This window comes from Monodon monoceros, unplaced genomic scaffold (assembly GCF_005190385.1).
Source record: "Monodon monoceros isolate NGI ecotype Baffin Bay Population unplaced genomic scaffold, NGI_Narwhal_1 Super_Scaffold_11, whole genome shotgun sequence".
Classification (NCBI taxonomy): domain Eukaryota; kingdom Metazoa; phylum Chordata; class Mammalia; order Artiodactyla; family Monodontidae; genus Monodon; species Monodon monoceros.
The window spans coordinates 85,806,703-85,950,881 of record NW_021703767.1 but is presented as its reverse complement, the minus strand read 5'-3'; the positions used below and the strand labels follow the sequence as shown (position 1 = coordinate 85,950,881).

The following is a 144,179-nucleotide window of genomic DNA, read 5'->3' as shown; positions in this document are numbered from 1 at the left end:
TAAAAATAAATTGTCTAAGGTTTAAAAACACGTAAGTGATGGAGCCAGAATTCAGATCTGCTTCTATATGAAACCAGAATCCAAGCTCTTACCTACTAAACTCTATCACTACTGGTTAAAATTTAGGATTACCAGGTTTATTTTAGTTTAATTCCATTGTTTTCAGAGAATATACCTTATATGATTTCAATTAATTATAACTTTCTAAGTTTTGTTTTATAAGCCAGGATATCGTTTACCTTAGTCAATGTTCCTGGTGCACTTGAAGAAAATGTATACTCTGCTGTTGTTGGGTGGAGTTCACTGTGAATGTTAATTAAATCCAGTTGGTTGATGGTGTTTTTTAGTTCTATGTTTTTGCTAATTTGCTCTTACCTGGTCTACCAATTATTCTTCTGTTCTACCAATATTTCTTCTATTCTTATACACAATGTCAGGAACTCTACTAAGTAGTTTAACATTTATTACTCAGAATAATCTATTACTATAGGTATTATTATTGTCTCCATTTTACAGAGGGGAAAACTGAGGCTAAAATGTTGCTTTACTTGCCCAAATTCACAGAGTAAGTAAGTGCAGCTGGGCTGGGATTTGAATCCAGTCTCTCATAGTCTAAACTTCCTGCTCCTAATCAGTATCCTACAATGATTATTTGCTCAGTGAAAATGCTTTTGATCAAGTCTTTTAATAGCAATGTAATATTTACTAAAGAAAAATATTTCTTTCTCTTATAAATTGCACATTGTAGAAAGGCCTTTTGAAGGAGGACAGTTGGATTGAAAATTCAAGGTATTTTAGTCTTTTAAATAAGGGCCCAAGAGCTTACATCTTTAGTCTGAGGCATAAATACGGCTTTTTTCAAAAAGAAAATAGCAAAACATTCTGGAGATTGGCAGCATTCCACTGAGAGTCCTAAGGACCGCATTTCCAACATTAATGCAGGGCACTCTGACCTTGCTCTGAAACACTGGACAGGGCACAAACCAAGGGCTGCAAAGCTGTATCTTGTAAAAATGGAATGGAACAAGCCAGAGCCTTGAAAGAGAGGTAAGCAAATATTGAGGTCAAGAACCCTATGTAAGTGTTATTCCAAATTCAATCCAACATTTGGAAATCAAGTTCTCTATTACTTAAGACTGACAATGATCTTACACTTCTTGAGGCCAATTCATAGAATAATAAGATGTCATAAGCACCAAGGATACAAGCTTTCATTATAAGATGGTTCACCTGTGATGAAAGAAAAGTTCTGAAGAATTGGGACTACTTTCCTTTGTTCAGAAAAAATTAGAGTTCATTTTAGGAACTGTACTTTCTCTGTTAAAGGGACTGTGTTGAATTTGAATATACTATGAATCAATAAAACTGTTTTCACCTTTCTGGAAGGTAGTAGGACTATAGTGTACAGTTATTTTATGCCCTTTCTGATAACACACAGAACTTATTATTTGTACCACATGCTTCAGGTCTTGAATATATGCAGCTTAAAAGTCTCATTTATACTGTTCTTTAATTTCCCCATCTTTGTTGGTCTGGGCTTCTTAAGCTCTTCATGAGAGAACGAGTCAGATTATTTCTTCTGCAGTGAAACATACGAATATTCACATTAAGCAGAATAAATAGACTATAAATAGTCAGTTCAAGTCAAATTTTATCACAGATTAGTTACCAAAAAACTTTTGTTTTTTTAAAATATTTTTGAGTTTAGGAATTACAGACATCAGTTTACAGACCTGTAATATCAATATTATGATAGAAAGGAGCTTTATTTGTCTATATTGAATAGAAGTTATATTTTTAAATTAAGCAAATTACAATCCTAGGCTTAAGAATATACATGTGCATATATATGTGTACAAATTGCCAACATATATTAAAATAACTTTCTTACCTAAAGCCTTAAATAAAGCATATATAGGCATTCACAATATTGAATCAGATATCTGTTTTGAGAATGTTGATGCTATGAGCACATAATAATCTATTACCTCCATATATTACTTTATATTTTGTCAAGAACTTTTATATTTACCATTGTATTAATCTTCACATTCTGTGAAGTAATTCTATGAAGTAAACAAGGCAGGAATTATTACTTTTTTAAAACAAATCACATGGAGTTTTATCTGGTTACCAAAGGAAGCCATTCTTGCAAATAATGTGAAAGATAACAGAAGAAAGAAAAAGTTGGGGGTTTCTCCCTTTGTTTTACGAAAAAAGACAATTGAGAGTCAGAGAGGTTCATTGGCTGATTCTGGGTCTATTAGCTAGAAGGTGATAGAGCTGGAGGTAAAATCTAGTCTGACTCCAAGACTTGTGGATTTTATTCTTTCATCAATATCTAGTGAGTACCAATACAGTCAGGCTCTCTGATACCATATCCACTATACCACAGTGCCTCTTAAGAAACAGAAGACACAGAATTCCACAGTTTAAAACATCTGTAGGAATACAATGAATATAACAAGACCACATTGTTAGCAGAATTACTTACTTTCATTTTAGGGGGAATGTTTAATTTGTTAATTAAAATAGAAACTTCCTTCCCAAAACTCTGTTAAAACTATTTGGGGGAGTACCTTGAACCCAACCAAAACTTCAGTAGTCACTGGGGGCTTGCACACTAATGTAGATTGGCAGTCAAATGGTATTACAAACTTCCAGTTATAAGATAAGTAAGTACTAGGGATGTAATGTACAACATGATAAATATAATGAACACTGATGTATGTTATGTATGAAAGCTGTTAAGTGAGTAAATCCTAAGAATTCTCATCGCACGCAAAAATTTTTTTCTATTTCTTTAATTTTGTAAATACATGAGAGGATGGATGTTCACTAAACTTATTGTGATTATCATTTCATAATGTATTTAAGTAAAATCATTATGCTGTACACCTTAAACTTATACAGTGCTATATGTCAATTATATCTCAATAAAACTGAAAGAGAAAAAATTAAAATTTTATTTTAAAAAATCTGAAACAAAATGAATTGATCCAGGCAATGAGTTGATGACATAATTACATAGAAAATTATTTCAAATGAATTAAAAACACAATAATTTCATTTGCCTAGTCAGATATACTCTGAGGACCAGAATAAATAAATGAAATGTAAAAAAATATCTTGAACGATTTTCAGTAATCATATTATAACACTGATTATGCTATTCTGAAACTATTATACACAATCTAGGATAGACAAAACTAATCATGTTTATGCCATTAAGAAACAATATTTTGGGACTTCCCTGGTGGTTCTGTGGTTAAGACTCTGCACTCCTGATGCAGGGGGCAGAGGTTCAATCCCTGATGGGGTCACTAAGATCTCACATGCCCCATGGCGAGGCCTAAAAAAAAAAGAAAAAAGAAAAGAAAAAAAAAGGGAAACAATATTTTTTACAGTAGTAGAAAATGGCATCAATATAAAATCAAAGAAGTTAAGTATAAATATTGTAATCTTAGATTTAAAATATTGTGAACTTGTATTTTCTTTTAAACAATATTTATGTATTTCCTGGCTCTGTACACTGAACAATGACCAATGCAGCATCAGTAAACATTCCTAAAATCCAGATTGTGATCTCTAAGTATAATTTCCCAATACTGGGCTCCTTGGAGAAATGGATAATTTGAGTTCTGGAGCAAAAGATGTCTAAGATGATCTTGAAATATCTTATACAAGAAAACAATGAGACTACCAAAGACTGCTGAAGTTTGTCAAAAGGATTCAGGAGCCAAATTGATGAAGTTCCTACTAGTCAAAAAGTGGCATAATTTTGAGTAAAGATAATTACTGCAATGGATTGAAACATTTTAAAAAGTTCAGTGATCACCCATGGAATATGATACAGAATCAACTCATTATGCTGAAAACTGATGAAGAATAGAGCATTTTGTCTTTCTCACATGAAACTTACTGCTGGGTAACTAAAGATTGTGCGAGGAAGTTTCTCTTTAGAGAAGCATCTCAGCCAATAAATGAAGAAGCAATGATAGAATATTAACACTTTATAACCACTAATGGTATAATGGATCTATTCTAAACAGTGACCATCACCAGCTATCAACATCACAAAAAAGAGAAGACAATCAGACTTTATGTGCTTCCTGGTGGAAGTGCCAATACTTCCCATGAAGTAGTCTTATAAAAAAGCAAACCTGAACATAAGCAAGCCAAGCCTTGAAATCTAACTATAAATTTATAAAAAGTACAGGAGACAAAGCGTAATTATTAGGTCAATGACTGTTTCTTCAACAAATATATTTCTGGGAAAAGAGAGGGCAAGGAAGGAACAGAAGGATTAAAAGAAACTTAAGAGACATATCAACAGTTGCTACATGTGGACTTTATCTGGATTCTGATGTAAATCAAGAGTAAAAAAAGAAAAATAATTATGAGCCAATTACTGATATTTTGATAAAGTTTTTAAAAAGAGTCCTTACTTTTTAGAGATGCATACAAAAATATTTGTGCTTAAAATAGTATGGTATTTGAGATTCCTTCCATAATGATCTAGTTTGGGGTGTGGTGGAATGGGTAAGAATATAAATGAAACGAGATTGACCATGCTAACTGTTGAAGCCAGGTGTTCTATTTTTGTACATGTTATAAATATTCCATATTAAAAAGTTAAAATTTTTTGTTTAAATGAGGGCGATGAAGATGCCATTTCCTGACATTGTAATATTATAAGGAGGACCAAATTGGGAGTGGGGAAGAGATATAGAAAGAGGGAGATTAATAATTTAACTTTCAGTTCTGAACATGGCTTGAAGTTCTGAGCGACATGTGAAAGAAGATACTGAATAGTCAAACAGGTGTAAGGTTTGAACCTCAGAAGAGACATCTGGACTAGAGATCTATATTTAAGATTTATCAGCATAGGGGTGGGAATTGATACAATTACTTAGGGAGAGAATGTATTGCAGAATAAAAAAAATAAAACCTACTGAATGTCTATTTTGTACCAGGCACTATTCTGAATTCCTTAACTGTATTCACTTAATCCTCACAATAACTCCAAGAAGTAGATATTACTATTATCTCATTTTTATATATTAGGAAACTGAGGCATATAGGGTGTAAGTCTTGTCTACAGCGAGTTTAAGCACTGTAACCAGGATTTGGATCCTTGAAGGCTGATTCTGTGTAAAAACAGAACATCCCAGGACTATGACCTGAAGAGCTCTGATATCTGGTAGAGAATAAGCCAGAAAAGTACTCTGAGAAAAGCCGCCAAGGAGGTACGAAATAGTTGAAAGCAGTGTCAATATAAACCAAAAAAAGAGAGCATATTCAAGAGAGGGAGTGGCCAATGGTCTTGAATGGTGCTGAGGGGTCAAGGAAGATGTGTGCTGAAATTAATTCTATCACTGATGGCCAGCTCAGCTCTGTCTCACATTAGTTTATTTCCATCAAGACACTTTTCAATAGTATGACTTATGGTGTGATTCTAACTTGATAAATAATAAAGAAGTTATAACTTCTACTGTTATATATATAATAACTTCTACTATAGCATATCTTGCCTTAAAATATGTGAAATACATAAATCCAAACACTCAAAATATAATTTAGAGAGAATTTTTCTGTGGTTAACAATAGAATTGCTTACTGAAATTATTCATCTTATGATTCTTTTATATGGGGATTTTTCCTAAGACGTTTAAAATGATTCAATTTTCAAATCAGTCGGACATGAAATTTTTAAAGACACATTTGATGTGCAACCTGCACTATGATTTTTATGTATTTTAGTGCTTGCTAGATTAGGAAGAATTTAAACTTTCAAGAAGAATGAAGCTTAAAATCTGTTAAATAAAAATGATTAGCTTTTCCCACCGCTGAAAGATTATCTTCTTTAAATTTTCAAATCTTATTTTCAGTTTCAGTGAATAAATTGTTAGCATTTATGTTCTTGGGTTCTTAGGGAGAATCTTCACATTCTCAGGAAATTTATTTGTCATATGGATAACTGTGAGCTCCATTTTCATCTGCATATACACAGTTCTTGAGGAATTTTCAAGCACCAGTTACACTGTACATGGTGGAAAATGAGTTAAAGATCTTCCTTTCAAATAATCTATTTGTAATCATCAGTGTAATATTAGCTTATGTTTTCACTTTGACGAAAGAAACATGTACCACAGAGTATTTTTTGGTTTGAATTTTTAAAACCTTAATAACAATTCTAGAAAATGGGAGATGGTTACTTTCCCATCTATGTTTAAATGTTGGCCTAAAGATAAAGAAGCAATTATTAACCAGCTGGCTCTAATCTGAAAAAAAAATTAGAAGAAATTGATGTGGTGCTTGACATGAACTGCATTATCTGAGGAAGCCTATGAAAAGTAAATGTACTACTTCTCTTCCTTTGTATCTACGGTAAGGGAAAAGGAAATAGTAGATATATTGGAGTTGCCAACTACAGGAGCAGAGCAGGCTCATCATCTAGCACAGTGACAGATCGTGGGTGTTCAGTACACAGTGTAGAGCAAACAAATGAATAAATAAATAAATAACAAAGAACCTGTGTTTACACCCATAATGGGAAGCAGGAGGCAGTGTGTTAAATAATGATAGTCAGTTTGTACTGCATGGTTTTCAAGTGCCCAGCACTGTGAATAATTTTAATAGCCAAGATTCATTACTGCCTACCATGTGCTCTACTGCTTACCAGATTATTACTAATTGAAGCCTCATTTGGTAGCATTATTATCATCACCATTTCATGTTACAAATGAGTACTCTGAAGCACAGAGAGGTTAAGTGATTTGCCCCAAATCAAAGAGCTGGTCAATGGTTGCTCTGGGCTTTGAAAAGCTTGTATTCAAAGCCTGCTCATCTAGCCATCAGGCAATGTTGCCTACATTTGGTATGGTTAAAAACTCTCTATTTATTGCATTTGCTAAAATCCTTCCAGTTCATCCAAAACCTCAGGGTGTGTCTTAGTACTAAACTCTTTCAAGGGGTTCTGTGGGGCCTGTCTCTGCTACCAGCAGCCTTATCGCCACTCCTGGAATACAGTTGTCTTCCAGAATCACTGACTTTCAGAGCTGAGTAGCAGCACAGAGATCAGTATAAGGTAGTAGCCAAATACATGGGTTTTGGCCTCAGGCTGGATCCAAATCATGGCCTTGCCCCAGTATCAAGAATTTCTTAAAGTTCTGTTTATTATTATCCCACCTTGGAAAAAGAGGCAAGTATAGTGAGAAGAAAGTAGTTGCATACTGCTTACCAGCTACTGCTGATGTTGGTTCAAGTTCCTACTTTTACTAAACTCTGTCTCAGTCAGCAAAACAGGGCAATCTAGTCATTCAGGAGGGGGTCCCTGCTTCTAATGAGTGAGCCCTGTTGTCAATGATTCCTTACTTCTGATGAAGCAACTTTGAGAAAAGGAGCAGTGACAAGCTACCCCAGTCTTCTGACAACAGAAGGGGAAAAGTCAAGATCATATTAGTACTAAAATCTAGTCTCATGGCTTTCTAAATGCAATCTGCATACTCCTGGGGTCTCCAAGACACTTACAGGAAGTCTGCAAGGCCTAAAATACTTTAATAATAAAACTAAGATGTTATTAGGAATTCCCTGGTGGTCCAGTGGTTAGGATTCTGGGTTTTCACTACTTGGGGCCCAGGTTCAATCCCTGGTCGGGGAACTAAGATCTCTCAAGCGGTGTGGCTAAATAAATAAAAAAAGCTAAGATTTTTTTTTCTTCTTCATTAGGTTAATATTTACTAGTGGTGCAAAAGCAATGGTGGGTAAAACTGTTGGTCTCTTAGGAAGAATCAAAGCAATAACACAAAACTACACTGGTAGTTACATCCTTCATCATCATGCACTCTCAATAAAAATAAAATGCCAGGTTCACTTAAGAATGTCCTTTACAGGGCTTCCCTGGTGGCACAGTGGTTGAGAGTCCACCTGTCGATGAAGGGTACACGGGTTCGTGCCCCGGTCCGGGAAGATCCCACATGCCACGGAGCGGCTGGGCCTGTGAGCCATGGCCGCTGAGCCTGCGCGTCCAGAGCTTTTGCTCTGCAACGGGAGAGGCCACAACAGTGAGAGGCCCGCATACCGCAAAAAATAAAAAAGAATGTCCTTTACAGAGAATTCCCTGGTGGTCCAGTGGTTAGGACTCTGCACTTTCACGGCCCAGGTTCAATCCCTGGTCGGGGAACTAAGATTCCACAAGCTAAGTTCCATGGCCAAAACCAAAACAGAACAAAAAATTGTTTGAAACCTGAAAAGAACGTCCTTTATAAATCAATAAAATGATTACTTTATTAAATCTATACATCTTATTAATGTATTGTATAATGAAATGGGAAGTACACATAAAGCCCTTCGGCTGCATTCTGAAATAAGAAGTTGTCTCTAGGAAAAGAAATTCATGCAATTGAGTAATAAATAGAACCAGCTTATGTTTTCATGGAACATCATTTTTACTTGAAAAAAAGACTGGCAGACAAATGATGGATTATCAGATTGGGTATTTGGTACACTTTTCAATTTTTTTAATTAACAGGTAAGCCTGTCACTTAAAGGAAAACAACAGATGGTATTTTTGCCTCATAAAATTTGAGAGAAAATTAAAATTTGGAAAACTTGAGTCCACCATGGTGAACTTTACAATTTCTCAACACTTAAAATCTTTTCTAATGAGATTCATGATGGTATTACCAGAAAATTTTTTTGGTATTGTATAATGAAATGGGTCAACATTCATAAGATCTGAATAAGTCAGGGAACAAATATTTTCCCAATGACCAATGAATAATGTTACAAAATCATGCATTAGTAAAAGATCCATTCTAAGTTTGAGATAGATCTGTAGATTTTAACACAACCAAGTACACAAAGTTAATTTATATGGTTTCAGATTCCACATTGCTATTAACCTTTAAGAAACTACTACTCATAAGGGTTTGGTATAGTATAAAAGATAAAACAGGGACAGATAGAACAAGTAAATTGCCCAATATCAGAAATAAATTGCTGAAGGCCTGAGATTAGAAACTTGGCTCCTAAATCCATACCTCCCAAGTAAAAGTTTCTAATAATATTATCCTTGTCTTAGTGGTAGTTAGATCCTCAGTGGTAGTTATTAAGATCCTGAAGAAAGACATGGTTCCAACTTGATCTTTAATCAGAACATAAAAATTTAGAAAGAATTGGCCTACAAAATAATTTCCAACTTTTTAATGTTAAAATATGTTGAGGACTTCTACATTTAGTACTTGTGTTTTGAGCATCCATTGACAAAATACTATAAAGAATTATATTCAGCCTATAGGCAATGTGCGGTATACATTTTGATTCAAGAAAACCGCTTTCAATGATCTAAATCCCACAAATTGGAACTCAAAGATCTTTATCTAAACCTTTGAAAGAGCTAATAACAGGGGTAGCCCTCAGATAAAGACTAACACAGCAGGCAATAATTTGTCCCGTCAGCTGTGGAGAAATCTGAATTATGTGTGTATGTGTGTGTACTTTATATTTTCTAACTCCTTGTTTAAAACTTCTTGTAACTTCTTGCTCTATGCATCCATTCTTTTCCTGAGTTCTTGGATCATCTTTACAGTCATTACTCTGAACTCTTTCTTGGGTAGATTGCCTATATCCACGTCACTTAGTTGTTTTTCTGGAGTTTTATTTTGTTCCTTTGTCTGGAATATATATTCCTCTGTCATCTCATTTTATCTAAGTTTCTGCCTGTATTTTTATGTATGTGGAAGGTTAGTTATGTTTCTTGACCTTGGAGAAGTGGCCCTCTGTAGCGGATGTCCTATGTGTCCCAACAGTACACCCCCCTCTCGTCACCCAAAGACCAGGGACCAGCTGGTTCCAAGGGTAGGTTCTGACCTGTATTTGCGGACTTGGTTACCCAGGCAACCAGATCATAGTTTTTTTGCCTCTGGTGTCTGCCTCCCTGGTGGGTGAGGTTGGTGTAGAGGCTTATGCAGGCTTCCCGGTGGGAGGGGCCAGTGCCTGCTCGCTGGTGAGTGGGCAGGGCCAAGTCAAGGGGCGTGTCTAGAGGTGGCTGTGGGCTTAGGAAGTCTTTAGACAGCTTGTCTGCTGAGGGTGGTGTTGCGTTCACACCTGTTGGTTGTTTGGCCTGAGGTTTCCCAGCACTGGAGCCTACAAGCTGTTGGGTGGGGCTAGGTCTTGGAGCTAATTATCCAAGCAAGATGTCTGCCTCCAGCAGGAGTTCAGGTCGATGAACGCTCCCCGATATTTCCACCACCATCTTTTATGACCCCAGAGAGAGCCACAGCAGCCCCCTGCCTTTTCAGGAGACCCTAGACCCGTTAAGACCAGCAGGTAGGTCTGGCTCAGGCTCCTATGAAGTCACTACTTTTGCCCTGGATCCTGGTGTGCAGGAGACCTTGTGTGCACCCTCCAAGAGTGGAGTCTCTGTTTCCCTCATTCCTGTGGAGCTCCTGCATTCAAACCCCACTGGCCTTCAAAGCCAAACGCTCTGGGGGCTCCTCCTCCCGATGCCAGATCCCAAGCTGAGGAGCCTGATGTGGGGCTCAGAACTCTCACTCCTGTGGAAGAACCTCTGCGATATAAATATTTTCGTTTGTGGGTCGCCCACCCAGCAGGTATGAGATTCGATTATCTCGCGAGTGCGCCCCTCCTACCATCTCTTTGGGCTTCTTCTTTATGTCTTTGGATGTAGAATATCTTTTTTGGTAGGTTCCAGTCTTTGTTATGGATGGCTGTTCAGCAGTTAGTTGTGATTTGGGCATTTTCGTGAGAGGAGGTGAGCTGGAGGTCCTTCTACTCTGCCATCTGTCTCAAAACTTTGGCCAAAATGCATGATGCATGCACAAAAGATGGGTGCAGGCTATCTTTCTCTGCCATCAGTTCAGGCAAGTATTTCTCCTCTTCCATAGTGCAGACTTCGGACCATCCCCGGGAAGGCACAGGGTTCCCCACGGTCAGACACAGGTTGCTGGGCAGCCCTCTCCCGCCCCGCACTGTGCACCTGCTGCAACCTCACGCCACCTGGCTGTCTAGCCGCTGTCCTTCCTGTATGTGTGTGTAGAAGGAGCAATTTTTCCCAAGAGGAGTCTGTGTGATGACTTTCCAAAGTTATAGCTGCTTGGGATTGGTGGGAGAAATGGGACTCAATCTAATCTCCTTTGTGAAGACAGTATGACTCCGGCTTTAACCTGTGTTCCAGATACATCTCATTTCAACTTGAAAGATAAAAATGTACTGCATTATTCCATTGCCAAACCAAACCTGAAATCGAAACAAACAGAGATGCAGAATACAAATGGCTGTGCACAAATATGAGTTATCAGTGTCTGGTCACATCCTGCCCAACATTTAGATTCAGAGAATTTCAGATTCAGCAGAAATCTTACACATCATCTTGCCAATCCTGTTTTGAAAGATGAGGAAACTGTGGCCCAGAAAATCTAAGTGTCTTGCTCAAGTTTTTACAGGGAGTTAAGGCCAGAGACAGGACTGAAAATCACAGGCTTTTTTCTATACCACAACTTAATCATCTAATTGCTTTTTTTCCTTGATTGTCAGTTCCCTATCTCTAAACCTAGACTGAGGGTTTCCTAACCACAACAAAAGGGACACAGCATGCTAAAGAATTATTTAAGTAGAATCAAGGAATGCTATTTACTTAAAAAAAAAAGATTTGTTAAATGCTACAAAGTTCATAATAGTCTAGTCATTTGTCACAGGTTCTTAGGTTTCAATTACAGGAAAACATTATTGCCATAGTCCACAAGTGCTATCCTAATTTTTCAGATTACTTCCTTAGAAAGTGTGCTTTCGATCTGCTCTTCCATAGAAGAATAAATGTGCAGACTTCAATGCTTAATAAAGTTGAAAGCTTCTCCCTGGGGTAACTGAAATTCTTATCAAAGGGGCGATAGACCTGGTTGCAGCTGCAACAAAGAAGTGCCATATAAAGCCAAGTGGAAAGCAGTTAAACATTATTGGTGGTATAGGGCCATTGAACACGGTCATATTAATTGGAATCTATTGCACAGGACATTCCACTACATGCTGGGCAAATGACCCTGAAAGTTTTGAGTTTCTCTGGTGTATAAAAAAAGTTCAGATGTAAAAATAATCATACAGATGGTGGATTCTCTATCCTTGAATGGGCATAGATACCCTGAGATCTAGGTGGCTGAAAATTTTCTTTTTTAAATAATGTCCTTTGAGTAAGTCACCATATATGCATCTTCTTTTACAACCATTTGAAAACTTGTCCTCTAATAATTTCACACAGAGCTTTCAGCATAGCAACATTCAAAAGAATAAAACTAATGAAACACAGCAACTTTTACATTTTTACTTTTGTGCTTTGGGAAAAATCCAATTAAAAGATACAAGGCAGTTCAAGTGGGAATTTCTTTATTGCTTCCAAAATGAATAATCTCTAATCTAATAGAAAAATTAGAGAGATTTAAAACCAAGGTAGTATGGAACATGTTTCAGGTACACCAGTATGCAACCCTCTGCACTTATGATTTAAATTTTTGTATCCTTAGATGCTCCTATAGTTCCTGATTGCAGATTGTATGTAAAGAGCAATCACTGTATTTGTCTTTTAGGCAGAAGCCATTCCTGAGCTTCATTACAGGCTCTTTATCTTACTCTTTAAACTAAGTATTAAAAGAAAACACCACAAGATATAATACTATCAATGGGTAATCTTGAAATGTCAGAATTCTCATTAAGATATAGCTACCTGATAAGAATAATCCCTTACTCAGCTTCCCAAAGTTTGCCCAATTTTATAAATAAATGGTCTATAATACAAATCAGTGGAAACATAAGCCCTAGCTAGATGATGACCAGAGGGTGAATGTCCTTTAAAAGTATTGTGCTTCAAGCCAACTTTCATTTAGTCGAAACTGGAAGCCCCAAATTCTTATGAACATCAATCTTTTTATCAAGCTATATAACACATACTAAAAAGATGCTGAGTTTATAATACATCCAAGTTCTTGTCTCCCCCAGGGATCAACACATAATGTTGACTGGATTTTTGATTAACATATTTATCTAAAACATAACATTCACGAGAAGTCCAAGCACAGAAATCAACTCATTTGCAAGAATCTTTTCTTAAACTAATTAAAGCAAACAGAATAACTGTGCCTTTTTTTCTTCCATAACCATGACTAGTATCTTCTTTACATTTACCTTTCTACAAACAGGTAAAATTTCGATGATTTCTACCTTTCACAAGATGATTACTTCAGAATCAGTTGGAGCCCCCAACAGGTGGGCATTATTATTGCCAAGGAGATATTTACAACCAGAGCTCATTAGAGAAGAGTATCTATGGAAAACCTACCTCTTTGCCAAGTGTCAAATGTCAATGAATATAGTATTTAGGTAGCAGCAACATGACCTCTTGAGTCACACTCCATTGGGTAGAATGGAACTGATAAAGGATAAATGACATAACGAAAGAGTATGAAATTCTACTCTGGGCCTTGCTTCCCCCTGGGTAATGTCTTGTATTGAGTGAGAGCCAGAACAAGATTTAAAGGAGATTACAAGATAGACATATTAGACCCTGCCAAATTCTCTCCTTATAATGAATAACTCAGGCTGTCACTGGTTTCACTAATGATTACAGTAATAATCCAATGTGACTATCACTGAAAAAATGGTTAGCAGGACATTAAATGAATCATTTTCCTACCGAGTCATTATATTGTTCATAAAGCTTTCTCTCACAGCCCTCTACTAAAATTGCTGTGGCCATAATATTCTGTGAGATATGTGAACAAGCACTATTCTATAAGTGGTCTCACCATAAAACACAACAGTAGATAGAAATCTGTAATAGAAATAAGCTTTTCCTAGATTATCTTTCATAAATGTATATCACCTATTATTACCCCAACACTTTATCTGTATGCATATTGGGTAATCAAAGTAGAGAATTTTCATCCCCAGAGTACAAAGTTTTCAAACAATCATGTTATTGTTGTATTATTTTTTTTAGTTACTGGTAAACTGTGATAATTTTACCTGCCTAAAAGACCTACCAGAAACCTTTGAGGAACGTTTGATGGTCCACTTAACTAAAAATCAATCATTGACAATATAACATAGTAGGTTTGGAACCAGACAAATCTAATTTGAATTCAAACTACAATACATATAAATTCTGCAACTTAGATCACATATATAAATTCTCTACTCCTCAGTTTTTTCATTTCTAAAATGAAAATGACAACACTTTCAATACAAGGTTGTTATGAGGACTAAATGTGATAATAAATTAAAAACCCTTAGCACAGTGTCAGACACATAGTAATTACAGGGATAAGCTATCAGGGCCACCAACAGACTTTACAGGTCTTTTGAATTAGAAAAAGCCCTGTGGAGACTCATTTTGGAAAGCAGAGCATGAAATGGATTTTAGCCTCCCCTGGCCGCCCCAGGCAGGTGCTTCTGTACAGTGTACAAACTGCACAGCTGTACTTAGAGGATTTGGGTGGTACTATCAACTACAGCACATGAAAGTTCTATCACTTAAATAATTCCTTGTGAATAAGTTTTCTCCTCTCTCTAGGAAGCCCCTGCTATTTTGATATGCAATGAAAATCAGAAGATGATGAGACAGATAATTTCACACACCACTGGTGGGAGTATAAATGGTGTAATATTTCTGGAGGAAAAAATAGTAAGAGTCTTAAAGAGGCTTATATCTTTTGGTTTAGTAATTCCATTTTGAGACCTTATTCTAGAAATAAAGATACAGAAAAATATTTATATAGTGTTTATATAATAGTGAACATTGTAAACTATCTAAACATCTGATTATAGTTTAATGGAACACTCTGCATCATGTAAATTGCTTTTCAGAGAAGCTTTGATAAAATAGAGCAAAAATCTTACTAAAACGTTGAGTGGAAAAAGCAGGATGCATAATTGCATATTTATATGATTCCATTAAAAAATATATTGAAAAAATCCTGGGATAAATGACAACAAAATATTCACGGCATTTCTCTCTGAAGAGCAATCACAGGTGATTTGTGTGTGTGTGTGTGCCGCATGTCATGCGGGATCGTAGTTCCCTGACCAGGGATCAAACCCATGCCCCCTGCAGTGGAAGCAGAGTCTTACCACTGGACTGCCAGGGAAGTCCCTTCAAGTTCTTCTTGACACATTCTCCTTAGATTGAGCATTTTTATTATTATAAACAGAAAAGGAGTTATTTTTTTAATTTTTGAAAAATTAAATTGCTTAGAATAGGAGCTACATTAGCTCATTAGCATGGTCCATTAATGGGTTAACTAATATAAAGCACAATGAAGGTTTAATGTGGTGGGAAGGAAGATAACAGGAATTCCTAGAGCTGAGACTATTTTGAGTAGTCTGAATTACAAAGGAGAGGATAGCTGAGGCTTTAACTTGGTTGGGCAAATGGACAGTTAAACAGTGTGAAGGATGTCTGCTTCTGGTCAAGGTGGAGTAACTAGGACCAGATATACCCTCCTGAAATAACTAAAAGCCTGACAAAATATATCAAATGATAGTTTTAAAGACATTGAGCATTAGGCAGGAAAGGACAGTGACCTCTGAGTCAGAAAACAATAAAATGAGTTTTACAATTGTGCAGCTTACTGCCTTGAGAAAGTTTCCAGGCTATGACACAGGGAGAAATACCCAAGTGGTCCTTCCTGACTTGGAGAATTAAAACTGGGGTTTTGAGGGACCCAAAGAGCTAGAATTCACAAAGTAGAGTCCTAGAGAGGAGAAATCTGCATTGAGAGAGAATTTCAGAGGTCTGCACAGATTCCCCCTAGAGTATTTAGCTGAGTACTGATCAGTACATACATTAAGGAAACTACTGGAGACCAGGGAAAAACATTCAGAAGATTAGAGGTATAATCCTCAAACCTCACACAAGGCTGGAGAGAAAAAACAATTAATAGAAACTGATCTAGAAATGACATAGATGATAGAATTAGTAGATACGGACATTAAAATATGTATTACACACATTGTAATGTTCAACATTCCATATATTCAACAAATTAGAGGAAAGGTTGAACATGTAGAGATATGAAAGATATATATATATATATATATATATATATATATATATATATTTTTTTTTTTTGTGGTACACGGGCCTCTCACTGTTGCGGCCTCTCCCGTTGCAGAGCACAGGCTCCAGACGCGCAGGCCCAGCAGCCATGGCTCACGGGCCTAGCCACTCCGCAGCATGCGGGATCCTCCCGGACCGGGGCATGAACCCATGTTCCCTACATCGGCAGGCGGACTCTCAACCACTGCGCCGCCAGGGAAGCCCTGAAAGATATTTTTTGAAAGACACAACTTGAATTTCTATAGATGAAAACTACAATATCTGAGATGAAAAATACACTGGATGGAATTAACTAGAGGATTACATTGTAGGAAAAAAAGTTAGTGAATGAAATTATGTGGAAATAGAAACTATCCAAATGAAAAATGCCAAGGGGAAGGGGGGAGACTAAAAAAAGTAGAAGAACATCTGTAAGCCGCAGAAGAATTTCAAGCAGCCTAATATAAGTGTAACTGAGGTCCCCAAAGGAAAGGCTAGATTGGAGGACAGAAAAAAATTAGAAGAAATATGGCAAAAAATTTCCCAAATTTGATAAATACTGTAAACCCATGAATCCAAGATTCTCAGTAAACCACAAGAACAAGACACACAAGAAAACTAGAGTGAGGCACACCATAAACAAATTGCTTAAAATTATTGGTAAAGAGAAAACCTTAAAAAAAAAAAAAAAAAAAAAAAAAAGAGAAAACCTTAAAAACAGCCAGAGGAAAAAAGACACATTATGTACAGGAGAACAAAGACTACAGATTTCTCACTGGAAACAATGGAAACTGTAACACTTTTAAAATACTGAAAGGAATAAACTGTTTACCTAGATTTCTATACTCAGCAAAAATATCTGCCAAAAATGAAGGTAAAATAAAAACTATTTCAGATATACAAAAGCTGAAAGAATTCATCACCAGCAAGCAGAACTGCACTATAAAAAATGTTTAACGAAGTCCTTCAATCAAAAGGAAAATGATAACAGACCGAAATGTAGAACTACACAAAGGAACGAAGGACACCAAAAATGGTGACTATGTAGGTAATTATAAAGATATTTTCTCTTATTATTTAAATCTCTTTGAAAGATAATTGACTGTTTAAAGCAAAATAATAATATGTTTCAGGGCTTATAAACTATGCCGAAGTAAAATGTATTACAATCATAGTACAAACACTGGGGGGAAACAAATGTAAGTATACTGTTATAAAGTTGTTATCCTATATAAGAAGTGATTTAATATCACTTGAAGACAGATTATGATGACTTAAAGATGTATACTGTAAACTCTAAAGCAAACACTATATAACCATCAAAGAGTTACAGCTAATAAACCAACAAAAGAAATAAAATGGAATTATAAAAATGTTCAATTAATCTAAAATAAGGCAGAAAAAAGTAAACAAAGAACAGTCGGCACTAATAGAAAACAAATAGCAAGATGACAGATTTAAACACAAACATTTCAATACTCACATTTAATGTAGATGGTTTAAACACTCCAACTAAAGGACAGAGATTGTCAGATTGGATAAAATAACAAGACTCACCAATATTCTAAACCTACTTAAAAAGAAAGTTAAATAGGTTCAATATTAAAGAACAGGAAAGATACACAATGTTAACACTAATGAAAATAAAATAAAATATTAATATCAGACAAAGTAAATTTCAGAGCAAAGAATGTTTCCAGGGATAAAGAGGGTCATTTTGTAATGATAAAAGGATCAATTAATCAAGATGACATAGCAATTCTAAATATTTGTGTACCTAGCACCAGAGCTTTAAAATACATGAAGCAAAAATTGATGAACTTCAAGGTGAAAAAACTTACCATTAGAGTCAGAGATTTCAATTTCCCTCTCTCAAAAATTGACACGTAGACAAGAAATCAGTAAGCGTATAGAAGAGTTGAACAACACTATTAACCAACTTGACTTCTTTGACATTTATAGATCAAACCATATAACAACAGCAGAATACACATTCTCTTTAACGAATCTGGAACATTAACAAAGCTAGACCATATATCCTGGGTCATAAAACAAAACTTAAAATGTTGAATTAATTAAAATCATTTAAATTATGTTATCTGAATATTCATATAATAACAGAAAGATATCTGGAAAACAATGTAAAATTTGGAAACTAAAAAACACACTTCTAAGTAACTAATGGGTCAAGGAAATCAATAGGGAAACTATAAAGTCTTTGCAACTGACATAATATGAGTATAGTATTGTGAAATTTATGAAATACACCTTAAGCAGTATTTAGAGGGGAATTTATAGCATTAAACACCTACTGTAGAAGAGAGGTTTCAAATAAATGATCTTAGCTTCAATCATTAGGAACTAGGAAAACAAGATCAAATGAAATCCAAAGTGAGCAGAATAAAGGAAATAATAAGACCATAGCAGAAATCAATAAAATAGGAAACAGAAAAACATTAGAGAACAAGCAATAAAAAAAAGCTGGTTATGTGAGAAAAATCAATAAAATTGACAAACCTATAGTAAGACTGATCAGGAAAAATGAGAAAGACACAAATGAAAGATCAAGAATGAGAGATGCAAATTAACTTCAGATTCCACTAAAAGAAGGTACTAAAAGTATAATAATGAAGTATTATGAACAACTTTATGCCATTAAATTCAACAATTTAGATGAAATATTAAACTCCTTGAAAGACACAAACTACCAATTTCCTTTGGAAATTCCAACTCTGCTCAGTTAGGCAAAAGCAGGTTAGTATATAATTAAAAGAGAACAGAAGCAAGCATGGAAAATTACAGGGCATAGTTATAATGATAGTTTTTAACACCCAGAAATTTTTAGTTCCTTTATGATAAATTCTTTAGCAAAAAGACATCAGTAGAATCTGAGAATACAATTTTAAATGTGTCAAAGATATCATGGAAAGCATTTGTCTTTCTTAAGGCCTAAAAAAAAGGAGTACTGTTTTACATATTTTTAATATAAGATCTTATGCAAAAAGTAATGTTAATGCAGTGATTAAGGCAAAATTAATGATTCTTGTATTCACCAGAATTATCTTTTTATGAACTTGGATAAAATATCTATAATATTCATAAATGACATGAAATGAGTATCTATAACATATAAGGGGCTTCCACAAATTAACAAGAAAAATAAATGAGGCTATATAAAAATGATCAAAGGATATTGAAACTGTGACAATTCACAAGAAAAAATTACAAACACCCATAAATTTAAAAATATTAGGGAGGGTGGGAGGGAGACACAAGAGGGAGGAGATATGGAGATATGTGTATATGTATAGCTGATTTACTTTGTTATAAAGCAGAAACTAACGCACCATTGTAAAGCAATTATACTCCAATAAAGATGTTAAAAACAATATTAAAGCATCTTCAACTTTACGAGTTATCAGAAACATGCAAAGTAAAATGATGAGATAGAATTTTTCACCCACTAGATTGACAAAAAATAGAAGACCACAATAATAATCATTGCTGACAATGAAGAAATGGGAAGTTTCATAATTTCTTTTGGGAATATAAATTGCTATAGCTTGAGAAGAGCAGTTTAGCATTATCTATCAAAGTCTAAAATGCACATATGATGAAGAAAGGATGTACCTCAATGATGCAGAAAAAAGCATTTGACAAAATCAAACACGCTTTTGTGTCAAAAATACTCAACAAACTAGAAACAGAAGGGAACTTCCTCAACCAGATAAAGGACATCTACAAAAACACCTGCAGCCACTATCAACTTGATGGTGAAAGGCTGGATGCTTTTCCCTAAGATCAGGAATAAGCAATATATCTGCTCTCACACTTCTATTCAACATCGTATGTACTGGAGTTCTAAGCATGGTAATTAGGCAAGAAAAAGAATAAAAGATGTCCAGATTAGAAAGGAAGGCAAAACTCTCTCTATTTGAAAATGATATACTCTTGTATGTAAAAGATTTTAAGAAATATACCAAAAACCTACAAGAACTAATAAAGTTCTGCAAGTTTGCAAGGATCAAGATCAATATACAAAACTCAATTACATGCACTAGCAATGAACAATCCAAAGCAAAATTAATAAAACAATTCCATTTATAGTAGCATCAAAAATAATAAAATACTGGGAATTCCCGGGCAGTCCAGTGGTTAGGACTCTATGCTTCCACTGCAGGGGGCACGGGTTCAACCCCTGGTTGGGAAACTAAGATCCTGCATGCCATGGTGCAGCCCCCCCCCAAAAAAATTAAAAATTAAAGTAATAATAAATATGAATAATAAGTTTAACCCCCAAAAAAGTCAAAGATTTGTATGCTAAAAATTACAAAACATTATTGAAAGAGATTAAAGAAGATATAAATTAATGGAGACACATCCTGTGTTCATGGATTAGAAAACTTAATATAATTAAGATGGCAATATTCCCCAAATTGATCTATAGATTCAACACGATCCATATCAAAATACCAACTGGAGTTTTTATAGAAATTGACAAGCTGATCTTAAAATTAATGTGGAAATTCAAGTGACCCAGTATAACCAAAACAACCTTGGCAAAAAAGAACAAAGTTGAAGGACTCACTCTTTCTGATTTTGAAATTTACTACAAAGCTACAGTAATAAAAATAGTGTGATACTGGAACAAGGATAGACATATAGATTAATGGAATATAATTGAGAGTACAGAAATAAACCATTACATGTACAGTTAGTTGATTTTTTACTAGGTTGCCAAGATCATTCAATGAATGAAACAATAGTCTATTCTTAGATAAATCACTGTTTTCATAGAGATGGACCACTATGATTTTTGGGGGTCAGAATCAAGTGCCCACTGTTGAGGTCAGGAATTCAGGGGCCCTGGGACTGACACCTCTGACATAGTGTGGGTGAAGAGCAATTCCCATACACACACACACACCCCAATGCTAGGCAGATACAAATAACAGATGTCAACTATACCAAACACAAATTTTTTTTTCTGACAGTTTGAACTTGAAAGGAAGTAGAGAGGTCAGTATAGCTTAAGTGGAATGTGGAGATGAGGAAGCTTATTAGAACAGAAGTGACAAGTACATTTAAGTGCTTGTGCATAGTAACAAATAGTGAGCATTTAAAGATACAAAAGAAGTGGAAGCTAATCAATGAATCTAAAGAGTAATTATTCCCAACTCTCCCTTAGAAAGTGTATTCAATAAAAAAATTCCTTCCTTAATCCTTGGAAGATGACCCAGGCTCTTCCTTAACTTTCTTTTTTTTTCTCATAGATTGATTCTATATTTTACAGGTATTACAGAGAGATTGAATATACAAATATTGTTCATGCGTTTACCACCTTTACATACATATGTATATGAACATTTCAAACATATTTTGATCTAGGGAAATTAACTTCTTCTTGCTAAAGTAATACAACGTTGAATCACCACTTTAAATCACGTTGTACAGTCTATAGAGTCATTGGAACCTGAAATTCCAGTACCCAGGATTATATTAATCAGCACTTCAATCTTCATTAATGATAGGATTCTCTCCACTCACCCTTTTACCCAGAAAGAGCAAAATTGCAGGCAAGCCGCAGGTGGCCTTGGCAAAAGGGAACGTGGTAGGCTTCTTTCTCTTGTTTGTTCACCTCCTCCCACATTCTCGGCTGCTATTGCTGACCCCTCTAAGTGGGAGTACTAGGGGGAAGGAGAGGAAAGGGAGGCAGAAAATTTCTTCCAGGATCGGTACTATTTTAAGATGTCGGGACTTCCCTGGTGGTCCAGTGGTTCTGACTCCCCGCTTTCACTACTGAGGGTGCGGGTTCAGTCCCTGGTCAGGGAACTAAGATTCCCCGTCAAAAAAAAACAATCTGCATTCTCTGGCTCGGCAGATATTTAAAGCCGAGTCCTCTCTCTCTCTCTCTTTTTTTAATGTGGGGCTTGCAGGATCTCAGTTCCCTGACCAGGGATCGAACCCAGACCACTGCAGTGACAGCATTGAATCCCAACCACTAGGCCACCAGGGAACTCCCTAGAGCTTGAGTTATTCTTCAAGATGGCTTTATGGATCGTTTGGAGACTAACCTGATAAACCCTTCCAACTGCAACGCCCATGACATAGGTCTTTCTTTCTGTATTTACAGCTACTGATCCACCCTTAGGTGCTACTAGAAACAACAGCCCATTTATCAGATTCTCTGTTGAAGACCTTCCCAGGCAATCTTCTCGGATAGATTTCTTGCTTTGTGAAATTATAAATTTTCCTTATTGTTTAAGTTAATTGAGTCATAGTTTTAGGTTATCTGCAACCAAAGGCACTTTTACTGGTAATAGTGTTACATTAACTTTTATTTTTCTCTTCCTGGTATTGTTTATTTTATGGGAAGGGAGTTGCTGATTGTGTGTTTGATTTCTCTTTAGGAAATTTCAGTGGTCCTGTTTTGGAAGCTTGAAACTTATGGCCTTCAAGGCCTCAGAGAATATTGAGAAAACTAATAAATTGATTATGATTATGAATAAAAATTATAATAACGAATTATTTTAAAAAGTCTTTAGAATCTTATCCCCAAATAAACTAAGGGCAGGGTTCCCAGATTTTTCTTCTTAAACCTCCCTAAGTGAGTTTTTTCTGAGATTGACAGATTTTATTTTCACTGTATTTTGAAAATTAGATGCAATGCCCATGTGTTTTAAGCAGTAACTGTAGTATATTTGCCTTAAAAACTGACAAGAAACCAAAAGAACTAGAACAAAGAGCACTAATTTTGTACCCAGCTGCATGCTAAACACACAATGAACCAATTTGAACACAAATATAACTGCTATTTTCAGATGTTTGTTTAATTTCATAAGTAACACATGAATATATTCTATTATGAAAGATTCAATCTCCAAGTTCCTTTCCTTTTTATAAGTATTTGCATACATACACGCATATAACTTTAAATATTTTATATAAATGTAGTCATCATAAATATACTGTTCTGTGGTTTGCATTTTTACTTAATAATTTATTTTGAAAAATTTTCCAAGTCAGTATACAGAGCTCATTTTAACAACAACATAATATTCAATAATGGAGTGCATATAATTTATTTAACCATATCTAGTAACTGATATTTAGGTTCCTTCCAATTTTCGGTTATTACAATGTTGCAATGAACTACAGACATTTCTTTATTCATATTTTTCTGTAGCATTTTTAAAAATTGAGACAATATATACCTGGAACAATAAAATATCCTTTAAATCACTCCCGGATGCTTGCTTAAAGTTCTTGCTTCAACTATATGTAGAGAATTATCTAAAGCAGGTTATAATAATATATCATTGGAACAAATAGATTACTGCCTGCATGGACATTACGTAAAGTAGTATACCTAAAAAATGTCTCATGTCTCAAAATGGAACTGCAACAGACAAGTTCATGACTAATGAACTTGACTAATCTAATTGGGAATGCAAGCTGACTTTAGTCATGGCCTATTAAACCAAATTTCCTTTTTCTCCTTTTCTTCCCTCCCTTCCTTCTTCTCACACTTGTAGATATCACCAACAATTTATTAAATATATTCGAATACACCTTTCAAGTCTTGGTACTTCCATTACCCACTGAGGTTCATTTGTGTAATAATTATGACATATGGACAGCTACTAAGAGGTGTTTCTAATTTTCACAATCAGTTAGAAGACTAAAAGATCAGCTTTTGAAAAGTGGTCCTCTTTTAAGCAGTTACAGAATTAACACTTGTCAAGCTGTTTGTTTTTCATTGTAAGGGAAGACTTGCATTATATTTTTATTGCCTGAAACAAACCTTGGCCATGCTTTTCATGTTATCATGTAGTCTATAAATAGATTTTCTCATTCAGCAGAAAGGAAGCAGAAATTTGATAAGTTCTACATAAGGTATCAGATATTCCTGTGGTTCATGGGTCAACAAACCAAACGATGACACCTCACATATTACAGTCTGCATTAGCAGTAATTCTTAGTTTGGAAACCTAAGAAGAATATTGTAACAGAATCAAGGTCAGAAGGCATCAGAGGGTATTTTTAGACTTCTGTGGGGTCATGATCTGCTCTTTTTAGGTGTGGATTTCATGTATTAAAATTCAATAACTAGTTTTCCCAACTTCATAAAGCCCTTAAGGCAAAATGCATAATGAAAAATTCCTTGGGGTCCTAAACAGTAACAAAGGATACATTTTCATTTTAATCCCAATATTGTTTTCAGCAGTTCTTCAACTTGTTTACTGTTGTGTCCTAGGTCTTCCCAGGCAGCAGGTTGTAAAAGGCTTCTGTGATTTGACAGTACAAGAGCCCATAATGGAATGAACAAGTTATTCCAGTTAGCACAAAGGCCAGGTTAGATATCAGTCTAGGGCAGTTGTAGGTAACATTCCTTGTACACGTAAGGAATTTTGTTAAACAAAACTTCCAGTCAGGTTGAATTAAATTCAACCATACTAGAGAAAGAAAACGTTCAGAGACTTTGTAAATAGCTTTCTTAGAAGGCTATAAATCTGGCTTAAGTCTCTCAGTTGAGTTTTTTTAAAAAATCTTAATTATACTCTCTCAGCATTTTTGTGCTAACATCCAGAGCAGTCTCTTCAAACTCAGACCAAAGATTGTTTTGAAATGTAATGAGTTAGAATCAAGTTTGCATTTCTATCTGCAAAGTTGATTAAAAGAAAAACCAGAGGAGATTTTCATTCTAATTCTGATTCTACTCTCAATAATCTTAGGTAATTGTCACAAGTATTTCATATCATTTGTGATTTATTAATCATAAATGCTTTCTCAAATTTTGATTGTATGATGACAGTGTTCCAATATTATTCAAAATTTTGAAGTGTGAATTTAGCATGGTTTTATTAATCACATAGGAAAAGAATAAGTGACTACCGTTGGCTCTTAATTTTGCAGCATATCCAATTTATTTGATTCCTGGTCAGTGGTGGCATGGGATTGGACTGTGAGAAGTGGAAGTTCCATTCATTATTCATTTTCCATGACCAAGGTTTGCCAAATTTCACCACGAACCCCTTGGCCACTGCCATTTTATAGAAAAAAAGCAAAAGGCATAGAGATGTTGAATAACTTTCCCAAGCTCACATAGCATTTTAGTAACAAATCAGAATTAGCTTTCTGGAAATTTCAAGATGTGACTTAACCTACCAAATGATCTTAAAATACCAATGTAGTGACTGAAAATAGGAATGCATTGTAGCTGATGCCATAGAACAGTAGTGTAGAAGCTTGTCATTTTTATGATTTTTCCTAAGAGGGAAAAAAAAGAACAATGCATACAAACAGAATAAGAAATATAAAGAGCCAATTAACATATAAAAATAGGTACCATTACTAAGAACTAAAAACAAGTAGATATACATGGAAAAAAGTCTGCCAGAACACATACCACTTAATAGTAGTTACCTTTGGGAATCAGGATTGTGGAAGGAAAGACTTTTATTTTTTAATTTAAACATTTTTGTATTGTTTATATTTGTTACAACCGAAATATATGATAGTCAACAAATATTTATTGAACTTCTATAGCACTGTATTTGGAATATATCAGTGAACAAAATAAAATTTCCTGTCTCCATGAAGCTTATATTCAGCTTCTGTTACACTGTAGTTCAAAAAACAGCTGAGGCATCTTTCATTTAAATTTAATTCAAATAACTGCAGCAGAAAAAAATAGAGGGAACTGCTTTCTCGAGCAGCATAAGTTACACTGAGCTGGATTTGTTTGTTTGTTTTTAAAGACTATGAGGACAAAAGACCCATGTGAAGGTGGAAAAAGGAATAAAACAAAAAAATTAAAACAGACTTTGGAGATAGATAATATTGCAATATGTAAACTATATTTATCTCCAATGTCAGCCATGTTTTATGATTTCAAGAAAATATCTAAAGCATGAATCACAAAACTTAAAAGTAAAGCAAGAATAGGGGTTAGTGTTTTTTTTGTGTGTGTGTGGTACGTGGGCCTCTCACTGTTGTGGCCTCTCCCGTTGCGAAGCACAGGCTCCGGACACGCAGGCTCAGCGGCCAGGGCTCACGGGCCCAGCCGCTCCGCGGCATGCGGGATCCTCCCGGACCGGGGCACAAACCCGCGTCCCCTGCAGTGGCAGGCGGACTCTCAACCACTGTGCCACCAGGGAAGCCTGGGTTAGTGTTTTTATTTGTACTAGAACATGATTTCTGTAGCACATTTGAGAGACTTTTTATTTTTATAACTTGAGTGTCAGATGACAGAAGGAGGAAGAAACCTATGAAGGAAATGAGAGTATAACAAAATACAATCTTAATCGGGGCTTTGAATCTTAGGCCAAGCGGTTCAGCTAATGTTGAACAAAGTATTGTACATATTCCAGAGCAGGGGCATTTACTGCACTGCAACTGAATAAACCAGGTGGCCAAGTGATTGCTTCAAAATCTCCCTTTAATTAAAAATTGATTTGCTTCTTACAAGGCTGACTCATATTTCTGACTTTTTTATTAATGAATACATATAAATGTTTCAAATGTTTCCAGGCATATACATGAACAATACACTATTCATGGTGTGGTTTCAATCAGGTTTAATTTTTAGATGTTTGTAAGTTTATACTTGAAGATTTTCTTTGCTACATGATACATTTTTTCTGAATTTGATTTTGGATGCTGCAACAAAGTTTTCAAAATGCTATGTATACACTGTACTTGTTCAGTCATACTGAAGAGAACACTAGTTTCCAAGTACTCACCCAAAACAATTATAGCTACATTCCTATTGAATACAATAAATTATGCTATAAAGAGCTACTGTACTTGTGAAGGTAAATTCTGTATCATATAGCCATTCAACTTTCATTCTGTTAATTTTAGATTCTGAAATATATACATATATATGTTATATTCATATATAATATATTACATATACTAGATATCACATATGTTCTTTATATATTGTATGTATATGCTTTTTCTTCATTTATTTAACTAGTGAATAAGAAACAACCAAAAAAACACCAGTGGAGAAGGATTTCTTAATAATATGCTTAGTGTATTTAATATTGCTATTTTTCAAATGTTAATACTTACCAGTTAAGCTTTCCACATTTTTCAAATCACATTTTCCTAGGAATGAGGTGAATTTTGTATTATAAAGTGAATCAAAATACTCTTGATTCTTTTATACATGATTCTTCTAAAAGTTTCTTGGTGAAATCAAATAGTCATCCAAGAATCGGTAGACTTTTAAAAAAAAATTCTCTACGATCTTTTATTGTTAAGTTATACTTTTGTTTTTACCTCCTCAAAGCAGAAGCTCTATTGTATGGAATATGAACTAAATTGATATTGAAAATCCTGAACTCATTCCTAAAACTCTGAATTTATGAAACTCAAATTAATTGGACAAGTTGGAATGATTAATTTTGCTGAGGTGTTAGGAATCAGAAAGAGTAGGTGTTGATTCTCTTTCAGTACTAAATTAATTCTATGTCAATGAAAAGACACACAAAATAGTTGCCTGTTGTTTAGTAGCCTTCAATAAAGGCTACCACGGGAAAGGAAAAGAGAAATAAGTAACAATTACTGAAGACCTAAATTTTCCAAGAATTGATACAAATGTTTTTCCTTAATTCTTACAGTAGTATTATGACAAAGGAAATGTTATTTAACCATTTAGAGATGAGGGAAAGTAACTTTTTCAATGTCACACGATTAGTAAGTGGCTGTGTGGTTCAGCCAGGATTGGTGACTTCAGAACTCAGTTCTTAATGACTGTACTCTACTGCCCATTTGATTGGTCTTAATTTCCTTTTGTCTCCTTGATTACTGTTAATTTTCTATTTTCGTGTTTCTTTTTCTTTTCCCCCATTTCCCTTCTTTCTTTCATTTTCCAATACGAATGGAGAAAGGCAAGTAAACAACAAATATTCCTTCACTGCATTGGGAAAAATACATCAAGGATATCCTAGATATTTTGCCTTATTTATTTTCAAATTCCTTACGGTAAGGGAGGAATCCTAAAACAGCAATCCTAAAAGGTTTTATCATTTAGGTACTTGCAGGAAATAGATGGCATACTCAAATTGGATAATTTGAGGAGATTTTTTTCAAAAGAGACTATTTTAGAAGTATCATCAGGTTATAGGGAAACTACATGAGATAGTGCAGTAAGAGTTGGGCTCCCTTGCCAGTGCTAGGCCTGCAAGGGGTGGAAGGCTATGGGGGTGAGGCTGGGTTTGTGGCTTCCTGAACCTAGGGACTCAGAAAGCTCTGTGAAGAGGGCCGTCTGACAGGTACTCTGATCTTCAGTCAATGGATGCAAATAGATGCAGGATGGTGCAACCAGTTCCCATAGCTCTCTACCTTCTTACCATTTCCTACTAGGGCTCTCTTGGCAGCCTCCACCCAAAGCTGAAAGGGAAAGAAGCCTGTGATGCAGTCAGTGCAGGTCAGACTCCTAAGGCATAGAGCTGGCTGAAGAAGAGTGGAGAGAGAGCCTAGAGAGGCAAACAGAAGGCATCCAGCACAAGGTCCAAATTGTGATGAGAAGAAGCAGTGCAGCTACTCAAGCTAAGGGGTATTTCCTTGTTTTCCAAAAGCTTTCATTTTTGCTAATATCAGAAATAGCTTTCCCTGATTAATCCCATCAGTATTCATGTAATTTCTTTGTACAAATTGCAATGACATTAAATATTTTAATGTGTTCCTGATTAATTTATCATTTCTTTCATGCATATCATTATTTCTAAGTTTTTGCAGTGTGTATATGTTATGTATGCTACTACTGAATCAGAAATGGGCAGCCTGGGGCCTCTTAGGTCAGATGGCTAGGCCCTGGTACTACAAAACACAATGTTGAGAGTAGCTATGGCCCCGAGACCATACTAGCCTCAGGCAGCCTGTATCACACAAAGCTTAAGAATAAGAGCACTGGGGCTCCCCTGGTGGCGCAGTGGTTGAGAGTCCGCCTGCCGATGCAGGGGACACAGGTTCGTGCCCCGGTCCGGGAGGATCCCACATGCCGCGGAGCGGCTGGGCCCGTGAGCCACGGCCGCTGAGCCTGCGCGTCCGGAGCCTGTTGCTCCGCAACGGGAGAGGCCACAACAGTGAGAGGCCCGCATACCGCAAAAAAATAAATAAATAAATAAAATAATAATAATAATTTCATTAGTAATGCAATCCCCTAAGGTTCTGGTCACTTTACTCTTCCTCTAACCCATTAATAAATTTTTGAATGGAAAATGCAATAATAATATTAATAATAACAAAACAGTATCATTAAAATGCCTTCACAGTATATTTGCCTGGAAAACTGATGTCTTTGAATGAGGGATCATCAAGAAGATAAAATTCAGAGTTATCAAACTTGTTGAGTTTCTGTGAATTAATTACTTATTATTCTCCAAAATGTCATCTTACCAAGGACATCTTTTTCCCCAAGAAGATAATTCTTAGCAGAGAAGAAAAAAATGTTTCTATTTTCATGCCATGGTAGAAAAAGAATTTGCAAAGCAAGATCAGAAAAAGAAATATAATAAATCTATAAGTGACTTTTAGAAAACAAAATTGTAATAAAATATCAAGACTGGGTGCATTAATAATTTTGTTAAGTTCTCAAGCCATTTCCTAAGTGAAGTTATATATTATTTGGCCTTTCTCAAAATAGATGCTGAGACACTCTTAGCAACAATATGACCTATGAATAAGAGTATTATAGTTAACTATCTTCATATTAAAGCTTATACACCATGTGATTAGTAAATTGGAGAATTCGAAGGAAATTGAAGATCCAAGAATTATATCCTTTTTCTTCACTTTTCTCCCACTCTTTACTCCTTGGGGAGGGGGTAGAGAATCCACATAATTTTCAAAATTTTACTCAACATATACCCATCAAAAGAATATGAGAGGGCTTCCCTGGTGGCGCAGTGGTTGACAGTCCGCCTGCCGTTGCAGGGGACACAGGTTCGTGCCCCGGTCTGGGAAGATCCCACATGCCGCGGAGCGGCTGGGCCCGTGAGCCATGGCCGCTGAGCCTGCGTGTCCGGAGCCTGTGCTCCGCAACGGGAGAGGCCACAACAGTGAGAGGCCCGTGTACCGCAAAAAAAAAAAAAAAAAAAAAAAAAGAATATGAGATTCAAGGAAACTGACCATGTCTTTTCTTGCTCTTTACATACTTAGCACTTAGTAAATGCTTGTCATGTTGTATATATTCCAGAAATGTTTAATTGATAAATGAATGAAAAATTGTTTTTATAAGAATCAGTTATTCTTAATATTACACTAGAATTTTCAAAAATCCTGTCTTAGACTCCATACAAAGGTATATTTGGTTACATTGATTATGTACATTGATTATGTAACCAAATAATCTTTATGTAATAATAAAGATTAATAAAATAAATAAAATAATAATTGATTATGTAACCAATATATCTAATAATGCCTGGCAGAGGAAAAAAAAAACCTTATTTATGGATAAAAACTAGCTTTATTCAGTGGACTGAAGCCAATACACCCTCTACATCTGCTGTTCTTTTTTTTTTTTTTTTTAATTTATTTATTTTATTTTTGGCTGCTTTGGGCCTTCGTTGCTGCACGTGGGCTTTCTTTAGTTGTGACGAGCAGGGGCCACTCTTCCTTGTGGTGCACGGGTTTCTCATTGCGGTGGCCTCTCCTGTTGCAGAGCATGGGCTCTAGGCACACGGGCCTCAGTAGTTGTGGCTTGCGGGCTCTAGAGCACACGCTCAGCAGTTGTGGCACACGGGCCTAGTTGCTCTGCAGCATGTAGGATCTTCCTGGACCAGGGCTCGAACCTGTGTCCCCTGCATTGGCAGGCAGATTCTTAACCACTGTGCCACCAGGGAAGCCCCATCCTCTGTTCTTAAGACTTCTTAATAGCAGTGTGTCATTAGTATTACTGCAACTCCTTTTTAAAAATCATTAACTTATTCACAGGGAACACAATGAAAAACTCACAGAAGAAAAAAAAAACGAAACAGTTAAACCAGGTTAAAAGATTCATCAAACCTAAGAAAACCAAAAATTTTTCTACCTATCCTCAACTAAAGCAGATATCTTCTTTCCCATTTTTGCCCACTGCATCTACCTGATTTAATGTTTATTTAGGAGTATCTTCCTCTTAACATTACCAAGGATAGATTTAAAGCAAAACAATTTTAATCAAATTCACGTGCAGATTATATGGGCTCCAGTCAATTCCTCTTATCATAATTGACCAGAACTGTGGTACTGCCGTGCTTCATAGAATTTTAGAATAATTTTCTCTGATGCACATTTCATATCATTATGAAATAATATGGCCTATTTAAAAATATGTTTTATAAAACCAATACCCTCTCCTGTCTTATTAACTCTTGAGAGACTGGACAGTAAAAATTTTTAAAAGATATGTATTTCCATCTTTTGGGCTTTGAAATTTCCTTCATATTGGAAATTGGAGAAAATATTATTAAATTTCACATGTGTTTGAAAGTAGTTTTACTTAACCAAAATCTTTTTAAAGTAATGCAAATCATATATACCATCTGCAGTTACCTTTCAAAATGCCTCATTAGAAAAGTTATAGTCAAAATTAGCAAAAGTGGTTAAGTTCAAAATACAAGGAATTTTATAGCAAAACTGAAAATGCCTATCATGTTTTAAGTTTGCAAATCATCTTTAAAAATTTTAGATGTATCATACATCATAAGAGCATGTAAAATCAGTCCAGAGAATAAAAATAACAATAGAATGAATGTTGATAAAGCCATTGGTCTAAAATATAAAACATTGCTAGTATTTTAGAAGGTCTTTTCATGTCCCTCCTAGATTGAAAATCTTTCTTTCACCCATCCGAAGAGGTAACTGCTATCCTGACCTCTCAGCTAAATATTCTCTAACTTTTCTTTATAGTTTGTATCACCCATCCCTGAGCAATTTCATGCTTCTTGTTTAGTTTTGAAAACCTGAGTAACAAACCTGAACCTAGATGTATACAAAAAGGGCTATATTGCCACTGTTACATATACCTTCCAAGGAGAATAGAAACTGAACTGCGTTTGTATGTTATAATCTTGCTTCAGCTTCCCTGAGAGTGTAAATGAGCCCTTTTTTAAGAAGTCAGTGACCAAGGCCATAAGTGAATAGGCAAAACATCTGTCAGGACAGTAATGTAGGTCAACTTGGAAGATACAGACAATGCAAGGCAGACAAACTTACAAAAGATCATTACTTAATAATATCATCAATATAGCCAAAACATAACAGGAATATTTATATGTTTAAATATATATATATGTATATTTCTCTGAAGTATATAAAAATATATATACACTATATTGCATCATTGCATACATGCAATGGGAAGTGATTAGGTCCTGAGAATTAAACCCTTATGAATGAGACTAGTGCCCTTATAACAGAGGCCCCAGAGAGATTCCATGCCCCTCCCACCATGTGAGGTTATAGTGAAAAACAGTTATCTATGAGGAGGTGGGCTCTCACCAGACACCGAATTCACCAGCACCATGATTTTGGACATCCTAGCCTCCAGAACAGTGAGAAATAAATTTCTGTTGCTTATAAACCACACAGCCTGTGGTATTTTGTTATAGCAGCTCAAATGGACTAAGACAAATATATGTTTATTTGTTTTAGAAAATTAGAAAGAGCCTCTGGAATTTAAAAATATGATAGCAAAAATGAAAAACTCGATAGAGGAGTTAAGGAAATCTTCCGGAAAATAGAGCAAAAATATTGAGAAATGAACCCTAGGAGAGAAAAGATTAAAAAATTAGAATATCAGTTTAGGAAATACTGCATCCAAATAGTAGGCATTCTAAAAAGCAAAAACAGAGAAAAAGGAGAAAGAGAAAGTGTAAATGAAATAGTTCAGGAACATGACCCAAAAAGAAAGACATGAGGTATCTTGTGTCCAACCCATATATATATAAATACACTCACGCCAAGGCACATTATCATGAAATTCCAGAATACTTGAGACAAAAATAAGATATTATAAACTTCCATAAATAAAAGAATGATCATACAAAAAGATAGGGGATTAGGGTTTCTTCAGATTTTTCAGTAGCAACATTGGAAACAAAAAGACACTTGAGCAATGCACTTCAAATGTCTGAAAGAATATGATTTCCAATTTACAATTTCAGAGCCAGCCAAACTATCATCGGCTATGAAGTAGAATAAAAATACTTTAAGACACAGAAAAATGCAAAAATTTTCTTCCCCACATTCTTTCTGAGGAAGCAACTGAAGTAAACAAGGGCCACTAACACAGAAGAGAGGTGAAATGAATCCCCAGGATGTTGGTGAAGCGAGATCTCAAGATGATATCTGTGTATCTGGTGAAGAGTATAACAAGTCCAATTTAGAGAAGGTAAAAACACCTCTGGGAGAGACTTTGGAATTGAATTGTTGATAAGTAGTTAGAACATTAAGTTAAAAAAAAATTTAAACTCTAGGAAAATATAAAGTCATCCCTGAAAAGTAATCCTCATTTATCTTATGGCCCAGCTCTGAATATATATATATATAATTGATATAACCTAAATTTCTATAAGACTAAATTGGAGGAAAACAATAGAAAGTGTACATGTTGTAGGGGAGGCAGGAGAAAGAAGAGACCTAAGGTCTCCTCTTCCATAGCAAGAAGTCAATAGATAATGTCCACATATGATTTAGAAATATAAAAGATAGCAAAATAATAAGCTAAAAAATTAAAAGTGGTTGTCTCTGGGAAAGGGGAAATAATTATAGATGGGAGTGGGGCACAACAGTTTCTAAAATTCCTTGAGAACTAATTGATTCTTTAAATTACGTATAATTTTGGCAAAAAGAAAAGCTCAAGAGGAGATATATAATTTTTAAAAAGATAGAAAGTGTATCCTGTGTGCTCTGCAGAGAATCCAGGACTGAAAGTCTGAGGTCTGGTAGCACCAGAGGTGACTGAGAGAAGTGGAAGGATGTTCAGAAGGTCGATATACAATATATCGTTCTCAAGTTTAGATTCCTATTTTAACCTCAAGTTATCAAATCATTTTTTCGCTCTTAAGCTGACTTCCTTCACCATCTTCTTTAGGCAACTCTTATCATCTAATTCTTATGCCCATTCCACCTTAATTAGGTTGCTAATGGTATTAAGATGTAATATAGCAGTTAAGGGCATAAACTTTAGAATCAGAAAGACTGACTTTAAATTCTAACTTGATCCTTTATTTGTTATATGGTCTTTGGTGAGTTAATTAACATCTCTGAGCTCTAGTTTTCTCTTTTGTGAAATGAATAATAATGGCCACCTCTAAGGGCTAATGAGAGGATTAAATGAAGCAATATATGTAAAGATCTGAGTGCACTGCCATGTAATGAGTGCTCAGTTACTATCAATAAACTCTAGAAGAGTATTACTGTTAGAATCAATATTTTAATTTAAGTATGAGACAATTATTTGAAATCATTATGGGTATTTTGTGCTTCCTTTTAAGCTACTCATCATGATTCATTGTTGGATCATGGAATCAATTCAGTGGATCATTATTAACATTTTAAAAACTATAAAACAGAGTAATAAGGAATAGACCAAGGTACTTTGTACTAAGAAGGATTTATTTAAATGTTTGAGAAACATTGGCCTAAATGTTGATGGGAGGGAAGCGTGCTATTTAAAGTTTCGTAGTGTTTCTCTCCTTTTAAGTAAAAGAACAGTTATGGAAAAATAGATTAAAGATGATATAAATAATTGTATATGTTTCTCAAATTCTTTGCTACAATAATAAATTATAATGAAAGTCTAGGGTCAAGTCCATGTTTACAATAGGTTAACTCCTACTTTTCAGGACTACCAAGGTCTAAAAAGGAACTTTTTGGAGTTCATTGCATCCTAGCTCATCTTTTATACCTAGGAATAAAATTCTGAAGTATTAAAAACAAGTTTAGTTTATAAAAATGTCTTTGACAAAATTTTTATATTTTAAAAGAATCAGGGAATTCCCTGGTGGTCCAGTTGTTAGGACTCCGTGCTTCCACTGCCTGGGACCTGGGTTTGATCCCTGGTTGGGGAACTAAGATCCCACAAGCCCTGCAGTTTGGCTAAAAATTAAAAATTAAAAAAATAATAAATGAAAGAATCAGATATATTTTTATCACCCAGACCTTGGTTTTTAAATACAATTCCCTAGTGAAAGGAACCAGGTTTCCTTGGAGAAATAGCTGGTTTTCCACAACCATCTGGGGGAATGGAAAGTATAAGAAGAACCTAGAAAAATTTGTGCAAGAAAATACAGATTGCTCAAATATTGATGAGCCACATTAAAAGAACTCACAAGCCAGTTTGAAGAGGTTCCCATTGGCTAAATCTGGGACAAATTATGAATCAAAAAAATATTGGAAAAATATTATCCTTAGGCTGGGATACAGAAAATATAAAATAAGCGTGAAACATCTTATAGTAATATATTTTGATAAAACTATGTGCTCTCCAGCCTGAGTTTCTGGTCTTACGAGAGCCACATCTTTGTTTATTCTACCTTTAATGGGTTCCCATTGTCCTTAATATAAAATTTACAGCTAGGTGTTCTGTGACCGCCTGGAGGGGTGGGATAGGGAGGGTGGGAGGGAGGGAGACGCAGGAGGGAAGAGATATGGGAACATATGTATATGTATAACTGATTCACTTTGTTATAAAGCAGAAACTAACACACCATTGTAAAGCAATTATACCCCAATAAAGATGTTAAAAAAAAATTTTTTAATCCCTTGGTTGTTTGCCAGGGATCTCTAGCCAAGTTCATCTTTTGCCACATCTTCCCTGTACTCTGTGCTCCAGTCATTCTCCCCTTGAGAAGCCTTCACACAATCTTTTTTTCTCTGACTAGTATACTGTCCCCTTTACTACTGTCCCCCTTCTACCTAGTTAAATCTGGAAAAAACTTTTTCAGATTTCAGCACAGTGGTTCTCCCTCAGACAGGTGAATTGACTATATAGGGTAACCACAATAGAACTGGGCCTGCCATAGAGAGTTCGCTTGCCTTCTGGTCCAATATGCTTTCACAGTTTTCTTTCGTATTAAATTACTTTATGAATTTAACTCCAAATAAATGCAGGGAAAAAAAGCAACATTCCAATAACCCTAACAAATTAAACTTTTTTCATTTGTTTAAGCTTGTCTTATTCTTATCTATTTGTGCATGTACATTTTACATAGTTGTCATAATTGTGCAGATCAACTTTTATATTCTGCTTTAGTTTTTATTCACATATTTTAAGCATTTTCCATGATGTTTCATAGATTAGGTGTTTATTTTTATTATTCTTATCTCCTGCATTCATTCATCATTAGAACCCACAATATTTTGAGTACCAGGCATGCTAATGCGCAGAAGCAGAAGTAAATCATGGCTGTAGGGGAGTTTATGTCTAGTTTACATTAGTCAGACATTTTGCTTTCTATCTTTTATTAATATTATTATTATTAGTCTATATTAATAAGATAATATATTCTCCTGTGCTTTGTGAATTAGGCTAAGTAGCCTCTTTTCCCAAATAGTCCCATTGATAAATTGCACTGACTGTTACTCTAATTTCTCCTCATAAACTTTCCCTAGGAAATCTCATATGCTTTCCTGACCTTAAATGCTAAATATTCACCGGAGTTTCCCCAAACTTAATCTCTACTCTATACTTCTACTAAAATTTTCACTGAATGTTTTGAAGACACCTCAAATGCAATTATTTCTCCAACAAAACTCCTTATCTCCCTCCACAAATCTTCCATTATGTTCTAAATTAGTGGTATCATTATGTACCCAATTGTCCAAGTAAAAACTTAAATTTATCCTTGAGTCTCTCCTCATTTCTCATCTTATATCTAGCTACTAGCTCCCATTTCTTCAACATTTTAAACATCTCAATTTTATCTCTTTTTCTCCACTCTCATCCCTTTAGTTCATGTTCTACTTATCTCTCCTCTATGCTTACAATAGACTTTTAAATGGTTTCTGCTTTCTCTGCTGTGGTTTTTAAATCTTTCTTCCTCTTTACTGATAAAAATTCTCTTTCTAAACCCCAAATGTGGTCAAGTGATCTCCCTACTTCTAAACTTGCAATGGTTTGTTCATTATCTGACACCATCACCATAATTTGTTGAGTACCTGGTATATCCTAGGCCTTCTTCTAAGTACTTTATATATATTATTCCATTTAATCCTCACATCAGCCTTTTTGGAGTGGTCACTATTTTCATCCCAGTTTTATGAATGAGAAGACCAGGGCACAGAGAATTTAAATAATTTTCCCAAGTTTATAGCAGTAAGTGGCAAAGCCAGCAGCTTGAATCTGGAGTCATTGCTCTTAATATTACATTACAGCTGCCTTTCAGAAATACAATAATCCCAAACCTCTTAATGTGGCTTACATTATTCTTCCCAGTTGGATCCAAAACCCATCCATCCATTCATTAATATTTATTAAGTACCAAATGTAATTGGAAATTAAAAAAAAAACTTCCTTCAAAGAGCTTATGGGTTGGTGGAAAATAATATGAGAAAAATATTAAAGTGAAAATTTTGCAATTAAGTAGTATGACTCAATGAAATAGAAATAGTCTTAATTCTATGTGAACAGAGTGAAAAGCTTCAACTGGGCTGAATTTTCCTTCTTCATACTTTGGTCATTATTTTTGGTTTTGGGGTTTGAAATGAGTCGTTCCTTGACTATATGACAAACTATAGTTTCTTCAAGATGCCACTAAATTGGGCTTCCCTGGTGGTCCAGTGGTTGGGACTCCGTGCTTCCAATGCAGGGGGCACGGGTTCAATCCCTGGTTGGGGAAGTTCCGCATGCCGTGAGGTGTGGCCAAAAAAAAAAAAAAAATGCCACTAAATTGTCTCTGCCCTATTGGAACATACTGGATTCTCAGCACAGAATTGGCATTCCTCCTTCGTCCATCTTACATGGTACAGAGTAATACTAGATAGTCTGTTGAATTCTCATTGCTTATTTATGGGGCTGTCCCCCACCTCAACCCCAGACTCTAAACAAAGATCAGTCTTATTTTTCTTTGTATTCCTTTTTATTACATCTAGCACTGGGTATATACTATCAATAATTGTTTAAACCATAAAAAAAAATGACAGCAGTCAATACTGTTTACTACGTGCCTGGTTTTCTTTTAACATGGATAAATGGATAGATGAATGAATGAGTAAATGAGAGAAATAGTCTGGAGAGCGGCTGACTGGTTAAAGCCGTGCTTCACCGATTCTCAGAGTCACCGCTAGGTTCTGCTCTCTTTGCATTGTAGTAGGCAGAATTCCAAGATGGCCTTCATGATTCTTGCTCCCTGGTTATTCATGTTCTGTGTTGCTTGAACCTGTAACTTGCTGCTAACCAATAGAATATGGCAAAGGTATAGTTTTGCAGATGCAATTAAGGTTTTGTATAAATTGACTTCAATTAATCAAGAGATATTATCCTGCGTGGGCCTAACCTAATCAGGTGAGCCCTTTAAAAGAGAGTCTGAGACTATGAGGGTTAATTTTATGTGTCAACTTGGCTAACCTATGGTGCCCAGTTGTTCAGTCAAACACCAGTCTAGATGTGGCTGTGAACGTTTTTTAAAGATGTGATTAACATTTAAATGTTAGTAGATTTTGAGTAAAGCAGATTACTCTCTGAGATGTGTTTTTTCCAACACGAACAATTCTCCAATTCTCAGTGGACAGTGACTGGGTGTCCTACGAATTTAACTCAGTCCTACGAATTTAACTCCAGACACTACCTGGAGATAGCATCGGATCCCATAGGTTAAAGGTTCAGTCCCACAAGTCTGCCCTCACTTCAGATGCCAATCTCAAAGTCCAGGTTGTCACCTGTGCTTCTGACCAACCTATAAATTGGAGAGTCCCACACCCCCTCCTCAAGTTTCATTAATTCACTAGAGTAGCTCACAGAAACATTTACTTATGTTTACTAGTTTATTATAAAGGATATTAAAAAGGGTACAGATGAATAGTCACGTGAAGAGGTACAAAGCGTAAGGTCTGGGAAGGTCCCAATTGCAGGAGCTTCTGTCCTTAGGGAACTAGGATTCTCCACACTCCCAGTGATTTCAGACACACACAACAGTAAGTGGCAGCTTGCAGCAAGCAGCCGTGAGCAGTAGCTGGAAGCAAGATCTTAGTTCCCAGTCTGGGAGTCCTAACTGCTAGACCACAGAGGTCAGCGGCTAGGGCCTAAACCCCCAGTTCTTGCCTGCCTTATCGGGAAAGAATTCAGGTGAGGAGGCAGAAGCTAAAGAGAAAAGTAAAAAGTTTATTGGAAAAGCAGAGTACATGCAGAAAGAGGTACAGGCGAACTCAGAGAGAGAGTCTCGCCTTTGGAAAGTTTCAATCCTTCATAACGGGGCAGTTTTCCAGGTCTTTGTCTTCCTTCTGGCCAATCATCTTGCTTTGTCCCCCCTGGCTAATTTGTCTCAGGACTCTCCCCTTAGGTGCACACACACCTCTCAGCCAAGATGGATCTCGATGCAAAGGAGTCTGGGGGAGTCAAGACTCATGGCCTGGTGTTTTTCCCTGACTTTTGAGCCCCAAGGAGCCTTTCTGTGCACGTGTAGTGTTTCCCTTGCCCCAAGGAGGGGAGAAGCGGAGATCCCTTGATCCTTTACTCAAACAAGGTTTTTCCCCTCTTTGTTCTTGCCATGACTGTTACCTTAAGGCATCCACAATAGATGAAGTTTGGCTATTTACCCCTGTCCCTGTGGTAGCTTCCATTTCACAGAGTAAACAGGAGGCTGATTTTAAATGTCTTAACCTGGAGCCCATCTAACTCCTGTCTCAGGAAATGTAAACAGGAGACTAGTTTTTAAGTGTCTGGCCTGAAGCCCCCTTTTTCCTGCCCTATGAAATGTAAACAGGAGGCCAGGTGTAAATGCCTAACCTGCAGCCCATCTCCTGCCTCAGCAGCAGGCGGATGTGTTGACCAACCAGGATAACCATCAAATGTCTCTGTTCAAGAATTTTTACAGTTTTAATTTCCAGCCTCCCTGTTCCTCCTTTCTCCTTCCCAGAGGTCAGGGGTGGGGCTGAAAATTCCAACCCTCTGTTCAGATCACTTGGCCTTTCTGGCAACCAGCCCCATCCTGAGGCTATCTAGGAGCCCCACCCTAAGTCAACTCATTAGCATATACTCTGGTGTTACATCTCCTTAATGAATAACCAAAGACATTCAAACCACTCAAGTTGATGTGGCAGTCTTGAGTCTGAGGGCAGTCTGGAGACAGAATTCCTTCCTTTTGGGGAAACCTCAGTCTTTTAAGGCCTCAACTGATTGGAGGAGATCCACCCACAGGGGGGAGGGTGTGGTATAATACATATTCTGAAAGAAATTATGCTGTTTTAAGCCTCTAAATCTGTGGTAATTTGCTTTTTATGAAGCAAGAGAAAAATAATACAAATTTTAAATAACTTACCATGCCCAAGTAAGGATCCTGGTGATTGATATTTTGATTATTGTTTTTTTTTTTTGGAGGGACATGTCATTGCATTTCAAAAATTACAGTTTTTAAAAAATTATAAAAGGTAATACAGGCACTTGAAAAAAATATATAAAAGAAACCAATTCCCCCCCCCCACAAATAAACAGTTCTGCAGCTTATTTCTCTTAATGATATATGTGGAAGAGCTTTCCATCTTTGCACATATAGATGTACTACTTACTTCAAAGGTTCCCAAACATTCTTGGTTCATTGCATTCTCAGTAACTCAGTAGTCACTACACTGCCCAAATAAATACCTAATGATTCTGTTTATTAAGTAGTTAGATCTAAAATCTTAAGAAGCATTTATGTCATAACAACTCAACATATATGTGAAAAATAAATAAGTATAAACTAGTAGAAAGAATACTTTAATCTCATTCTTAAATAATCCAATTTCTAGCTAATGGGATGTGCCTATCCATTGGTCACTACACACCTCTCTTGGAATCATAGAAAACATTACCATCCTCATTTCCTGTTCCATATTGATTTTTGCTTTATTGTTACATTAATTGCTAAAAGCCCATGCTTGCAAAGATGCGAAATCACCAAATGGAATGTAGCATGACTTAATGTTGAAACTGAAGTACCTTGAAATAGCAGTGTGCACAATGTCCAACAGGTGTCAAGCATCACTGTGTTTACCTAAAAAATATAAAATATCTTTAGGCACTCCTGTGAATTCACTGCCATGTCCTGGTGCCTTTTGTTGCTCAATTTGGGAACTCTGGCTCTATCCCATTCCTTTTAATGGGTGCATGTTAATCAATTTTATGGATTAAGTTGTTTTAATTACTGTTCTATTAAGGGTTAACCAAGGTTTTGCTGGCTTTTATTTCTTTTCATCTTTCATTTATTTTTTTCTTAATTGTTTTTGTGAGTTCCTTCCATCTATGAAAATTCCTTTATGAACAATCCTGCAACCTTATTGAGTACATCTGTAGAATAAATTCCTATAAATTGAATTGCTGGCTTAAATGTTATGATTAATTTAAATATTAATACCATTAAAATATGTTTCTGAAGAGGTTTAACCAATTTACATATTTGTGTATCAACATGGCATTTTCCAAATTTTTTCTAACACTTGTTTCATGAAACTTTTAAACCTTTACCATTCAAAGAGGGAAAAAGTGGTATCTAAATGACTTTTTTTCCCTTTGGCCACGCTGCAAGCTTGTGGGATCTTAGTTCCCCAACCAGGGATTGAACCTGGGCCCTCAGCAGTGAAAGCACAGAGCCCTAACCACTGGACCGCCAGGGAATTTCCAAATGATGTTTCAATATGTATTTCTCTGTTGGGAGTTTTAGTTGTGAGCATTTTTACTATGTTTTTATTTATATTTAGTTTTATGTCAACTGCTCATGTTCTTCGTCCATTTTTCTGTGGGATTATTTATGTTTCCTTATGACTTATAAGAGATCTTGGGAATTCGCTGGCAGTCCAGTGGTCAGGACTCCACGCTTTCACCACCGAGGGCCTGGGTTCAATCCCTGGTGGGGGAACTAAGATCCCGCAAGCGGCGTGGCAAAAAAAGAAAAAAAAAATCTTTAATAAAGAACTTAGTCATTTTTACTCCTGGCTAACTTTGACTCTGTTTTCGGTAACTTTTTTTTCCTTTGAGAAGTTTTAAGTGTTTATGTACTCAAATTTACAGTTTTTCCCCATTGGCTTCTGGGCATTTTGTAATGGCAGAAACAATTAAACAATAGTTTAAAATTCATCTATATTTACTTGTACTATTTTCATGACTATTTTGCACTTAAATATTTGTTTCAACTGGAATTAATTTTGATGTAAGTAGTAAAGTAGGGAACTGCATTTGTCACATTAATTAATGCTACCTGCTATATTAAATAACCCTAAAATCTTTGTGGCATAACATTAATAAAAATTTCTTTCTTGCTCACACAGAGTCCAAACCAGAAAATGACAGACTTCATTTGAACTTCAAATGGGCAATCCATGCTCTTATCTCGTATTAATTATTTTTCAAGTGGGTATGTAATCTAGTCTTTTTTGCTTTAAGTTCAATTTCACATTAGATTAGGGCCTAGGGTGGAACGAGGTTCAGTTTCTGAGCAAAATAAAACCAGAATGGTCCCTTCCTTTCTTTCTTTTTCTCTTTTTCTTTCTTTTCTTAAATATTTATTTATTTATTTGGTTGTGCCGGGTCTTTGTTGTGGCAGGTGGGCTCCTTAGTTGTGGCTCGCTGGCTCTTTAGTTGTGGCATGGGAACTTTTACTTGCAGCATGCATGTGGGATCTAGTTCCCTGATCAGGGATTGAACCCGGGCCCCCTGCATTGGGAGCACAGAGTCTTCATCACTGCATCACCAGAGAAGTCCCAGGTATAGTTTCCTTCTTCCTTCATCCTGGGTTGCCTATCTCATAGGGACTCTACAATATCAAGACAACTAAACTCAACAGTTTGGTTTAATGTAATTTTCTTTTATATTAATTCTTATACTCAAAGTCTGATAATATATTGTGATTAAAAAAATCAAAGATACCTATAGAACAAAATTTGAAATATTTTAAATTACGACTCCAGAGTCTTTTATCAGCTATTTATAAAACACGGCACAATTTGTTTTGGAAACGGTTAAAATATTAAGAGTTATTTTTATGGGCTTCCTTGGTGGCGCAGTGGTTGAGAGTCCGCCTGCCGATTCAGGGGACATGGGTTCGTGCCCCGGTCCGCGAAGATCCCACATGCTGCGGAGCGGCTGGGCCCGTGAGCCATGGCCGCTGAGCCTGCGCGTCCGGAGCCTGTGCTCCGCAATGGGAGAGGCCGCAACAGTGAGAGGCCGGCGTACCGCAAAAAAAAATAAAAAATAAAAATAAAAAAATTAAAAGTTATTTTAGACTTTCTAAATCTCTGTTTCTTGAGGAAGAAAAACTCCTATAGTCTCTATTTAGTCAAGTTAAAATTATTTTCAAGTGAACAACTTCGAGAAGATGTAAAATGATGATAGCATGTTTCCATATCACATTTCATGAAGACAACTCAAACTAAATATAGTGCCACAAAATTGATCGAAATCTTAAGTTCTTAGTGTTCCAGTAGCTGTGTGTACAAAGTTTCATTATGTGTGTATTTAATTATATTTTTAAGGAACATTTTCCTATTTAATTTATAATTTAAAAAAATTAGAAATACTTTTCAACGTAGAAAATTTGTAAAACATAGAAAACATGAAGAAAAATAATCATTCATAATGCAACTGCCTGAAGATAACCACTGTTAACATTTTGGTAAACATCTTTATATTTTCACGCAATATATGTATATATTTTCTGTACAAAATTGATTCCATATACAGTATTTGACAGTCTTCCTTTTATAGTTACATTATAGACATTTACTCATATAAATAATATTCCTCTAAAACTTTATCTCTAACAGCTGTGGAATATCCATGGTATAGTTTTTAAAAAATGACAATACTTTTTTTTCCTGAGAATCAAGTGATATGTTCATTCCAAAAAATTTAGACAGTGCAAAAAAATAATAAAATTTATGTCAACCATAAGTCCACCTTCTAGAAATATACAACTATTAATACGAATTTCCAAGCCATATATATATGTATTGAACCCGTGCCTTCCCGCAGTGGAAGCGCAGAGTCCTAACCACTGAACCGCCAGGGAAGTCCTGCAGACACATTATTTTAAAGGTGATTATGTTTGCTGTTTTGTGACTTTTCCTTTCTTTAAAAGTTTTACTTATTTCCCAGTTTTATTGAGATATAATTGACATTCTTTTCCTTTTAATAATGAATGTCTTTTTAAGATGATGAATATAGATCTGTAACAAAATTTTAAACTTTGTGTAATATTCTATTATGAATATAACGTGGGGGCAGCAAACAGGGTCGGGAGGTAGGCTTTGAAAATAGAAATGTGGGGGACATAAATATAGTTCTGCTAACTTAAAACTTATGAGGTCTTAGGTAAATGACTGGTTGTGAGACAGGCTGGGTCCTGGGCCCCTTTGCTGCAGTGCTTGCACCTGGACACACTGCTCCTCCAGCAACAAAATACAAAGAAAGTCTATGGGAATAAAAATAACTGCATGCATGCACAGTTAGGGCAAATCCTGGACAAAAGATACAGAGACCAAAATCCCAACTAACACTTTTGAAGAGCTTGGAGCAAAAGCAGGGTACTGAGCATGCCCCATGCACCACCTAAGGGGTGGGCAAACCACCTAAGACACCCCTCTGGCCTGAGCCCTGGACACACCCCTACCCTCACCCCATATAAAGAACAAGCTTGCCTCCCCCGCCCCTCAGGGAATGAGCAAAAAATGGAAAGTGCTGTTTATTCTCAATCCCCCTTGCTGCAGCAGGGGCCCCAATATAGCCTTGCCTGGGTTTCTTTTCTGACCTCATCAATTCCTGTTGATTAAGGAGGCCAAGAACCCTGGTCAGTAACAGTTGCTGCAAATCTCAATTGCTTAATGGAAATCATAAGGTCTACCCAGCAGGAGTAGTAAAGTGTTGGTGGGAAGGGGTTTGGTGGGGGGAGAGGAGGTTGTCCAAACTCAAAATGTTTTTAGCATGCAAGGCCTGAAGAGGACCAATCTTTATTCTTCAAAGTTCAGATAATTTGGCCTTGGTCCAAACGGAACTTTCACAGCCCTACCCAAAGTCACTCACATTGAGAAACAAATGCGAAGGCAAAGGAAGGAAGAAGAAAGGAAGGAAGAGAAGGGAGGAAGGAAGGAAGATCTGTAAAACAAAGTAGGACACTCATACATTGCTGGTGGGAATGCAAATGGTGTGGCTGCTTTGGAAGAGAGTCTGGCAATTCTTCAAAAGCTTAAACATGGAGTTGCCATGAGTCAGCAATTCCAATTCCAAGTGTATACCCAAGAGCAGTTAAAAGATCTGTCTATACAATAACTTGTGTTGGAATCTTCATATCGGCATTATTCCTAACAGCTAAAAAAGTGGAAACGAACCAACTGTCCATCAACAGATGAATGAATAAGTAAAATGATGTGGTATATCATACAATGGTATTTTTGATAATAAAAAAGAATGAATAGTGGTATATGCTACAACATGGCTGACTCTTGAAAATACTATGTTAACTGAAAGAAGCTAGTCATAAAAGACCACATATTATATGATTCCATTTTTATGAAATGTCTAGACTAGGCAAATCTATAGAGACAAAAAGCAGACTAGCTGTTGCCTAGGGCTTTGGGAGTTGGGGTGAAATGGGGAGTGACTATCAACAGGTGAAAGGGTTTTTTGGGGGAGTGGTGAAAATGTTCTCAAATTGATTGTGGAGATGATTGCACAACTCTGTGAATATACTAAAAACCATTGAACTGTATGCCTTAAATGGATGAATTGTATGGTGCGTGAATTATATCTCAATAAAGCTGTTGGAAAAAAACTAGGGCATTATAGTTCTGAAGGATCATAATAAGATGGTATATAAAGTGTTGGACACGTGAAGCCCTTAGTAAATGGTGGCTATTACTCATTGATGGGTTAGTGTGTTTGCGTTTTCCTCACAATGATGAACATTTTATAAAGAACATTCTGTACATAGCAATATGGTGCACTTTTGAAGCCTCCATTTCCTTTCCTAACCTTTGGAGATGTAGAAGTGCTGATGGAACGTTATGTACATTTTTAAAGGACACCCCCCCTCCGCCCCTTTCCCCAGAAAGGCTAGGGCAAGGCCAGTGGTCATTTCCTTGAGGCGGTAGAGTGCCAGCAGAGCATCCTTTTCCAGAGTTTTTCTGTCAAAACGGTAAGACAACACACAGAAAAGAATACTTCCACTATTATTTCCAAAGGTCTTGCTTTGGGAAAAACTTTTATTGTTAAAACAAATATTCAAAGTATCTCAATCATAACGCTTACGGTATTGCTGCAGGTTCTGGTAGAAAAGCCAAATTGGTTCTGCTCTTATCCTGTTTCTGGAAGTTCGCGTGCACTGCAGCAGGGGAAAACTTGCTCTCCCTCTCTCTCGTTTCCCTGATTACCTTCTAACAATGATATTACCCCCTACATTTTGCTGCGGCTTGTAAACACAGCTAAGTTGAACTGGACGTAATTAGTTTGACTTTTTAAACAGCTAAAGTGGTAACAGGTGAGGAGAGAGCTGGGCCGAACAGTGTGGAGTCAGGAGGAGGCCACCGATTTTTTTTTTAAGACCGAGGCGAGAGAATTTAGAGCCCACTGTATATCCATTTTTAGGCTCCCTCTTTCCCCCAAAGTTTGTGCTAGTGGGCGTCTGAAGCCCCCAGAGTGGGGGCTTCTCTGGGTGGGGAAGCTACTTCAGGGTTACCAACACCTCAAGGAAGTTTCAGGGCAGGATGCCCGAAACCGGCAGAACGCAGAAGCGTGGGACAGGCGGCGCCCGCCGGGCCAGTTTAGTCCCGGCTGGCTGGAGGCCCGCACAGGCTGGGGCTGGTAAGCTGCGGGCACTGGGGGGCGGGGACGTAGGGGCGGGTCAACAAGGTCGGGCGATTGTGTCGGGAGGCAAACAGGACGTTGCGGCGGCGGGCGGAGCCAGGGGCTAGCGATGTAAGGAGCGGGGGGGATCGCACTGGGAGAATCAGGACTGCGCGGTGAGACCCCAGGGGTGTGGGGCGGGGGATCCCAGTCCCCGCCCCGTTTTCCCCGTCCCTCCTCCTGCCTCCTTCACGCCCCTCCCCCTCCTCCTCTCTGGTTGGAAAGTTTCTAGAATCTCTTCCCAGCGGCCTTTGCGGTTCCAACATGGCGGAGCTGACGGTGGAGGTTCGCGGCTCCAACGGGGCTTTCTACAAGGTATCGACCCTTTTGCCGCTTTGTCGGGTCTTCTGGGGGCTGGGGCCGGTTTGAGGGAGGGTTGGTGGTCCTGGAGAGTGAGGTTTGGGGTCGAAAATGGCGGCTAGGCCAAAGCCCGAGGCCGCTAGGTTCATCGCTTCTCCCCCCTCCACCCGCGGTTTAACGGTCTCGGGGGCCCGGGCTCCGTTATGTTTTGAAACAACACGTCGGATATCTTTTGCGTATTCCTATTTATTAATCATTTTCTTGGATGCTCGTGTGGCCCTTGGCGGGCCGGTGAGGAGAAGCCGAATGGCGGCAAGGAGCTCCCTGGGAGCAGGCCCGAGCTCCGGGAGGTTGGGGGCAGTCGTGAAAGGAGGTGGTGGGATTGTGTGGTCACAGCCGCTCCCCCGCCCCTCGGACTGGGCCGAGCGGGAGCGCCTCGGCCCGCTGCTCCGACCCCTCCCCACACCCTTGGGGGGGGGGGGTGCCTCGCGGAATCTTAGGAATTCACCTTTGTACTAGGGTTTCGGGCTAATAAACTTCTGTGTCTGAAGGGGGAGCGGGTGCCGGATTGAGGATTAGGATCGAAGAGAAAACTAGAAAATCTTGAAATGTGGCGGGTAGAAATATTTTTTGCGGCCTGGGAAATTGGGCGGCGCCTTAGCTCATCTATTACGGAAGAAAAGGCGAGAGTTCTAGGCTTTAAGATTTAAAATGTGAAATGGATTAAGGAGACACAGGTGGGGAGGTGACTAGTTTCTTTATCAGTTGGTACCCAGTGTTTTGGGAAGGTGTTGACCACCCCACCGAGGTTTTTTGTTTCCATCGGGTGGAAGGAGGTGCATTACTGTGGGATCGGATCTGGAAAACGGAAGAGGAATTCGAGAGTAGAGGAATTTAGTAGGGGCTTCCAGTGTAGGGGTGACATAGATGAAAATGAAATCCTTACAGTTTAGTTTTGCCATTATAACGGTCCTTTCTCCCGATTCTCCCTTTCTCCCAAAGTATGCCACGAGGTTACAAGATCAATACAAAATCTCCCCAGCTGTTGTCTGTCAGTCAGTGTCACTAAGCCAGCATTTCAAATGTTTGAGAGTCCTGGCTATTTTTATGAAGGGCCTTCACCTAATACAGGAGTAGTATTGTGAGTACGCAGAATGTATTCTCACTGGGTTTCGTTTCAGCGTGCCTTTTAATCCCGCACAGAATTTTTTTAACTAGGTGGTCATAATTCCTAGTTTCAGCGTTGCTTTTCCTTTCCTAGTTTGCTAATTAGCTATGTGGAATTGGTTTAGCTATCCCTTGGTAATAGCATGGTGGGGAATCACAGTTGGCTCTGAAGGATCTCCGTAAGTATTTACAAGTTTAAATCTTAGGTGGTTAGCATGAAGTAAAAACTGGGACTGCTTGGTGGCAAGGAGTCCTTTAATCCTTTAATGTGTGACTGGTTACATTATCAGTCTAGGTTTACAACTAGGTGTCAGAGGAAAGACTTGAGTAAAATTTGAGTAGATACTTAATTAACTTCTGTTCTTTATTTGTTTAAGGTTTTCTTTGATGTGGACCATATTTTAAAAGTCTTTATTGAATTTGTTACAACTCTTGCTTCTGTTTTATGTTTTGGTTGTTTTTGGCTGGGAGGCATGTGGGATCTTAGTTCCCCTACCAGGGATCCGGCCCATACCCCCTGCATGGAAGGCGAAGTCTTAACCACTGCACTTCCACGGAAGTCCCCTTCTATTCTTAAACCTAATGGCTGCCTTCTCTGAACGACAGCAGATACAATTGTGGCACAATGCACAAAGAATGGGCTTATACTTTTTCTTGTCAAGGGTAGATAAGGTTCATCATATTTGTATCATTTTTACTATTTGGCTATTCAGTTCTTGTGTAATGGAGGTATGCATTTTTTTCCTGGCATATCGAAATACAGAAAAGATTATTTTGCCTTAACAAGTTGTTTTCAGCGTGTTGATGGTAGATACAACACCATTTCTTTCTATCCAAGTGTATTTTATTTATGTTGTTCACCTGCTATACATTTATTATTTTTTTTAATTTATAAGATTGAATAAGATCGTCAGTTTGAATGTTTTAGTAAAGATTGTTTACCATCTTACTTTGGTTTCCCAAAGTTTTTTTGTTGTTTTATTTTGCTTTTGGCAATTCACGAATCAAATGCCGCCATTTTGGAACTCCAAAGTACTTGTTGTTGATACCTATCCATACTCTACAAAATCTGCTTGATTCTTAGAGACTTGGATTCCATTACCCATTTTTGCCTAACAAAGTAAAGTAAGGTGGTTTTTTGGCAGAGGTTGGGAAGGACCCTAGTCACGTTGTCTCTACTGAGATAGCACTTGAACGTTTGGAATTTTATGTCCTGCCATATTCCATTTGTACATGCACTATGTGTAAACTACGGTCTTCGAACTCTGGAAGAGTGAGCATGATGAAGTGGAAGGAGCCGTGCATTTGAAGTTAAACACATGGGAATTGTAGGTCTGTACATACTTCAGCTTACTTAACATTGTCTAGCAATGCACCCTTGACCAAATATCCCTGGGCTATAGTCTTTTGTATAAAATGAGGCTTTTGAAGTAGTTCAGTAGTCTACAGTATTTTTTTTTTTTTGCGGTACGCGGGCCTCTCACTGTTGTGGCCTCTCCCGTTACGGAGTGCTCCGGACGCGCAGGCTCAGCGGCCATGGCTCACGGGCCCAGCCGCTCCGAGGCATGTGGGATCCTCCCGGACCGGGGCACGAACCCGCGTCCCCTGCATCGGCAGGCGGACTCTCAACCAATGCGCCACCAGAGAAGCCCTACAGTATTTTTTATCCCATGAAACTGTCCGCTTGGAAAAAATATTGGCTCACCGCAGAAGCAGTTTTATTAATTTAATTACGTGAATTTTTTTGAGATTAATTTGCATATGGTAAAGTGCATCTTTTTTGACATACAGTTATGTGAGCTTTGATAAATGCTAACAGTTGTGTAACCACTACCACTAGCATGGAGGGATAGAATAGTTCCACCATCCCCTTAATTTCTATCCTGCCCCTTTGCAGTCATCCTCTCTCCACACCCTCAGAACCTGGGGTGGTTTCTGTCCCCATAGTTTTGCCTTTTCCAGAATGTCCTAAACATAGAATCATACAGATACTGTGTAGAGTTTTCAGTTTGGCTTTTGTTTAGTGTGGAAGTAATTTTATTTTAAGTAATTTTTTTTAAATTTTAAAAATAATACATGGTCAGTGAGGGATTTTAGAAACTATCAGAAAAAACCAGAAGTTGCCTTGAGATAACAGCAGGTAACATTTTGGTGTATTCTTTTCTTTCAATGGTGGTTTTCAATATACAGGTGATTGTGATTTTCCTCCTCATTTTCTCCCCTTTTCTCTGCCCTGCCCACCCCCAGCACACTTGGCTGTAAATGCGAATTGCCATTGAAGAATTTCAAAGTCACGGGATTAGTAGCCAGTATCATCATGCTTGAGGCAGTGCGCTATAGATATTGATTAAAGATTTTTAGTGGAACTGAAACTTAATTGCACAAAATAATTGGAACCGGTGAAGAAGATTCAACCCCAAAATAGGATAGTTTCTTTTTTGCCCCCAAATATTTACACAAATGATTGCATACTAAATACTTTGTTCTGCATCCTGCACTTTTTACTTAACAGTGGATCTATGGTAGTTAAAGACATAAAAACTTGATATACTCTTGTTTGAAGCCAGATAACTCTATAGGGGTTGGGAAGAATGGGAAATATGGTAATTAAGCACTTGATGGGGGATGTAATTTTATATAAAAATTTGCTTTTATAGCCTTTTTTATCTGGAGTGAGGCATCATAGGGTTTATACTACTGGTCATTTAAGATGCCTTTTTTCTTTTTGTTTCCTTTTTAAAGCTTTCAGATGGAATTTACATTCTCTGGTAGTGTATTTACAGAGTTGTGTAACCATTACCACAATCTTATTTTAGAACATTTTCGTTAACCCCAAAAAAGCCTTGTGCCCATTTGGGGTCATTAAAGTGCTTTCTAACTGATGTATATGATTTTAAGCTTTGTAATAGCATTGCAGCTTGCATAGCCGTGAGCAGAATATAATTTTAAATAGAAGTTGAAAGTAAGTCACTCAATTTCTGGCTCTTGGAGAGGAAAGTTTCCATGGTGTTCCAGGGAAATGTGTGATCTCTAAGATGGCTGAATGAATTTTCAGGCCTTCTCTGTAGAAGATAGAATTACTTTTAGAGCTCCATGATTTCTGGTTTTGACTGTGTAATTGATCAACTATAGAACATTTTAAAGTGCTATAATATTTGCAATATTTCCTTTTTGCTTTAGTTTAATATTTAAATGAAATTTGAGAGTAATTAAATTATGCAATAGGTTTATTATTGCTAATGATGTTGGTCTGTAGAGTTACAGTAAAGGAGTTGTGGTTTGAAAATATACTGACTTCAGGTTAGTGTAGAATATTGTTGATTTCTTTGTGGAGATTAGTAATTGAGGAAAAGATGGTTGCTCTCTTACCGGGGACACTATTAAGTTAAGAACATACAGTTCCAGATGTTACGAAGCTATTGTTAGTTGTACATGTTTTAAAATGCAGTTTTTTAAATATGTAAAAGAACTAGGATTTAACTAAGTGAAAAGGCCACTTAATTTTTTTTTTTTTTTTTTGCGGTACGCGGGCCTCTCACTGTTGTGGCCTCTCCCGTTACGGAGCACAGGCTCCGGACGCGCAGGCTCAGCGGCCATGGCTCACGGGCCCAGCCGCTCCGCGGCATGTGGGATCTTCCCAGACCAGGGCACGATCCCGTGTCCCCTGCATCAGCAGGCGGACTGTCAACCACTGCGCCACCAGGGAAGCCCTAATTTTTAAAAATTAAATTTAAATACTTTTCCTGTGAAGTTTTGTTTTTGTTTTTGTATTACAAGAACAATGTGTAATTAATGAAAAATCTGAAAACACAAACGCAAAGAAAGAAAACTGTGATCTCGGCACTTCCCTGGTGGCGCAGTGGTTAAGAATCCACCTGCCAATGCAGGGGACACGAGTTTGAACCCTGGTCCAGGAAGATCCCACATGCTGCGCCACAACTACCGAGCCTGCACTCTAGAGCCCGTGAGCCATAACTACTGAGCCCATGTGCCACAACTACTGAAGCCCACGCCTGTGCTCCGCAACAAGAGAAGTCACTGCAGTGAGAAGCCTGTGCACCGCAACTAGAGAAAGCCTGTGCGCCGCAACTAGAGAAAGCCCGCGTGCAGCAACGAAGACCAAACACAACCCAAAATAAATAAATTTATTTAAAAAAACAAGCCGTAATCTTACCTATCTAGAGAATTTGTTGTCAAGGCCTTGGCTTTACTTACAGAAAACATACTTTTTTCCATATTTTTCTTTCTATGCACCTTTATATTTTTTATATCTTCAGATATTTGTGTGTATTCTGAGAGTAAAATAATAGTTTACTATTATCTGTTTACTATTACTATTATCTGTTTACTGTGTATTCTTTGAGGCTTGTACATGTATTTCCTGATTTTGTTCTCTTAGGGACTGCATGAGGTATGTGTTTTTATCCTCATTTTACATATTAGGAAACTGACAATAATGATTAAATAACGTTCCAATTACACTGTAGCTGAAATGAGATTTAACGCCAGGGCTTCTCACTTCCAGTTGCCTAGTTCAGCATAGCATGAGAGGTTCGCCAAAGGAAGTCTCACGGCAGTAAGCTTATGTTTTAGCTAGGAAGACAAGTCAGACACTTGACTGGATAATAACAACTCAAGAACTGAATTCTCTACCACAGTGTTAAGGATGTAGCAAACTTGCTTTTTTGTAGTTGAAGAGCAGTATGCATTCTATGATTGACCCTTAATTCTCGTACTAGCTAGTTTGTGAGGGCTTAGGTTTTTCACCTGCAGTATGAGGCACTTGGATTTCTTTTGACAGTTTATCAAGTGGTGGAATCTGCTAGGTTGTTAGTTCACTAAGGTCCTATCTAGCTCTAACAACAATAACAGCTATTATCTATTGAGCACTCAGACTATCAGACTGTGTAGGTACTTTACATGAATTTATCTTACTTAGTCCTCTCAGTCACAGTGAAAGAGATAGTTACCCCAGTTGAGGAAAGTGAGGCTAAGCGAATCTATCCATAAAATTAATAGGCTGATTCAAGATTCATAATGATGTTTGGGACTTCAGAGAGCCTGATCTCTAACCATTACGTGATTTTTTTTCCCCAAGTACGAATATATGGCTTATCAAATTATTAATTGTAAATTCTGATCAATACAGTGGGAGTCAAGAGGACTGAATTGGGAGGATTCCTGGAGAAATGATTTGAGCTTTGCTTCACATTACAGAAATCTGCCCTTTCCAATGGTAGCCACTCGTCATGGGGCTGAAATATACTAGCCTGAATTGAGATGTGCTTTAATTGTAAAAGTTATACTAGATTTCAAAGACTTAGTATGAAAAAAGGAATGTAAGACTGCAGTTTTAAAATTTTGATTACATGTTGAAATAATATTTTGGATATATAGGGTTAAAATTATTAAAATTAACTTCACCTGTTTCTTTTTACTTATTTTAATATACTTAGAAATTTTAAAACTAGACATATGGCTCAAATTATAATTTGTGCTGGATAGTTGTGATTTATACCGTTAGCTTTATAGTGTTTGTTATGTGTAAGGTATTTTGGGAAATGTTTGAAATGCTTTTTTATATATGTATATGTATGAAACGTCCTGTTCAAATTTTAAGGTGTGGCACAGTAGTTATCAAAAGGCTTGAGAAAATTCTTTGGCAGATGTTTAGCTAATAGTAGTAAATTCTATTGTGACGCTGGTGTAAAATTTTCTAGGATCAAATCTAAATTTTCTAGGACCAAATAAAGAATAGCTTGAGCAAAACAAAATTAAGTAATGCGAAGCATTACTTTTGTTAATCTGTACGTGTAATATCTATTTACACGAACAACAATCTCTTCAGTTTATTTTTCCTTACATTAAAGAGGCTGATAGCCATGGCAAAATTGAACCGAAGTTAAATCTAAGTTAAATGTTAGTTGTTATAACTTGTCTTCCATACTATAGCCTCAGCATTTTTTGCTTAGCTTTTTTGGGAGCATGACTAGAGGTCTCCCCAGTAATAACTATGAAATTTACAGTTGTTGTTGGCAAAGCAACATGGCATTTCCCTGTCAGTATTTCTTCAGAATCAGGAATCTCATTTTTCGGGTTCCTATCTCCGTGCCTTTCTTATTCTGGCTAATTAATAATAGTAAAACTTCTTGGGACTTCCTTGGTGGTCCAGCGGTTAAGACTCTGTGCTCCCAATGCAGGGGGCAGGGGTTCAGTCCGTGGTCGGGGAACTAAGATCCTGATGCTGCACAGCATGGCAAAAAAAAAAAAAAAAAAGTAGAACTTTTCTTGTTTCATAGCTTTTTGCTTTAATAGTTTTCCAGGTTATTTTCAAGTCTTAAGTTTTCCAGTGACTTGATATGTATAGTTCGTTCATTAGTAGACCTTCAGTACATATTTGTTGAATGAACAAATGGATCAGTCATTCTTGGTTTCTAGACACTCTTTTGACTTGTTAATATTTGTATAAATGCATATATACAAAACTAAATTATTTCTGATTTTGATTCAAACTGAACTTAAATTTTTTTTTGAGGGGTTGTACATTGATCCTGGTCAAGCTCAGATATGTCCCAGAACTTTATGCATATATAGAATTATAGAGAACTTCAACTCAACTCTTGGCAACAGGAAAGTCATTATAGTTTTGTGTGGCCATTTGAAACCTCTGAGTCTTTCTATTTCAGGAACTGTTGGATATTATAAACTTGTGAAATTAATAAGCCAAGAACATTACTAGTATGTAAGCATTAGTAGATATTTATGTATTCTTATGAAATCCTCACATTTTCATTGTCATTTTTTATTCAGAACAGTTAAATGTTCAGTACTAAGGGATGCTTAAGGCTTGCCTTGAGTAACTTTTTTCCTTAAAAGGACATACTCCATAATGATGCAATAATTTCTGTAATACATAATGTAACTAGTAAATTTGTGGATTTTATTTGTAGAACATGTGTCCATTGATTGGAAATAATTTCCGGACATAGATGTAGGTCCTTTAAAAAAAAAAAGTGTGTATTGTTTGAAGTTAAGAAAATTTTTGTTTGCAGCAGTCTTTTTTGGGGTACGCAGGCCTCTCCCTGCTGTGGCCTCTCCCGTTGCGGAGCAACAGGCTCTGGACGCGCAGGCTCAGCGGCCATGGCTCACGGGCCCGGTCGCTCCGCGGCACGTGGGATCTTCCCGGACCGGGGCACGAACCCGTGTCCGCTGCATCGGCAGGCGGACTCTCAACCACTGCGCCACCAGGGAAGCCTGATTGCAACAGTCTTGAATGTGCTCGTTACTGGAATCAAATAACAACCCAGATCTTTTAGGTGTTGTATGTAAACATCAAACAAACGAGTTTATTACTTAGAATGTGGATTTGAGATCACTAGAGATGGAAAAATTAAAAAGATGTGGGGAGTGGTAATGTGTATATATATGTGCTGTATGGAAATAGTGCAGATTGACAGAGTATTAAGGATAATCTCAACTCTTTAAAAATATTTATACATGCATATGCAAGTATATAATTTTATACATATGTATAAGCATATACAGACTTGCTTTATTGTAAATTTTTTTCTTTTTCCCTTGGTTTGCCTTTTCCACATGATCTCTCATTCACAATCCATTTAGGTAGCCTGTTTATAGCCAAGTATACATTGTGCCAGATTTTTCTTCATACTCATAGAATGTACATAGATACACATTCAGATACAAACGTAGGTGTTTTTCAGTATTGCTCTATAAAAATAAGATAATCTACATCTTGGCCATTTTCTGTTGGAGTGTAATTTATTTTTTAATGGTTACATATTTCACCATAAGAATTACTGTGAAATCCAGCCATTCCCTAGTTAATAGACATTTTGTTTTCAGTTTTTTTCTGCTCCGTGTGTGTTTCCATTGAATAGGTTTCAAAGAGCGAGATAGCTTGGTGGAAGGGAACTTTTACCTGTTAACTCTAATAAATGTTAACAGATTGCATTCTGAAAGGCTTAACACTTTGTATTTTCTCAATTGATGAATGTCAGCTTTTTTTTAATTACATCCTTGCCAGAAATAGGCATTATAATCTTTGATTTTTGTGAATCTCTTGGATGTAAAGGTTGCAACTTTGATTTGCAAATCCCCACATGTGAATTTTAATGTTTGTTGGCCATTTGGATTTGCTTTTCCATAAATTACTTGTTTTTCCCCATTTTCCTTCTGGGATGTCTTTTTTTGCTTTTTGAGATTTCTTAGGACTCATTATATGAATACCCCCTCCCCATCTATAATTTAACTCTCTGGTATCCTGGGCCATAGAGAAGTTCTGTTTTTTACATACTGAAGTACTTTTTCCCTGTTAAGGGTTCAGGGTTTCCAGCCTGGTTAAGACAGCCTGTGTCCAGATTATACATACAGTTCCTTAGGTTTTCTTAAAGTGTTTTATTTGTTTATTTCATATTTACTACATCAAGTCTTATTTTGAATATCATAGGCAGTTGTGCTAGCACCATGTATTAAATAATAATTCTCTGTTTTAAAGGGTTTTTTTGTTTCGTTTTTGTTTGCACATGGGGAAATTAGGTACTGTACTCATCAGCCAGATCTTCCTCACTTCTAAGATTGGGACGGGAGGAAGTCCACCATCTAGGAGAGCTGGGTCCCATTCAGGATTGATAGAACCTTCTGAGAATTGCTCCAAAAAGTCTCTGGTGTGCTCTGGGAAGACCATAAAGAGTTCCTAAAGGAGGATATTGTGACTTGCTTTTGGGCAAGTAAAGCCAGTTAAGAGTCTTATTTTCCTTACCTTACTGCTCTGGGCCCTCTCTTCTTTTACCTACTGCATAGTAAGTAGTGGATCTGAGACCAGTCTTAACAGTAAAACCAGTATATTGTATTGCTCAGTAAGTGTTTTTTTCCCTTTCCCTAATAAGGAGTTCTTTCTGTATCTGTTAAATGTATACACAGTCCAGAAACATAAAGTGTTTATTAAATTCTTTAAATTACTTGACATAAAAGTTCCAGGAAGATTAACCGTAGTGTTTTGGGGGGGGAGAAGGAGTGGCTTTAAGTACTCTTGGCACACCTTTGAGTGCCTAGGAATTACCTTAGTTTAAGGAGCTTCAACTCCTTCAGTTTGCAGACTGAGACTCGTGTAAAATTGCTTAAGCCTGGGAGTCCCTAACTCAGTTTTCTCAACCTTATAGTTTTTCATCTGAACTATAAAGCAGAGGAACACCGTTTTCTCAATTCTTCCAAGGATTGTGCATGGCTAGTACTATTCTAGATGCGTGGGAGAGAAGTTCATTACACACAATGAATGACTTAGTGATTGGGCTGTATTCTCATAGAACCCTTTGCTGTATTCACTTTTTTTTTAATCCTGTAAAATGGATCATACATGTGTAGAGTGCAAAAGCAGGACAGCAGATGATACTGACTGTTGACACGTTGATTGATTTTAGGTATAAAAGTAAGCCATGGGTGGAGATGTGTAATTGGAAGTTGGGTTTTAGAGTCCAGGGAACAGGTTATTTTTCCATATGTAGATTTGGGAAATCAGTGGAAGAGCCATACAATTTCATTGTATTTAAAATGGCATCCAAAAAAAATAAAAAAAATAAAATGGCATCAGTTGTAAGAGGCACTAAAAAAGAAGAAACGTTGCCAATTGATTTATGAGTGGTAGTTTTATCTTTTAAAATTCTTTTCTATATCACCTGAAAGATTATTTTTAAACATTTGCATACATAAGGAAAATAGAAGCAAAATAAATTGAATAAAACATTTTCAGGTTCAGATGATTGTGTTTCTTCTCACAATATCTTCCTCAGTGCCATGGAGAGCATTGATGTTGCAAGCATACTTTAAAAGAGCTCTCCTCTATTATCTCCAGGATTTTCTTCCAAGAATTTTCACCCACTCTGCAAGTTTTGATGCTGGTGCTTTCTTGATTTTATCAGAAGGTGTCAACAGAACAACCTTCTGGTAAGAAACCTAAATCCTTCCTAAAATGTTACTTCATTGGTTTGCTGAATGAACTATTGAGGGGTTGCAATCAAGTGCCACAGAAAATTGCAAGCAAACCAAGTTTGAGCATGCTTAACAGTGACATTTATATCCTGGCAGCCATTCAGCTATTGGCTATCCTAAGATGCCATCAATTGTAGGAAGCATCCTGATTGCAGGGATGCAAAATTGTTAGAATTTATGGGCTGGGAAAGTAGACTGGGGGCCAGAGAATGAATCACTAAACAAACTGATAATTGATCAAAGAATAACAAGTCATCATCCATTTTGTCAGTTCTTGAAAAACAAAAACCTGAGGCGAATTTTGCATAAATTATGCTATTAACTTTTCTTTTTTCATGGGTTATAGTTTTGTAATTACATTTATCCACAGCAGCAAATTTTAACTGTGGAGTTTGGGAAAATGGAGAGTTTACCCAGTCAGAGGAAAGGCCCTACAGGATCTAACAAACTGATTCCAGTGCCTCTTAATGTTCTGAGAATTTATTTTAAACAGTTTATTTTTATTTATTTTTTTAAAATTTTATTTTATTGAAGTGGAGTTGATTTACAATGCATTTCTGCTGTACAGCAGAGTGATTTGGTTATGCGTATATATATTTTTCATATTCTTTTCCATTATGGTTTATCACAGGACATTGGATATAGTTCCCTGTGCTATACAGTAGGACCTTGTTGTTTATCCATTCTGTATAAAATAGTTTGCATCTGCTAATGTCAAACTCCCAATCCATCCCTCCCCCACCCCCCGTCCCCCTTGGCAACCACAAGTCTGTTCTCTATGTCAGTCAGTTTATTTTTAGAAATACAGCATTTTATCACAAATTTGCTTCAGTAATTGAGCCATCAACTGTAATGTCTTAATACATTGGAAAAGGGAACTAAAATTTGTTTGTTGTGCCAAATAAATATAAAATTTTTAAATGTCATACCAGTGATCCTGAGAAAGACTTTAAAGAGAAAAACTGGAGTAGATCTTAAATTATATAAGAATACTTGATCAGGTTTGAAGGAGGCAGTAATGTGACTGTGAGAACTTTTTGCTTGCTTAGGAGAATAAATGTGAACTAGAGGTTTGATTCCTGATGAATCCTTGCTTTTACCCCTTGAGATAAGAGTCATTGAAAACATAGCCTCCATTTAGGAAGCTTGTTCTGTGTCTTGCTGGCCTTTTTTGCTCAGTCTGTTGGCAATCAGTAAACTCTTCTAACAAGAATTTTGAAGTTTAAGAGTTACAGCTTTAGGGTGTAAGTGTTGGGTTTTTGGGTATGGGCTTCCACTTTAAACCTCATTTTGAGGATTCAGGCTGTCTGACTTCTGGTAGTAGTTTGCTGAGTATTAAGTTTTTTTTTATATAAATTTATTTATTTTTGGCTGTGTTCGGTCTTCATTGCTGTGCACAGGCTTTCTCTAGTTGCAGCCAGGGGCTGCTCTTCGTTGAGGTGTGCGGGCCTCTCATTGTGGTGGCTTCTCTTGTTGTGGAGCACAGGCTCTAGGCACATGGACTTCATTAGTTGCGGCGTGCGGGCTCAATAGTTGCGGCTCATGGGCTTAGTTGCTCCGCGGCATGTGGGATCTTCCCAGACCATAGCTCGAACCCACGTCCCCTGCATTGGCAGGCGGATTCTTAACCACTGCCCCACCAGGGAAGTCCCAGTATTAAGTTTTTTTAAGTTTCTACTTCCCCCTTTGTAAGATATGTGAATTTAGTGTTGTAATGAATTGTAATAATGGGAGGTCATTAGTGGATTTTTGAAAAATCTGAAGTAGCAGATGAATTTGAAATGATACTTTTCAAAGCAATTTTTTTTAGACTAGGATGATATGTTCCTAATGAGTTTAGTGGGAATGTTCTCAAAGGGATTCATGGATCTCTGTAGATTGCTCAGCCATCACTTAAGCAAAGCCTCTGATAAATTGATTAGTATATTAAACAAGGTAGCTGCCTTTCCAGTTGTAAATTAGATTTTGATATTTTATTCTGGGACTTTGCCTTAAATAGGCTTTTTAGGAATGGTGCCATATTTCTTCATAATAGTGTTGCTGCCAGACGTAACCTTTTAGAGTTTAAAACTGTGAATTAGCAAAAGCATTTTGTCATTTAATTGATAATGATTTAATTGAAAAGAGTTCCAGACAGAAGATGAAGTTTTATTTATTTTTTTAAAACATACATTCATTTATTTTTTGGCTGTGTCGGGTCTTCGTTGTGGTCCCTGGGCTTCTCTCTAGTTGTGGTGCTCAGTAGTTGCCTGTTGTGGGCTTAGTTGCCCCGAGGCATGTGGGATTTTAGTTCCCAGACCAGGGATTGAACCATCATCCCCTGCATAGCAAAGACCGATTCTTAACCACTGGACTACCAGGAAACTCCCAGAAGATGAGGTTTTAAATTCAGTGTTTACAACCTCTTAGGGAGTAAAACTTTGAGGCTATAATAGACGTGTATAGTTTCAGCTTCTCTTTCTCTAAAATGAGGGATCTGGAAGGTCTGTAGAAGAAATAATGTTTCTCTTTGGAGTGGTTTTCCCACAGCCATCTGTTCTGACTTTTGAATGTATTTATAATCTCATTCTTTCAATTCTTGAAGTTCATTCATACCATGTGTATTATTGCTTATCAATAGGATTTTTTCTCCCTGTGACTACCCTCATCGAGTTGAAAAACATTCTTTTCAGCTGTAGTGTTCTGTAACTTCAAAAATGTGTGTTTAAGTTAGGCAGATATCTGGAATGCACCTTGTTCTTTCCACAGGCCATTGAAGCTCCCACCTCAAAATTGCCAAGCACCTTGTCTTTTTTGTCTTGATTATTGTAGCTTTAAAATAACTTTCAGTGTTTGGTACGGATAATGTTTTCTCATTATTCTCTACCCCCATTTAAAAGTTGCCTTACTGAATGCCTTCTTGTTTGTTTTTAAGATAGGCTTTGATGTAATTTTATTAAGGTTAACTCCTGTTCCCTCAACAGAATTACACATTCCTTTGTGTTTTAGTAGGATCCCATTTAGGGGCATGTTGAAAATTTTAAAATATCAAGAGTGCTTTACATTTCCCTAAATAGTCTATTTCTATTCATTAGTCAAGTTTCACAGATGTCTGCACATAGGTCGTGTACATTTTTTTGTTGTTGAGGGCATTTCTAGGACCTTGCTGTTAGTAGAATATTTTTTTGTCTGTTTTATTTTCCAGTGCTTATTTTTAGCTAGAAAAGCTAATTTGGTTAACTTGCCACCTTACTGAATCTTTGGGTTTTCTTTTTACATTTTTATTTTAGGCTAGATTGGTTTTGAAAAAAAAAAATTCTTCAGTTAGTGCTTCCAGGGCTCAGAGATTCCTGCTATTCCCTCTGTTCCTCCCTTACTCCTAATTTACACATCATTTTTGGCATTCCTGGGTTTTTATTGTATGATGCTGTTTGTTATTTTGTCAGGGATAGCATTCTATTTTGATTACACTTTAAATATGTTAAAGTGCCTTGTTACTTATCTATAATTTTAAATTATAGTTAAGAGTTTCAAGTGTAAACATATACCAGGCTTTGTGAATGAACAAATTAAGGGACCATTTTATGATGGCTTGGGCTTCCATGTTTGTAGCTGTATGGGGAGAAGAAAAAGAAATGTCATAGTCTTCTAAGAAATACGGGTTCTGGACCAGATGAGTATGAATAGGAAAAGAGACCAAATCCCCAAAGGTTGGACTAACAAGAAGGACAGAAGTTACGGAGACTTAGTCATAAAGCCACCCCCCCCCCCCCCCCGCCCTCCACCCACACCATGTGCAGGAAAATGTTGCCATTGTTATTTGGTGTCTCCTGACTCTTAAAACATTTTGGCAAAGACATAACCCTGCCGTTTTCCATCTCTTGAGTATATAGGGACCTGCCATTATTCTGGTGAATTGAAAAGTGTTGACTGTGTCCTGTATCAAATGCATCAATTTTATAGCGATCTGGCCATTAGAAACCCCTTATCCCTAGAATCTAGGGTTTGGGGATTAGAACATGTTTTCTGATTATTCACTACAGTCCAAATACACTTTATTTGGGTGTCAAGTTTTTAGCTTGTTTAATCTGATGCCTGAAAGATATTAGCAATAAGAGTAGGTTCCAGAGCTGTATTTTTTCTTAAAGTGTGTGAACAGTGTGTGCACCCAGACAAAGATGATGCTGATGTTTGTGGTGGATGTAAAGTGGGGGTGGGGAGCAGTATAAGCACTGATTTTTAGATAGGAGAAAACCTTTTTATTATAACGAGGAGTAGAATTTCCCAGTGATTTGGAGCTCTCATTTGCGCTTACGCTGTATAAATTATACAGAAATGATAAAGATTAATGAAACATTTCAAACTATGAAAATTGTTTGTGAAGGACTAGAAAATGTTAGTGAAAGTATAAATATGACTAATCTATGATGGAAAGATGTTTTACTCTGATATTCATGAATTTGGTAATTCTCAGGTTATGAAAATAGTCCTTACAAATGGCAAGGGTATAATAGAGATGGATTTGCTGGTAACATAACTATGAAAGTGCTGACCAAAATGATTGCTGAAAGTAGATGTGTGGATGAACTAGTAGAAATAGAGAAACTGGCCAGGAAGTCATTGTTGTAGCGTGATCAGATAATCACAACTTGAACTAGATGGCAGCTCTTAGTTTTTAGCTTTGGGAGGAGAAAGAAGAACAAAAAATGTCTTCAGAATTGCAAGGCAAGAGCTACTTTAAATTTTCTGGCAGCCACTATATTTCTTTTATAAGTTTATTTTCGGCTGCTTTGGGTCTTCGTTGCTGCACACGGGCTTTCCTCTAGTTGAGGTGAGCGGGGGCTGCTCTTCCTTGCGGTGCACAGGCTTCTCATTGCGGTGGCTTCTCTTGTTGTGGAGCACAGACTCTAGGCACACGGGCTCAGTAGTTGTGGTGCACAGGCTTAGCTGTTCTGGCATGTGGGATCTTGCCAGACCAGGAATCGAACCCACGTCCCCTGCATTGGCAGGCAGGTGGATTCTTAACCGCTGCACCACCAGGGAAACCCCAACTATAGCATTCTTGAAAGTATCTTGAGTTTTAGACCTCACATGAAGATATATGCATTGAAATTTCCCATAATACACAAGTTGATCACAGGCATTTCTAGCTGGAGAGAGATCAAGGCCAAATTACAGAATCATAAAATTTAGTAGCAAATGTGGGAGGAGGGTACTGAGAGACTAGATACATGACTTATATACATTCTGTGATTGGTGATTGAAAATAAAATGATTTTATTTTCAGCTTCATCGGTTACCTTTTCCTCTATAAGACTTTCTGTATTCAGTTCCAAAGATTTTCTGGGGTGGCAGTGCTGATCTGTTTGCTTTTTGGTTTTTCCACCATCAGTTTGTTTCTTAGTCTTTGGTTTGCTAATTTGCTTAAAATAATATCTGACACATAGTGTTTAAATATTTTGGGAGGTAGATGAGGTAAACAGATGTACTCATTTTTGCCATGTTTTAACCAAGTACTGCAAGTGTGTGTATTTAATTAGTTTATAGTGTACATTATGGAGTGTAGTATGATAAAGACGTTTCAGAAAAGTTTTTGCTGAGTACCAAGTGGTTCAGAGTGTGTAAGCACTTGGCTAAGGTTGAGAACATTGCTCTTCTGATTGACAGTAGTACAGTGTTATTTAATGTCATTTGTAATCATGAAAGAGAGGTTAAGTAACTGCCAAGGTCAAACAGCTCATGAATGATGGAGATGGAAATCAAACCCAGATTAGCCTATTCCAAGCTCTGGGTTATTATTAGTACTCCATGTCGTTTTTGTAGCTCTAATATAGTGGTTTAGAGTTAATGTAACATTTAATTGAATATTTATTTCCTTTTAATTTCTTTATAGGGATTTATCAAAGATGTTCATGAAGACTCTCTCACAGTTGTTTTTGAGAACAAGTAAGTTATTTTTTTATTGATAGAGATCCTAATTTTGAAGATTGGTAGTGCCAAACTGTTTGCTTTTGGCTGTTTCTATTGCCAGTGGAAAATGAGTGTGCTTTTGGGTGGGGGTCTTTGGTTTGATTATCTTTTTGAGTTCAAATAATTTTAGTTTTTGGTGACTTCACCTGGTTTTCTGCTCACAATTCACTTGGCACTTCTTCCATGACCCCATTCTTTGTCAAATCACATGTGGACGTGAATCAGTAAGTAGTTTTTGCAAAAATAGACGGCACGAATGGGATTATAATATGCTTCTTAAAAACGCAGAATTTTGAAATTATGCTGTAGATAAGTATTAGGCTGTCTTTAATTGCTTGATTATTCATAAGGAATAATAAAAAGTTGTATAGATATTGTAAAGGTTAGGTAAGTTGTGCTAAAAACGTTAAAGACTGTGTTCTGGGCTTGGTTAGGAAGGGTTATAAAGGAGCACTGTATAATTGAAGGTCAGAAAAGAAAACTGGTTAACTTTCACTTTTATGCTGCTTCTGTAACTGCCTGAATAGATATCGGCCCAACAGCTGTTTCTTGTAGAAACAAGTGTTGAGATGATTTCTGTCTTTTAGCAGCTGCCATTTAGACAGTAAAGATGAAAGAAAGCACTCAAATGTCTTACTTGTCTCTTTTTTTGCCCAGCGTTGGCACAGGGGAGCCATAGGAGTATTTTACGTGCTGCTCTACCTCCCAGGCATGTGAATGACCTATTAGAACTTAAAGTAGGAAAGCATTTTAGCTTTATCAACTTAGTTATAAAATACAACCCACAAAAAATTAAGCAGCAGCTCAAGTAGTAGTTTTAACACATTCGTATTTGCTACAAAGATTAAAAGTAAGTTTTTTCTAGGTTTTAATTACAATGTATGTGTTCATTGTAGAAAAGAAATTCTGTCTGTGTAAGAAAATTAAATCCTTTAGCTATTCAGAATAATTGAGTAGTTTTCTATATTTCTGTGAACATGTACACTAAGAAATTATGCAGCTTATATTTTATAATCTCTGAAATTGTGTTCCTTAATAAATCATTGAGTGGCAAAAGTGTTTGTAATAAGTTGATCCCACTATAGCAGTTCGTTACTCTGAACTTACCCTACTTCATTTGCAGAATAATGTATGTACTGTTACCTTAGGATGAGTAATTTGGAAGCAATATATAATTGTCAATGATGTTAACTATTTATAAACTTCACCAAGAGCCATGCAAAATCTGTTCTATCTCAGCAAACTACTTGGAAAAAGATTTAATACAGAGGTTGTTTTTCTTTGGGGACAGCTAAATGATTGATTTGAAAAATATACAGTACTAAGCATAGACTACATAGCTTCTGTATTAGGGGCTATTAGAATAATGTATTTTAAAATTGTTAATTCCTTTTCTAATCCTTCAGTTGGCAACCGGAACGCCAGGTTCCATTTAATGAAGTTAGATTACCACCACCACCTGATATAAAAAAAGAAATTAGTGAAGGAGATGAAGTAGAGGTATGTATTTACAAGTTTATTTTCTTGTGTGCATATTTTTTTGTTTCAAATAAATATTCTTGTTGGAAAATCTGTTTAGCTGTTAGAGAATAAATCTAATTCCTTTTCTCCATTCTTTCTATTGGTAATGGCTGTGTAATGTAGCAATGCTTGAGTTTTGGAGCCAGAACTGGGATTAATGTCTCAATGCTACCATTTTTAGGTTTGTAGCCTTGGTCAAGTTTTTTTGTTTTTAATGACTAAAGTGAAAATAATTTGAGAACTAAAGACGATAGTGCATTTGAGTTTTGCACAGATTCTGGCAGAGACAACTATATGACGTTGGTCATTATTTTCCTTTTTTTTTTGGCTGTTTTGCCTTGTGCTTTTTCCTCAGTATCTTTGTACAGTATTAGTAGCTATCCTTTATTGTAGTGATCATTAATATAGTTCCTGTGTAACAATATGAAATATTATAATTAGCATACTGCCTTTTTGAATATTCTAGAAATATTCAGAAAAATTTAAAAGGAAAAAACCAAAATCACTGCCCAGAGATAAAAACCACATTTCATGGTTTACATATTCTCAGGCTCTTCCTGTTTTCTCTTTTAAAAAAATAAAAATTTTACTGCTTCTTTGTATCTTGCTTTTTTCACACTTAGTAGGTCTTGAATGTCTGTCTTATATTTATTTTTGATTAACATGCCTGCTGTTATGTAAAAAGAAACTTGGAAATTGTCAAATAGAAGCATAATGAGTTTGTTGGAGAGAGAAAATTTGATTTTCGATTTTTAAGAAATTGATACCTCCAAGGAGCTCAAATATGCTAAAATGTATTTCTCACAAGGAGTTGTCTTGATAGTGTTGAAAGAGATTTTCAAATCTCATTTGTACCTAATTTATGTAGGCTGGGGTAGGAGAACTGGGAACATGGGTCAATCTTTAGTGATGAAACAGCTATCTAGAAACACTTAACAGTATGTACTTTGTGCCATACACTGTTCTGAGTGCTTTGCACATGAACTCATTTAGTTAATTGCCATTTTTATTCTTCATAATTTTTTTAATGGTAAATTTTCTTTTGAGTTAATTGTAGATGTTAGGCTAGAAAGTCAAATTGTAGGACTTTAACCCCTAACAACTTGAACTCACTTTCTAAAATTTTGCCTAGATTTTAATTCTTGCTCTAGGTAATTAGAGCAAGCATCCTTCTGCTTTTGCTAAATCAAAGCATGTTATAAGCTTAATTGTGTCAGGGTGCCACATGTGTGGCGATCATTTCTGAGTAGTGCTTTTCATATTTTAAAAATTGTTGTTCAGACAGTTATTGTTAATGTAAAGGCTCAGTTTAAAGGAAAAACTTGGAGTGCTGAGGGTGTTGTTACAGTGTGCTTTCCTCAGTCTCAATCTGGGAAGATCCTGTCCAGTTCCTGGACCATCTTTATGGCTCGCCTCCCCAATTGTATACAAAACTTTATTGAATGATTTGGAAATTGATGATTACAGAGTGTTTTATTTCACTTTCTGTTTTATGGTTCAGTCTTGGTGAAATTTGTTCCTTAAAATTAATGAGAATCATGGTCTGGAATTAAGATATTACTGTTACTTTGTAATTTTTTTGTGCTTTTGGAATTTTTGAAAATTTATATAGGGAAGAAGTTTAAAATTAATCTTGCCACCTGTGGATTTCTTTTTTTGTTTTGCTTTTTTGCCAGCGTTAGGAATTTATTCTTATGCCATGGAATGAATGCTTAGGAATTATGGTTGTTAGTGCTTTATATTTTGAGCCAAATAACTTTATGTAAGCTCCCTACCTCCCAAATTCAAAGTAACAAAGCTTAATATAAAAAGTGAAATGATACAGAGTTACATAAAGTAAAAAGTGAACCTTTCCTCTTAGTGTAGGTATGTAGGTGTGCTTATCTGCCCACCCCAGCTTAAATCTCATTTAAGAGATGTCTCTTTAGATTCTTTTCTTTGAATTTATAAAGAATATGTGTGCTTTTTTTAAGTTACAAAAATTGGGAATACATTTTATTTGTGATTTTTGTAGTCAGTTAATTAAGATACCATAGACATTTTCAAGTCTGCACATACAGATTTAACCTCATTTTTTCTCACCACCCCATGATACTTCTCCGTATAGGTGTATCATAATTAGAAGTTGTTGAAATCATTGAAAGTTGTTTTTTGCTTTTACCATCCCCCCCCAAAAAAAGCAAGAGTTAATGTCCTTATATAAAGCATTTTCTGTTAGTATAAATCTTGGTGGTTCAATTGCTGAATCAAAGGCATGTATATTGAAAATTTTGATAATAGCAGAATATACCATTTTGTCCTCCAAAAGTGCTTTTTGAATGACCACTTCATAGTTTTGCTAATACATTAAGGTGTTTGTTTCCTCATAGATTGACTGGCTGGATTATTATTAATCTCATCTGTAAGTTTTCATAAACATGATAGAAGGAAGCTGTTGTCTTCTCTGTTTTCTGAACCTTGATTACTAGTGATATGGAGTGTCTTTTAAATTAGTTTATTGGCTGTTAGCCCCTTGTTCTGTTTATTATCTATTTTATTTTTTGCCCGTGTAGTTTTCGATGTTGGAAATGTGTACATTTTATGGGTAAGTTCCTGTTATATATTGTGTTTTCTCCCAGGCATTCTTTAAAAAGCTGTGCTTTAGTGGCTTTTGCCATTAAGAATTTATATTTTTACTTATTCAGATCTGCCAATTTTCCCAGATTCAGATCTGCCAGTTTTCCTGGTGTGGCCTCCAAGATAACCCATTTTAGTACTTCTACAGAGATGCCCCCCCTTTTTTTAAAGAGTATTTAGGTTTTTAATATAACTTGATTCTTTTTAGGGTAATTTATTGCATAGTATATTGATTTTTTTTTTAATTAAGTCATTGGCTACTGTTCTTTTTGTGCTAGTCGTAAATACTATAATAGCAGTGATAACAGCTGACACTAACCCATATAATATATATATATAACTAACTGGCTTTTTAAACACATTCTATCAGTTTGACATAATAGTCTCTTGAGGGCCTCTTCTAAACTCTATGAATACTTTAATTAACCTTTCCAAGGTTCATGTAGCCTGAAGGTTAGGAAGTTGAATAACCAGTGTAAGTTTTTGTCCTGAATGTTATTCTTTCTAATATGTCATGCTGTATTACAGGGTGTTGTCAATTTTGTGCCACATTCCCAACTCTTGTTCTTTTGCAGCTCTAGGAACCCTTCCTCTTTGAAGAATGGAAAGGTGACTATGATTTGGCCATTAGTAATTGATTTAGAACAGAAATGATCCAGAATGGAGCTTTTCATTAAGCTGTCCAGGCATTTATCTAAAATTCAGCCATACAACAGAAGACCTAAATAGACATTTTTCCAGAAGACATACAGATGGCCAACGTACAGATGTTCAACATGGCTAATTATTAGAGAAATGCAAATCAAAACTACAATGAGATATCACCTCACACCAGTCAGAATGGCCATTATCAAAAAGTCTACAAATAATAAATGCTAGAGGGGGTGTGGAGAAAAGGAACCCTCCTACACTGTTGGTGGGAATGTAAATTGGTGCAGCCACTATGGAAAACAGTATAGAGGCTCCTTTAAAAACTACAAATAGAATTACCATATGATCCAACAATCCCATTCCTGGGCATATATCTGGAGAAAACTGATTTGAAAAGATATAGGCACCCCAGTGTTCACAGCAGCACTATTTACAATAGCCAAGACGTGGAAGCAACCTAAATGTCCATTGGCAGATGAGTAGATAAAGAAGATATGGTGTGTGTGTACACACACACACACACACACACACACACACACACGTATATATACATACACAATGGGATATTACTCAGCCATAAAAAAGAATGAAAGAATGCTATTTGCAGCAACATGGATGGAGCTAGAGATAATCATACTGAGTGAAGTAAGCCAAAGACAAATGTTTTATGATATGACTTATTTTTTTTAATTTTTATTTTTTTAATATTTTGGCTGCGCCAGGTGGCATGTGGGATCTTAGTTCCCCGACCAGGGATTGAACCCATGCCCTCTGAATTGGAAATGTGGAGTCTTAACCACTGGACCGCCAGGAAGTCCCCATATGATCTCACTTATATGTGGAATCTAAAATATGACATAAGTGAACTTATTTTTATTTACTAGACAGACTCACAGACATACAAAACAAAGTTGGGTTTCCAAAGGGGAAGGGGCAGGGGATAAATTAGGAATTGGGGATTAACAGATACACACTACTATATATAAAATAAACAAGGACTTACTGTATAGTGCAGAGAACTATATTCAATATTTTGTAATAGCCTATAATGGAAAAGAATCTGAAAAAGAACATATACACATATATATATGTATATATACACACACACAGATATACACATATATATATATATACAAAACTGCATCACTTTGCTGTATACCTGAAACTAACACAATATTGTAAGTCAACTATGCTTCTATTAAAAAATAATAATAATTAAAAAATTCAGCCATATGAACTTTCCATTCTTGTAGGTCAGGTATGGTTAAATATTGGCGATTTCACATGGCTTACTCTAAAATTTTATTACTTTACAAACATGTTTGGCTACATCAGGCTTGCCCTTTCCAGCCAATTTATGAGACTTAGATGAAATTATAAAACATAAATTAGTGTCTGGTAGTGGCCTCAAGAAGACACTATATGGCTTATAATAGAAAGTTGGTTTTGAAAAGTCTAAGATTCAAAGGTTTATTTTTAAACCTAATTGGTGGCTTTGTGTTGATAAAAACTGGCATATATTTTCAAATCTTTAAAGTATTTAATATAATTAATTTTTTTTGATAAGTGTCTGCTTAATAGTTGATTTTGTTAACTAAAGATTGCTAAGAAAATTGGTAATTCCCTGGTGGTCCAGTGGTTAAGACTGTGCTTTCACTGCTGAGGGCCTGGGTTCGATCTCTGGTCAGGGAAATAAGATCCCACAGGCTAGCTGCGTGGCATGGCCAAAAAAAAAGATTGCTAAGAAAATAATTCTCAGCTTGTAAAGTTGGAGGTGATGGGAAAATGAAGAGTTCTTTAGATTCTCTTAAGCTGAATATGTAGTATAATGTTCTGGGATATTGGAAGGGCAGTAGAAAGAGTTTTTCCTCAGTGATTTCACATGTGAGGTGCCTTATTTTTTATTATAAGATGCCTACCTTATTCAGCAAGTTAGTAACACACACAAACGTGTTACATAGGAAGCCTGACATCTCAAGCTAATAGGTAATTTTATAAGACTTTTTAAGTTCTTCCTCTTGGGCTTAACATATTTGATATATAAAAACTTTTTTTTTGAATTGTGAAGTCTTCTGGTTGAAATACGGATAGGCAAGTTTTTGTTCTTGTGACATACGCCTTCCATCTTTCATGGCAGATAGTCAGACATTATGGTTCTACATCTTTATAATTTAGTTATAATCTTGGGATAGGTCCCTTGAGAGAAATTTAATAAAGGGATTAAGAATAATTTGATGTAGAACACTCCCTTACCTTACAATTTCTTTTTTTAATTTGGCCATGCCGCATGGCATGCAGGATCTTAGTTCCCTGACCAGGGGATCAAACCCGAGTCCCCCTGCAGTGGAAGCACAGGGTCTTAAACCACTGGACTGCCAGGGAAGCCCCCTTACCGTACAGTTTTTTAATTTAGTATTTTACTTATAAGACAAATACAATATACATGTATAATTTACATCTTACCTTTAAAAATGTATCAGTTTGATTCTTGCAACCAGTCTGAAAATTTTAGCTGTCTGTAGTTAGTCTTTCTCATAATATGAAGTCAGCATTGTTAGTCTTAGTGCTTGGGAATGCTCATACGTTAAAGAATAGGTGAACATATTCTTTATTACTTTTATCTTTTTCTTTTGGGGAATGGGCAGTTTCCAAGACTTATGAAACCCATTTGTTAAAGTATCAGCCACAAATACTAATGAGATAATAACTGTTGTGTAAGTAGATAAATCACATTAGTGTTTTCTAGATGTTAAGCTTGCTTTCCTAATGTACATTTTCTATTTCTTCATAGATTGTAATGAGATAAAATAGATATGAATAGTACTCAATAAATGTCTTTCATGTAGTTGTAAAACAGGTCATTATGATTAAGCATTCAGTTTAATGCTTAACATTATTTGGAATTAGGTAAAAACTGGTAGAAATTGTCTGCTGGTGGTGTTCACATTATTTCTATTTGGTTATAACTTTGAAAGGCATCGTTGAACATTATTAACTTGAATGAAAAGCTGATAACATTAGGATCCAGACTGGAATTCCATTTAAGTCATAATTTGGTTGTGTGCTGGAATTTGGAGGCCAGTAAGGTTTGACTTGGATTCATTTGGTAGAAAGAATACTGAAATAGGCTTTTGGAATTTAATTCTTCCATGAAACTGTAGCCTTCTTCAATCTGGGTACTGTTGTGTTTTTAGGTCTCTCATGGGCACTCGTTAGTCTTTTTTTAAAGCTCTTTCTTGGATTTGAAGAAACTTAGAATGTTAGAGAAATGAGGGCCATTGCCTTAGAGTGTGAATTGCTTTCTTGGAATAGTTTGGGGATTTAAGTGAATTGAAATCTGAAGTAAGGGAATTTCTGTGAGGTGCTTTTACTCCAATGATGTAGTCATAAATAAATTCAGTAATCTACATCTCGGACATAGTATGCTAGGGCGCGGTTTTAACACTTGGTTATTAAAACGACTTTTTATTGTGTTGAGTACACTGTTCATTTTGTAAAGGATGTTATTTGACCCACAACACAAAAGTGGAGGCAAATTCATAGCATTTTGATTTGAGCCAGGAACTTAGATTAATTTGGCTTTATGAGAGAGGCTTTGTCTTTCAGGGATCAGTTATTAATGAAGTTTACAGAGATGGATGTAAGTATAAAATGGAATCCAGCATTTTAATGTTCAGTGAGAACTAAAGCTGCAAGACAGTCCACAACGTTTTATTCTTTTTTGTAGGTAAACTTACATAGAAAGCCAGATTCCTAGACGGTTATTCTTTGGTGAAACAGAACAGGTAGTTTATTTTAAGACGCATTTTTCAGCATTCAAGCTTGAGGCACCCATCCACTGTAGATCAACAAGAGATACACCAGTCTGTTTAGCTGAACTGCCTTTCTAAGATAGTGCTTGGAAAGGGCACTTTCCTTCTTGTTCTCAGGGTTTTCTTTTTGTTTTTTTTAATTCTCAGTATACTAGGGAAAATAGCACTTACCATTTGAGTCTAATGGGCCATTTTTATTATTTTTTCTATTTTTAAGTCATTTTACATGTAAATTTACAGAAGTAAGAATAAAAGGATGGTGAAGATAAACATTATTAGATATTTTAATAAGCATTTAAACAAAGAAATCCAAGTTTTCATGTTTTCCTGGTTTTTGACGATACATGTACCTAAAATGAGCAAAGTTTTCTGAATATTAACTTATTGCTCATCAGCTATCATGGGTAAACCCAGAACATACCCATCTTGTAAATGCTGATATCATAAAGTCCATCTCTGGTATGTTCTAGTTTATCATTTCTTCTGTTTCATCTTACACACTTGAATTATCAGAATGCAGTGGTTTAAGGATACAGTTGACTCTTGAACAACATGGGTTTGAACTGCATGGGTCCATGTATACGCGGATCCCCCCCGTGCGGCTTGTGGAAGTCTTAGTTCCCTGACCAGAGAGTGAACCTGGGCCCTCAGCAGTGAAAGTGTAGAGTCTTGACCACTGGACCACCAGGGAATTCCCACTCAGATTATTTTCAATAGAAAATGCTACAGTACTGCATGATCAGTGGTTGGTTGAGTTTGCAGATGTGGAACTGCATATACAGAAGGCCGTCTGTGTTACACTCAGCTTTCAACTGCATGGAGGGTTGATACCCCTAACCCCTTTGTTGTTCAAGGGTCGATTGTATTTTGGAACTTCTGATGGCTTCTAATTTTATCGAATAGAATGTTAGCATCTTTGCCCTATAATTACACCACTCTCATATTTAACCAATTGGATTGACTAATGTGCATTTCTTCGTCATCTGTTTCTTTCTAGTCACAGAAGATGGCAGAGTATTTTAGGATGTAGGAAAAATAAGGTTCCTGGATTCTGTCTTAGATTTATGTAAGGGTTCATTGGATGCTTAATAACAATTGCAAGACAGAATGAGTTTTATTCTATTCTTAAAAAAAGGTAAAAATTTCTTTTATTTTGGAAGATCTGAAGAAAGGATAGAGTCAAGAAATAGTTAGATTTACTCATATAAGAAATGCAGAAGCTAAAATTGAGTTCACTGGAGCTTCATTGGTATATAGGCTTTTTTTTCCCCTCAGCTTTTCTCTAATCATGGTATGCAGTAAAGTTGATCATGAAGTTTTGGCTTATTTATTTTTAGTTCCAGTATTCCACCACTTCAAAGATTACTCTCATTATCATCTTGATAGAAGCTTCAGGCTTTCCAAAACTGTTTGCCTATCAGTAGTTGTTTACATTATTTCACAAATGGCTGTTAACATGTATTGATTGGTAGATTTCTCTGTCCACCTGTGTAGGGGCAACCTTAGTTTAATCAAGATTTTTGTGAGTGTTTCTTATTCATCTCTTCCCAGCCGCCCCCCCTCCACTTTCTCATGTATTGAAAATATATCAAACAAACTGCTGTGTCGTAAGAAATAACTCTAATTCTCAATGGAAACTTTTCTAATGTATTATATTTCAAAATACTTGGTAATTATAGAATACGTAAGATACAGGGTTTTTTTTTTGCATAGGAGGTTTTGTAAGGTATGTACTCTGCTAGATGGACTAAATGTGTGTATAATTTTTTTGTTAGACTTTTAGTACATTTAAGTTCCTCAGCAAGGGATTTAAATGTCATACTTTGAAGGAATTTTAAAATAGGAAGAAATCTTAAAAACTTTCTAAAAACAGTTCTTAATTTCAACATTTTATAAATACTGATAACAGATTTAAAATACATCTTATTAAGGTTCTAGCTTATCCTTACTTCTGATACTTGAATCATCAGAATGCCATGCTCGAAGATGAACAGTGTTGACAGAAACTGAAAGACCTATGTTTTACACTATGTAAAACTGTCTTGTAAGAAGCGTTTCTTTAAAATAATACTTATTGGGACTTCCCTGGTGGCACAGTGGTTAAGAATCCGCCTGCCAATGCAGGGGACACGGGTTCCATCCCTGGTCCAGGAAGATCCCACATGCTACGGAGCATCTAAGCCCGTGCGCCACAACTACTGAGCCTGCGCTCTAGAGCCCGCGAGCCACAGCTACCAAGCCTCCGCGCCTAGAGCCCATGCTCCGCAGCAAGAGAAGCCATTGCAATGAGAAGCCTGCGTACCGCAATGAAGAGTAGCTCCTGCTCGCCACAACTACAGAAAGCCTGTGCAGCAACGAAGACCCAATGCAGCCAAAAAAATATATAAAAATAAATAAATCTCTTTAAAAAAATAATACTTATGTTTAGTAAACCCTCTTGAATTTGGAATTCGATTTCCAAGGAGCCAAATTGCCCAAAGAGGGTTCAGTTTTATTTTTCAGTAGTAAAATTTAAGTGTATATAACTTTTATTAAATCATGTTAAGTACACCAGTTTCATTTTGCTCACAATATTTTTTTTTAATTAATTTATTTTGGGCTGTGTTGGGTCTTTGTTGCTGTGCGCGGGCTTTCTCTAGTTGCAGTGAGCAGGGGCTATTCTTTGTATTCTTCACAATAAAATTTTTGATTCTTGATTTTAATGGAAGTTTACGCTTATAATAAGTCATTGTCTATAGTGTTGAAATCTTTTTGGATGAAGGAATAAGGGCATTTTTTTCCTTGTCAGGTGTATTCAAGAGCAAATGATCAAGAACCATGTGGATGGTGGTTGGCTAAAGTTCGAATGATGAAAGGAGAAGTAAGTGATGTTGAAACTTGCTTTGTGACTGATTTTCAAGGAAATACCTCCACTCCTGGTTCTGTAGATGTTACTCTAACTCTTATTTGTTAAAAGCCTACTTCAGAAATAGTTAATCATGCCTTTCAAAAAGTCATGAGACCAGTAATTTATATTTGTGTTCTGGATTTGCAAACACCAAAGCTGCTCTCCAGAGGTATAAATAACGCAGGTGTGTGAGGACCACCATAGTTCATGCTTGTAAGAATGTATAATCTAGTTTAGGCAGATCAGATTGATGTAACTAAGCTGTGCTTTAGTATTTGTGCCACAAGGGGGAGGGTCTACTGGTTAAGCTGAGCAAGGTAATTAGAACTTCATTTAAAGCTCATTATTTTTGTTCAGATGGGATTTTTAAAATATTTTGATGTCTTTTAGTTTTATGTCATTGAATATGCTGCTTGTGATGCCACTTACAATGAAATAGTCACATTTGAACGACTTCGGCCTGTCAATCAAAATAAAACTGTCAAAAAAAATACCTTCTTTAAATGCACAGTGGATGTTCCTGAGGATTTGAGAGAGGCGTGAGTAATTTTGTTTACTGTTGAATTGATTTGTGAATCAAGAGGATTTTTCAGTGCTACAAAGAACTTTTTTCCCCAGACGCCCAGTCAAAAACTTTGATAGAAAATCTTTTTAACAAACAAAAGTTTTAATGGGTGGTGTCAAAATGAAATACTGAGTTTTCATTATAATTGCCTTCTAAATTTAACCTATTATTTAGGTCTTACCCATGAATTACTTTCTCCCTAGGTGTGCTAATGAAAATGCACATAAAGATTTTAAGAAAGCAGTAGGAGCATGCAGAATTTTTTACCATCCAGAAACCACACAGCTAATGATACTGGTAAGGTAACTCCATATTTTAAGGTAGATAATGAATATTGTACAGATTTTATAAATATTTCAAAAGATAAAAGCTAACTTGTTTTATAGTGACTTTATTAAAATACAGTGTGGGAGAAATTTTTTTGCAGTTATAAAGTTGTTAATTTGTAAATTTCTCCTGGAGTAAGGAGGAAAAATCAATATAATATTCTTTACATCATAAAATCCTTAATATATGGGATCCTGGATTCTACCTGCGCCCCCCAATCATAATTTGAAGAGCAGATCTAAGTAATATGGAAATTAAGAAAACAAAGTAAGATTAACTTGTGGCAAGGGGCGGTGCATGTTAGGTGAGGAGAGAAGTATAGTAGACGAAAATCAAGGAAGGCCTTATGTGGAAGGTTGTGTTTGTATTACCTTGAAAAAGGATTTAAGTTTTTGAGTGATTAACTTGTGTGTTTATAGTCTGCCAGTGAAGCAACTGTTAAGAGAGTAAATATTTTGAGTGACATGCATTTGCGAAGTATTCGTACGAAGTTGATGCTTATGTCCAGAAATGAAGAGGCCACTAAGCATTTAGAAGTAAGTGGGTTTACTTGTAAAAGGTTTTTTGCATGTTCCATATAGTTTCATGAGTATATTATTCAAGTTCCAAGGCTGAAACTACTTGACTGTTAGGTAAGGCAACTTGGGACCTGTTTTATGGCTAATAACTGGAGTCATTGTGTCCTTAGAAGAATTACTTTTTTCTATTATTTTTATCAAACATAACCTTTTGTCTGCTAAATTCCTGTTGAGTTATTTGTTAGGACTTGGATGACAGGTGCCAAAGAGCTTAAAAACTCACTAGGGATTTCCAGTAGAACTTTATTGCTGGTTTTTACTGTCCTGTATCAGTCACAATGCATTTCCTTAGTAACTGGTTCACTATAACTCCTGGGTAAGAAGAGAGGATACGTGGCTTATAGTTTTAAAAAAGAGCCTGTCATTGCTTCTCTCCATCCTAAGGTATTCCTGTTCTCTTCTTCGCTGCCACACTATTAGGAGATGTGTTCTCCCCACCCCCTCCCACACGCACTTGTGCACACACGCTGTCTTAGAGAAATTGGGGTACGTTTATCTTTAGGATAAGTACACGAATGCCCTTATTAATTTAAGAGTTCCAAACAAGGGATATGTGAATGAGTTTTGAAACATAAATCGTCTGAATTGGAGAGCTTCCTGTATCAGTAATTCTGGAAAATTGTTTTAGAATTACTGTTTTCTGTGACCATGATTAAATAGATGGGTCAACCTTTTTTCCCCTTCCATTATATGACCCCAAATGAATTTCCTTTATTCCTTTTTCTCTTAGTTCTTTTTCTTTTTTAAAAAAAATTATAGTGAAATAAACATAAGATTTACCATCCTAACCATTTTTAAGTGTGCAGTTGATAGTGTTGAGAACTGTATTCACATTGTTGATCAACCAATCTTCAGAACCTTTTCATCTTGCAAAAGTGAAACTCTGTGTCCATTAAACAACTTCCCATTTCCCCTTCCTCCTAGCCCCAGCTCACCACCGTTTTACTTTGTTTCTATAAATTTGAGTACTCTAAATACCTTTTGTAAGTGGAATCATGTAGTATTTGTCTTTTTGTGACTGGCTTATTTCACTAAGCATAATGTCCTCAATGTTTGTCCATGTTATAGCATGTATCAGAATTTCCTTTTTAAGGCTGAATAATTCTGGTTTTACTCACATATCACATTTTGTTTATCATTCATCATTCAGTGGACATGTGGGTTGCTTTCTCCTCTTGACTGTTGTGAATAATATTATGAACATGGGTGTACAAAAATTTTTTTTGATCTTTTATTATAATTTGCCTCTTTTACTAGTGCACAAAGCAACTTGCAGCAGCTTTTCATGAGGAATTTGTTGTGAGAGAAGATTTGATGGGCCTGGCAATAGGAACACATGGTAGTAACATACAACAAGCTAGAAAGGTTCCTGGAGTTACAGCTATTGAGCTAGACGAAGATACTGGAACATTTAGAATCTACGGCGAGGTAAGCTGTTTGCCCCCCACCTTGGGTAACTTTCTTGTAACATATTAACTATTGTCTGGAATTTCAGTTTCCGAAGGGTGAAACGCTTTAAATTAATCAGCCTGGCAATCGTTGCATGTATGTAGGGTGGATTAAAGGTTGTGTTTAATGTGTACTCTTCTCAAAAGTTACTTAATCAACTGCTTCTGAATTTTACTGTTTTATGTGCATTACAGATAATTCAAATATTTTTTGAGTGCTTACTGTTGGGTACTGGCAGTTATAAATAGCATATAATAGAATAGCTTTTGTAGAACTTGAATTATATTTTGTCACTGGTTAATTGTGACATGTGTGTGGACAGGAAAATAATTGGAAAAATAAATCAGACTTTTCTTCATTGAGACCATCCTTCACATTAGAGAAAATGAGTTTTTTGGGGGTGATAATTTCAAGTCTTGACTTTTCATTTGAGTCATATAGTAAATCTTACTAGAGGCCTGATTTTTACTTCCGAAACCGTTAGAAGTGGGCAGTATAACAAAGTAATTGAGATGAAAGGCTTTGGAGCCATACTGCCTGAATTGGAATTTTGTCTCTACCACTTTGAGAGGGCTTGGAGAAAGTTACTCAGCTTCCCTGCGTAATTTTCCGAATTGTAAAATGAGAATATTAATAGTGCTTACCTTACAGTTTATGAGGATTAAATACGGTTTAAAATTTTTTGCTGTGTATAATACAGGGAGCACACAACATACTTGACCTGTGGTTATTAAAGGACAAACATTAGAAGTGGAAGTTAACTGTTACTAGACTATAAATTCCTTTTGGAGAAGACACCCCCGCCCCCATCTTCTGGTCTTTTAAAATCATAACCATTAGCGATTAGGAATTTTAATGATGTTATCAGTAGGTAATTTTTTTTTAAATGCATCTGCAGAAACCTTTTAAATCATTTCTTACGTTGAGAATGAAAAAACAATGCAGATAGTACAGACAACATGAACAATTTTTTTTTTTTTTTGCGGTGCGTGGGCCTCTCACTGTTGTGGCCTCTCCTGTTGCGGAGCACAAGCTCCAGACGCGCAGGCCCAGTGGCCATGGCTCACAGGCCCAGCCGTTCTGCAGCATGTGGGATCCTCCCGGACCGGGACACGAACCCGCGCCCCCTACATTGGCAGGCGGACTCTCAACCACTGTGCCACCAGGGAAGCACTGAACAATTTTTTTTTTAACATTCACCTGGAGAATTCAGCATAGGAGTGTGGGCCAGATGTATTTAGGATTGGGTTAAAATTTGGCTAATGTAAGTAAGTTAAACTCTCTTAATTTTCTCAGGAGCTTAAAAGGGACCTTAGAGATGTCTAACATATTTTGGTTGTAAAAGACTCTTTCCTAGCTGTTTAATGATTACTGTGACTTTTTTTGGAAAAATACTTCATGAATTATTTGACTTGAAATGTCACTCTGGTGGTCTGAGCAGAATCTTGTACTAGAGCATAATAATTCAGTTTTTATTTTTGTTGTGGATTGTGGGTTTCTTCAAGGTGGAATTTCATGTTTGTTTCCCCTCTCTCCCCACCAGAGTGCTGATGCTGTAAAAAAGGCTAGAGGTTTTTTGGAATTTGTGGAGGATTTTATTCAGGTTCCTAGGAATCTTGTTGGTAAGTACTTCTGCTAAATGTTAAATAAGTTAAATGTTACTTAATTACGTACAGTGACTTAATTGAAAAATTAGAGTTTTCTGATATCTTAAAGTTATGTAGAGTATTTTTTTATAACAGTTTGTCATTATAGTTTTTCTTAAGCCTTTTCATCCTTTGGCCTCTTTCTTAATATTTTCATTTGCTTGATGTCTTTATCATTCATATATCCATCAAAATTGTCGTAGTACTTTTTGAGAAGGTATTTGTGGTAATTTTTTTCTTTTGTTTAATGTAGAAGAAAAAGTAAGAATGGACTAACAATAGGGTAATAAACTTCTACACAGTAGGCCTCGAGTAAGTAATAGTTGTTGCAAAGGCATAGAATAAAGTTTAAGAAGTCATAGGCAGGAGAGAAGGATGGTGATGATGATATGAGGGGAGGTTTCACTATTAAGTTTTTGACACTTAGTGAAAACTGCTGCGCCCATGGGTTATTAAGTTAAGTGGCAATTTTTGAATTTGAAGGTGCAGTTAAATGAGCATTATAGCTTGGGATTAGTTGTTTAACAGCTTTGTTATTATCCTCTACATCTGTGCTGTCTTTTAAAATGCTGTTTGAGACATATGGGAGAAGCTTTGGTCACATGTTAAATACTTAGTGATTATCCTAAAAGTTTGACATAAATAAAGCATCAACATGATGTAGCAAAATTTACTAGGGGAATGGTTTTTTATGATTTTTTTGGTCATCTATTGAATCTCATTAGTTTTTTGACCTTAAATAGTTAGAGCCCCTTGGGCTCCATTTATATATAGTTACACCTGTAGGAAGATTCTGTACGTTTTACTTGTCAAATTCCGTAAAACATTAGTAGGTGAAAATTAAAAAAAAAAAACACTTCCACTATTAAAAAAGATGTTTGTTTTGGCCAGTAAAAAGTAGTGTGCTTGGGATAATAGCGTACAACACAAGAATTTGGACAGTTTCATGGTGTTCAACTATATAAAAATCTTTTCACTTCTGCCCAAACGTTTGGATGGGTATGATATATACTACCAGTTAAGAAAGTTCCACTTAATCTGTTCTTAGAAACCACTGTTCACTGTACACTGAATTGCTGGAGATTATGAGTTGAGAGGTTACAATTAAATGTAAGTCTCAGGAATTGTACATAATTTTAATAAATGTTAAGATACAAAATTTACCAAATGTTTATTGTTGCCTAATGAAATTGCCTTTGACAAGAAAGCTGCTTTTGAAAATCATCCCCTTTGTTGTTTATATAATGCTCTATTATTGACAGCTATCAGTACTAACATTTTGGTTGCTGCTTTTACAGAACATAATTTAACTTACGATTTCTTCACTTGTAAAAATGATTTGGAGGTGAGTGTGTCCAAGGGAGTCAGGGTTCTTTCCAGCCCAACAATTCTATAGACGATAGCCTTGGTCTTGTAGAATTTGTGGTAGCGTTAATTTTAAGTAAAAATTCCTGATACTTCAGAAATAAGGAAATCAGATGTATTTGTAGCTCTCAGATTTTTCTCTTTATTCATTTATCTGTGCAGTGATGTGAGTACCTGTCATGTCTCTTTTTTTCCTCCACCCTGGCTTGGTTGGCTTTGGTGATTTGGGTTATTTGTTTACTATTTAGAAAATAAATATTAGCAACTATTATGCGTTGGTGAAATACTCAGAAGTAAGGACTTCAGTTGGTTGGTGTGTATAATAGTAGTACTACATCTTCCTCCAAAATGTTTTCTGGTTGAAGCAGTGTTTTGAAAAATAGTACCTTCTTAGTCCAAGTGAAAGAGAAAAAAAAGAGGACTGAGACATAAATGGGAATGAGGACTACTTGGTAGGTAAGTTTCAGAGAGGATTTCCGCACATATTCAGGTTCCAAGGGTTCTAGACTTGTTGACCATTCCCAGCCTTCCCAAATCAAAAGTATTACATGAACATTGATTTGAAAATTAACTGAAACTTTTCACCTCCTGGAAGCCTTCCTTAATCACTTCTCTACTCTGTCCCTTCAGCATTTATGCTCAGTGCTCAAATTATACTACAGGTCTGCTTCAGTTTGTCAATATGCTTTGGAATTTAAACTGTGGAAATGATCAGTTAAAATACTGAAGGTCTCTGGTGGGACTAAATAAAACTTGCAGGTAGGTCCTTGCCACAGACCCCAGAAGGGTGATGGATATTCACTCACCACTGGTATAGTTCACAAGAAGGAAGGGGTAAAGATTTGGGGGAGGGGGTATGATATATCAATCTGATTTTTGTTTTTTTCGAAAAGATATTTGCTTATTTTTAGCAGGGTCAAGGATGGAGTTGCTGCTTGAGCTTCACTGTGTTAACATGAAGGTTGCTTTTATATGCTGCTGCTAGGGCTGTTCAGAGAAGACATACATCATGTGACTTCCCTGTCCTACTCCTTTGTTTTTTCTTTTTACCTGTTCAATTGCTGGTGCTTTTAAATTTAGGGTTGTTGGGCAAGGAGGTTTGAAAATCCTATAATAGTGTCTGCTGTATTGACTGGCTTATTGTTGCCATTGTTTCCTTATTTATCTCCTTCCCCCCTTATTTATTCTTTATTGAGAACTGTTCTCTCAAGCATGCAATAGGAGAAACTTACATTTTAACCTCTTTCAACCAAAATTAATTTATTGTGGAAATAGATTGCTGATATAGTATAAAATTTTAATTAATTGAGGATTTGGACTTAACAAATAAGATGTTGCTGTTAACTTAGGATACATCTATTCCATATACTGGTAGTTACTTGAACATTTACTTCTGTTACCAGGTAACACTACCCAGTATTGCTTTGTTACTTTATGGGTGTATGTTAGCTTTATAAAAAGTGAGTTCCTAAGGGGAAGAGCATCTTCGTGTCCTCCTTTTAGTTTCTCCTCTAATTATTGGATACTCAGTAACTGCTATGTGACAGACTTACAAGTTAAGTGTGGAGAAGGTAAATAATTTGAATTTATGTCATTTTACAGTATTTCGTATCTAGGAAGACAGCAAACCATATACATGTTGTATGTAGTTGTACACCTCTGCAGTACTTTAAAAACTTACAGGTGTAAAATGTAATACTTGTTAAATGTCAACATTTTATTTTGGTGAAGAGAATATTCATTTTAAAAGAATCTTGAAGTCACAGGTGTCTTTTGAACAAGTAGGAACTTAAAAGCCAGATTGATGACTTTGTTAGTTGTTTGAATAATAATATATGTAATATGTCATAAATGTAAACAAATTGATGTGATTAATGCCAAAATAAAAGTTTTCTTTTTGCCTTCATTTATATATCCAAGTTTTTGAAATAAATGGATTGGACTTGATATTTTAAAAATAGAAAAATGATATAGAACATATTAAAAAATACTTAGACATTGAAAATGGCTTACATTGTGAGTGGCACTGTCAATCTCAGTTAACAGTAGTTGCCTTGGGCGTACCGAAGTGAAGGTTTCATACCAAGGATAAAGTTCCTCAGTGGTCTTTAGGGTGAGTTAATTGAGAGTAAGAAGATGAAGTTTTGCTTGGTTTTTATAATTTGATAGTAAGTCAAATTATTTGGGCTGGTGTTGAAATGATAAGCAGTGTTGGTTTTTAACTTACCATTATATATGTTTTCTCTTATTAAAGGAAAAGTAATTGGGAAGAATGGCAAAGTTATTCAAGAAATAGTAGACAAATCTGGTGTGGTTCGGGTGAGAATTGAAGGAGACAATGAAAATAAACTACCTAGAGAAGATGTAAGTATTTAAAACATAATTTGCCTGTGTCGTGCGTCTCCCCCCCCCCCCCCCCCCCGCCGCCGCCCATTCTTTTTCTGGTTGACTTACAGTACTATTTTTTATATTTTGAAAATTGTTTTAGGAAAGTTATATCCAGTGAACTGCTTATGCTCTGCAGCAGATTTTTCTTTTTTAAAAAGTTCTGTTCCTTACAATGTTGCTTAACACACTTAGAAGACAAGTCATCTTTCAGTTGTTGGCCTTGGGCTCTTGGTTGGTTTCTCAGTATGTCAGTAAAAAAGCCAGTTCTGGGGGTAAAAAAAAAAAAAGACTGATAATCCTAACAGTTCTTTTTTTTTGAACTTAGAGTGTAAAGAGTTTGATATTCTAAACAAAACAGTCGGCTGTGAAGGAATTCTTGATACATAACACTTCCTTGACCTTTTTTTTTTAGAATTTGTAAGCCCTAACTATTTCTTATTTGAAATCTTTAAGCTTTATGTTGCTAGTAATTCTGATACCAACTTTCTGAAATTTCTTTTTCAGTCTTTTTCTTACATGTTGATGTCTTGTCCACAGTGCTGTATTTTTCCTTCTCATCCACCACTGTAAGCATCTCTCACCTTTGTGGCTCCAGTGGTCAACTCTGTATAAGTTGCATGTCTGAACATAAGGCAAGGATTTTCCCCCAGATTATCTCCCAGAAAGCAGTACATTCACACCTTCCTCAGTTTTGCATGATAACTAGAGAGTTTGTTTGCCTATCGGGCAGAGTAAGTTTTTTTTTTAAAAAAATAAATAAATAAAGAGACACACACAGAGAGAAAATTGTAGATTTTGGCTCAGATAAATAGCCTCACAGCTGGTATTTGATGTTGTAAAGATGCCTATGAAAGATACCATTTTCTTTATTCCTTTTAATTAGTTAGAATGTGGAGGTAAAATACACACTTAAAAACAAATGAGAGAAAAGAAATGTCTTACTATTATACAAATGAGTACTTGTGGGTTGATTTCATCCTACACTGCTTCAAAAACTGCTGTGAACCTCAAGTAATTTCAACTTATTCTTAAGCAAACACCATGCCCCAAATGGGGGGGAAACCCCATTTTTTATTGAATTTAAGATGATTAAAATTGAGGGTGTCATACTGTTATAATTGGCACTGTCCCCATTTATACTTACTATATAAAATAATGGTGATCCATTTGGCATACAACCACTGCCTAAAATTGATCTGAAGATCAAGGTGTTTACTGGGCAGGGTCATTAATGACTCAATTATAAATTTCTTAGCTTGATACTAATATCTAGTCTTCCCTTAGCTTGACTTAGTCCCAGTTGCTTTCCAGTATTTACCATCTTGTTGCAAGCTAATTCTTCTAGGCCCTCCTTCATAAATTAAGAAGTTATTGTACTTTCCTTTAGTTTTGGTCATTGTTACCTCCATTTGTGGGCCAGAGTTAAGAAATTTAAATGCTAAAAGATACCAAGCACATTATGTAAATTACGAAGCAAGTTGGGATGTACAAGATAGGAAAGGGAGGGCACACTGTGCCTTTCTATAAAAGAAACATGCTGCTCACGTTTAATCTGGTTGCTGTGTAGGAATGCATGTATTATGTGTTGCTGTTTCTTCCAATATTTTAAAGAAAAGCTGGAAACCTAAACAGTACACAAAAATTTTCAGTTTTCCAAACATTGCATGTGAAAACAAATCTGAAGGTTGATATTGGCTTATTTGGGGCCACCATTTCACAATTTAAGCTGTCTAGGGGCATTCCCTGGCGGTCCAGTGTTTAGGACTCTGCACTTTCACTGCTGTGGGCCTGGGTTCGATCCCTCATTGGGGAACTAAGATCTCGCAAGCTGTGTGTCGTGGCCAGAAAGAAAGAAAGAAAAAAAGCTGTCTAAATCCCCTGGAGACTCAGTTTATAACTTGTTTACTCTGAAGTCTTCGGTGACTCACCTCTAGCCCAATATGACCTTTCCACCTGTATACCGTAGCTTTTATTGTCTATATAATTGTGTATTTAATGATTTTCTTTAAGTCTTGTATTTTGTTTTCTGGTTTATCTTATGTCTCCAAGCCAGGTTATGGAGCTCCTTGAAGTCAAGAAATCAAATCTGAATTCTCATATTCTCCCTTCTTCCCTAGCATAATGAACTATATAGAGTAGGCACCTGGTAAATATTTAAAGTCAGTTAATTAAGGTTTTTTAAGATTAGATTTGAGTTTTTAATAGTAAAAGAAACACGGTTTATGTAAAGGTTAGAATAGCACAGAAAGGTATGGTGTAAAAAATAAATTATATTATGTCCTGTCCATGTCTTTCTCTTTCCATCATGTCTAATAGATGTTAGACTTGTCAGGTTGCCTTTTTGTGTTTTCTGCTCTTAAAAATAATGTTGCAGCAAAGGTCCCTTGTGACTGAAGAGTAAATTCCTGGAAATGCATTTGTTAGATCAAAGGCTATATGGCATTTAAATTTTTAAATCTTGTTAGTTTTCCCACACATTCCTCCACCAGTATAGAAAGTGTCTGTATTCCACATATTTGCCAGTACTGAGTTTTATCACAGTTTAATTAGTGCCATTCCAGAAGATGTACATATTATCTTTCCATTTGCTTGAAAGACATTTTCTATAAACAGATTGTCCTTTGCATATTTTTTGTCATTTTTTATTACTGAAGTGTGTAAGCTTTTGCATTTTGAGTAAGTTAGTCTTTTTATGTATGTGGCAAATATTTTTGCCTTCTGACTTCTGCAGTTTTGTGTCATGTTTGGCAGGTCATAGATTGTTCAGAAGTGCATTTCTAGTTTTTTCCCTCCAGTTTTTTTTTTTTTTTTTTTTTTGGTGTAATGTTATCAGGAGCAGGATCAGCGTTATTTTTTTCTGAGTGCTAGTTTATCTCAGTGTCACCTGTTAACTATAAATAATCAGTTTAAAAAATATTTTTAAATCTAGAAATTTCACTGAAATAACTTAGATGTAAGCTCATATATTCAGTAATAATCATTTACTCTTTACTCCAGTTTTTTTGTTTTAATGGGTTATAATACCTATTAAAATAGTTGGTAAAATACGTGCAGTTAAGGATGCCTTTTTACTGCTCCTTTTCTTTGGAGGTAACTATTGGTTACTATCTCCAGTTGGGGGTCAAGGCATTCTATTTCTCTTAATCCTTGCAGATCAGCTGTTTGGAAAGACTTTACCGTTTTTATCTACTTGTAAAATTCTATTTATTTTTAATATTGACTTTAAATGACAATAATATTCTTATGAATTCCCCTAAATTTCCACATCTGGGATGGCATAATTCACATTCTACCTAATATTCCTGTGCTTTTAAAGTTCATATCACTAATGCTGTACAATGAGATTATTACAGGAAGGTTTATTATCTTTTCTGAGATTGTGATTACCTTTAGAACAGGGACTTTATTTATCCTATTCCTTAGCGTATATTCTGGCAGTTAACACGTGGATGTTGTTTGGAATTAAGTAACTGGATATGAAATTGGCTGGGAGCAAATTGTTTTCTCAGCTGTAGAATTGGGATATTTCTTAAAGTGAATTTTTAATGAACATTAAATAATGAACGTAAATAATATAGTCCCAGAAATACAGTATGTGATTAAAACTTTTTAGATCTCTTTTTTTCCCCTCCTCTGTGTCTTTTATTCACTTTATATCCTCTGTTTTCTGCATGTGAATTTTTGAGGACACTGTCAAGACTTTCTCACTTCCTAATAAGCTTAAGTTAGAGTCCCTTGTTTCATGCCTTCCTAGTTGTAATTACTTCCTTATAGTCACTCGCTTTAAGCTCCATGATAGCTGTGCTCTGTACTGTAGCCTTAGCACCTGCCCTGGTCCATTTCTTCTTTTTGATCTCCCATACTAAAATTCAATTAAATTTTTAAAAAATTATTTTGGGGCTTCCCTGGTGACGCAGTGGTTGGGAGTCCGCCTGCCGATGCAGGGGACACGGGTTCGTGCCCCGGTCCGGGAAGATCCCACACACCGCGGAGCGGCTGGGCCCCGTGAGCCATGGCAGCTGAGCCTGCGCGTCCGGAGCCTGTGCTCCGCAACGGGAGAGGCCACAACAGTGAGAGGCCCGCATACCACCAAAAAAAAAAAAAAAAAAAAAAAAATTTTTGAAAATAAGTCACATAGTAGTTTCTTACATAGAATAAAAAGTTAAGCCACACTTAATTCCATATTTAGAATCCAAAGTTAAGCCAGTTTGTTTAGATAACTGTTAGGAAGTATTCTGTAAAATCAAGAAAATGAGGAAAGACTCTGTGATTGGGTGAGTTTACTTAGGATCTGTTCATTGCCCTTAGCCAGTAGGAAGCTGGAAGTTTACTTCTATAAAGGAAAAGAAAATTATCATCTTATTCTCCTCCTCACTTTTTTAAACCTTCCTCTTTTGAAATTCAGCTAAGTAAACCAGGTCTGGGTTAATCCTTTCATTTGTTTTAATAACTGGTGACTACTTGCCCATATCAGTAATTTCTTTACATTGCGTAAATATTGAGAGTCTGTAGATGATGCTTCTATTAATGATCACGAAGTACTCCTTCCATTACACACATGTTGGAAGTTTTGCTATCTGAGCACATAATATAGGGATAACCTGGCTAATGGGTTTTATTACGTTTTTAAGGAAAGCACTACTAAAGTGATATATCTAGTCTGAAAATTCATGCCAGTTTGATGGAAAATTTCTTTAAAAGTTGGTTTATATACTTAAAAGATTAGATTGAATTAGAAATTAGAAAACATAAATATTAAATACTGAGGATGTTGTGTTTTCTTACAGGGGATGGTTCCATTTGTATTTGTTGGCACTAAAGAAAGCATTGGAAATGTGCAAGTTCTTTTAGAGTATCATATTGCTTATCTAAAGGTTTGTATAGTATTCATATCATGTTGCTCCACACGTTAAACTTTAATTTTATATTTGTAATAAATTTTAAGTCTTTAAATATTTTTGTTAATTCAGCTTCGTATTTGCCCTTTCTTTCTGCGTGAGAATGTTAAAAGTCCTTTGCTGTAGTAAAATGATTGGCCTTGTGTACATTTTTTCTCTTTCCCTCTGTACTTCACATTTCTTTCCGTACTGTTTAAGACATGGTCACTCTTGTGTTTGATGCAGATAGGACACAGAACCAGGAATGAAGGTGGGCTTTCTTGGTAACTGATATTCTCTGAATCACGTGTACTACCCTCATAGATATCAGTTGATAATTCTTAACCATTTTTTTAAATATAGTCTGTCTGGGTTGATGAATAAAGAGAAAAGGTTTTAGAAAAGAAATTCCCTATAAGTTGGAATTGTCATTTTCTACTCTTCTTATTCCTGCTGTTTTTTTCTTGTTTATAGTATCTCAACTGCTCGGTCTCTAGTTATGTTTTCCTTTTAGTCACTCATATTGTTGGCTGCTGTGTTAATATTTTGAAAGCACCCCTGATAATGTCATTCCTTTTTTTAAAACTCATCTTTCCAATACTCTGCCTTTTAGCCAAGAGCTTTCTCTAGACACCTTACCTTCACATCCTGTAATGACCTCATTCTCTGAATGACCAAGTCTGCCAGTTCATCTAGGTCACAACTCAAGTGTCATTATTTTGATAGGAAAGTAGGTTATTAATAGTACCTGTCATAAATGGTACCTTACCTCATTTAGCAGAGTTTTTACTCCTGGAAGGCTAGATCTGGTAATTTTATGTAATTATTAGCTGTTTAAATAGGTTATTTCAGCACTTGTCTGTTGAACATCCCCTAGGTTATTCTAATGCTTGTGTGTAAACATTCCCTTGAAGGAGAAGAGTCATTGTCTTTTTATTTTGCATACCTGTAGCACTTAGCATGGTTGGCACATGATGCTAAGGCATTTGTAAATGCTTGGTGAATTGAAGTAGCAAATGACCTTGTAAATTGTGTTCACTAGGAATACAGTTATACTTTGCTGAATAACTGCCCAAGATCACAAGCTTCTTTAATTCGTAGGACCGGAGTATAGCTCAAGCTCTGGGCTTTAAGAAGACAAAAAAATACATGTAAGATTTATCCTTTTTTGTTTTGGTTATAGGAAGTAGAACAGCTAAGAATGGAACGCCTGCAGATTGATGAACAGCTACGACAGATTGGTATGGGTTTCAGACCTTCTTCCACCAGAGGGCCTGAAAAAGAGAAAGGATATGCCACTGATGAAAGTACCGTCTCTTCTGTACAAGGTTCTAGGTCTTATAGTGGAAGAGGCAGAGGTCGTCGGGGCCCTAATTACACCTCCGGTTATGGTAAAAAAAAATTTTTTTTTTTGGTAGTGGTTTCAGTGATCCAATACATTTTGCTTATTATTGTTTTTGGGCTTTTTTTAGGATTTATTTTTTATTTCATTTTATTTATTCATTCATTCATTCATTTATTTATTTATGGCTGCGTTGGGTCTTCATTGCTGTGCGTGGGCTTTTTTCTAGTTGCAGCGAGCGGGGGCTGCTCTTCGTTGCGGTGCGCAGGCTTCTCATTGCGGTGGCTTCTCTTGTTGCGGAGCGTGGGCTTCAGTAGTTGTGGCGCACGGGCTCAGTACTTGTGGCTTGTGGGCTCTAGAGCGCAGCAGGCTCAGTAGTTTTGGTGCGTGGGGTTAGTTGCTCCGTGGCATGTGGGGTCTTCCCGGACCAGGGCTCGTACCTGTGTCCTGCATTGGCAGGCGGATTCTTGACCACTGTGCCACCAGGAAAGTCCTGCTTATTATTGTTTAGTTCATCACTTTATCTTGGCTTTGAGGGCAGGAAATAGTTCTGAGGTACATGTTTTAATAGTGACAGCATGCTTTTTATATTAATGACAGTAAAAGGTTTATAGTGTTCAAGTAAAAGGTTTGTGTGTAATGAAATGAAACATGTTTTTGTTAAGTTTATAGCTCATGATCATGTTTGTTCTAAATATTTAGAATAAATATATATGCAACTTGTTTTCTCAGGTATTTTCTCTGTACAATTATATACATTTTCCAATAAAAACCTAGTGATGGTGGTGATATTACTAGGATTTATCTTTTGCCTACCCTCTAGGAAAAGTAAAAATGAAAAAATACACTAATCACTGTGCCACGATTACATATAGCAAATCTGTACTGGTTTTTAAAATATACTATATTGGTTCATTTGGCAGTTTTGAGTATTAATATCTCACATCTGAAATTATTTTGTGAAATACAGCATTTCAATAATATGAGAGCTTTAAAAGTTAGAACCTAGTTGACATTTTATAAATGAACATTTTTCTAAAATGTGTTTCACTGAGAGGATGGGGCTTAACTTATATAGGAAGGGACCAGTGGATGGTGATTGTCAGCAATTCTCTAATCCTAAATTTCTCAGTTTGTCTTCAGCTTTGGAGTTGTTCCATTTTTCTGCATTTGGACTTGGATCTTAGCAGTGACCTGATTTTTTTCTTCCCTTCTCTCTTTCCTTCTCTCTTCTCTTCTCTCTTCTCTACTCCCCTATGCTCATCCTGACTGCTTTGGGAAAAAATTTCATAAGCCTTTTCCAGAATAGAAGGCATTTAGGGAAAACAAATACACGAAAGCTTTACAGTGTGCAGATTCCACTTCCACATTTCATGTTTGACCAAAGGATCGTCTGATGATGCCAGAGTTATATTAGATTTGTACTGTTTTTCATTTGTTGTAGAGTTGGATGGTCAAGTTTCCCTTCCCCTTTTTTCATTATTTTAAAGTTAACCCTATACTGAAGCCTGAAAAGAAGAATTCCAGTTACTGTGTTCAGTATGTGAAGGACTGAGAATTGAGAACTATTAAAATCCTGAAAGCACATTTAATACAAAAGACAATCAGTAGTTAAATAGAAATTAAGTACATATTGAATGATTTTAGAGGTACAAATTACTAGTACAAATAATCAGATTTGGTTTTTTGGTTGATGAATTCATTGAACAATTTTATAAGCCTCTGGGAAGTCCACTTATTGATGAGAGGTCACTCTTTGGCAAAATGCTTTTGTTGACAGAAATAAATTTAAATGAGAATGGTAGAGGAATATCATTTGGATTGAAGAAAGCTATGCAGATTGTTCAGTAGATGGCACTCTTACCTCTGAATCTTTGCCAACTAGTAACATTGTATTTCTTGAAATAGCTGTTGAACTTAAAGTGGACTCCAGAGAAATAAAAATTATTTGAATTTGGTTGTAGATGTTCTTGTCCACTTAATAGCAGAAGGTTTTTTAGGTGGTGAATATATATATATGTATAAGCTGTATAAGAATTTAACATCTCTGAAGTTATATGTGTTACAATGGATGATGTCTTACAACTTTAATTGGCAGCATTTTCTTTAAATGGCACACAAAATATGACTTAATGTTGGATTTGATAAAATGTGGGGCTTTAGCTGTTAATATTAAGTTCAGCATACGTGTTCATTTAAAAGGATGTGAACAGGGGCTTCCCTGGTGGCACAGTGGTTAAGAGTCCGCCTGCAGATGCAGGGGACACGGGTTCGTGCCCCGGTCCGGGAAGATCCCACATGCCACGGAGCGGCTAGGCCTGTGAGCCATGACCGCTGAGCCTGTGCATCCGGAGCCTGTGCTCCGCAACAGGAGAGGCCACAACAGTGAGAGGCCCGCTTACCGCAAAAAAAAAAAAGAAAAAAAGCTATAGTTTAAAAGGATGTGAACCATCTTCATAAGGTGATTTTAGAAGTTTTAGGGGAAAATATGAGTTAAAATTCTGTTAAAAACAGGTCTTTTTATTTGTTGGAGCCATTACAAATGAACTGGTTTCATGGATCACTTATAAAGCCTCCCCCCACCCTGACTTTTTGGATTCATGAACTTATATTTTACAGAATTGAGATTGGAATGATTTTAACAGTATTTTTCTGTTGATTATGCAACAAATCATAATTTCAGAGGCTTTTACAATACTAGTATCTTATAGTTCTATAGGTCAGAAATCTGACATGAGTGTCATTGGGCTAAAATCTAAGTGTTGGCATGTCTGTATTTCCTTTTGGAGGCTCTAGGGAAAAATTTGTTCCTTTGACACTTCCAGCTTGTAGAGACAATCTGTGTTCCTTGGCTTATTGACCGCTTCCTCTGTCTGATAAAGCCAGTAATTACAGAGAGTCCTTATGCTATCATCTCTGGTTCTCTGTAGTTGAGAATGGTTCTCTACTTTTTAAAGATCCATGTGAGATAATCCTCCCACCTCAATATCCTTAACCTTAATTACATCTGCAGAGTTCCTTATGCCATCTCAGAAATGTTTAATATGAAGGAAGTGGAACACTAGCCAGTTCATTAGCTTTTTTTTTTGACCTTAATAGCTGTCTTTATCTACTGAAATCTATTTATGATTTAGACACCCTCTTTGAGTATCTTGAGTATTAGATTTAGGTTAAACCTAAGAAAATTTTTTTGCTTATGATACTGAGTTAAATACTACACTGTATTTCTAAAGATAATTTGAAAGGAACTTCTGTTAAAAAATGAGATACTCATCTAACTTCAAATTTTGGTAATGTTTTCAGGCAGGATATATAGCTTTGTAAATAAATCCCAAAGTTCTGATACATTCCAAGGGTTTTTTTGATTGTTTTGTTTTGTTTTTTTAGCTACTCATGAAATGATAAACTACCCTTATTCCACCAGACCATGACATCAGTTAACAAAGTTCTTTTTTGTCATTTGGAAAAATAAGTGTTTTAATTCATTCTCTACTATGAGACTCATTTCTTAACAAAGACTCGAATGTCAGTACTAGAAGCTTGCTATATTTTTCTTAAAATGTATGTCTAACGTATCCATTCTTATATAATGACTAGCTACATCTATATTTAATGGCATATGGAGAAAAAAAGATGATAGAAGACTTATCTTTAAAGGGGAAAGGAAGTTGGTAGGCTTGTTTTTAAACTTTACATTTTAATCCCTGTACTTTAGTACGTAGCATTTTGTGTATCTGAAGAGCTCTTGTGTTTTGCTTTTATCATTAAATGACTATGGAGTTAATATAGTGTATTTCTAGTTTATCTTTCTTATTTGAGAGTTCAGCATAGGAACTTCAAAATCATGCAGCAAATTCACATCTCAAGAGAAAATTGATATGCATGTTGCTAGGCTTCTGGGGGCATTTAGAGATACAAGACAGAGCTCTCCCCTTTATTATATTGTAGACCAAGTGGGAAGTAAATCCACACTGGAGAAAATAGAAAACAACACATGACAATACTTCATGATAGATACACATTAATTTTAAGGAAATAAGGGGAGAGGTCTGTTTTTAGTTAAATTGGTTGGAAGCTACAGACATTGAACTGGTCCCTTAAGGAGATAGATTTGCATGTATAGGTTTCCCACACTATCAGAAAGTAGAGTTTTTCTGTGAAACCTTTTGTAAGCTGAAATGGCATAAAGTGAAGAAGCAATTACCTTAGGACACATCTTGCTAATAGATGCACAAAATAATGTGAGATAAAGCACAGATGCTCACCGACACAGTTCAAAACTGTGTTGGCTTGATGCTGAGTTTAGTTCCTGAGGAAGGAGCTGGGGTGTGCTGCTGTCACTGTTTGGGGTGCTTGCTGCCTCTATAATGGCTTGCTGCAAAGCAAGTGCTGAAGGCTATTTTCTCTTCGTGCCTTTTTTTCCTAAAGCAGAAAACCTCTTTGATTTCTTTTGGTTAGAGAAAACAGGTATTTGTGGAGGTCTTTTGTAAAAGCAAAACGGTGTAAAATGGGCTTCCCTGGTGGCGCAGTGGTTAAGAATCCGCCTGCCAATGCAGGGGACATGGGTTTGAGCCCTGGTCCAGAGACATCCCACATGCCGCGGAGCAAAGAAGCCCGTGCACCACAACTACTGAGCCTGCGCTCTAGAGCTCGCGTGCCACAACTGCTGAAGCCCGCGTGCCTAGAGCCCGTGCTCTACAACAGGAGAAGCCACTGTAATGAGAAGTCCATGCACTGCAATGAAGAGTAGCCCCCGCTCGCTGCAACCAGAGAAAGCCCGTGCACAGCAACAAAGACCCAATGCAGCCAGGGAAAAAAAAAAAAAGGTGTAAAATGAACTTTTGAAAAGCATAGGATACCTCCATGCTAAGAGGAAAGGATGAAAAAGTGCCATCCCAGAACTAACAAAGAATAGAAGTGGGAATGAGTATGATAGTGATTGGGTCATATAAATCTGACACATTAATTGTGTTATCATAATAATGATGTAGGCTTTCATAGAGTCTTTGCAGTGTTTACATTTTTAAAAGGTCACTATTGAATTTGGCCATTGGGATGTTAGAAAAAGTCCGTAAACTTTTAAAGTCAAGCTGAAGTTTTGTTTCACTGATAATGGCTTCAACTCCATTGATTGTCAGGTTGAAGCTGTCTTTTTTTAGAGTAACCTAAAATTTGTTCAGTGATTTCAAACGCTGTATTCTTCAAACTTAAGACATTATTGTGCAAAAAACATCATTTTATGTAGAGCTACTAAAAATACACTCCCAGTTCATGAGACCATCAATTATAAGAAATATTCTTATTTCAGAGATGTTAAATGTGAAAAAAAGGTGCCGCCTAGAATCAGTGAAATAATGGTAGAATACAGTATGCAGATAAAGTACTCATTCTTCTAAATATGATTAAATTTGCTTTTAAATATTGGATAGTGGTTATTTCTTATTATATTGGGTTGGCCAAACAGTTCGTTTGGTTAGTGAATGCATTGTGCAATAAAATTCTTGGTGAAAATGAAAAATGTGTCTTTTATTTTTACTTAAAACCAAATGAACTGTTTGGCCAACCCAATACTAACACTTTGTTAAAAACCTAAAAATGGGCAAAATTTAAAAAATATTTCCCTATATTAAGTGCATTTTCATATTGTATATGTGTAATGTTTTGTATGTTCTTTGCAAAATTCTATTGGCCATGTTTCTGCGCATCCAAACAGTTCAATTTTTAATCTGTCTGACTAGGTAAATACTTTATTACTAGTATACAATATTAACATTCAGTTATTTCTTAGTTAATAAATTTCAAATTCATTAACATTTTTATTTCTCTTTCTTTGGAGCAGCCAATCAGTAGGGTTATTTAAACAATGATTAGCAGGAAATAATGTTGAAAATTTTCACTTTTTTCTTTAATAGAAATATAGTTGGCTTATGTTTTCTTCTTTCCCAAGGTACAAACTCTGAGCTGTCTAACCCATCTGAAACTGAATCTGAGCGTAAAGACGAGCTAAGTGATTGGTCATTGGCAGGAGAAGATGACCGAGAGAGCCGGCATCAGCGTGACAGCAGGAGACGCCCAGGAGGAAGAGGCAGAAGTGTTTCAGGGGGTCGAGGTCGTGGTGGACCACGTGGTGGCAAATCTTCCATCAGTTCTGGTAGTCTTTTATATACTATGTCAGAATCCTTTCTTGGTAAACAGTATAATTTCATATACGTTAATTCATTTACCAGGGCCACTCATGTTTGGAAGTTTCTCTTTTAACTGTCTGAGGAAAATAGTAAAATATATATATACACACACATACACATAGCAACATAAGGAAAAGCACTATAGAGTGTTTCTCAGTGAAAGTTTAGTTAGAATATTCAGAATGTTCTTAGCTTATATAATGGGCTGGGGGGGAGAATTGAGAATTGTCAGGGATCCATGGACTAGATCCATAGCATATTATTGTATGGCAACTTTTAATAAAACCACTCTTAATAAATTTTAAAAAAAGGCTGGATCAAATCACACCTTTTACGGGACTTTAAAGTACTCTCTAGTTCTAGTGATATTCTTCAAGTCCTAAAGTTCAGTTTACAGACTTCCAGGGAAGCAGTTTTTTATATTTTAGTATATTGTTCACTCTTATCAAGGTTTATAAAATTATAGTATGCTGAATTACAAAGTAAATGTACTTTACCTAGTGTTTATGATTAATGGATAAACTTAGTGTCTTTTGCAAAGATGCTAGCTTGCTAGCTGTTACCAAAGGAAACTTAGAAAGGAAAAATCGTGATTAGGTGAATTTCTTCTATAATTTGATTGGTGGAAGCAATAAATGCACATAGGTAAGATGGGTATTTTTTTTTTCTTATAAATTATATCTTACAACCTTTCCTTTCCCACCCTCACCCCACCTTACTCCCCCTTCACTCTTTCTTTCTGGAGATGGGAGTACTACTCAACATTTATTTCCACATTTTCCTATAACCAGTTAGAATTTCAAATTTTTTAGTATGCTTTTTTGTGTAGACGTGCTTTGCTTGCTTCAGTTCATAGTAAGAGATTTCTGTTATGTCATGGAGTGCAGGTGTTGAGTATTATTTGGAAATAGTTCATTAACATTGGCACAAAGAAGCAGCAACCACATTGAACTCAGTTATGGAGACAAAAAGCTGTTTCGTGGAATTGATTCATTTTAGCTGAATATTTGTTTTCATTTTTATTTCTCTAGCCTCTGGGCAGGATTAGCTAGGAATGTGAATGTAGCATGTAATAATATACTAGTTCCTAATACGTTTTCAAAACAAGTCAAAGAGAAATGGTAGAAAGCCAAGTTGTCTGCCCATCTTCTGTTTTAATATTTCATTGCCATTTAAAGGTTTTTATATTTGTTGTTTTTCAGGTAAAATAGTGATACAGAAAACATTTTATCTGAAGACAGAGAGGGTATATTTTTACCTGGGGAAAATTGAAGTTTCTTATCATTAATTGATATAGTTCAATATAGGTCAGAGTATTCCTAATAACTGCAGCTCTCTTAAACAAATATTTCTTGCCTCTGACATGCATATAGTGCTCAAAGATCCAGACAGCAATCCATACAGCTTACTTGATAATACAGAATCAGATCAGACTGCAGACACTGATGCCAGCGAATCTCATCACAGTACTAACCGTCGTAGGCGGTCTCGTAGACGAAGGACTGATGAAGATGCTGTTCTGATGGATGGGATGACTGAATCTGATACAGCTTCAGTTAATGAAAATGGGCTAGGTATGTAAGCACTTAGGGAAAAGATACATATTATTGTATAATATTGTTAATGTATGAAGCTTTTTTTTAAAAAAAAATCCCAAACATATGCAATTCACAAGTTGAATTTTTCCTAGTGTTTACTTCAGACGAGGTAGATGGCTTTGTGTCTTGTCTTAAATGTCTAGTTCTCAGATTTGTATAGCCAAATAATTTTGAAACTGGGAAGGTTTATTAAAATGCCCTTTGATGCCATTAAAACAATACAAATATTCAAACTGCAAGGCACTTAATACTCTTACTGTTCTAAACCAAAATTGGGCTTTCAGTTTGCCTCTTTAAATGTTATAAATGACGCTAATGAAGGTGTGTATACTGAGTAGGAATTGATTTCCAGAGGGCTAAAATGTCATTAACTTTGGTAAAAAAAAAAGGAAAACTTTATTCCTGAATGATGATAATTAAGTCTTAGAGTTTGTTTAATCAAGAGTTAAAACCCTCTTAATTTCTGGATGATAATTCCATATTTAATGTAGTAGGAATGTTTTAAACTACAAAAGTATTTTTCCTGTGAGTAATGTGTATTGTTTTATTTTTCCTGTTTAATTAAAAGGTTCTTTTCCCTTCTTTAAATCTTTGAAGGAAAGAAGTTTTTTGTTTTTTTATTTTTTTTGCTTTGTTTTTTGCTTTGTTTTTGTCAGAATAGTTCATGGTGAACTTTGCAATTACAGATGATAGTGAAAAAAAACCCCAGCGACGCAATCGTAGCCGCAGGCGTCGTTTCAGGGGTCAGGCAGAAGATAGACAGCCAGGTAACTTGCGTGGACCTGTTGCCAACACCAGGTTACAAGCATGAAAAAAAAATGTCATGTGTCTGCTTTCTAAATATATTATACTTACATGTACACCTGTGCATATACATTCAAGATGTGCATTGCATAAATTGTTTACTCAACTAATACGACTACTACTCTTAAGAAAATGCATTCTTCCTTCACACCGTAAATGTGTAGTAAACCCGTCTAATTGAACTAATGTTGTGTCTCAATTTTTTTACATGGAAATACTGTTGAGAATACCGTTATTTTGTCCACTTGGCAGATTCTGCATTCTTGAGTTGGGGCCTGCCATCCCAGGAACTATGTTGTAGATTGTGATTGAGGTTGATTGGCAAAACTGGGCAGCTTTTGCATGGTGCCTGCTTGCTATATCTGGGTTCAGCACCTCATTTTTGTGGGGTTTCTCATACCCACAGTTTAAAAAAAAAAGTATAAATGAAAAAAATACTTGAAAGTGTCTTTTTCCTAGTAAGAGGAATGCATGTTATGTTTTTGTTTATTGTAGTGTGATGCCTTTTCCCTTACACCTACTAACTATTCAAATTAATAGTACTTACTTAGTTTTAGAATGTTAATTTAAGTAGATATAATTTTTAGTAACTTCAAAGAAACTTGTTTGCTGTGTCTATACTATCTTGAACATAATTCCATTTCCTTTGTATGGAGAATCACATGTATATTTACAATGAAGAAACTGTGTGCACCAGAAATAAACCCCTTTTAAACTAATCAATTTTGCATTCTTTCCAAAGCAAATTCTTGTGTTTTCCCCAAATAAAGAATATAAATTCCAGTATCTTTATTTAGAATTTTAAGTTTAGTGGTTGTAGAGACATTTGAGAAAACTGGTTAAGGGTATTAGTTTCCATTCTTGGGGAAAAAAAAGTTGATGTTTTAAAGATAGTTGTAAATTTAAAAGGAATTAAATATTGTCAAAATAGGTTCCAGGAAATGTTATTGTTTTCTCTTCTTTTCTCTCTCTTTAGTGTTAGAAATATCTTTTAGATGAAGAGATTGTATTTATTTTGTTTTTTGAAGCTGGCATAGCAGTGCATACACTTTTTGGCTATACTTTACAAATAAGGAAATTTAAGCTGTTAGTAGGTTGGGCTTGAGATAGAATAAATTACAACATAATTTATTAACTAGGTGGATGGTGGTTCATTACTAAGTCAAAGGACATAAAGGGAATAACATAAAAGCCTTTGATAAAGAAGAGGAAGAGATTTCTGAATGGTATTAATTGAAACTTGAGTAATTTAGAGTTTTAAATAATTAAGCAATGATTTGTGTTCTTTACTGCATTTATTCCTGTTTTACTCTGTTCTTTGGAAGTACTAATTTCCTCTTTAGAACTCATTGCCTTTCTCAGCGTGCCCCCTACCCCCCAAATCAACACACACACACACACACACACACACACACACACACACACACACACAATAGGTGGAAAAAGCACATCATTTTCTCCTTTGCCCCTGGAAGGAGTTCTACGAAGGCAGCTTCTATCCAAAGTTAATGTCAACATTCTCTGAAATAAACAAATATTTGCTCAGAATTTCTTGTTGCCCTTAGTATAAATTAAGCAGTGAGTATTCTTTACTAAGAAAAGAATGGCAGTATACTGGTGTTCAGTGGATTAACTTTGGAGCCCTTAAATTCTAGAGTCCAAATTATGCTGCACAAATTGCCTCAATTTTTTTCTAGGTATTGTAAATACCTATTAATCTGTTTTGAACTTTTAAGTGGCTTTTATTTTAAAGACTGGCTATAAACAGGTTTTTCTTTGAATTAACTGAGGTTATTTTTAGTTTTACCTCCCTTTAGTAGGGGAGGGGCACTGATAAATTTTTACCTTTCCAGCTAAGTGCCTATTAATTAATTGATAAACTGTATCAAAGTATACTATTCTCTGTACATAGTGGATGAAGAGTTCTAAGAATTGTCACGTGTTCAAATTTAGCAGTATGCGTGTCTATGCATCAGGGTTTCCAGGTAGCTGAGTTCTTCCAGGTGTCACTGAGGGCTCGACCATGGAAACAGAATGAATTCATTAAGGTGCTCTCCAAAGTAGAATAGGATGCTTTTGCTTCTGTGTATGTAGATATAATGATGAAGTGGATTTGATAGTATCCCTCTCCCCAGTTTTGGAAACTATTATTAAATGTATTTATAAATTCATTTACAGTGAATTTAAATGACCATTTATAAAGCTCCAAAATGAGTACATTGAGTTTCTTATAATTTGGAGGGAAAGAGACAGTTTTAGACATGAAACATCTTTATTTAGCGGTGTTTCTAAAGATGTGTATTAGTTCTGAATTAAGTTGTTTCCTTGGGATTTAAAAAGATTCATTTTAATAGTTCTATCTATGTCAGAATCCTTTCTTGGTAAACAGTATAATTTTAGAAAGTTCTAGAAAGTTCTTGGATCTTATAAAGAAAGGTGTTAGCATGTTAATTCATGATTAAGAAAAATGAATTGTAAATACAATCCAGCTTTTTATTATATTAAAATGATTTATTTTCATATAATTTGAACCTGATGGACTAGCTCTTCCTGTACATAGTGACTTTAAATTTTAAATTTACCCGAGTTTTAATTCTTTGGTAATTTACCTGCTTCCATAATTTAAAGTACACCGTATTCCACATAATCAGGGATTTTTCTTCACCAGTTTCTGAGGGAAAGTAAATACTTTGAAAGGAAGAGGGTGATTATTTTGATATTTCTTCAAATCAGTGAATTCTAAGTTGCAGGTCCTTGAAGAGAAAGTTCTGCAGTATAAAGTGAGGCCAGTCCAGTGTACTAGCAGACCAGAGGTAGTTTGTTGCAGTTGGGTTGGCAGTAGGGTGTTAGTGTGGGTTAGTCTTTTCGCCTTTGCGTTAGTCTTTTCCCTGCATCCCTACTGCCATTGCAAACACAAACACCTTTTCAGTCAGTCGCTTGAAAGATTGGCAAGATGGGGAAAGGGAGTGGTTACTGAATTAATGGTGGACCTTTTCCCACCATGATCAATGGCCACATTTTTAGGTTGGTGTTCTGTCATCTTTAGTTTGCTTGCAGTTTTTTTAGATTACTCAGAATGGTTTCTAGTGTGAAATGTGAAAAAGGAACCATAAAATACACTTGGATATCTTACTGTGCTTTTAAAGAAAATGTTAAAAAAAACCAGAACAACTAATTTCTGAGTAAATCTTTTACATCTTTGATGAAAATTTCAAATTGAAGCATGCTACACCACGATTTGACCCAGTTTGCCCCATTTTTTCCCCCACTGATAAGTGCAAACACTGGGCTTACAATGCTGCATTCTCTCTTCTTGGTTGTGGATTTCTATGTCAGACTTACCCCACAACTGTAGACTAACCAGAAGCAAATGGCTGGACTCTTGTTGAAGAGGACTTTAATCTAGGCTTCCTTGCCTTTCCAGCTTGAAATCTTCTGTAGTCAGCACTAAACCACAGGCACATTTTTCAGGGTTAGTTTTTGGTTGGAGGTGGTACCCAGCTTAAGAAAATTTTGAAATTGGGTAACCCACCATTAATTTATTTTAAAAGTAAAATTACTCTTTATCCATAAATAAACTTTAGAAGTACTTTTTCAACACCTGTAATTTTTTTCTCATCTTCAACAGTCACAGTTGCAGATTATATTTCTAGAGCTGAGTCTCAGAGCAGACAAAGAAACCTCCCAAGGGAAACTTTGGCTAAAAACAAGAAAGAAATGGTAAGGAGAATTTAACCTGTAGGTTTTGGTGTTTTTGTTTTTGTTTTTGGTATGGTTTAGTTTTATTTTCACTTCTTAACTTACTTGTATGATCACTTGTTTCCCCAATTAGACCAGTAATATTTTAGTTAAAGACTACTCTTGATTTTGTTTTTGGCCCCAGGTAACTGAAGATATGCATGCTTGAGCCTGAAATACTTTTCATTTAGAACTCTAAATAGCATTCGTAAAATTCAGTCTGCCCAAAGATACTGGGCATAGAGACTGTTGCCTTAATTTGGGGAACAATAGGCTGAATATACCTCTTCTCAGTGGTGGATAAAGACCTTTAAGTTTCAATTCTTTTAAATATTTTAAGGGATTTGATATGTAAATGTGAGTTCCAAAAAAAAGGTGAGTAAGTAGGTGGTTATTTGCGTTACTTAGGGTATTAATGTTTATATCTTTTATATGGTGAGCATTCCAGTGGTTAAAATGAAAGTAGGTGCAAGTTTTCAGTAAACAGGTACAGATTCTTCCTGTGGTTTATGCACCGCTAGATACTAGAGAGAAAGAGTTGAAAAGCCCAGAGAGGTGGAGTACATTGGTATTTGTTTTGAATTTTAAGAATGTTTTAATTCTTTGATCCATTGTGGTATGTGAAAACTAAAATTATTTATTAGCTAATTAATGTTTATGTAGCTATTGTCCTCCTCAGCTACAGATTTCATTTATAAAGAAGTTGAAAAAGTTGTCTCCCTTTGGCAGGCAAAAGATGTGATTGAAGAGCATGGTCCTTCAGAAAAGGCAATAAATGGCCCAACTAGTGCTTCTGGCGATGAAATTTCTAAGCTACAGCGTACTCCAGGAGAAGAAAAGATTAATACCTTAAAAGAAGAAAATACTCAAGAAGCAGCAGTCCTGAATGGTGTTTCATAAACTGAAGAAGTTCCTAGTTTACAGTTCTTTTACATTACATTTTACAATAGTGCTTGTACAAGCTTGCCAAAGATAGAATTATGGATCGCCAGTCTTTACATCGCACTTTCAGTTCCTCCATTTGGAATTCAGAAAGGGGAGGGATCCTGAAGAAATCATATGTTAAACATACTTTGACACCTACTGTGTTATAAAATATATCATCAGATGTGCCTTGAGAATAGTATATGTAACATTAAAAAAAGTTGCTGGCTATAGGAAATGTTATTTTGTTTTCAAAATATGGCAGAGATGGGGGGAGGTGGGTGGGGGGTGGGATCCCTAAGGGAATATTCTTTATGAAAGCATTAGCTGCTTTTGTTACATTTTTAATAATATGCAACCACTTCTTCACCTGAGGAAAACTAGAGTGAAATGCAGTCTAAGATATTTTGCACTGAATTGTAATTTCTTCATTAGTTTAGTCTGGAAACTGGTCTGTTTTAATGTGTTTTTAAAATGCTGTATGTAGAGGAAAATCTGCAGGCCACTGGAATACATTTGTTAAATTCTCATCTGCAGGGACACTGGGTGATATTGGCAGTGACTGTTCTACATTGAGGCTTTGTTTGGTTTATTTATTAAAGTGTACAGTATTTAAAAAATCAAACATAGCTTTAGTTAAAACACTAAGCTGAATTAGTCATGTCCATTCAGACATAACCTGAACTACTGAAAAGATCAATTTCCAGAAGGTTTATTCTGTATAAACTACATGTTAGTCTTCAGTAGAGTATCTTTTCTTTTTTCCCCCTTTTTTCTTTTTTTTTCCCTTTTTCCTTTTTTTTTTCTTTTTTTTTTTTTTTGATTTTGCTTGTTTGATGTGCAATATGTTTTTGTATGCAGGTAGTAAATAAACTTTGATCTTCCATTTGCTGATTTTTAACTTTCTACTTTTTATACCAACTGTTGAAAAGTAGTTGGACCTACTTAAATAAAGGCCTAGAGTAGTATTCTGATTGCTTTTTAAGATGCATTTATACTTGCTCAGTAGTAAAATATTAGCTGGTCAATTTATCATTTTGTAATGAATCCTCTGAAATCTCAGTACTTAAAAAAATTTAGTGTGTTAGAATAGAATGGTTTAGGGAATTGATCAGAGATTTGATATTAGGAAAGTCTTTGTAACAAAATTCTAATCATAGGCAACTTTTGGAAGGCATTGGGGTAAAATCCAGAATTTTACTTTTGCCTTTGATTCTTTATTAAAGTTATTTTTATAAAGAAGTATAATGAGCAGTTTTTAAATAAGGAATGTCACGAATTTGATTTTTGGTTCTCAAGGAAATAATTTTAAAGGTTCTTATACTAATGAATGGATTTTTGGTAAATATTTTAGCCAGATGTCTTAATTTTAGGAAGATACAAACTTAAACAAAGTGTGTTGCAAGGTGATAATCAAGTAATTGAGGGTTTATGGGAGTTGCTCTACAATATTATGTAAAGACCACTGAGCAAGAAGAAAGCTCTTTCACTTGGCATCTGAAAAGTATTTTTATGTGCATAATTTATGTTAATTTATGTGCATAAAAAGCTAAGTGATTTTAATTTATGGCTGAAGGACAATTCAGGTTATAGTTAAAAATATTTGCCAGGTCAGTGTATGTAAAACCCTAGCCCTGAAATTTATTACTGTTGAGGTTAAAGTTGTGATGATATTACATGCTTTTTCCTAAAACCCTGATAACTGAAAATTTTAAGGTGTAGTGTGAATAGTGCAGTCCTTGAACATTGAATAAATAATATCAAGTAATTTCATATCCTAATAAAATTACCCACAAATGTCTTTTTTTTAATCCACCAAAGTCAGAAACATGTAAAATTGTTGGCCTTTTTATTCTTCTCTTCAGTAGTAGAGTTACAAATTAATTATAAGGTATGAGAAGAATTTTCATTAATCCCAAATCGGTAAATATGCTATAAAGAAAATACGATTTTTCATTTTCTTCCAGGTAGAATATTCAGTAAAATCCTCCTGTAAAGACTGTTTCAATGGGAACAGAAGAAACACAAAATCATCTTAAGTGGGTTTAGCCCAGGGAGTTTTTTTAGAACTAATAACCTGATTCTAGGAAGTAAGTATTAAGATTTCATTATTTACAAATGACTAATCCCAATGTCCTTTAGAAATATGTACAGCAGAATCATGATAGGCCTTTATTTATTTTTTTAATAGCACATGCTCAGATTCAGAACTGAAAAGCCCACTCCCCAAAGGTAACTATTCTTGATAGAGGTAGCCTTCCAAACTTAGTTTGAGAGGAGTGCATCTTTTTTGGCTACAAGTTACATGGAATGTTGCTATGGGAAAACTTGCCAGCCCCCCAGCCCCACCCCCCCAAAGGTTTTGTGCAGCTTAAGTATTGTTTCAGCATACATATATGAAATCGTGTATGATATCTGAACTAAATCATGAATTAAGAGCTGAGATTACCTGGGGGTAAAAATGGTCTTTTCCTGAAGCCTTGGGAAGCCTAGGATTCTTGGGTTTGGCATCACTCTTTTAAGCCTTCCACGGGCCTAAAACTTTCACAAAATGGTATGGGTTTCTGTTGACAGGTCAGTCACCACTGTTAAAATTATAATAGGGATACATAAAAGTGTTAATTTTAAGTAACTATTTTAATGTGGAGGTAACAGCATATCAAACCAGTGAGTTCATGAAAACTGAGACGTTGCTTAGGACAAGGCTGAGGGAGGTAGTAGCTTAAATAAATATTCTTTAAAAAGCAAGTCCAGGTATATACAGACAAGCAAAATAACCAGAGAACAGGAAAACACTAAGCTGGTGTTTTACTATTTGTCCTGGATCTCCATTCATGTCAGCCGTTCTTTTGTGGCTGGGATCCATCACCTTTGGAAGTATTTTTGTAGCTACTGTTTGCTATGAGTCTAGTGTTTAACCTCAGAAGGGTCTCTGCAAAGTTGGTATGTTAACTGAATGTTGCTGGTAGATTGGGAAATAGTACCTACCATTTGTGTCCTCTGCAAACAGATTGACTTTTTTCAGGTTGAAACCAACTAGTTAATATTCTAATAGGCTGTGCCTACAATGAGCTTATGCCGTAGCAGATGATTGGCGGTTACTGGAAATGAATAAAGGAAGATTACTTTTATATTTAGATTTTCTAAGGCTTCAAGGAACTTGAATTGGATCTACGGGTTTGGCAAAATTCCAAAAGGCAACAAGTAGGGTGTTCATTGTAAAGTCTCAGTCTCCCTATCTTTGCTATTTACAACTTGGATCCCCTGTACCCTTTATAAGGATATCTGATATGGTGAATTTGCAGGTCCCTTATTTTAAAATTTTAGTTTTTTACTAGTATGCTTGAATGGATAATATTCACTTATAACCCATGATTAACCTATGACAGCATTTGGGTTTTATTTCAGGGAACTGTTGCAATAAAGCAATAATTGCAATCTGCTATAGTAAAACTTTTGGCAAGTGGTGGTAATTTGAAACGGCACTCAACTGCTGGTTGAAAACGTCAGTTATGTTGAACCATAGGAAATTGCTGGGAGCTGACCAGTTTTGACCCACAGAAGAGACAACCTAATACGTTTTAAGGTATAATCATTTACTCCAGAAATCCAAGCAAGGGTCTAATCATCCAGAAAAGCCCTAATTATTGGATGAGGGAGGTGTATATAAGGAAAATATTAATTTTGTTTTTTAAAATGGTTTATCAGTGGGTCACTTTAGATTCAGATTCATCTGTATCTTCTATATTACTGTTTCAGGGTACTGAAGCACAGAATTGGGAGTTACTATCTTAGTTGTACAGACTTTTTCTATATTCCGTTTCATCCAACTAGAGAGGCCTAGACTAGGTGATCCCATAAAGGCCTTTCCAATATAATATAACTTGAGTGTAATCATGTTAGACCCTGTGTGATACTTAACCATGTACTCTTAAGGAGTATGCTGAATTAAAATGGTGTTTTCTATTTATATCTGTCCCAGACATTTCCAGCTATATTGTATACAATCTAAAGAAAAGAAGGGCAGAATTATTTTTCACTAACATTCTCAATTTCAAAGTCCCACTATTAAGTATACTAGTTAGCAGTTTCTCAAATTAGGGTGAAACCACAGGGATATTTTCTGAATGTTTCATACCCTTTTTACTTGATGGATTGTCAAATGTAGCTACTCATTTTCTAGGTTAGAGACTTTTCATTACAGAAATTTTCCCATAGTTTTTCTAGATGAATTAATCTATGCTTAATTGTTCCCTGGAGCTCATACCTCAACCTCTTTGAACTTCATTTTTCACCTTGCGTTTTCAGGTTGTAAAGAAAAATACGTAAATACTTCACTTGAAATTCCATTAACTGAAACAGCACTAAGGTCACAGCAAGTGTTAACTTGTTCCAGATTATACCCTAACACTGGACTACAACCTTGTCATTGGGTCAGGAATAACAGGTTAACACTGGATAGCTCTTTCTATATCCTGTTGGTAAAGCAACAGTTGGCTCTAAGCAGATACACAACACTGAACAGCAGTGCCAGCAACAAAAAGCAGAGCTTAAGTCATTTAAGTTTCCTGGTACTCAAGGTTACTCTCAGTCCAGGGTTCTTTAACCAAAAACCTAGCATTCTAAGTAAGTGCTTTTTACTTTACCTCAGATTTAATAGATTTCTTTCTACCATATTCTGGCCTTTTAAGTTTTGGAGCCAACTTCTAAATTTTCATTGTAATTAACATTTGGGGGATCATTTATGCTGAACAAAATAATGACCCCATCACACACTTCTGAAATGCAAAACAACTTTTATAGGTTGTTAACAACAGAAAGGTGCCTTATAAATTCTCATTGAAACAGTAGAACTCAGTATTTTAGCCTGAAGTGTTTAAACTTAAGCTTGGTTAACTCTTAAATGAAGCATTCTGCCTGGATTAATTTAAATTACTTCTGATACAAGGTTTTCTTTAAGGTAGAAAATAAATTTTCAGTGTGCCGAATACTACATAGCTTTTTAGTGTGGCATAGTCCAACATGGTTTTTACCCTGTGTTAAGATACTAGTTATCCAGTTTCTTCCACTTCTCATTTTACATCTAGCTGCCTTTTACCCTTCTTGCTTCTGTTTGTTGTGATTTAGAGCACAGGAAATTAAGGCTAGCAGAGAAAACTATATAACCAAGCTTCTAGAATCAGAAAATGGGCTTGTGTTCCATTTTCATACATGTTCTCAGTTATTTCTTGAATGGTTTGGGTCTGTATGACTTGTTAAATGCTTCTATAGGTATTCCCATCATTTGTAAAACAGCTGAAGGCAAGAGAATTTGCTTAAAAATAAGGGTGGGAAAAGATTCGATTTCAGGACCACCCATTACAGCCTACTTTCATCACCAGCAAAGCAGGTTTATAAAGTTTATTAAGTAGCATAGGACTCATCTGTTGTCAACCTAGAGGCCCAGTGAAGGCAAAAGGAAAGAGGCTAAGTAACAAAACTAAAGCTCTGGTATGCCAGTTCTAAACATTAAGGCTGTGAATAGGCATGTATTAAGGACTAATATATAGAGAACCAAATTATAAATGAAGATAGTAAATTGGAGAAGATATTCAGGGCTTATAGTTTCAGTAGCTGTGCAACTTCAGAAAGCATTTGCTTCTAGTTTTTCAATTTCCTATCCATAAAGTGGAGAAATCTTCACAATTTAAGTTGGCTGTTATTTTTTTTTTCCCCCTCTTAACAGATGAGGAAGCAGAGCCCTAAGTGCATAGATACCTTGCTCAAAGTTGCCTGGCTATTATAGCAGAAGTTTCACTTGAAACCTGTACCTCCTATTCCTAGTCCTATATTCAACCATTATCTTCCTCCCTTTTAAAGAAGTCTATATCTGAAAGGACCCGTGGATAAAAAGGGCCCAAGGTAGAAGTGTAATGACAAGTACGAGACACACATCTCAGTACCACCAAGGAAAACATCCCTGGGTTATCAGATTTGTGAAAGGTACCACAGTGTGGAGGTTAACAGCGTAGAACTTCGGGTTTGAGAAAGATCAGTTTTCTCAGCCAGCATGTTGCTTTGGGCAAGTATCTTAACCTCACTGAACTTCAATTTCATTACTTGTAAAATGTACTTTAATAGTAACTACTACTGGGTAAGGGGGAAATGCTTAGCACAACGCTAGCACATTGTAAACAGTCAATAAATGTTAATACACAAGCATTTTGTAAGAAAATACCATTAAAAGATGAAGGCTCTCTTACAGATCATCATACTTGCATCAATTACCATGATCTAGAGCCTTCATAAAAAAGGTGACTTTTTTACCCAAGAAAAATGGTAGGTTTGCCTAACGGCTTTTAGTGAAATATGGATTCTTCTACTTGAAGAAGGTAAGCCTAGAGAAAATAAAACATTACTATGAAAGAAAAATGTGGTCTGCTGTGCTCCTTAGTATTATTTTAAAGTGGTATCTTAGAAACAGGTATGCTGTGTTTGCATTAAACACTCAGAAGTGTACCTTCAACATGAAGTTTTCCTTTTTAAAGTTAATGCTTGATTGCCTTTGGGCATATCTTCTATTCGTCTGAAAAATTTGCTTTTTAGTTGATAATATCTCTTTTCCTTAATTAAAGCTCTTGTTCATAAAAATTTTTTTTTGACTAGTCCAAAGGACTGAAATAAAAGGCTAGTAAGCCAAAATACAGTTGATCCTCATTATTAGTGGATTCCTTATTTTCAAGTTCATACCTCCGAAGTCAACAATCACGGCGATTTCCTGGTTGGTTGTGGACATGCAAAGTGTGAAAATGAGTCACCCGGTACCTACAAAGTTATGCTTTGCCTTGTTTCAGTTTTCCTACTGTAAATAAGCATCCTTTTCATGGTCCATTTAATGCCAAGTTTTTTGCATTTTTGTCCTTTTTATTGGTGATTTCACTGTTTAAGATGGCCCCCAAGCGTAGTGAAGTGCTGCTGCCTAAGGTTCCTAAATGCAAGAAGGCTGTGATGGATTGGCATGAGTTATAATGTTATTGGCTGTGAATTTAATGTTAACAATATATATTAAATAAGATGTCTTAAACAGAAACACTTGTAAACAAGGTTATATATTTACTGGTTGACAAAAATATTGTGACCAGAGGCTCACAGGAAACCCCTATGAACAGTGGTTCAGGATTCACTAATTTAGTATTCTCAGTGACTATACAACACAACTACTTTGAATAACATGAATCAGCTGTACCTTCATACCCCCTTGTCCCTGGAAATAGCCAAGTGCTTCGTCATACTCTAAATCATGACAAATGAACTTGATCAGATTTTGAATGAGGAAATGGGATGGAAAATAAAAGCAGATACACCTCCATTTTGAAATGTCCCTAAACACATTCCAGTGCTAAATATGACCACCTCCATTATTTTGACCTTGAAAGTCTTTGTGTTCCCCATTAACAATTATGAACTTTAGGATGATTTAAGAAAGTTTAGATTGTAGGTAGTAGTATTTATCATCTTAGAACTGAAAAGTATTCTGGCTGACCACAAAATAGCTGTCTTAACCTCACATGTTTTAGGTAGGTCCTCTGGTTATCCTTAGATATTTTTTGTTAGACCAATAGCTGTTTACCCTGAAATGTCATTTAAATATATCAGTGTATGAATTATCGAGTCCTTCGTTATATTTTGATAACTGAGAACTTTTCAGTTTCACTAATTGTGTTTTAACAGATGTGAAACGATTATGTAAAAATATAGTTTATAAATGGTCAGTCTCTTTAAGGGGTTAGCTAAATAAAATATACATACTTTCTTGATTAAAAACAGGACTTGTATTCTCAAATCTTTATCATACTGTTACAGTTTTTACTGTATGAAATCTGAAACAATTCAGATTTATCACTGACAAAGTGATAAATACATACCTAGATCAATTTCTCAGGTTAAGTTGTGGCTAAATTCACTTTTTTTTTTTTTTTTTGCGGTACGCGGGCCTCTCACTGTTGTGGCCTCTCCCGTTGCGAAGCACAGGCTCTGGACGCGCAGGCTCACCGGCCATGGCTCACGGGCCCAGCCACTCCGCGGCATGTGGGATCTTCCTGGACCGGGGCACGGACCCGTGTTCCCTGCATCGGCAGGTGGACTCTCGACCACTGCGCCACCAGGGAAGCCCTAAATTCACTTTTAAGTTCAAGGTTCTAAGTGGCTGGGGGAGTCCTCTGTACCTTGAACAGCCACCTGTCTTAATGAGATGAGCCCCTACTATAACAACTTGTGCTAATTCCATCATATTTATCACATTGTATTTTAATTATTTTCACATTGTATTTTAATTAACAATTTATCAATCTCCCATCAGATTGGGGATTCCTTCAGGGAGAGACTATCTTGTTCACTTTGTCTTGACATAGGTACCAAATTATTTGACAAATGAGTAACAAACACTTCAAATGGCATGCACTTATCCATAATTATTGAGTATTAACCTACAAATATTCTATAATCCGATTTTAAATCCTCAAATTTATACCAAGGCTTTCATTTAGCTTATGTTAATTTTTAAAATATGTAGCTTTGAGGCATTTTATTATAAAAAGCTGGTCCTCATATACATAAATGAATAGGAACTTAAAATTCATCATACATTTACTTCACTTTTTAGCTTGACCTTCTAGTAAATCTTTAGCTTCATTGATTTTGGCTGCTATATAAGGAGATCCTCCTACAGGAAGAAAAAAAAGGAATAGTTATAATATGGACTCTCCAATTTCTGCTTAGTGAAAAGCTATTCTCTTGCTTCAAGAATTCCTATGCTTATCTAAGAGGTGAAATGAGCAGAAATGAAATTCTGACTTTTTAAAATAACTATGACACTGGAACCGGATGACCAAAAACATGGTTAATATATTTGACCAATGGGAGGGAGATTTCCACAAAAAATGGCACCTTTTGAAAAAGCTTAAACTGATAGGAATAAAATTTAAGAAAATTCTCATACTTATGTGACTTTGAAATAGTGTAAGTTACCTTTTCATGACGATCACAAGTCATAAACACCAATTTATTGTACTGTGTTATTTTAAAACCATGAAATTTTCAGAGGTGCTGAGCTTAGTTGGGAAGACCCCACTTTGCTTTATATCCTTTTCCTGTTACCAACAGTCCCTTCACGATGTCACCTACATCTCCTTTCCTACTAAACTGCAGCAGTGATTTGAGTGATTCTCAAAAAAGTGTGGCCCTCAGACCAGCAAGCACCAGCAATCAGTAAAAAGCTTAGTTAGGATGCAAATTTATGGACCTACAGAATCAAGAGCCTTCCAGTTAGTATAAGCTAAGTTTTGTAAAAGGTTATGCAGTCAGATACCAAACAATTACAACCCTGTTTAAACTCAAAACCCTCTTTCTTAAAGAGAGGCTTCTCCTGTAAAGTAAAAGGACTTAAACACTGGAACGTGGATTTTGTGGTCTACATTTTGGTATTCCATTTGATCTTTCAACTCAGCCTAGGCTGCTTAGAAGTGTATCAGAAACTAATACATCCTATATGTTTCTAACTAGGTAACCACTAGTTAAAAGGTCTAAATGTATAGGAAAAAAGTTAAAAGTTTTATTAGTTTCATTAACTGAAATTCAACATTTTCCTTAGGTAAGAATGTAGACACCCCCCACCCCAAACAGTAGTAGTAGCAATATTTGAGACTCACTACTGTAAGTCACATCACAACTGCAGATCTCAAAACACAGTTAATGCTTATCACTACTTCCAAATTATAGTAGTTACTAGATCTGCTTATTAGTCTATAAATTTTTCACTCAGAACTTACTCTTTTAAGATACCTAAACAAATGGATCCAGCCTGGGAGACAGTGCTCACAAACAGATCTAGGCATTTCCCTTATAATAGCCAAGAATTAGATACAAAATTATCCCACTAATAACAGTTACTCCAACAAAATGTGTTAACAATAGTTTAATGATACTTACCCTTGTCTGGGTGATTTAAAAGCATAATTCGTCGATGAGCATCTCTTATTTTTCCCTTATTGGCAGTAGGGCTAATTTAAAAAAGAAAAGGTATTGTATACTTCAGAGTAGATCTGGGTCACATTAAAAAACTATATAAAGGTTGATTAAAAATTGTGAAACTGAAAAAAAATTGTGAAACTGGAGTAAGTCAACACAATAGTATGAAAAGCTATTTGGGAACCTCTAACACACTAGGAAGATTAATATTCTGAATCACAGAACTAAACAGAGCTTAGAAAAATAAGGCATTCTTAAAAATTTAGAACTTTTAACTATTCATTACAACAATCCTTTTATCGAAAAGTATGTTTAAGTATTTGGAAATTAAGGCAGAATTTCATCACAAAAAAATCTGTTACTCCGTTATAGAGAACAATATTGAGCACTGTGATTATCTGTTGAAAAATCTACCTTCAATGAATTAAAAAGTACTCATGCGTCATTAGACCTTCTCATTGGACTTTTGTAGGGAATGTTTAGATCTTAAAAATGTAATAGATGGAACGTCCCTGGCAGTCCAGTGGTTAAAACTCCATGCTTCTACTGCAGGGGGTGTGGATTAGATCCCTGGTCAGGGACCTAATATCCCGCACGCCACACAGTGCAGCCAAAAAAATAATAAAAATATTAAAAGTACACAATAGAATAACTCTCCTAATAAAAGAGAGAAGGTCTTTCTTACACTTGCTTATAGCTCTAAATTTGGAAGAAAAATATTAAAAATGTGAGAAATTATTTTACCTTACACCTAGTATTAATGCTGCTTCCCGTTTTGTCATTTTGGGTTCAAACCCACCTCTGTAATAGCCACCACTGAAGGCCTGAAAGTGGAAATACATTTGTAAGAAAAGATTATCAAAATAAACTGAAAGAAAAGATTATCAAAATAAACTGAAAGCTGCTAAAAAATGTCTATAAATGTTCATAGAACCAGCGGAAAAACTAAGACACTTCAGAAAACTAAGTGCAATTCCTATGGGGTTTTTTTTGTGTTTTTTTTTTTTTTCTGTACGTGGGCCTCTCACTGCTGTGGCCTCTCCCGTGGTGGAGCACAGGCTCCGGACGCGCAGGCTCAGCAGCCATGGCTCACGGGCCCAGCCGCTCCGCGGCATATGGGATCTTCCCGGACCAGGGCACGAACCCGCGTCCCCTGCTTCGGCAGGCGGACTCTCAACCACTGCGCCACCAGGGAAGCCCCCTATGGTATTTTAACTTTATAAATAGCAACAAATATTTAATGATCATTAAACATCCATTCCCCCCCCCCCCACCCCCGGACCATCTAAACTGTCTTGAAGATACAAGATAAAATAACAGTGCCTTAAAGCCAGTTCTTCTGGGAGTGAAGGGAAGAGTATTCCAAGCTAGCCATGTTCTAGATAAAAATTTAATCTCAGAATATGACTACATGTTTTAGAACAAGTGCTTTAGAGGATTCAGAGATCTTTTGAGACAAGTGGTTCAAGGACATTTTGAGGTTCAAGGCAACTACTAAAACAAGACTTTAAGATATATATATTGAGAAAATCAGGCTATTAGATCCACTGACCTTGGTATGTCAGAAATTATACTGGTAAAACCTACCATTACTCTACTACTCTGTCACATTCAATCATAAAAGCAATACTCTACAGGTTGTCAAAATCATATTCATTCTGAATTTTGACCACAGAATGTATGATCATCACATTCAGTCATACTCTAGAGCCCAATTAACTGAAGTGTTATCCAAGTAATCTGTTAGGGAGTGCCAGAGCCACACAGTAAAAATGGATCACTTCAGACCCCTAGATCCCTCTGTGTTTGTGATGCAGAGCAAATGATGCTGAAGGTAATGGTGTATGAACAATAAAGTGATATTAACTTTCATGATACTAAAACTGTTAACACCTCTTCCCCAAATCTGTCACATGTAACATTTGATTCTTTAGGGTTGCACCATTACAAAGCTCAGAACTTCTAAACCTTTGTGGGAAGCAAGAGAAGGGGTCCAAAGCAATCACTTAGAACTTCATGGATGTCTGGCTCTAGGCTTCATACACAGACAGCAAAGAATTAGCAAAAATGGTGAATAAGAAGCCTTACAGATTTTGGTAGACTTTGAAAAGCTTGTTTTACTTGAGGCTCCATATGCTTCATGGCTTGCAAAGCGTAACGGCCTAAAAACAAAAGCAATAAAATAAAAAGTCCGCAACCTCCTCTACTTCAGTTCCACCCCCAAACCATAAACAAACCTGCAAATCCTGCAGCAGCAATGGTCAGTCCAACTGCTACCACTGTACTGGCCTGGTAAAGGGAAGCAGAGTAAATATTCATTTCTCTCATTCTCACCCTTCCCTATCATGCCCATTCTCCCATTCCAACTTATTACAAGTTTTATTTCAACAGGAGAAATAACTTTTAGGATGAAAATATTCTGCCCAACGAGCCTGCAAATTTTATATCCAATGCATTTAAAAGGTATGGAATTTTTCACTAAAGAAAAAAAAAGGCAAGTCGATTTGCTTATTTACTTATACAACAGTGAAAAAGATAATTCCCCTCCCCTTGAAAACTTCTTTCACCTCCGGGCAAGTGAAGTCACATTAAAATTCAATCAAGAGCAACGGAAATAAAGTTTCTGCCAGAGAAGGGAAAACTGTTTACAGAGGATTCCTGTAAATTCTGATTCACCGTTAAACGTAGGCTTAACTAAGAGACTAGCTTCTCATAGCACCTTCGGCCAAATATGTTCAGGAATCGAGAAGAGGTGTGTCAGCAAGAGAAAAGGGGAAAGACAGAGCGATGTAGAGAAAGGGCTGCGAGGATGTGTTAGGGGACCAGCAGGTATAATCAAATGCGTTTCCACTAACCTCCGAGCCCCATGGACGGCAGGCACAAAGGCCCGAGAGGGGTGAGGCAACAGCTCTGTGTCCCAGAGGGTGACTCTCCGGGGCGCTACACCCCCAGCTCTGAGTCGCATTAGGGAGACATCTGCGGCTCCTCTCCTCCCAGACCTTGAGCAGAGGTTAAGGCCTGGGCCTGAGATCGCCCAAGAGGCCGGAAGGCGGAACTCACCATGGTTCCCGCTCGGCTCCTCTGCTTCCACCGGGAGCGCGGTACATCCCACCCCACCAGCTCTACGCCTCTACCACAAAGCGACGCGGCCACCACCAGCATGTACAAACCGCCCAGACACAGGCGCCCCAGGAAATACGGCAGTGGCGGCCGTAAACTAGGCCGGAAAACTGTCGTAAAAGGGAACAGCGGGCGGGAATGAAAAGGTCGCTCAAGCCGTGGGCAGGTGGAGAACACGATTTCGGATTGGTTGGTGGGTGGGCGGATCACCTCCGTACTGGGCTCAAAGGTGGGGCTTCTTGTTTTGTCCTTTGCGCCTGGGCCTAGAGTATTTGGAAATTCTTTCGGGGAAAGGTATTGATATAGAAGGGCATGAGCAAATACTGTGTAGCTACACTCTGAACGTTTTGTTGTTGTTTTTTTGTCTGCATCTTAGCATCTCCATTTGGCATTTATTTTGTTTATAACTGCCAAGAGTAATGAATATTCTTAAACATGCTGTAACAAGTCCACCATGAAGCCAAATAAGTATGTAGCGGCACAGTATAGCAAAAAGATGTTCCAGAAAATCAAAGGAGCAAACCACATTGTTTCGGGGGTTCTGTAGCATTCATTTATTTAGAATAATTTGTTTAAATATGTGACTTGACAGGAACTTGTGTGAATGTTTGGGGTTTGGTTTTGTGGAATGGAATTACTACTTCAAGGACATTTAATACTCTGATCATGGGATCTCAAAATCACCACAACTGAAGAATGCTATTTAAAATTTCTCCCCTTCTCAAAGTAAAAAGTAGGGTTTGGTTTTGCCTTTACAGAGTATCAGTTTCATATATCCCTACATAAAAGGAGAAGAGAAAAACAATGGAGACAGTAATGGGAATTTTACAATGTGATGTTTGGATGATCAAAATAAATTTGGAGTTAATTCCCACTTCGAACTTACAAAGTATTAGGAGTCTGTTTACATTGCAATGAAATTCTGCTTTGATGAGGTCGTTGGTTATTAGACAAATATGTGAATTTGTTGGCTTTCTTTTCCTCATGTATAAAAAGATTCTGCGTTTGGATCTCCAAGATAGCCATGAGATTTTTGTAATGAAATTTATTGTCAACAAACGATCCAGCACTAAGACCCTAGTGTTGTGTACATCTTCCTCTTTTGCCCCCTTTTATCTAGTTTTTAACCCAACAACTACAAAAGAAATAATCAAGTGGAACATAAGACCTTGGGACCAAAATGGCCAGAAAAAAACTAGACTGCTATGTTCAAAACTTCCTGTTATGTATAGTTTTGATATATACAAACTATGATATGCAGCTTGCTTGAGGAACACAAACCTAGCTTCAGGAAACCAGTGGTGGACAACACAGGGAGACACTTCAAGTGGAGATGGCTCTGTTTTTGGAAGCAAATCAAGCTAGATGCACAACCTGTCTCTGTCACTTACTAGTTGTGTGAGTTTGGACAAATTTGTCCAAAAGGAATAACTATTCCTGACTCTGAGTTTTCTCATTTGTAAAAGAAGGGTAATGCTGGCTACCTTGCTAAATTTTTGTAAGGATAGAGATGTACATTGTGTGTTCTATACATAATTATCACTCAGTGTAGCTGTTATTATTATGAGGGAAGTCAGAGTGCATATTGGTGTGCAAAGGCCTTCCCAATTCTCATGACACTTCACTCATGGTGGCAAGCCTAGTAATCCCTTCCCTACCAACTAAGGGCATGGAAAGAACACTTAAAAGCAATTTAAAAAAATATCTATTAATTGGGACTTCCCTGGTGGCACAGTGGATAAGAATCCACCTGCCAATGCAGGGGACACGGGTTTGATCCCTGGCCCGGGAAGATCCCACATGCCTCAGAGCAACTAAGCCCATGTGTCACAACTACTGAAGCCCGCACACCTAGAGCCTGTGCTCCACAAGAGAAGCCACTGCAAGGAGAAGCCACTGCAAGAAAAAGCCCATGCACCCCAACGAAGAGTAGCCCCCACTCGCCACAACTAGAAAAAGCCCGCGCGCAGCAACGAAGACCCAATGCAGCCAAAAATAAGTAAAAAATTAAAATCTTAAAAAAAAATGTCTACTTACTGATGAATGGATAAGTAATCACTCCTTGTTTCTTCTAGCTTATGGTGTCTGCTAGCATACCTTGACTTGTGACAGCAAAACTTCAATCTTCAAGGAGGGCCAGTGTCTTGAAATCCCTTTCTACTCTGTTTTCACGTTGCCTTTCTCCTCTGTGTGTAGAATCTCCACTGCCTCCCTCTTAAAGGATACATATAATTGCATTTAGGGCCCACCCCTATAATCCAGGATAATATCCCCATTTCAAGATCCTTAACTTAATCATAGCTGCAAAGACTTTGTCATATAAGGTAATATTCATGGGTTCCAGGTTTTAGGACTTGGTATCTTTGGGGGCTATTATTTCGTCTACCATAGAGAATAAGAGAAGACAGAAGAGGCGACTAGCAGGGACAAGAGAATGAGAAAAGACTCAAGCACGTATGCTCAATTTCTCCTCCCACATTTGTCAACCAGGCAAATCACTTCTTGGGGAGGAATAAGTGAGAGATGAGAGGAAGTATCTAGAAGTACTCTTGAATTGTGGCTTTCAAACACTTTCTGACCATAATTCTTAGTAAGAAATATTGGGTTGGCCAAAAGTTTCGTTCATTTTTTTCCTGTAAAATGGCTCTAGTAGTGCTTAGTTGTCTTTCTTTTTAAAAATTTTTTTTATTTATTTATTTTTGTTTTGTTGCTGCGCTTGAGCTTTCTCTAGTTGTGGCGAGTGGGGGCTACTCCTCATTGCGGTGTGTGGGCTTCTCCTTGCCGTGGCTTCTCTTGTTGTGGAGCATGGGCTCTAGGTGCTCAGGCTTCAGTAGTTGTGGCACGCAGGCTCTAGAGCACAGGCTCAATAGTTGTAGTGCACAGGCTTAGTTGCTCCGTGGCATGTGGGATCTTCCTGGACCAGGGCTCGAACCCGTGTCCGCTGCTTTGGCAGACGGATTCTTAACCACTGCTCTACCAGGGAGGCCCTGCTTAGTTGTCTTTAGCTTCATTTCAAACAATTTTTTTTAGATTGTATTGTGACAGCTGTCATATCAGCATGCATTGTAAAAAAAAACTTATCAAAATTGGTGAATTTTTCTTTTTTTTTTTTTTTTTTGCGGTACGCGGGCCTCTCACTGTTGTGGCCTCTCCCGTTGCGGAGCACAGGCTCCAGACCCGCAGGCTCAGCGGCCATGGCCCATGGGCCCAGCCGCTCCACGGCATGTGGGATCTTCCCGGACTGGGGCACGAACCCGTGTTCCCTGCATCGGCAGGCAGACTCTCAACCACTGCGCCACCAGGGAAGCCCAAAATCGGTGAATTTTTGTGTAGCCATTTTAATATTGAAGATGGAAGAAAAAAGCAGCATTTTTGGCATATTATGCTTTATTATTTCAAGAAAGGTAAAAACAACTGAAACACAAAGAAGGATTTGTGCAGTGTATGGAGAAGGTGCTATGACTGACGGAATGTGTCAAAAGTGGTTTGCGACATTTTGTGCTGGAGGTTTCTCACTGGACAATGCTCCACATTCGGGTAGACCAGCTGAAGTTGATAGCGATCAAATCGAAACATTAATTGAGAGCAATCAATGTTATACCATGGGGGAGATAGCCAACATACTCAAAATATCCAAATCAAGAGTTGAAAATCATTTACACCAGCTTGGTTATGTTAATTGCTTTGATGTTTGGGTTCCACATAAGTTAAGCCGGGGTGGAGGGGGGAGACCTTCTTGACTGTATTTCCACATGCGATTCTCTACTTAAACATAAAGAAAATGTTCCGTTTTTAAAATAAATTGTGATGGGTGATGAAAAGTGGATACTGTACAATAGCGTGGAACAGAAGAGATTGTGGGGCAAGCTAAATGAACCACCACCAACCACACCAAAGGCCAGTCAGTCTTCAGCCAAAGAAGGTGATGTGTATATGGTGGGATTGGAAGGGAGTCCTCTATTATGAGCTCCTTCTGGAAAACCAAATGATTAATTCCAACAAGTACTGCTCCAAGTAGACCAATGGAAAGCAACACTCGATGAAAAGCGTCCAGAAAGCAACACTCGATGAAAAGCGTCCAGAATTAGTCAACAGAAAACGCATAATCTTCCATCAGGATAACTCAAAACCACATGTTTCTTTGATGACCAGGCAAAAACTGTTACAGCTTGGCTGGGAAGTTCTGATTCATCCACCGTATTCACCAGACATTGCACCTTCGGATTTCCATTTATTTCGGTCTTTACAAAATTCTCCTAATGGAAAAAATTTCAATTCCCTGAAAGACTGTAAAAGGCACCTGGAACAGTCCTTTGCTCAAAAAGATAAAAAGTTTTGGGAAGATGAAATTATGAAGTTGCCTGAAAAATGGCAGAAGTAGTGGAACAAAAGGGTGAATACGTTGTTCAATAAAGTCCTTGGTGAAAATGAAAAATGTGTCTTTTATTTTTACTTAAAAACTGAAGGAACTTTTTGGCCAACCCAATATATTTTACCTTCTGACCCTAGGAAACAAATACACAGTTAAATGCGTGTGTGCACGTACACACGCACACACACACACACACATGCATTGAATTTAATGTGAATTTAAAGGAAATTAATGTTTTTGAGACAATACTTGCACTTGCGTCATGAGATGCGTGCTGGTCTTTTCTACTTCTTAAAAAAAATGCTGGGAAACCCATTAAGTTCACAGCCCACTAATTGGCCATGATCTGAAGTTTGGAAAACATCACTCCATAAAAATCCACCTTTGGAAATATGATGCCAGGCATATAAAAGTTGTTTTTTTTCCCTAAAAACTATGTGCCAGGCATTGTGCTAAATGCTTTATGTTGATTATTTCACTTCACTCCACGACAGTAATACTTATTTCTGTTTTGCAGATGAGGATATTTTGCCAAATACATTTGTTTTCCCCTCCAGATCCCTTCTCTACTGTTTTCCATTCTGCTCTGTGTCCCAGAGGAGCACAGGAGGCTAGGAGGATGACCTTAATGGACTGCATCAATGGGCCCCCTTGTCTTCTGGCTTGGGGTTCAGTTATGCCTGTGATCAGAAGATCGGAAGGCAGGAGGACAGTGAGTTCATGGTCTTCATTTCTCCATTTTCCTTTCTGATGGTCGCTAAAGGCTGGCTGAGTTTTTCCACTGAAGAATGCAGTTCCTGTTGTGTATCTTCAGGTAATTACTCCCACTCCTTTTTTTTTTTTTCATGTGTGTCTAAGGATAGTAATGACTCCATTGGCCTCCAAAGCCATGCTAGACACTGGACACTTGACCATCATTTGCTAATTTCCCTTAGTCCTGTCCACACCTTCATAAAGGGCCCTTAATTAAAATTTCTTCAGTTACTCTATTGGGGGATGCCATCTGTTTCCAACGTGGATGGTGACTGTTATAAGAGGCTACTGCAATCAAGTAGGAGATGGTGGTAGCTGTGGAAGTGGAAAGAAGTGGCTGGACTCCTGCTTATATTTTGAAGGAAGAGCTGAGAGAATTTGTTGATGGATGAGATATAGTATGTGTGTGAGAGAGAAAGAATTCAAGAGTGACTCCCAAGCAGTAGGCTTGAGTAGCTGGAAGTCTGGAGTTGCCACTTAATGGGACTGGAGAGACTTCAGGAAGAGCAAGCTGGTGGTGGGAGCTTTTGTTGTGTTGAGTTTGAAATAGCAACTAGATATCTAAGGAGTTTCAAACAGGCATTTGGATATTCAAGTCTGGTGTCAGGACAGAGGTCTGAGAGTCATCAGCCCATAGATAGTCTTCAAGGCCATGAGACAGATGAAATCATCCATTGTATGAGTGGAGAGAGAAGAAGAGGAATAAGGGCTGTGTTTTTGTACCGTTCATATTTGGAATTTGGGGAGATGATGAAAAGCCAGAAAATTAGATTGAAAAAGCGTTGCCAGAAACTAGGTGACTCTGGTGTCCTGGAAGCCAAATGAAGAAAGTGTTCAATGGAGGAATTGTATAAAATACTGCTAATAGTAAAATAAAAGAACAACTGAGAATTGGCTACTAGAGATCTTTGGTGATATTTATGAGAAAAGTTTCTGCAACACAATTGGGACAAAAGTCTGATTGGAGTGGATTCATGAGAGGATGGGAAGAGAAAGAGTGGAGATATGGATTATAAGACATCTCTTTCAAGGAATTTTGCTGAAAAGGGAATTAGAGAAATAAGAAATTAGAGAAATCAGACAGAGAAGCAGTATAAGGAGAGTTTTTTGCTTTTTTTTTTAAGATGGAAGAAATAAAAGCATGTTTATCTGCTAATAGGAATGAACTTACAGAGGGAAAAATTAGACAAAATTCATTGAATTATATAATTTAAGAATGAGAAGGAAATGTAGAGACCCTTTCACCCTCAACAGCTTTGTTTTATAAGTGAGGAAACTGAGCCTCAAAATGGTTGACTGACTTTTCTAAAGCCCTGACAGAGTCTAGTAATTGCTCACCTTTATTGTCCACTTTCCAGATGTATATAATGTTTGGGTCATGAGAGGGTCATAGAATTGCCTTTCTCCATATTTCCTTACCGCCCTTAACAATTTGCTCACATCTGGGTCAATGGAGTCTACGTTCCTGACTAGCAGCCACTTAGCCCATAGAATCTCTTGTAGGCAGCTGCTCACACAATGCTATATGTAAAACTAAATGTCACTCAGTGCATATTTAGTTCCCTTCCCTTCTCCTTCATTCCACCCCTTTTTATCTTCTTCTTTTCCTCCTTACCTTCAGTGATCCTACCATGACCTGACAATCTACCAATGGGAATTCATCCTATTTTTCCCTGTTTGGAAGTGACTATTCTTAGTAAATTATCATACTGAGCTATGATCAACAGACTCTTTCATGAAATGTTTTAAGAGATCCTTTTGCTATTATAGCTAATAAAAGGAATGCTCTAATTCTGGTGCAGAATGGAAGGAAGAAAGGAGATATTTAGAACAAGTGGGATGGAGGACAGGCCTGGGTAGGAATATGAGGGCCTAGGGCAGTGGGGAAGTGGAGGGGATGCTGGAAAGTCAGAAGGGAAGGCTGAGGTTCAGCCACCCTTTCCTCCTGTCGGCCTTATCTGCATCCAAGTCAGGTGATCCCACCCTGCCTTGTGGCTATTGTAAAATAATTTATAACTATTTCTCCTGTGATTTTCTTTCCTTTTTCTTCAACTTGTTTTATTTTTTCCTTGCTGTGTCTGTTTTGGTCTGACTTCCTACTTTCCTTTCTAATTACAAGAACTGTTGTCCTTATAAAAGTCCAGAGCATGTGAGTGGAGGGCCAATCAGAGAATTGCAATGTGTCTGACCAGAGTGACAGCACCCAGAAGGCATGTATTTCTGGATAAAAGCTCTGCTATCTTCTCAACCTGTGAGGGAGGAAAACAGGCATTCAGGATTTCAGCGGAAAGTTGGAAATTGGGGTGGACTAGATGTGTCTTTTCCCAAATGGAGATTTCCCAACCAACTGCCATTTCATTCCACATTGCACGTCTTTTTCCATTGCCTTTCTCAGTCATTTCCCCCCTTCCCTAGCCCAAGTTCCACTTGTATGCAGCAGCTTTATGCATTGAATAAGTCGATCCCTCCCTGCTGAGCTGTCAGCAAATGGAACTGACCAACAGTCTGTGTAAGTGTGTCTTGTGCCTGGGCTAGACAGACAAGTGCAATTATTTGATTGCTGGAGATTGCCACTAAATGAGGGTGAAATAGTGGGTCTGAGACTTGTTGGTGAATATTATTAATAATATAGTGTCATGAATTAATAACATAGTGTCATGTGAAACAAAGCTACACTAGAAAGTCTGTCTGAAATCCCATTTTAAATCACATTTTCAGGGAGCTAGCTGGTGGAGGAGATGGGAAATAATAAAGCAAGGGGTCTTTAAGCAGCTGGTTGGGAGTTTCAGTCTGACCTAGGCTGAAGTTAAGAGAATCTGCATTGCTGTCATGAGTTTTTTGGTGGCTGGAGTGAAGCATGGGATTCATCTCTGGCTAATTGTCATAAAAATTACACTACTATAGTGCTCCACTATGAAAAATCATCTTCATTCTCATCATTAGAATCCTTGAAGAGAGGCCACTGCAAAAACTGCATGAAATTCTTTCTGGCAACTGTGATGTCCTCAGTTACTGCATAGTCCATTTCCTTAGCCCACCTACCACAGACAACCCTTCCAGACTCCTCCACTTCTCCCTTCATAAAACTCCTAGTCATGCCAAATGGGATCTGTCACCATTATTCTCAGATGTGTCCTGAAGTCTACTGCCCCTGGGCTTGAGTAAAAGTAATTCCCTTCATTCCAAGTGCCCTTCCCCAACCCCAGCTCTGTCCATCAGTTGAAGGCCTAGATCAAATGTGACTTCTATGAAGCCTTCTTTGTTCATTTGTCTGGAACAGGTGTCCACAAACTTTTTATGTAAAGTAACAGTAAAATTTTAGGCTTTGCCACATGCAGCCTCTATATTCTTCTTTGTTTTATCAAAATGTAAAGACTATCCTTAGCTCATGGTCCATTCAAAAACAGGCCACAATGAATCTGGCTCATGGACCATAGTTAGCCAATCCATGGTCTAAGGTGATCTCTTCTTTCTCTGAAGTCCTATACAATTTTGTTTTGTGTTATACATGCCACTTATCACATCTAGCCTTGTATATAAATTATTGGTATACAAGTATTTTCTCTATTGGACTGAAGATCCTTGAGAGTAGAAATTAAATCTTGTATACTTTATTTAACCCCTACAACATCTATTATGGTATCTGAACACAGAAAGTGCTCAAAGGATATTTTTAAATGAATGCATAAATTACTTATAATATCTTCCAGCAAGAACATAATTTATTTCCCAACTCTTCCAAGCCCTTAATTTTCTGATAGGTAGGTCTTCCACCTTTATCCTGATCCTGGACCCCTTAATAAGGCTATGAGCACCATAAATGGAACTGGTAATTAGACACAGAATATTGTTTTCATTTATTAAATGTTGTATTCATTCAACACTTATTACATGCAAATCTCTGAGAAAACATCAGTGGCTAGACAGAAACTTCAGCTGCTGTGGTGCTTTACAGTCTAGGCTGAGAAGCATGAGCTTAATATCAGCTCTCCTCTTGATATGTCTCAATTTCACTTTCCTAGTTTTACATGTCATTTACATAATAATAATACATTTTGCCAGTTGGTTTGCCAGGGTGTAGTAAATTTTAAAACTACAATAGTAGGGCTCCCCTGGTGGCGCAGTGGTTGAGAGTCCGCCTGCCGATGCAGGGGACACGGGTTTGTGCCCCGGTCCAGGAAGATCCCACATGCCGCGGAGCGGCTGGGCCCGTGAGCCATGGCCGCTGAGCCTGCGCGTCCGGCTCCGCAACGGGAGAGGCCGCAACAGTGAGAGGCCCGCGTACCGAAAACAAAACAAAACAAAACTATAATAGTAGAAGCTGATATTTATTGTACACCTTAGATAGTTATAGATATTCTTTTTTAATATGTACCACCACTTAAGGAATTTAATGAAGTAATTCACTGCATTTATTTATTTTGTTGTCAATCTGGATAAACTGGTGATCACAGCTGTCACTTAACCAGATAACAGGAGATAAATCAGTCAACTGGAGGCAATATCTTGATCACAAGCTAAATTAAGCAACATCATTTAGAATAGGCATATTGTGCTTAATAATAGGTGGAGGTTTATAAAAATAACGGACTTAGTAAATGAAGGCGTGGAGATTTGATTTAAGGTCTGTTTGAATCCTAAGCCTCATCTTTACAATGTAATCAAAATATTGTTGGATCACATTGAGTTTCATTCTGAGCACAGATTTGCACTGAAATGAATGACAGTGAAGCAAAGAATAAAAATAAGAAAGAAAAACAACTACACATACAATTAGCTGAAAGAAATTAAGATATTTTATGGCAGTCTCTAAAGAAAATATCAAAAAAGGGAGTAAGTTCTTAGTAGTCAGAAGAATTTCCTTGAAGTCCTCCTTCCTTATTGTATCTTTCTGTCTGCCTCACGTAAAGTCCATTGCCAGACAAAACTCTTAACTCTCCCGATTCTCCCCCAAGCCTGTCTGCCCAGCTCTTTCTCCTCTTGCCACCACTCCTCAATCACTCTGATTCCCTTCTCCAGTTACTCTCTGCCCATCCAAGGTTTTCCCATTCTTTTATATTCTTTCCCTTTCTGCAGTGCACACTGTGGTAGGTCAGAAGCTAAGATAGCAGCCAGGATTCCCAGCCACTGGTGTACACGCCCTGTATGATCCTGTACCCTTGGGTGTGGGCTGGACCTGTGAATATGGTGGGAACATGGCCCCCTTGATTGATTACATCAAAGTGGCAAAGGTGATGTGATAGTTCACTTCTGTAATTTCACTTTATGTAAGACCGTTGTAACAGACTGGAGTGAGATTCTCCTGCTTGCTTTGAGGAAGTAAGCTATCATGTTGTAAAAGGCCTTATGGCTAGGACCTGAAGGTGGCCTCTAGGAGCTAAGATCAATCTCTACGAGCTGTTAACAGTAACAGCTATGACTGCAAGAACTGAATTCTGCCAACAATTTCAGTGAGCTTGGAAGACACCTCCAACCCTCAGATGAGATGGCAGCCCTAGCTGACACCTTGATTTCAGCCTTGTAAGACCCTGAGCAGAGAATTAAGATACAGTGTGCCTAGACTTCTGACCTAGTGAGATAATAAATGTCATTGTAAGCTGATACATTTGTGGTAATTTATTATACAACAATAGAAAATGAATACATGTACATTAATTTGGTTTGTGTGATAAAGTCCAAAAATATCAGGGGAAAAGGAAAGGAGTGTATTTATGTTTCATACATTTCTATTTTTGTGTTTGTTACATCATTATTCCAATGGTTCTACTCTGTTTTCCCCACTATAATACGCAAACAATACATCTGAAGAATGTGATATATTTCCATCAAAATAGTGGCTCCCTATACCTGTAAATCTCCAAGGGTGGAGCTAAGGCTTGTGTAGTTTGTCAAAGTCCCCTGGTGGCTGGGATATGCTTTGGGTTGAGAACTACTGCACTATGATATTTTAGGGACTGCTAAAACTGGGTCTACTACCCATCTCTGGACTAGATCATACATTGACTTTATTTGATTTCAATTAAATAAAGCTGGCAATTTTAAGTTATCAAAGTCAGAGACCAGTGAGAAAATTTTTACATGCCCCGTATTCATGATAAAACAAAGTGCTAGACGTTACCTAGATATAATCTGCCTTTCTCCTGCTCCCTACCTAAAGAAGGTATTCTTCAATCATCAAATCAGTTCTGGGCTTCCAGGAAAGTTGTTATGGCTCTCTGGGTAATTACAGGTAGCTGGTAGAGGGGATACCTGCAAGCATCCACAGACCAAAAGGTGTCCTATTTGAGAGAGGTGCTGGTGGAAGTGGTGAAGGCATTATGGCTCCTTTCATTTAGTTTGTTCAGGGAAAATACTGTAGATTAAAATGACATCTAACAACTCCTCTTTCTGGTTGAGGATGTAAAGAGCTGTGTTTCTCCCTATTTTTTCTCCCCTTTTTTTTGGTCAGTGTTCATGTGGAGAATTAAATTGATTTCTTAAAGTTAAGACAGTTTTGCATTCCTCAGCTGGATCATGGTATATTTATTCTTTTTATGTATTGCTGGATGGGGTTTGCTAATATTTTATTTAAGGTTTCCACATACGTTTACTCAAGATATTGGCCTATAATTTGCCTTTCTTGTACTGTCATTTCAGGTATTGATGTCAAAGTTCAGCTGGCCTCATAAAATGAATTGGGGTGGGTGGTAGGCTAGAAGAATGGCCCCCCAAATGACATTCATGACCTAGTCCCTGGAATCCATTAATACCTTATTTGGAAAAAGAGTCTTTGCAGATATGATAAAGTTAAGGATCTTGTGAAGAGATTATCCCCACAAGAGAGAGGCAGAGGGAGATTACACACAGAGAGGAGAAGGCAGTGTAAGATGGAGACAGAGATTGGACAAGCCAAGGAATATCAACAGCCTCCAGAAGCTGGAATAGGCAAAGAAGGAATTCTCTCCTAGAAGCTCCAGAGGGAGTGTGGCCCTGCTGACACCTTGATCCAGAGTAACTGATGTTAAAATTCTGGCCTCCAGAACTGTGAGAGAATAAATTTCTGTTGTTCCAGGCCAGTTTGTGGTAATCTGTTACAGCAGCCATAGGAAACGAATATATGCAGTGTTCTTTATTTATTATATTTTAAAATTCTCTAGAAGAATGTGAAAAATTGATATAATTTCTTCCTAAAATGTTTGGTAGAAGTCACCAGTAAATACTTCTGAATTGAGGTTTTCTTTTTGGGAAGGTTTTAATTATAGATTTAATTCCTTTTATAGTTATAGAAATGTTGACATTTTCCGTTTCTCCTTGGTAAGTTATGTATTTTTTAGGAATTTTCTCCTTTAATCTAAATTTCCAAATTTTATGGCATAAAGTTATTTAAAATATTCTCTTATCTGAATTATCCATAATGATGTCTTCTTGGGATAGCTATGCCGTCTTTCTTATTTCTTGATCAGTCTTGTTAGACATTTATCAATTTAAATAGTTTTGTAGAGAATCCAAATTTAGCTTTATCTTCATTATTATATTTTTGGTTTTGATTTTATTAATTTCTACTCATATTTTTGGTATTTCCTTTCTTTTGAGTTTATTTTGCTCTTCATATTCTAACTTCTTGTGATGTTTGCTTAAATTATTACTTTTAAGCCTTTCCTCTTTTCTAATGCATGCATTTAAGACTATAAATTCCCCTCTAAGCAGCGCTTTAGCTATATTCCACAAATTTTGATATGTAGTATTTTTATTTTCATTCAATTCCAAATTTTCCTCATTTATATTGAGATTTTGTCTTCTTTGATACATTGGTTGTATAGAGTGGATTTATTCATTTTCAAACTTACGGGGTCTTAAAGTTACTTTGAAATTTGACTTCTTGCTTAATTGCAGTGGGTCAGAAAATATTCTATATTGTTGATTTGTTTGAAATTTCCTGAGACTTGCTTTATGGACCAGAATATGGTCACTTTTAATAAATATTTCATGTGTATTTGAAAAAGATATGTATTCTGCCATTGTTCAATATATATCATTAATTTGTTAGCTAATAATTTCAAATCTTCTAAATCTTATTTATTATTTGTCTGTTTGTTCTAGCACATTCTAAAAGAGGTAGATTAAAATATTCTACTGTAGTTGGGGATTTTTCCATTTCAGCTTTTAGTTTTTTTGATTTTTGCTTTATGTGTTTGGAGGCTATGTTAGCATGCATAGAAATTCAGAATTATTATATCTTCCCGTTGGATTGACCTTTTATCCTTATGAAATATATTTTTTATCTCCAGTAATATTTCTTGCTTTAAAGTTTTATTTTCTAATTTTAGTGTGGCTATACCAATTTTCTTTTGGTTACCCTTTGCATGCTGTATCTTTTCATATAATTTCACTTGCAACCCTATTTTTTCTTTCTTCCAGTTTTATTGAGCTATAATTTACATACAGCACTGTATAAGTTTAAGGTATAGTGTAATGATTTGATTTACGTACATCATGAAATGATTACCACAATAAGTTTAGTGAACATCCATCATCTCATATAGATAAAAAATAAAAGAAATGCAATTTTTTTTTTCATTGTGATGAGAACTCTTAGGATTTACTCTCTTAACAGCTTTCATATATAATGTACAGCAGTGTTCATTGTATTTATCATGTTGTATAACATATCCCTAGTACTTATTTATCTTATAACTGGAAGTTTGTACCTTTTGACTGCCTTCATCCAATTCCCCATCTCCCCAACTCCACCTCAGGAATCTCAAATCTGATCTCTTTTTCTATGAATTTGTTTGTTTGTTTTTGAAGTATAATTGATATGCAACACTATGTTAGCTCCTGGTGCACAACATAGTGATTTGATATGTCTGTACCTTACAAAATGATCACCACAATAGGTCTACTTACCATGTCACCATACAAAGATATTACATTATTATTGACTAAATTCCCCACACTGTACATTTCATACTCGTAACTCATTAACTGGAAGTTTATACCTCTTAATCTCCTTCGCCTATTTCTGTCATTCCTATTTCTTTAATGTAGTCTTGTAAGCAGCATATAATTGAAGATTTTAAAAATTCCAATCTGATAATTTTAGTCTTTTTCTATTTAGCCTACTTATATTTAATATAATTAATGGTATATCATTTGTTTTCTACTTGACGCTCCTATTCTATATTATCGTCCTCTTTTCTTGTCTTCTTTTATATTAGTCAAGTGTTTTGTTTTTAAAATTCCATTTCTGCTCCTCCATTACTTGTTGGTTACACACTATTTTACAATTCTTCTATTGTCAACTCTGATAGTACAGTATGAATCTTCGACTTATTAAAATCTAATACAAATTAATACTTTTGCTATTTCCTAAAAAACTTTTCCCTTTTCTGCCTTTTGTGTTTTTGTTGTTATGCATTTCAATTATACATGTATTTTAAATACCAGAAACTTTATTTTTATTTTATACAGTCAATATTCGTTGAGATTTACTCAGATATTTACCTTTCTATTGCTATTTATTCTTCTTTTTTCTTTTCTTCATTTCCATGCCTCTGTCTGTGATCATATTCCTTCCACCTGAAGAAATACTTTTAGTATTTCCTTAATTGCGGGTCTATTAGTGACCTGCAGTTTTTGTTTGCTTGGAAATATCTTTATTTTATTTTGTTTATTAAAGGATATATTCACTATATATACAATTGTAGATTAATAGCTAATTTCTTTCACCACATTAGATAGATCATTTCATTGTCTCTGGCTCCCATTGTATTCTGGTGAGAAGTAAGATCTCAGTCTAATTTTTCACCTTTATCATTTTTCTTTGGGTGCTTTTAAGTTTTTTTATCTTTATCTTTATCTTTCAGTAATTTTAATATAAGGTACCTATAAGGGTTCTTTTCCTTAGTATGTCATTTAGATATATATCTGTCACTGGAAGACACTGTTCTTTAGGGGCTATCCTGGCCTCCACCCCTGCTTTATTCCATACTCTCCTGATTTATCTAGGTTTGTCTTCTTTTTTCTAAGAGCTTCTACTGTCAGCTCTGCCAGAAGAACACATCTATGATTAGGTGGTTTAATGAGAACTGTGCCCCCTCCTATCTACCTACCATGAGTTTTGAACTTCATATTCTCATTTGAACACATGGTACTTTTACCTTTTCCCTATTTTGACTTTATGGTGTTAATTTTTTGATACCTAGTCTCTCTGGTCTAAACAGAGTCTCAGTGCTACTCAGCTCCTGGTCTTCTCTGTCTTGTTATCTTTGCCCTCAGTTCTCACATTGAATTGGTCACTACATTTTGCTAACTGTAGGTTTGAATTCTCTTCCCTTTTCTTCTTCTTTGCTGGTACTGCCTTAGTTTAGACTCTCGTCAACTCTTGGGTGGATTATTAGGGTAGCTTCCTATTTGATCACTTAGGCCAATCTGTGTGTTTGTGTGTATTGTGTTTGAAAAAAAATCACAATTCTCTGGGCTAGTGTTTGAATGATACACATTCAACACAGCAGTGGAAAGAGTATTGGGATGGAAGTAGGAGACCTGGGTACTAGCTAAAAAAGTACGTGACCTATGGAAATGATATGGTGGAGTAAATGGGATTTTCCTGAAGGAAACAGACTTTTTCCACTTGAAGGGGAGAAAGGACAATTTTTTTCCTATTTTCCTTTTCTCCTTTTATTAGGAGTAAAGGGGTATTAAACACAAAGTCAGAGGTACAGGATTACATGGAGAGTCCACTGATGTGAGTTGAATGGCTTTTGCTTCACAAGCTGTTCTTGCAGGAGCCAAGCATGGATTCAAAGTCAGATGGTACCTTAAGACGTCTATGAGCTATTCTAGTATAAGCCACGTTCTGTGTTGAACTTCCTATCTTCAGGTCTTCCATAAAGTCTTTTAAAAGTGCTACTCTAAAAAAAAAAAAGTGTTACTCTACTGTGGAATTTAGGGGAAGCATCTTTTCCTCTCCAAGGCTAGGGCGGGGACATCAACAGGCTTTCTAGTGAAATTATCCTCAGCAGAGCAGCAGTCTCCAAAGGAGCAGTCCTGGAAGAGGCCGTGTACTATAGTGATGAGATGAGAGGGCAGAGAAGAAGATACAGGGGAAATTATTCGGGAGCATGCTTGTGGCAACTCATTAGGGAACTCCCAGAAATTATTCTGGGGGTGACAGGACCAAGAGAAACACTTTTAACTTCCAGGTAGTAGGCCAGTGGGGATCATATCATAATAACTTGAGTATTAACAAAGTAATTTCTGATAGTATGCACAGGCTGGTGACTTACGGGTTCTTCTTTAGTGAATAATTTGGAATTACTCTGGATCTCTTAAAAATGGTTGTAGATTCACTATGGCTTATAATCAGAGATGTGCAAACTGTCCAAGCCTAAGATGTAGAAGAAATACAGTTCTATATTGCTCAGAAGGCTCTGAGAGTTTCACCATTGTACACCACTCTATTTCCTATAACTGGTTGATCATCAGCACCTGGGGAGAAAACATACAGGTTCCTGGGCCCCACCTCACACTTCCTGAATTAGCAGACTGTTTTGACTTAGAAAAAATACTCCTTTAGGGAGTTCTTCAAGTTGAAATGAAAGAACACTAATTAGTAACATGAAAATATATTAAAGTATAAAACACATTGGTAAAGGTAAGTATACTCTCAAACTCACAATACTTTAATATTATATTGATGGTGTGTAAATCACTTAACTCTAGTACAAAGGTCAAAAAATGAAAAATATAGCTAAAATAATTTTTTAATGGATACATAATTTTAAAAAATGTAAAGTGTGATATCAAAATCATAAAGGGGGGGAGTAAAAGGGTAGAGTTTTTGTATGTGACTAAAGTTAAGTTGTTATCAGCTTAAAATAGGCTGTTATAAGTTTTTTTTTTGTAAGCCTCATGGTAACCACAAAGCAAAAGCATATAGTAGATACACAAAACATAAAGAGAAAGGAATCAAAGACTATCAATATGGAAAATCATCAAATCACAGAAGAAGACAGCAAAAGAGGAAGAAAGGAACAAAGGAACTACAAAACAGCCAGAAGACAATTTAAAAAATGCTAATAGTAAGTCTATACCTATTAATAATTACTTTAAGTGTACATGGATTAAATTCTCCATTGAAAAGACACAGAGTGGCTGAATGGACAAAAATCAAGATGTGTATATATGCTGCCTGCAAGAGCCTCACTTCAGCTTTAAAGACATATACATAGGTTGAAAGTGAAGGGATGGAAAAAGATAGTCCATGAAAATGGAACCCAAAAGAGACCAAGGGTAGCTATGTGCATAACAGACAAAATAGACATTTAGTAAAAATCTGTAACAAGGGCTTCCCTGGTGGCGCAGTGGTTGAGAGTCCGCCTGCCGATGCAGGGGACATGGGTTTGTGCCCCGGTCTGGGAAGATCCCACATACCGCGGAGCGGCTAGGCCCGTGAGCCATGGCCACTGAGCCTGCGCGTCCAGAGCCTGTGCTCTGCAATGGGAGAAGCCACAACAGTGAGAGGCCCACGTACGGAAAAAAAAAAAAAAAAATCTGTAACAAGAGACAAAAAGGTCATTATATAATGATAAAAGAGTCAATTAATCAAGAGGATAAAACAATTGTAAATATATATACACCCAACATCAGAACACCTAAATATATTAAGCAAATATTACCAGATCTGAAGGCAGAAATAGGTTAAAAAGCAATAATACTAAGGGACTTCAGTAACCCACTTTCAACAATGGATAGATCATCCAGATAGAAAATCAATAGGGAAAGATTGGACTTGAACTATACTTTAGACCCAATAGACATAACAGACATATACAGAACATCCATCCAACAGTAGAAAAATGTGAGAATATACGTTTTTCTCAAATGCACACATAACATTCTCCAGGATCGGTATATTTTTGGTCACAAGTCTCAAGAAATTTAAGAAGATTGAAATCATATCAAGTATCATTCCAAACCATAAGGATATGCAACTAGAAATCAATAACAGGAGGAAAGCTGGAGAATTCACAAATATGTGAAAATTAAACAACACCCTCCTGAACAATTAATGAGTCAAAGACGAAATCAAAAAGGAAATTTAAAAATACCTTGAGAGGGACTTCCCTGGTGGCGCAGTGGTTAAGAATCCACCTGCCAGGGCTTCCCTGGTGGTGCAGTGGTTGAGAATCTGCCTGCTAATGCAGGGGACATGGATTCGAGCCCCGGTCTGGGAAGATCCCACATGCCGTGGAGCAACTGGGCCCGTGAGCCACAACTACTGAGCCTGTGCATCTGGAGCTTGTGCTCCACAACAAGAGAGGCCACAATAGCGAGAGGCCCGCACACCACAATGAAGAGTGGCCCCCGCTTGCTGCAACTAGAGAAAGCCCTTGCACAGAAAATGAAGACCCAACACAGCCAAAAATAAATAAATTAAAAAAAAAAAAAGAATCCGCCTGCCAATGCAGGGGACATGGGTTCAAGCCCTGGTCCGGGAAGATCCCACATGCCGTGGAGCAACTAAGCCAGTGTGCCACAACTACTGAAGCCCGTGCCTAGAGCCCAGGCTCCGCAAAAAGAGAAGCTGCCACAGTGAGAAGCCCACCCACCAAAACGAAAAGTAGCCCCATTTGCCACAACTAGAGAAACCCGCATGCAGCAACGAAGACCCAACACAGCCAAAAAAAATTTAAAAATCTTGAGACAAATGAAAATGGAAATATACCAAAACTTATGGGATGCAGCAAAAGCAGTTCTAAGAGGGAAATTCTTGGTAATAAACACTTACATTAGGAAAAATGAAAGATCTCAAGTAAAAAAACCTTGCTTTACACCTCAAGGGACTAGAAAAAGAAGAACAAACTAAGCCCAAAGTTAGTAGAAGGAAGGAAATAATAAAGATCAGAGTAGAGATAAATGAAATAGAGACTAGAAAAGCAATAGAAAAATCAATAAAATTAAGAACTATTTTTTGAAAAACTAAGCAAAATTGACAAAACTTTAGCTAGGCTATGAAAAAAAGAGAAGACAAATAAAATCAGAAATGAAAGATGAGATATTACAACTGATAGCACAGAAATTCAAAAGATCATAGGAGATTATTATAAACAATTATATGCCAACAAATTGGATAACCTAGAAAAAAATAGATAATTCCTAGAAACATACAGTGTACCAAGACTGAATCATGAAGAAATAAAATATCTGAATATATGTATAACTAGGAAGATTGAATCAGTAATCACAAATCTCTCAGCAAAGAAATGCCCAGTACCAGATGGCTTCACTAATGAATTCTTCTGAACATTTAAAGAAGAATTAATGCCAATTCTTCTGAAACTCTTATAGAAAATTGAAGAGGTGGGAACACTCCCAAACTCATCATGAGGTTAACCTACCAAAGCTAGGCAAGGACACTTTAAGAAAAGAAAATTTAATCAAAGAGGTGAAAGATCTGTACACTGAAAACTGTAAGATATTGATAAAAGAAATTGAAGAAGATACAAATAAATGAAAAGATACCTTGTGTTCATGGATCAGAAGAAATAATATTGTTAAAATGTCCATATTATCCAAAGCAATCTACCAATTCAGTACAATCTTTATCAAAATTCCAATGTTATTTTTCACAGAAACAGAAAAAACAATCCTAAAATTCATATGGAACCACAAAAGACCCCAGATAGCTAAGGCAATCTTGAGGAAGAAGAACAAGCTGATTTCAAGCTGTATTACAAGGCTATAGTGATCCAAACAGTATGGCACTGACATTAAAAACAGATACATGTATCACTGGAAAAAAATAGACAGCCCAGAAATAAAGCTGCATATATACTGCCAACTAATCTTTGACAAAGGTGCCAAGAACACACAATGAGGAGAGTCTCTTCAATAAATGGTGTTGGGAAAATTGGAATGAAATTGGACCCCTATCTTACACCACTTACAAAATTAACTTGAAATGGATTAAAAACTTCAATATAAGACCTGAAACCATAAAAAGCTTCTGCACAGAAAAGGAAAGAGTCAAGAAATGAAAAGGCAACCTGTGGGAGAAGATATTTTTAATCTGTATATCTGATAAGGGATTAATATCTAAAATATATAAAGAACTCATACAACTCAGTAGCAAAAACAAAAACAAGGAACAAATAATCCTATTTAAAGTGTGCAAAGGGGGACTTCCCTGGTGGTCCGGTGGTTAAGACTCTGTGCTTCCAATGCAGGGGGTGCAGGTTTGATTCCTAGTCGGGGAACTAATATCCCACATGGCATGCAGTATGGCCAAAAAATTAATTAATTAAATAAAACTTTTTTTAAAAGTGCAAAGGATCTGAAAAGACATTTTTCTGAAGAAGACATACAGATGTCCAACAGGTGTATGAAAAAGTGCTTAACATCACTAATCATCAGAGAAATGCAAATCAAAATCACAATGAGATATCACTTCACACCTGTTAGGATGTCTATTATTAAAAAGAAAAGAGATAACAAATGTTGGTGAGAATGTGGAGAAAAGGGAACCCCTGTACCATGTTGGTGGGAATGTAAATTGGTATAAGCATTATGAAAAACAGTGTGGAAGTTCCTCAAAAAATTAAAAATTTAACTATCATGTGATCCAGTAATTCCACTTCTGGATATACATCCAAAGAAAATGAAATCAAGATCTTGAATAGGTATCTGAATGCCCATGTTTATTATAGCATTATTTACAATAGCCAAGATATTTTCCATATACCCTGTGTCCCCACACATGCATAACCTCCCCTATTATTAACATCCCCTACCAGAGTGGTACATTTGTTACAATTGCTGAACCTACAAATGACACATCATAATCACCCAAAGTCCATAATTTATATAATGGCTCAGTCTTGGTGTTATACATTGTATGGGTTTGGTCAAATGTTTAGTGATATGTGTCCATCATCATGGTATCATACAGAGTATTTTTTACTGCTCTAAAAAATTCTCTGCGCTCCATGTATTAATCCCACTCTGCCAACCCCACCGACCTCTGGCAACCACTGCCCTTTTTACTGTCTCCATAACTTTCCTTCTCCAGAATGTCAAATATTGGAATGGCACAGTGTGTAGCCTTTTCATATTGAATTATTTCACTTAGTAATATGCATTTAAGGTCCCTCAATGTCTTTTTTTTTTTTTTTTTTTTTGCGGTACACGGGCTTCTCACTGTTGTGTCCTCTCCTGTTGCGGAGCACAGGCTCCGGAAGCGCAGGCTCAGCGGCCATGGCTCACAGGCCCAGCCGCTCCATGACATGTGGGATCTTCCCGGACCGGAGCACGAACCTGTGTCCCCTGCATCGGCAGGTGGACTCTCAACCACTGCGCCACCAGAGAAGCCCCTCTTTTCATGTCTTGATAGTCCGTTTCTTTTAAGGACTGAATAATATTCCATTGTTTGGATGTTTACTAATCCATTCACTCACTGAAGGACATCTTGGTTGCTTCCAAGTTTTGGCAGCTATAAAAAAGTTGCTATAAACATCTGTGTGCAGGTTTTTGTGTGGACAGAAGTTTTTTATTCATCTGGGTAAATACCAAGAAGCATGCTTGTTGGATCATTTGATAAGAGTATGTTTAGTTCTGTAAGAAACCGCCAAACTGGCTTCCAAATTGTCTTCCAAAGTGTCTCTTACATTTCCATCAGCAATTAGTGAGTTCCTGTTGCTCCACATCCTAGCCAGTATTTGGTCTTGTCAGTATTCTGCATTTTGGCCATTCTAATAGGTGTGTAGTGGTATCTCATTGTTGTTTTAATTTGCATTTCTCTGATGACTTATTATGTAAACCATCTTTTCATATGCTTAGTTGACATCTGTATATCTTTTTTGGTAAAGTGTTCAGATAGTTTGCCCATTTTTAATCAGATGTTTGTTTCCTTACTGTTGAGTTTTAAGAGTTCTTTTTATACATTGGATAAAAGTCTTAGATATGTGTTTTGCTAGTATTTTCTCTGAGTCTGGGGCTTGTCTGTTCACTCTCTTAACAGTGTCTTTCACAGAGCAGAAGTTTTAAACTTTAATGACATCATTTTTTTCTTTCATGAATTGTCCTTTTGGTTTCATATCTAAAAACTCAGTCAAACCCATGGTCACCTAAACTTTACCTGTAATATATTCTCCTATATTGTATTTTATATATAGCTTTGTGTTTTACATTTTTGTCTATGATCCATTTTGAATTAATTTTTTGAAAGGTGTAAGATCTGTGTCTAATTTTTTGTTTGCATACGGACGTATAATTATTCTAACACCATTTGTTGAAAAGACTATCCTTTCTCCGTTAAATGGCCTTTGCTCCTTTGTTAAAGATCAATTGACTGACTGTATAAGGGTGGATCTATTTATGGGCTCTTTAATCTGTTTCTTTAATCTACTTGTCTATTCTCTCACCAATACAATACAGTCTTAATTACTGTAACTTCATAGTAAGTCTTGAAGTCAGGTAGTGTCAGTTCTCTGACTTTGCTTTTCTATTTCAGTATTGTGTAAGGGTATTCTTGGTCTTTTGTGTTTCCATGTGAACTTTCATATCAGTTTGTCAATATCCACAAAATAATTTTCTAGTAGTTTGATTGTGATAGCATTGGAGTTATAGATCAAATTTGGAAGAGTTAACACCTTATTCATATTGAATTTTCCTTTTTGTGAACATGTAATATCTATCCAGATATTTTATTTTTCATAACATATATATATTATGTTTTCCATTTGTTTCTTTTGTGTAGTTTTTATTTCTGTACTGTGATATATATTTGCATTTATTACAAACATATTTTCCTTTATATCCTTAAGTATAGTTTTATAACTCCTTTAAAATCATTGTCAACTAATTACAACATCTGGGTCATCCTGAGGTCACACTTCATTTACTGCCTTTTCTCTTGAGAAAACAGATTTCTCTTTCTTCATATGTTAACTAACTTTGGATTATATCCTGGACATTGTGAAAAATATGTTGTGAAGACTCTGGATTCCATTATATTTTATTTTTTTATTTTTTGCCCTACGCGGGCCTCTCACTGTTGTGGCCTCTCCCGTTGCAGAGCACAGGCTCTGGACGCGCAGGCTCAGCAGCCATGGCTCATGGGCCCAGCCGCTCCGCGGCATGTGGGATCTTCCCGGACCGGGGCACAAACCCGTGTCCCCTGCATTGGCAGGCGGACTCTCAACCACTGCGCCACCAGGGAAGCCCTCTATTATGTTTTAAAAATATTTTTTACCTTTTGACTCCTTCACTCATTTCTCTCACCCCCAAACTCCCGCCTCTGGTAACCACCAATCTATTCTCAGTATCTATGAACTTGAATTAATTAATTAATTTATGGATTCCATGTATAAGAGAGTTCATACAGTATTTGCCTTTCTCTGTCTATTTCATTTAGCATAATGCACTTGTGCTCCATCCATGTTGTCACAAATTGCAAGATTTCATTCTTTTTTTTGCTTGTTTTCTAATAACAGCTTTATTGAGATATAATTCACATACCATAAATTTCACAATTTTAAAGTCTACAATTCAGTGATTTTTAGTACATTCAGAGTTATACACCCATTATCACTAATTCTAGAATATTTCTATCACCCCAGAATGAAACCTTGTACTCATTAGCAGTCCCTTCCATTTCCTCCAGCCTCTGTATACCACTCTTTCTATCTCTATGATTTAGCCCATTCTAGACATTTTATATAAATGGAATCATATGAGGAAGCCATTCTTTAGTAGAAGTGACTAAAGCTGACACATAGAAAAGAAAGAGAGATACAGGGACAAAGGGAGGAAGAGAGCAAAAGATTAACTCATTTAAATTATTTTGTCCATTAAGTAATTCACATATCTTCCCTAGACTCTCACCCACTAATCAAGAGGAAAAAACTGTTCAATATATTTTAAAGATTAGTCCAATACAATAATATAAAGCATCAGTGCAGCTAAAACTCAGATGCTTTTGAAGAAATAGGCAAATCCTTGGTAATATGAATCCTCCCTTTGTTCAGTGGACAGAGAATGTGCTTTGGAATCAGACTACTAGATTTAAATTCATGTTCTATAATTTACCAACTACATCACATTGGGCTACTCATTTCCTACCTTGGAGTCTCAACTTCTTTTTCTGATAAGTCAGGATAATAATTCACAGAGCTTTTGGAAAGATTAAGTGAGATAACATATGAGAAGAATATAATACAGTTCCTGGAATGGATGATAAGTTCCATTCTTCCTTGGGAGTTTAGGCATAAGTGGGGAATGAAGGAATGGCAGAGTCTACCAGAAAGGAGTATTTTCCCTTTTATAATGTGGAGTTGTTGTTGGGAGGCAGTTGTTCCACCAGGGACTATATATATATATTTTTTTTTAATTTAATTTATTTATTTTTGGCTGCGTTGGGTCTTCATTGCTGTGCACAGGCTTTCTCTAGTTGCGGTGAGTGGGGGCTACTCTTCCTTGTGGTGCACGGACTTCTCATTGCAGTGGCTTCTCTTGTTGCAGAGCACAGGCTCTAGGAGCACGGGCTTCAGTAGTTGTGGCACGTGGGCTCACTAGTTGTGGCTTGCGGGCTCTATAGTGCAGGCTCAGTAGTTGTGGCGAACAGGCTTGGTTGCTCCGTGGCATGTGGGATCTTCCTGGACCAGGGCTTGAACCCATGTCCCCTGCATTGACAGGTGGATTCTTAACCACTGCATCACCAGGGAAGCCTGGGACTATATTTTTTTACTTCACTTGTGTAAACTGGCTGTGAGTTACATCTCTCTAGTGATATGTGGGTGTAAGGAATGTGTGTTGCTCTGGGCAAGGGTTTTATTTTATTAAAAAAATTTTTTTATTGAAGTATAGTTGATTTATAATGTTGTGTTAGTTTCATATATATATATATATATATATACACACACACATATATTCTTTTTCATATTCTTTTCCATTATGGTTTATCACAAGACACTGGATATAGTTCCCTGTGTGCTACAGTAGGACCTTGTTTATCAATCCTGTATATAATAGTTTGCATCTGCTAATCCCAAACTCCCAATCCTTCCCTCCCCCACCCCCTCCCCTTTGGCAACCACAGTCTGTTCTCTATATCTGTGAGTCTGTTTCTGTTTCATAGATATGTTCATTTGTGTTGTATTTTAGATTCCACATATAAGTGATATCATGTGGTATTTGTCTTTCTCTTTCTGACTTACTTCACTTAGTATGGTAATCTCTAGGTCCATCCATGTTGCTGCTGATGGCATTATTTCATTCTTTTTATGGCTGAGTAATATTTCATTGTGTGTGTATGTATATATATATATATATATATATATACACACACACACATGTATACACACACACACACACACACACATATATATATATACACACACACATCACATCTTCTTCATCCATTCATCTGTCAATGGACATTTATGTTGTTTCCATGTCTTGGCTATTGTAAATAGTGCTGCTATGAACATAGGGGTGCATGTGTCTTTTCAAATTATAGTTTTGTCTGGATATATGCCCATGAGTGGGACTGCTGGATTATATGGCAACTCTATTTTTAGTTTTTTGAGGAACCTTCATACTGTTTTCCATAGTGACTGTACCAGTTTACATTCCCACCAACAGTGTAAGAGGGTTCCCTTTTCTCCATACCCTCTCCAACATTTATTATTTGTAGACTTCTTTTTTTTTTTTGCCACACTGCACGGCTTGTGGGATATTAGTTCTCCAACCAGGGATTGAACCTGGGCCCCGGCAGTGAAAGCACTGAGTCCTAACCACTGGACCTTCAGGGAATTCCCTATTTGTAGACTTTTTGATGATGACCATTCTGACTGGTGTGAGGTGATACCTCATTGTAGTTTTGATTTCCATTTCTCTAATAATTAGCAATGGTGAGCATCTTTTCATGAGCCTGTTGGCCATCTGTATGTCTTCTTTGGCAAAATAATCAGTTCAGAAATTATTAAATAATTAAAAAATGTGTAGAAGTACCCATTTTTAAATCAGATTATTATTATTTTCTATTGAGTTGTATGAGTTCTTTGTATATTTTGGATATTAAACCCTTATTGGATATTCTGTTTGCAAATATAATATCTTCTTCCATTTGGTAGGTTGTTTTTTCATTTTGTTGATGGTTTGCTTTACTGTGCAGAAGCTTTTTAGTGTTATGTGGTCCCACTTGTTTATTTTTGTTTTTGTTCCTTTTACTTTCGGTGTCAGATTTAAAAAATCATTGCCAAGAACTGTGTAAAGGAGTTTACTGCCTATGTTTTCTTCTAGGGATTTTTATGGTTTCAGGCCTTAAGTTCAAATTCTTAATACATTTCAAATTAGTTTTTGTGTATAGTGTAAGGTAGTGCTACAATTTCATTCTTTTGCTAGTGTCTGTCCAGGTTTCCTAACACCACTTATTGAATAGACTGTTCTTTACTCATTGTATATTCTTGGCTCCTTTGTTGTGAATTAATTGACCATACATATGTGGGTTTATTTTGGGGCTCTCTATTCTGTTCCATTGATCTATGTCTGTTTTTATGCCAATAGTATACTGTTTTAATTATTATAGCTTTGTAATATAGCTTGAAATCATGTCAGTGAATGTGATGCTTCCAACTTTGTTCTTCTCAATATTGCTTTGGGCCATTCATGATCTTTTGTGATTTCATACAAATTTTAAGATTGTTTGTTCTATTTCTGTTAAAAATGCTATTGGAATTTTGATAGGTGTTGTATTGAATCTGTGGGTTGCTTTGAGTAGTGTGGAAGTTTTAACAATATTAATTCTTCTGATCCATGAACATGGGATATTTTAAATTTTATTTGTGTCTTCCTCAATTTCTTCCCTTAATGTCTACTAGTTTTCAGTGTATAGATCTTTCAGTTCCTTGGTTAAATTTATTTCTAGGTATTTATTCTTTTTGATGCAACTGTAAGTGGGATTTTTAAAAAGTTTTCTTTCTGATAGTTTGTTATTAGTGTATAGAAACACAACAGATTTTTGTGTATTGATTTTATATTCTGCAAGATTACTTAATTCATGTATTAGTTCTAATAAACAAATTGTGGTAAAATTCATAAAACATAAAATTAAC

At 36.4% G+C, this 144,179-nt stretch overlaps 2 protein-coding genes across 7 annotated transcripts; one reads left to right on the top strand and one right to left on the bottom strand.

Annotated features, from left to right (window-relative positions):
* Positions 1-47,236: 47,236 nt before the first annotated feature.
* On the top strand, positions 47,237-104,356 carry FXR1 (FMR1 autosomal homolog 1). 5 transcript variants are annotated; one of them, XM_029214117.1, is made up of 18 exons: positions 47,237-47,453; positions 64,486-64,538; positions 65,969-66,062; positions 75,951-76,022; positions 76,440-76,588; positions 76,818-76,911; positions 77,361-77,477; positions 78,777-78,947; positions 80,512-80,590; positions 84,234-84,343; positions 89,155-89,241; positions 90,428-90,485; positions 90,573-90,635; positions 96,534-96,737; positions 98,145-98,345; positions 99,056-99,136; positions 102,802-102,893; positions 103,641-104,356. In XM_029214117.1, the coding sequence occupies exons 1-18, from the start codon at positions 47,403-47,405 to the stop codon at positions 103,809-103,811; spliced, it is 1,947 nt and encodes a 648-aa protein (XP_029069950.1). In that variant the 5' UTR covers positions 47,237-47,402; the 3' UTR covers positions 103,812-104,356. The 5 variants fall into 5 exon arrangements, with proteins under 5 accessions (XP_029069950.1, XP_029069947.1, XP_029069946.1 ...); XM_029214114.1 differs by lacking the exon at positions 99,056-99,136 and having other exon boundaries at positions 103,641-104,068; XM_029214113.1 differs by lacking the exon at positions 99,056-99,136 and having other exon boundaries at positions 90,428-90,635.
* A 6,286-nt stretch (positions 104,357-110,642) lies between these two features.
* Positions 110,643-117,022, bottom strand: DNAJC19 (DnaJ heat shock protein family (Hsp40) member C19). Of its 2 annotated transcripts, none has more exons than XM_029214118.1 (6): positions 116,901-117,022; positions 116,078-116,129; positions 115,929-116,002; positions 114,585-114,664; positions 113,802-113,872; positions 110,643-112,536 (listed from the first exon to the last, which is right to left on the bottom strand). In XM_029214118.1, the coding sequence occupies exons 1-6, from the start codon at positions 117,000-117,002 to the stop codon at positions 112,466-112,468; spliced, it is 450 nt and encodes a 149-aa protein (XP_029069951.1). In that variant the 5' UTR covers positions 117,003-117,022; the 3' UTR covers positions 110,643-112,465. The 2 variants fall into 2 exon arrangements, with proteins under 2 accessions (XP_029069951.1, XP_029069952.1); XM_029214119.1 differs by having other exon boundaries at positions 116,696-117,009.
* Positions 117,023-144,179: the final 27,157 nt, after the last annotated feature.

Excerpts from the sequence above, each read along its gene's own strand:
- DNAJC19 (XM_029214118.1), bottom strand. The coding sequence starts at position 117,002 with ATGCTGGTGGTGGCCGCGTCGCTTTGTGGTAGAGGCGTAGAGCTGGTG. Across the intron at positions 116,003-116,077 it reads TGCTGCTGCAGGATTTGCAG|GCCGTTACGCTTTGCAAGCC; the intron begins GTTTGTTTATGG and ends TTTTGTTTTTAG. Across the intron at positions 114,665-115,928 it reads TTCAAAGTCTACCAAAATCT|GCCTTCAGTGGTGGCTATTA; the intron begins GTAAGGCTTCTT and ends TTCCACTTTCAG.
- FXR1 (XM_029214113.1), top strand. The coding sequence starts at position 47,403 with ATGGCGGAGCTGACGGTGGAGGTTCGCGGCTCCAACGGGGCTTTCTAC. Across the intron at positions 89,242-90,427 it reads ATCATATTGCTTATCTAAAG|GAAGTAGAACAGCTAAGAAT; the intron begins GTTTGTATAGTA and ends TTTTGGTTATAG. Across the intron at positions 98,346-102,801 it reads AGTTAATGAAAATGGGCTAG|TCACAGTTGCAGATTATATT; the intron begins GTATGTAAGCAC and ends CATCTTCAACAG.